The sequence below is a fragment of the Leuresthes tenuis genome, unplaced genomic scaffold, assembly GCF_036924035.1.
Source record: "Leuresthes tenuis unplaced genomic scaffold, fLeuTen1.0.hap1 SCAF_5, whole genome shotgun sequence".
Taxonomy (NCBI): Eukaryota; Metazoa; Chordata; class Actinopteri; order Atheriniformes; family Atherinopsidae; genus Leuresthes; species Leuresthes tenuis.
This window is the reverse complement of record NW_027325359.1, coordinates 33,631,206-33,775,092: the sequence shown is the minus strand read 5'-3', so window position 1 is coordinate 33,775,092 and position 143,887 is coordinate 33,631,206. Positions and strand designations below refer to the sequence as shown.

Below are 143,887 nucleotides of genomic sequence, written 5' to 3'. Positions count from 1 at the left end.
AAACTGCATTCTCAGCACACCAAGAAGAGGGGAATTAGCTCAAGTGGTAGAGCGCTCGCTTAGCATGTGAGAGGTAGCGGGATCAATGCCCGCATTCTCCAGGAAGATATAACTTAAACTGTGAAGACTACCATTGTCACTTGATGTATTGTTGTTCTATACTTTGCATCTCACATTTGAGCTTTATAATATGCAATGACCCTTCAGGTAGAGGATATGAATTATACCTCCTTTCACAGAAGTGGAGTAATTATTATCTCACTGTAGGGATGTTTGAGGTTCTGTGATTTGCAAAAAAAAAGGGTGAAAAAAATTAAACTGCACTTTGGATACGTCAAGTTTAGGGTTGGGCTTTTACAATCTATTCAGTATATACCAAGATATGGAAGGCAAATTAGGACAAATTAGAAAGGGCTTGCTTTCTGTGGAAACTGGTGGGATTAATGTCTACATTCCTCAGAAATCTTTTAGGTGCTCTTCTGGTTAGAGGACTTAAAGGTCGTCTTATAAAGGCTGACCAACGCATGTGCATTTACAAATTTGTTTAAAAACTGAAGAAAAAAAGAATCTGCAAAACCATGAAACACTACGGAATTCCCGTGTCTCACTGATCGGACGCAAGGCTCCTCTTGATACATTCAGCTAGTCTAAAAACACACTGAGCAAAATCAGCAAGCTACAACTGTGACATCTATTCCTTTTGATGTATCAAGGAATGGATCGTTTGGTCAGAAATGGTCGTTAATTTGGAAGGACAAAGAAAGGACTGATACGGCTCCTCAACACATCATCTGATTTGACAATAAGTGCCCATGGGGACTGGAGTTCACCTGCGTTCACCTAAATGGAATAATAGTCTATTACCTTAAAAAACGCATAGATCAATGCAAATGACCTGAGGACAAGTGCAAGGGGAAATTAGGGTTACGAGAAAACTGCATTCTCAGCACACCAATTAAAGGGGAATTAGCTTGGTCAGAAATGGTCGAAATGGTCGTTAATTTGGAAGGACAAAGAAAGGACTGATACGGCTCCTCAACACATCATCTGATTTGACAATAAGTGCCCATGGGGACTGGAGTTCACCTGCGTTCACCTAAATGGAATAATAGTCTATTGCCTTAAAAAACGCATAGATAAATGCAAATGACCTGAGGACAAGTGCAAGGGGAAATTAGGGTTACGAGAAAACTGCATTCTCAGCACACCAATTAAAGGGGAATTAGCTTGGTCAGAAATGGTCGAAATGGTCGTTAATTTGGAAGGACTAAGAAAGGATTGATATGGCTCCTAAACAAATAAGTGCCCACGGGGACTGGAGTTGACCTGCGTCCACCTAAATGGAATAATAGTCTATTGCCTTAAAAAACGCATAGATCAATGCAAATGACCTGAGGAAAAGTGCAAGGGGAAATTAGGGTTACGAGAAAACTGCATTCTCAGCACACCAATAAGAGGGGAATTAGCTTGGTCAGAAAAGGTCGAAATGGTCGTTAATTTGGAAGGACAAAGAAAGGACTGATACGGCTCCTCAACACATCATCTGATTTGACAATAAGTGCCCATGGGGACTGGAGTTCACCTGCGTTCACCTAAATGGAATAATAGTCTATTGCCTTAAAAAACGCATAGATAAATGCAAATGACCTGAGGACAAGTGCAAGGGGAAATTAGGGTTACGAGAAAACTGCATTCTCAGCACACCAATTAAAGGGGAATTAGCTTGGTCAGAAATGGTCGAAATGGTCGTTAATTTGGAAGGACTAAGAAAGGACTGATATGGCTCCTAAACAAATAAGTGCCCACGGGGACTGGAGTTCACCTGCGTTCACCTAAATGGAATAATAGTCTATTGCCTTAAAAAACGCATAGATCAATGCAAATGACCTGAGGACAAGTGCAAGGGGAAATTAGGGTTACGAGAAAACTGCATTCTCAGCACACCAATTAAAGGGGAATTAGCTTGGTCAGAAATGGTCGAAATGGTCGTTAATTTGGAAGGACTAAGAAAGGACTGATATGGCTCCTAAACATATAAGTGCCCACGGGGACTCGAGTTGACCTGCGTCCACCTAAATGGAATAATAGTCTATTGCCTTAAAAAACGCATAGATCAATGCAAATGACCTGAGGACAAGTGCAAGGGGAAATTAGGGTTACGAGAAAACTGCATTCTCAGCACACCAATTAAAGGGGAATTAGTTTGGTCAGAAAAGGTCGAAATGGTCGTTAATTTGGAAGGACTAAGAAAGGACTGATATGGCTCCTCAACACATCATCTGATTTGCAAATAAGTGCCCACGGGGACTGGAGTTGACCTGCGTTCACCTAAATGGAATAATAGTCTATTGCCTTAAAAAACGCATAGATCAATGCAAATGACCTGAGGAAAAGTGCAAGGGGAAATTAGGGTTACGAGAAAACTGCATTCTCAGCACACCAATTAAAGGGGAATTAGCTTGGTCAGAAATGGTCGAAATGGTCGTTAATTTGGAAGAACAAAGAAAGGACTGATACGGCTCCTCAACACATCATCTGATTTGACAATAAGTGCCCATGGGGACTGGAGTTCACCTGCGTTCACCTAAATGGAATAATAGTCTATTGCCTTAAAAAACGCATAGATAAATGCAAATGACCTGAGGACAAGTGCAAGGGGAAATTAGGGTTACGAGAAAACTGCATTCTCAGCACACCAATTAAAGGGGAATTAGCTTGGTCAGAAATAGTCGAAATGGTCGTTAATTTGGAAGGACTAAGAAAGGACTGATATGGCTCCTAAACAAATAAGTGCCCACGGGGACTGGAGTTGACCTGCGTCCACCTAAATGGAATAATAGTCTATTGCCTTAAAAAATGCATAGATCAATGCAAATGACCTGAGGAAAAGTGCAAGGGGAAATTAGGGTTACGAGAAAACTGCATTCTCAGCACACCAATAAGAGGGGAATTAGCTTGGTCAGAAAAGGTCGAAATGGTCGTTAATTTGGAAGGACAAAGAAAGGACTGATACGGCTCCTCAACACATCATCTGATTTGACAATAAGTGCCCATGGGGACTGGAGTTCACCTGCGTTCACCTAAATGGAATAATAGTCTATTGCCTTAAAAAACGCATAGATCAATGCAAATGACCTGAGGACAAGTGCAAGGGGAAATTAGGGTTACGAGAAAACTGCATTCTCAGCACACCAATTAAAGGGGAATTAGCTTGGTCAGAAATGGTCGAAATGGTCGTTAATTTGGAAGGACTAAGAAAGGACTGATATGACTCCTAAACAAATAAGTGCCCACGGGGACTGGAGTTCACCTGCGTTCACCTAAATGGAATAATAGTCTATTGCCTTAAAAAACGCATAGATCAATGCAAATGACCTGAGGACAAGTGCAAGGGGAAATTAGGGTTACGAGAAAACTGCATTCTCAGCACACCAATTAAAGGGGAATTAGCTTGGTCAGAAATGGTCGAAATGGTCGTTAATTTGGAAGGACTAAGAAAGGACTGATATGGCTCCTAAACATATAAGTGCCCACGGGGACTCGAGTTGACCTGCGTCCACCTAAATGGAATAATAGTCTATTGCCTTAAAAAACGCATAGATCAATGCAAATGACCTGAGGACAAGTGCAAGGGGAAATTAGGGTTACGAGAAAACTGCATTCTCAGCACACCAATTAAAGGGGAATTAGTTTGGTCAGAAAAGGTCGAAATGGTCGTTAATTTGGAAGGACTAAGAAAGGACTGATATGGCTCCTCAACACATCATCTGATTTGCAAATAAGTGCCCACGGGGACTGGAGTTGACCTGCGTTCACCTAAATGGAATAATAGTCTATTGCCTTAAAAAACGCATAGATCAATGCAAATGACCTGAGGAAAAGTGCAAGGGGAAATTAGGGTTACGAGAAAACTGCATTCTCAGCACACCAATTAAAGGGGAATTAGCTTGCTCAGAAATGGTCGAAATGGTCGTTAATTTGGAAGAACAAAGAAAGGACTGATACGGCTCCTCAACACATCATCTGATTTGACAATAAGTGCCCATGGGGACTGGAGTTCACCTGCGTTCACCTAAATGGAATAATAGTCTATTGCCTTAAAAAACATATAGATAAATGCAAATGACCTGAGGACAAGTGCAAGGGGAAATTAGGGTTACGAGAAAACTGCATTCTCAGCACACCAATTAAAGGGGAATTAGCTTGGTCAGAAATAGTCGAAATGGTCGTTAATTTGGAAGGACTAAGAAAGGACTGATATGGCTCCTAAACAAATAAGTGCCCACGGGGACTGGAGTTGACCTACGTCCACCTAAATGGAATAATAGTCTATTGCCTTAAAAAACGCATAGATCAATGCAAATGACCTGAGGAAAAGTGCAAGGGGAAATTAGGGTTACGAGAAAACTGCATTCTCAGCACACCAATAAGAGGGGAATTAGCTTGGTCAGAAAAGGTCGAAATGGTCGTTAATTTGGAAGGACAAAGAAAGGACTGATACGGCTCCTCAACACATCATCTGATTTGACAATAAGTGCCCATGGGGACTGGAGTTCACCTGCGTTCACCTAAATGGAATAATAGTCTATTGCCTTAAAAAACGCATAGATCAATGCAAATGACCTGAGGACAAGTGCAAGGGGAAATTAGGGTTACGAGAAAACTGCATTCTCAGCACACCAATTAAAGGGGAATTAGCTTGGTCAGAAATGGTCGAAATGGTCGTTAATTTGGAAGGACTAAGAAAGGACTGATATGGCTCCTAAACAAATAAGTGCCCACGGGGACTGGAGTTGACCTGCGTCCACCTAAATGGAATAATAGTCTATTGCCTTAAAAAACGCATAGATCAATGCAAATGACCTGAGGAAAAGTGCAAGGGGAAATTAGGGTTACGAGAAAACTGCATTCTCAGCACACCAATAAGAGGGGAATTAGCTTGGTCAGAAAAGGTCGAAATGGTCGTTAATTTGGAAGGACAAAGAAAGGACTGATACGGCTCCTCAACACATCATCTGATTTGACAATAAGTGCCCATGGGGACTGGAGTTCACCTGCGTTCACCTAAATGGAATAATAGTCTATTGCCTTAAAAAACGCATAGATCAATGCAAATGACCTGAGGACAAGTGCAAGGGGAAATTAGGGTTACGAGAAAACTGCATTCTCAGCACACCAATTAAAGGGGAATTAGCTTGGTCAGAAATGGTCGAAATGGTCGTTAATTTGGAAGGACTAAGAAAGGACTGATATGGCTCCTAAACAAATAAGTGCCCACGGGGACTGGAGTTGACCTGCGTCCACCTAAATGGAATAATAGTCTATTGCCTTAAAAAACGCATAGATCAATGCAAATGACCTGAGGAAAAGTGCAAGGGGAAATTAGGGTTACGAGAAAACTGCATTCTCAGCACACCAAGAAGAGGGGAATTAGCTCAAGTGGTAGAGCGCTCGCTTAGCATGTGAGAGGTAGCGGGATCAATGCCCGCATTCTCCAGGAAGATATAACTTAAACTGTGAAGACTACCATTGTCACTTGATGTATTGTTGTTCTATACTTTGCATCTCACATTTGAGCTTTATAATATGCAATGACCCTTCAGGTAGAGGATATGAATTATACCTCCTTTCACAGAAGTGGAGTAATTATTATCTCACTGTAGGGATGTTTGAGGTTCTGTGATTTGCAAAAAAAAAGGGTGAAAAAAATTAAACTGCACTTTGGATACGTCAAGTTTAGGGTTGGGCTTTTACAATCTATTCAGTATATACCAAGATATGGAAGGCAAATTAGGACAAATTAGAAAGGGCTTGCTTTCTGTGGAAACTGGTGGGATTAATGTCTACATTCCTCAGAAATCTTTTAGGTGCTCTTCTGGTTAGAGGACTTAAAGGTCGTCTTATAAAGGCTGACCAACGCATGTGCATTTACAAATTTGTTTAAAAACTGAAGAAAAAAAGAATCTGCAAAACCATGAAACACTACGGAATTCCCGTGTCTCACTGATCGGACGCAAGGCTCCTCTTGATACATTCAGCTAGTCTAAAAACACACTGAGCAAAATCAGCAAGCTACAACTGTGACATCTATTCCTTTTGATGTATCAAGGAATGGATCGTTTGGTCAGAAATGGTCGTTAATTTGGAAGGACAAAGAAAGGACTGATACGGCTCCTCAACACATCATCTGATTTGACAATAAGTGCCCATGGGGACTGGAGTTCACCTGCGTTCACCTAAATGGAATAATAGTCTATTACCTTAAAAAACGCATAGATCAATGCAAATGACCTGAGGACAAGTGCAAGGGGAAATTAGGGTTACGAGAAAACTGCATTCTCAGCACACCAATTAAAGGGGAATTAGCTTGGTCAGAAATGGTCGAAATGGTCGTTAATTTGGAAGGACAAAGAAAGGACTGATACGGCTCCTCAACACATCATCTGATTTGACAATAAGTGCCCATGGGGACTGGAGTTCACCTGCGTTCACCTAAATGGAATAATAGTCTATTGCCTTAAAAAACGCATAGATAAATGCAAATGACCTGAGGACAAGTGCAAGGGGAAATTAGGGTTACGAGAAAACTGCATTCTCAGCACATCAATTAAAGGGGAATTAGCTTGGTCAGAAATGGTCGAAATGGTCGTTAATTTGGAAGGACTAAGAAAGGATTGATATGGCTCCTAAACAAATAAGTGCCCACGGGGACTGGAGTTGACCTGCGTCCACCTAAATGGAATAATAGTCTATTGCCTTAAAAAACGCATAGATCAATGCAAATGACCTGAGGAAAAGTGCAAGGGGAAATTAGGGTTACGAGAAAACTGCATTCTCAGCACACCAATAAGAGGGGAATTAGCTTGGTCAGAAAAGGTCGAAATGGTCGTTAATTTGGAAGGACAAAGAAAGGACTGATACGGCTCCTCAACACATCATCTGATTTGACAATAAGTGCCCATGGGGACTGGAGTTCACCTGCGTTCACCTAAATGGAATAATAGTCTATTGCCTTAAAAAACGCATAGATAAATGCAAATGACCTGAGGACAAGTGCAAGGGGAAATTAGGGTTACGAGAAAACTGCATTCTCAGCACACCAATTAAAGGGGAATTAGCTTGGTCAGAAATGGTCGAAATGGTCGTTAATTTGGAAGGACTAAGAAAGGACTGATATGGCTCCTAAACAAATAAGTGCCCACGGGGACTGGAGTTCACCTGCGTTCACCTAAATGGAATAATAGTCTATTGCCTTAAAAAACGCATAGATCAATGCAAATGACCTGAGGACAAGTGCAAGGGGAAATTAGGGTTACGAGAAAACTGCATTCTCAGCACACCAATTAAAGGGGAATTAGCTTGGTCAGAAATGGTCGAAATGGTCGTTAATTTGGAAGGACTAAGAAAGGACTGATATGGCTCCTAAACATATAAGTGCCCACGGGGACTCGAGTTGACCTGCGTCCACCTAAATGGAATAATAGTCTATTGCCTTAAAAAACGCATAGATCAATGCAAATGACCTGAGGACAAGTGCAAGGGGAAATTAGGGTTACGAGAAAACTGCATTCTCAGCACACCAATTAAAGGGGAATTAGTTTGGTCAGAAAAGGTCGAAATGGTCGTTAATTTGGAAGGACTAAGAAAGGACTGATATGGCTCCTCAACACATCATCTGATTTGCAAATAAGTGCCCACGGGGACTGGAGTTGACCTGCGTTCACCTAAATGGAATAATAGTCTATTGCCTTAAAAAACGCATAGATCAATGCAAATGACCTGAGGAAAAGTGCAAGGGGAAATTAGGGTTACGAGAAAACTGCATTCTCAGCACACCAATTAAAGGGGAATTAGCTTGGTCAGAAATGGTCGAAATGGTCGTTAATTTGGAAGAACAAAGAAAGGACTGATACGGCTCCTCAACACATCATCTGATTTGACAATAAGTGCCCATGGGGACTGGAGTTCACCTGCGTTCACCTAAATGGAATAATAGTCTATTGCCTTAAAAAACGCATAGATAAATGCAAATGACCTGAGGACAAGTGCAAGGGGAAATTAGGGTTACGAGAAAACTGCATTCTCAGCACACCAATTAAAGGGGAATTAGCTTGGTCAGAAATAGTCGAAATGGTCGTTAATTTGGAAGGACTAAGAAAGGACTGATATGGCTCCTAAACAAATAAGTGCCCACGGGGACTGGAGTTGACCTGCGTCCACCTAAATGGAATAATAGTCTATTGCCTTAAAAAATGCATAGATCAATGCAAATGACCTGAGGAAAAGTGCAAGGGGAAATTAGGGTTACGAGAAAACTGCATTCTCAGCACACCAATAAGAGGGGAATTAGCTTGGTCAGAAAAGGTCGAAATGGTCGTTAATTTGGAAGGACAAAGAAAGGACTGATACGGCTCCTCAACACATCATCTGATTTGACAATAAGTGCCCATGGGGACTGGAGTTCACCTGCGTTCACCTAAATGGAATAATAGTCTATTGCCTTAAAAAACGCATAGATCAATGCAAATGACCTGAGGACAAGTGCAAGGGGAAATTAGGGTTACGAGAAAACTGCATTCTCAGCACACCAATTAAAGGGGAATTAGCTTGGTCAGAAATGGTCGAAATGGTCGTTAATTTGGAAGGACTAAGAAAGGACTGATATGGCTCCTAAACAAATAAGTGCCCACGGGGACTGGAGTTGACCTGCGTCCACCTAAATGGAATAATAGTCTATTGCCTTAAAAAACGCATAGATCAATGCAAATGACCTGAGGAAAAGTGCAAGGGGAAATTAGGGTTACGAGAAAACTGCATTCTCAGCACACCAAGAAGAGGGGAATTAGCTCAAGTGGTAGAGCGCTCGCTTAGCATGTGAGAGGTAGCGGGATCAATGCCCGCATTCTCCAGGAAGATATAACTTAAACTGTGAAGACTACCATTGTCACTTGATGTATTGTTGTTCTATACTTTGCATCTCACATTTGAGCTTTATAATATGCAATGACCCTTCAGGTAGAGGATATGAATTATACCTCCTTTCACAGAAGTGGAGTAATTATTATCTCACTGTAGGGATGTTTGAGGTTCTGTGATTTGCAAAAAAAAAGGGTGAAAAAAATTAAACTGCACTTTGGATACGTCAAGTTTAGGGTTGGGCTTTTACAATCTATTCAGTATATACCAAGATATGGAAGGCAAATTAGGACAAATTAGAAAGGGCTTGCTTTCTGTGGAAACTGGTGGGATTAATGTCTACATTCCTCAGAAATCTTTTAGGTGCTCTTCTGGTTAGAGGACTTAAAGGTCGTCTTATAAAGGCTGACCAACGCATGTGCATTTACAAATTTGTTTAAAAACTGAAGAAAAAAAGAATCTGCAAAACCATGAAACACTACGGAATTCCCGTGTCTCACTGATCGGACGCAAGGCTCCTCTTGATACATTCAGCTAGTCTAAAAACACACTGAGCAAAATCAGCAAGCTACAACTGTGACATCTATTCCTTTTGATGTATCAAGGAATGGATCGTTTGGTCAGAAATGGTCGTTAATTTGGAAGGACAAAGAAAGGACTGATACGGCTCCTCAACACATCATCTGATTTGACAATAAGTGCCCATGGGGACTGGAGTTCACCTGCGTTCACCTAAATGGAATAATAGTCTATTGCCTTAAAAAACGCATAGATAAATGCAAATGACCTGAGGACAAGTGCAAGGGGAAATTAGGGTTACGAGAAAACTGCATTCTCAGCACACCAATTAAAGGGGAATTAGCTTGGTCAGAAATGGTCGAAATGGTCGTTAATTTGGAAGGACTAAGAAAGGACTGATATGACTCCTAAACAAATAAGTGCCCACGGGGACTGGAGTTCACCTGCGTTCACCTAAATGGAATAATAGTCTATTGCCTTAAAAAACGCATAGATCAATGCAAATGACCTGAGGACAAGTGCAAGGGGAAATTAGGGTTACGAGAAAACTGCATTCTCAGCACACCAATTAAAGGGGAATTAGCTTGGTCAGAAATGGTCGAAATGGTCGTTAATTTGGAAGGACTAAGAAAGGACTGATATGACTCCTAAACAAATAAGTGCCCACGGGGACTGGAGTTCACCTGCGTTCACCTAAATGGAATAATAGTCTATTGCCTTAAAAAACGCATAGATCAATGCAAATGACCTGAGGACAAGTGCAAGGGGAAATTAGGGTTACGAGAAAACTGCATTCTCAGCACACCAATTAAAGGGGAATTAGCTTGGTCAGAAATGGTCGAAATGGTCGTTAATTTGGAAGGACTAAGAAAGGACTGATATGACTCCTAAACAAATAAGTGCCCACGGGGACTGGAGTTCACCTGCGTTCACCTAAATGGAATAATAGTCTATTGCCTTAAAAAACGCATAGATCAATGCAAATGACCTGAGGACAAGTGCAAGGGGAAATTAGGGTTACGAGAAAACTGCATTCTCAGCACACCAATTAAAGGGGAATTAGCTTGGTCAGAAATGGTCGAAATGGTCGTTAATTTGGAAGGACTAAGAAAGGACTGATATGGCTCCTAAACATATAAGTGCCCACGGGGACTCGAGTTGACCTGCGTCCACCTAAATGGAATAATAGTCTATTGCCTTAAAAAACGCATAGATCAATGCAAATGACCTGAGGACAAGTGCAAGGGGAAATTAGGGTTACGAGAAAACTGCATTCTCAGCACACCAATTAAAGGGGAATTAGTTTGGTCAGAAATGGTCGAAATGGTCGTTAATTTGGAAGGACTAAGAAAGGACTGATATGGCTCCTAAACATATAAGTGCCCATGGGGACTGGAGTTCACCTGCGTTCACCTAAATGGAATAATAGTCTATTGCCTTAAAAAACGCATAGATCAATGCAAATGACCTGAGGACAAGTGCAAGGGGAAATTAGGGTTACGAGAAAACTGCATTCTCAGCACACCAATTAAAGGGGAATTAGCTTGGTCAGAAATGGTCGAAATGGTCGTTAATTTGGAAGGACTAAGAAAGGACTGATATGGCTCCTAAACAAATAAGTGCCCACGGGGACTGGAGTTGACCTGCGTCCACCTAAATGGAATAATAGTCTATTGCCTTAAAAAACGCATAGATCAATGCAAATGACCTGAGGAAAAGTGCAAGGGGAAATTAGGGTTACGAGAAAACTGCATTCTCAGCACACCAATAAGAGGGGAATTAGCTTGGTCAGAAAAGGTCGAAATGGTCGTTAATTTGGAAGGACAAAGAAAGGACTGATACGGCTCCTCAACACATCATCTGATTTGACAATAAGTGCCCATGGGGACTGGAGTTCACCTGCGTTCACCTAAATGGAATAATAGTCTATTGCCTTAAAAAACGCATAGATCAATGCAAATGACCTGAGGACAAGTGCAAGGGGAAATTAGGGTTACGAGAAAACTGCATTCTCAGCACACCAATTAAAGGGGAATTAGCTTGGTCAGAAATGGTCGAAATGGTCGTTAATTTGGAAGGACTAAGAAAGGACTGATATGGCTCCTAAACAAATAAGTGCCCACGGGGACTGGAGTTGACCTGCGTCCACCTAAATGGAATAATAGTCTATTGCCTTAAAAAACGCATAGATCAATGCAAATGACCTGAGGAAAAGTGCAAGGGGAAATTAGGGTTACGAGAAAACTGCATTCTCAGCACACCAAGAAGAGGGGAATTAGCTCAAGTGGTAGAGCGCTCGCTTAGCATGTGAGAGGTAGCGGGATCAATGCCCGCATTCTCCAGGAAGATATAACTTAAACTGTGAAGACTACCATTGTCACTTGATGTATTGTTGTTCTATACTTTGCATCTCACATTTGAGCTTTATAATATGCAATGACCCTTCAGGTAGAGGATATGAATTATACCTCCTTTCACAGAAGTGGAGTAATTATTATCTCACTGTAGGGATGTTTGAGGTTCTGTGATTTGCAAAAAAAAAGGGTGAAAAAAATTAAACTGCACTTTGGATACGTCAAGTTTAGGGTTGGGCTTTTACAATCTATTCAGTATATACCAAGATATGGAAGGCAAATTAGGACAAATTAGAAAGGGCTTGCTTTCTGTGGAAACTGGTGGGATTAATGTCTACATTCCTCAGAAATCTTTTAGGTGCTCTTCTGGTTAGAGGACTTAAAGGTCGTCTTATAAAGGCTGACCAACGCATGTGCATTTACAAATTTGTTTAAAAACTGAAGAAAAAAAGAATCTGCAAAACCATGAAACACTACGGAATTCCCGTGTCTCACTGATCGGACGCAAGGCTCCTCTTGATACATTCAGCTAGTCTAAAAACACACTGAGCAAAATCAGCAAGCTACAACTGTGACATCTATTCCTTTTGATGTATCAAGGAATGGATCGTTTGGTCAGAAATGGTCGTTAATTTGGAAGGACAAAGAAAGGACTGATACGGCTCCTCAACACATCATCTGATTTGACAATAAGTGCCCATGGGGACTGGAGTTCACCTGCGTTCACCTAAATGGAATAATAGTCTATTACCTTAAAAAACGCATAGATCAATGCAAATGACCTGAGGACAAGTGCAAGGGGAAATTAGGGTTACGAGAAAACTGCATTCTCAGCACACCAATTAAAGGGGAATTAGCTTGGTCAGAAATGGTCGAAATGGTCGTTAATTTGGAAGGACAAAGAAAGGACTGATACGGCTCCTCAACACATCATCTGATTTGACAATAAGTGCCCATGGGGACTGGAGTTCACCTGCGTTCACCTAAATGGAATAATAGTCTATTGCCTTAAAAAACGCATAGATAAATGCAAATGACCTGAGGACAAGTGCAAGGGGAAATTAGGGTTACGAGAAAACTGCATTCTCAGCACACCAATTAAAGGGGAATTAGCTTGGTCAGAAATGGTCGAAATGGTCGTTAATTTGGAAGGACTAAGAAAGGATTGATATGGCTCCTAAACAAATAAGTGCCCACGGGGACTGGAGTTGACCTGCGTCCACCTAAATGGAATAATAGTCTATTGCCTTAAAAAACGCATAGATCAATGCAAATGACCTGAGGAAAAGTGCAAGGGGAAATTAGGGTTACGAGAAAACTGCATTCTCAGCACACCAATAAGAGGGGAATTAGCTTGGTCAGAAAAGGTCGAAATGGTCGTTAATTTGGAAGGACAAAGAAAGGACTGATACGGCTCCTCAACACATCATCTGATTTGACAATAAGTGCCCATGGGGACTGGAGTTCACCTGCGTTCACCTAAATGGAATAATAGTCTATTGCCTTAAAAAACGCATAGATAAATGCAAATGACCTGAGGACAAGTGCAAGGGGAAATTAGGGTTACGAGAAAACTGCATTCTCAGCACACCAATTAAAGGGGAATTAGCTTGGTCAGAAATGGTCGAAATGGTCGTTAATTTGGAAGGACTAAGAAAGGACTGATATGGCTCCTAAACAAATAAGTGCCCACGGGGACTGGAGTTCACCTGCGTTCACCTAAATGGAATAATAGTCTATTGCCTTAAAAAACGCATAGATCAATGCAAATGACCTGAGGACAAGTGCAAGGGGAAATTAGGGTTACGAGAAAACTGCATTCTCAGCACACCAATTAAAGGGGAATTAGCTTGGTCAGAAATGGTCGAAATGGTCGTTAATTTGGAAGGACTAAGAAAGGACTGATATGGCTCCTAAACATATAAGTGCCCACGGGGACTCGAGTTGACCTGCGTCCACCTAAATGGAATAATAGTCTATTGCCTTAAAAAACGCATAGATCAATGCAAATGACCTGAGGACAAGTGCAAGGGGAAATTAGGGTTACGAGAAAACTGCATTCTCAGCACACCAATTAAAGGGGAATTAGTTTGGTCAGAAAAGGTCGAAATGGTCGTTAATTTGGAAGGACTAAGAAAGGACTGATATGGCTCCTCAACACATCATCTGATTTGCAAATAAGTGCCCACGGGGACTGGAGTTGACCTGCGTTCACCTAAATGGAATAATAGTCTATTGCCTTAAAAAACGCATAGATCAATGCAAATGACCTGAGGAAAAGTGCAAGGGGAAATTAGGGTTACGAGAAAACTGCATTCTCAGCACACCAATTAAAGGGGAATTAGCTTGGTCAGAAATGGTCGAAATGGTCGTTAATTTGGAAGAACAAAGAAAGGACTGATACGGCTCCTCAACACATCATCTGATTTGACAATAAGTGCCCATGGGGACTGGAGTTCACCTGCGTTCACCTAAATGGAATAATAGTCTATTGCCTTAAAAAACGCATAGATAAATGCAAATGACCTGAGGACAAGTGCAAGGGGAAATTAGGGTTACGAGAAAACTGCATTCTCAGCACACCAATTAAAGGGGAATTAGCTTGGTCAGAAATAGTCGAAATGGTCGTTAATTTGGAAGGACTAAGAAAGGACTGATATGGCTCCTAAACAAATAAGTGCCCACGGGGACTGGAGTTGACCTGCGTCCACCTAAATGGAATAATAGTCTATTGCCTTAAAAAATGCATAGATCAATGCAAATGACCTGAGGAAAAGTGCAAGGGGAAATTAGGGTTACGAGAAAACTGCATTCTCAGCACACCAATAAGAGGGGAATTAGCTTGGTCAGAAAAGGTCGAAATGGTCGTTAATTTGGAAGGACAAAGAAAGGACTGATACGGCTCCTCAACACATCATCTGATTTGACAATAAGTGCCCATGGGGACTGGAGTTCACCTGCGTTCACCTAAATGGAATAATAGTCTATTGCCTTAAAAAACGCATAGATCAATGCAAATGACCTGAGGACAAGTGCAAGGGGAAATTAGGGTTACGAGAAAACTGCATTCTCAGCACACCAATTAAAGGGGAATTAGCTTGGTCAGAAATGGTCGAAATGGTCGTTAATTTGGAAGGACTAAGAAAGGACTGATATGGCTCCTAAACAAATAAGTGCCCACGGGGACTGGAGTTGACCTGCGTCCACCTAAATGGAATAATAGTCTATTGCCTTAAAAAACGCATAGATCAATGCAAATGACCTGAGGAAAAGTGCAAGGGGAAATTAGGGTTACGAGAAAACTGCATTCTCAGCACACCAAGAAGAGGGGAATTAGCTCAAGTGGTAGAGCGCTCGCTTAGCATGTGAGAGGTAGCGGGATCAATGCCCGCATTCTCCAGGAAGATATAACTTAAACTGTGAAGACTACCATTGTCACTTGATGTATTGTTGTTCTATACTTTGCATCTCACATTTGAGCTTTATAATATGCAATGACCCTTCAGGTAGAGGATATGAATTATACCTCCTTTCACAGAAGTGGAGTAATTATTATCTCACTGTAGGGATGTTTGAGGTTCTGTGATTTGCAAAAAAAAAGGGTGAAAAAAATTAAACTGCACTTTGGATACGTCAAGTTTAGGGTTGGGCTTTTACAATCTATTCAGTATATACCAAGATATGGAAGGCAAATTAGGACAAATTAGAAAGGGCTTGCTTTCTGTGGAAACTGGTGGGATTAATGTCTACATTCCTCAGAAATCTTTTAGGTGCTCTTCTGGTTAGAGGACTTAAAGGTCGTCTTATAAAGGCTGACCAACGCATGTGCATTTACAAATTTGTTTAAAAACTGAAGAAAAAAAGAATCTGCAAAACCATGAAACACTACGGAATTCCCGTGTCTCACTGATCGGACGCAAGGCTCCTCTTGATACATTCAGCTAGTCTAAAAACACACTGAGCAAAATCAGCAAGCTACAACTGTGACATCTATTCCTTTTGATGTATCAAGGAATGGATCGTTTGGTCAGAAATGGTCGTTAATTTGGAAGGACAAAGAAAGGACTGATACGGCTCCTCAACACATCATCTGATTTGACAATAAGTGCCCATGGGGACTGGAGTTCACCTGCGTTCACCTAAATGGAATAATAGTCTATTGCCTTAAAAAACGCATAGATAAATGCAAATGACCTGAGGACAAGTGCAAGGGGAAATTAGGGTTACGAGAAAACTGCATTCTCAGCACACCAATTAAAGGGGAATTAGCTTGGTCAGAAATGGTCGAAATGGTCGTTAATTTGGAAGGACTAAGAAAGGACTGATATGACTCCTAAACAAATAAGTGCCCACGGGGACTGGAGTTCACCTGCGTTCACCTAAATGGAATAATAGTCTATTGCCTTAAAAAACGCATAGATCAATGCAAATGACCTGAGGACAAGTGCAAGGGGAAATTAGGGTTACGAGAAAACTGCATTCTCAGCACACCAATTAAAGGGGAATTAGCTTGGTCAGAAATGGTCGAAATGGTCGTTAATTTGGAAGGACTAAGAAAGGACTGATATGACTCCTAAACAAATAAGTGCCCACGGGGACTGGAGTTCACCTGCGTTCACCTAAATGGAATAATAGTCTATTGCCTTAAAAAACGCATAGATCAATGCAAATGACCTGAGGACAAGTGCAAGGGGAAATTAGGGTTACGAGAAAACTGCATTCTCAGCACACCAATTAAAGGGGAATTAGCTTGGTCAGAAATGGTCGAAATGGTCGTTAATTTGGAAGGACTAAGAAAGGACTGATATGACTCCTAAACAAATAAGTGCCCACGGGGACTGGAGTTCACCTGCGTTCACCTAAATGGAATAATAGTCTATTGCCTTAAAAAACGCATAGATCAATGCAAATGACCTGAGGACAAGTGCAAGGGGAAATTAGGGTTACGAGAAAACTGCATTCTCAGCACACCAATTAAAGGGGAATTAGCTTGGTCAGAAATGGTCGAAATGGTCGTTAATTTGGAAGGACTAAGAAAGGACTGATATGGCTCCTAAACATATAAGTGCCCACGGGGACTCGAGTTGACCTGCGTCCACCTAAATGGAATAATAGTCTATTGCCTTAAAAAACGCATAGATCAATGCAAATGACCTGAGGACAAGTGCAAGGGGAAATTAGGGTTACGAGAAAACTGCATTCTCAGCACACCAATTAAAGGGGAATTAGTTTGGTCAGAAATGGTCGAAATGGTCGTTAATTTGGAAGGACTAAGAAAGGACTGATATGGCTCCTAAACATATAAGTGCCCACGGGGACTGGAGTTCACCTGCGTTCACCTAAATGGAATAATAGTCTATTGCCTTAAAAAACGCATAGATCAATGCAAATGACCTGAGGACAAGTGCAAGGGGAAATTAGGGTTACGAGAAAACTGCATTCTCAGCACACCAATTAAAGGGGAATTAGCTTGGTCAGAAATGGTCGAAATGGTCGTTAATTTGGAAGGACTAAGAAAGGACTGATATGGCTCCTAAACATATAAGTGCCCACGGGGACTCGAGTTGACCTGCGTCCACCTAAATGGAATAATAGTCTATTGCCTTAAAAAACGCATAGATCAATGCAAATGACCTGAGGACAAGTGCAAGGGGAAATTAGGGTTACGAGAAAACTGCATTCTCAGCACACCAATTAAAGGGGAATTAGTTTGGTCAGAAAAGGTCGAAATGGTCGTTAATTTGGAAGGACTAAGAAAGGACTGATATGGCTCCTCAACACATCATCTGATTTGCAAATAAGTGCCCACGGGGACTGGAGTTGACCTGCGTTCACCTAAATGGAATAATAGTCTATTGCCTTAAAAAACGCATAGATCAATGCAAATGACCTGAGGAAAAGTGCAAGGGGAAATTAGGGTTACGAGAAAACTGCATTCTCAGCACACCAATTAAAGGGGAATTAGCTTGCTCAGAAATGGTCGAAATGGTCGTTAATTTGGAAGAACAAAGAAAGGACTGATACGGCTCCTCAACACATCATCTGATTTGACAATAAGTGCCCATGGGGACTGGAGTTCACCTGCGTTCACCTAAATGGAATAATAGTCTATTGCCTTAAAAAACGCATAGATCAATGCAAATGACCTGAGGACAAGTGCAAGGGGAAATTAGGGTTACGAGAAAACTGCATTCTCAGCACACCAATTAAAGGGGAATTAGCTTGGTCAGAAATAGTCGAAATGGTCGTTAATTTGGAAGGACTAAGAAAGGACTTATATGGCTCCTAAACAAATAAGTGCCCACGGGGACTGGAGTTGACCTGCGTCCACCTAAATGGAATAATAGTCTATTGCCTTAAAAAACGCATAGATCAATGCAAATGACCTGAGGAAAAGTGCAAGGGGAAATTAGGGTTACGAGAAAACTGCATTCTCAGCACACCAATAAGAGGGGAATTAGCTTGGTCAGAAAAGGTCGAAATGGTCGTTAATTTGGAAGGACAAAGAAAGGACTGATACGGCTCCTCAACACATCATCTGATTTGACAATAAGTGCCCATGGGGACTGGAGTTCACCTGCGTTCACCTAAATGGAATAATAGTCTATTGCCTTAAAAAACGCATAGATCAATGCAAATGACCTGAGGACAAGTGCAAGGGGAAATTAGGATTACGAGAAAACTGCATTCTCAGCACACCAATTAAAGGGGAATTAGCTTGGTCAGAAATGGTCGAAATGGTCGTTAATTTGGAAGGACTAAGAAAGGACTGATATGGCTCCTAAACAAATAAGTGCCCACGGGGACTGGAGTTGACCTGCGTCCACCTAAATGGAATAATAGTCTATTGCCTTAAAAAACGCATAGATCAATGCAAATGACCTGAGGAAAAGTGCAAGGGGAAATTAGGGTTACGAGAAAACTGCATTCTCAGCACACCAAGAAGAGGGGAATTAGCTCAAGTGGTAGAGCGCTCGCTTAGCATGTGAGAGGTAGCGGGATCAATGCCCGCATTCTCCAGGAAGATATAACTTAAACTGTGAAGACTACCATTGTCACTTGATGTATTGTTGTTCTATACTTTGCATCTCACATTTGAGCTTTATAATATGCAATGACCCTTCAGGTAGAGGATATGAATTATACCTCCTTTCACAGAAGTGGAGTAATTATTATCTCACTGTAGGGATGTTTGAGGTTCTGTGATTTGCAAAAAAAAAGGGTGAAAAAAATTAAACTGCACTTTGGATACGTCAAGTTTAGGGTTGGGCTTTTACAATCTATTCAGTATATACCAAGATATGGAAGGCAAATTAGGACAAATTAGAAAGGGCTTGCTTTCTGTGGAAACTGGTGGGATTAATGTCTACATTCCTCAGAAATCTTTTAGGTGCTCTTCTGGTTAGAGGACTTAAAGGTCGTCTTATAAAGGCTGACCAACGCATGTGCATTTACAAATTTGTTTAAAAACTGAAGAAAAAAAGAATCTGCAAAACCATGAAACACTACGGAATTCCCGTGTCTCACTGATCGGACGCAAGGCTCCTCTTGATACATTCAGCTAGTCTAAAAACACACTGAGCAAAATCAGCAAGCTACAACTGTGACATCTATTCCTTTTGATGTATCAAGGAATGGATCGTTTGGTCAGAAATGGTCGTTAATTTGGAAGGACAAAGAAAGGACTGATACGGCTCCTCAACACATCATCTGATTTGACAATAAGTGCCCATGGGGACTGGAGTTCACCTGCGTTCACCTAAATGGAATAATAGTCTATTGCCTTAAAAAACGCATAGATAAATGCAAATGACCTGAGGACAAGTGCAAGGGGAAATTAGGGTTACGAGAAAACTGCATTCTCAGCACACCAATTAAAGGGGAATTAGCTTGGTCAGAAATGGTCGAAATGGTCGTTAATTTGGAAGGACTAAGAAAGGACTGATATGACTCCTAAACAAATAAGTGCCCACGGGGACTGGAGTTCACCTGCGTTCACCTAAATGGAATAATAGTCTATTGCCTTAAAAAACGCATAGATCAATGCAAATGACCTGAGGACAAGTGCAAGGGGAAATTAGGGTTACGAGAAAACTGCATTCTCAGCACACCAATTAAAGGGGAATTAGCTTGGTCAGAAATGGTCGAAATGGTCGTTAATTTGGAAGGACTAAGAAAGGACTGATATGACTCCTAAACAAATAAGTGCCCACGGGGACTGGAGTTCACCTGCGTTCACCTAAATGGAATAATAGTCTATTGCCTTAAAAAACGCATAGATCAATGCAAATGACCTGAGGACAAGTGCAAGGGGAAATTAGGGTTACGAGAAAACTGCATTCTCAGCACACCAATTAAAGGGGAATTAGCTTGGTCAGAAATGGTCGAAATGGTCGTTAATTTGGAAGGACTAAGAAAGGACTGATATGACTCCTAAACAAATAAGTGCCCACGGGGACTGGAGTTCACCTGCGTTCACCTAAATGGAATAATAGTCTATTGCCTTAAAAAACGCATAGATCAATGCAAATGACCTGAGGACAAGTGCAAGGGGAAATTAGGGTTACGAGAAAACTGCATTCTCAGCACACCAATTAAAGGGGAATTAGCTTGGTCAGAAATGGTCGAAATGGTCGTTAATTTGGAAGGACTAAGAAAGGACTGATATGGCTCCTAAACATATAAGTGCCCACGGGGACTCGAGTTGACCTGCGTCCACCTAAATGGAATAATAGTCTATTGCCTTAAAAAACGCATAGATCAATGCAAATGACCTGAGGACAAGTGCAAGGGGAAATTAGGGTTACGAGAAAACTGCATTCTCAGCACACCAATTAAAGGGGAATTAGTTTGGTCAGAAATGGTCGAAATGGTCGTTAATTTGGAAGGACTAAGAAAGGACTGATATGGCTCCTAAACATATAAGTGCCCACGGGGACTGGAGTTCACCTGCGTTCACCTAAATGGAATAATAGTCTATTGCCTTAAAAAACGCATAGATCAATGCAAATGACCTGAGGACAAGTGCAAGGGGAAATTAGGGTTACGAGAAAACTGCATTCTCAGCACACCAATTAAAGGGGAATTAGCTTGGTCAGAAATGGTCGAAATGGTCGTTAATTTGGAAGGACTAAGAAAGGACTGATATGGCTCCTAAACATATAAGTGCCCACGGGGACTCGAGTTGACCTGCGTCCACCTAAATGGAATAATAGTCTATTGCCTTAAAAAACGCATAGATCAATGCAAATGACCTGAGGACAAGTGCAAGGGGAAATTAGGGTTACGAGAAAACTGCATTCTCAGCACACCAATTAAAGGGGAATTAGTTTGGTCAGAAAAGGTCGAAATGGTCGTTAATTTGGAAGGACTAAGAAAGGACTGATATGGCTCCTCAACACATCATCTGATTTGCAAATAAGTGCCCACGGGGACTGGAGTTGACCTGCGTTCACCTAAATGGAATAATAGTCTATTGCCTTAAAAAACGCATAGATCAATGCAAATGACCTGAGGAAAAGTGCAAGGGGAAATTAGGGTTACGAGAAAACTGCATTCTCAGCACACCAATTAAAGGGGAATTAGCTTGCTCAGAAATGGTCGAAATGGTCGTTAATTTGGAAGAACAAAGAAAGGACTGATACGGCTCCTCAACACATCATCTGATTTGACAATAAGTGCCCATGGGGACTGGAGTTCACCTGCGTTCACCTAAATGGAATAATAGTCTATTGCCTTAAAAAACGCATAGATCAATGCAAATGACCTGAGGACAAGTGCAAGGGGAAATTAGGGTTACGAGAAAACTGCATTCTCAGCACACCAATTAAAGGGGAATTAGCTTGGTCAGAAATAGTCGAAATGGTCGTTAATTTGGAAGGACTAAGAAAGGACTTATATGGCTCCTAAACAAATAAGTGCCCACGGGGACTGGAGTTGACCTGCGTCCACCTAAATGGAATAATAGTCTATTGCCTTAAAAAACGCATAGATCAATGCAAATGACCTGAGGAAAAGTGCAAGGGGAAATTAGGGTTACGAGAAAACTGCATTCTCAGCACACCAATAAGAGGGGAATTAGCTTGGTCAGAAAAGGTCGAAATGGTCGTTAATTTGGAAGGACAAAGAAAGGACTGATACGGCTCCTCAACACATCATCTGATTTGACAATAAGTGCCCATGGGGACTGGAGTTCACCTGCGTTCACCTAAATGGAATAATAGTCTATTGCCTTAAAAAACGCATAGATCAATGCAAATGACCTGAGGACAAGTGCAAGGGGAAATTAGGATTACGAGAAAACTGCATTCTCAGCACACCAATTAAAGGGGAATTAGCTTGGTCAGAAATGGTCGAAATGGTCGTTAATTTGGAAGGACTAAGAAAGGACTGATATGGCTCCTAAACAAATAAGTGCCCACGGGGACTGGAGTTGACCTGCGTCCACCTAAATGGAATAATAGTCTATTGCCTTAAAAAACGCATAGATCAATGCAAATGACCTGAGGAAAAGTGCAAGGGGAAATTAGGGTTACGAGAAAACTGCATTCTCAGCACACCAAGAAGAGGGGAATTAGCTCAAGTGGTAGAGCGCTCGCTTAGCATGTGAGAGGTAGCGGGATCAATGCCCGCATTCTCCAGGAAGATATAACTTAAACTGTGAAGACTACCATTGTCACTTGATGTATTGTTGTTCTATACTTTGCATCTCACATTTGAGCTTTATAATATGCAATGACCCTTCAGGTAGAGGATATGAATTATACCTCCTTTCACAGAAGTGGAGTAATTATTATCTCACTGTAGGGATGTTTGAGGTTCTGTGATTTGCAAAAAAAAAGGGTGAAAAAAATTAAACTGCACTTTGGATACGTCAAGTTTAGGGTTGGGCTTTTACAATCTATTCAGTATATACCAAGATATGGAAGGCAAATTAGGACAAATTAGAAAGGGCTTGCTTTCTGTGGAAACTGGTGGGATTAATGTCTACATTCCTCAGAAATCTTTTAGGTGCTCTTCTGGTTAGAGGACTTAAAGGTCGTCTTATAAAGGCTGACCAACGCATGTGCATTTACAAATTTGTTTAAAAACTGAAGAAAAAAAGAATCTGCAAAACCATGAAACACTACGGAATTCCCGTGTCTCACTGATCGGACGCAAGGCTCCTCTTGATACATTCAGCTAGTCTAAAAACACACTGAGCAAAATCAGCAAGCTACAACTGTGACATCTATTCCTTTTGATGTATCAAGGAATGGATCGTTTGGTCAGAAATGGTCGTTAATTTGGAAGGACAAAGAAAGGACTGATACGGCTCCTCAACACATCATCTGATTTGACAATAAGTGCCCATGGGGACTGGAGTTCACCTGCGTTCACCTAAATGGAATAATAGTCTATTACCTTAAAAAACGCATAGATCAATGCAAATGACCTGAGGACAAGTGCAAGGGGAAATTAGGGTTACGAGAAAACTGCATTCTCAGCACACCAATTAAAGGGGAATTAGCTTGGTCAGAAATGGTCGAAATGGTTGTTAATTTGGAAGGACAAAGAAAGGACTGATACGGCTCCTCAACACATCATCTGATTTGACAATAAGTGCCCATGGGGACTGGAGTTCACCTGCGTTCACCTAAATGGAATAATAGTCTATTGCCTTAAAAAACGCATAGATAAATGCAAATGACCTGAGGACAAGTGCAAGGGGAAATTAGGGTTACGAGAAAACTGCATTCTCAGCACACCAATTAAAGGGGAATTAGCTTGGTCAGAAATGGTCGAAATGGTCGTTAATTTGGAAGGACTAAGAAAGGACTGATATGACTCCTAAACAAATAAGTGCCCACGGGGACTGGAGTTCACCTGCGTTCACCTAAATGGAATAATAGTCTATTGCCTTAAAAAACGCATAGATCAATGCAAATGACCTGAGGAAAAGTGCAAGGGGAAATTAGGGTTACGAGAAAACTGCATTCTCAGCACACCAATTAAAGGGGAATTAGCTTGGTCAGAAATGGTCGAAATGGTCGTTAATTTGGAAGAACAAAGAAAGGACTGATACGGCTCCTCAACACATCATCTGATTTGACAATAAGTGCCCATGGGGACTGGAGTTCACCTGCGTTCACCTAAATGGAATAATAGTCTATTGCCTTAAAAAACGCATAGATCAATGCAAATGACCTGAGGAAAAGTGCAAGGGGAAATTAGGGTTACGAGAAAACTGCATTCTCAGCACACCAAGAAGAGGGGAATTAGCTCAAGTGGTAGAGCGCTCGCTTAGCATGTGAGAGGTAGCGGGATCAATGCCCGCATTCTCCAGGAAGATATAACTTAAACTGTGAAGACTACCATTGTCACTTGATGTATTGTTGTTCTATACTTTGCATCTCACATTTGAGCTTTATAATATGCAATGACCCTTCAGGTAGAGGATATGAATTATACCTCCTTTCACAGAAGTGGAGTAATTATTATCTCACTGTAGGGATGTTTGAGGTTCTGTGATTTGCAAAAAAAAAGGGTGAAAAAAATTAAACTGCACTTTGGATACGTCAAGTTTAGGGTTGGGCTTTTACAATCTATTCAGTATATACCAAGATATGGAAGGCAAATTAGGACAAATTAGAAAGGGCTTGCTTTCTGTGGAAACTGGTGGGATTAATGTCTACATTCCTCAGAAATCTTTTAGGTGCTCTTCTGGTTAGAGGACTTAAAGGTCGTCTTATAAAGGCTGACCAACGCATGTGCATTTACAAATTTGTTTAAAAACTGAAGAAAAAAAGAATCTGCAAAACCATGAAACACTACGGAATTCCCGTGTCTCACTGATCGGACGCAAGGCTCCTCTTGATACATTCAGCTAGTCTAAAAACACACTGAGCAAAATCAGCAAGCTACAACTGTGACATCTATTCCTTTTGATGTATCAAGGAATGGATCGTTTGGTCAGAAATGGTCGTTAATTTGGAAGGACAAAGAAAGGACTGATACGGCTCCTCAACACATCATCTGATTTGACAATAAGTGCCCATGGGGACTGGAGTTCACCTGCGTTCACCTAAATGGAATAATAGTCTATTACCTTAAAAAACGCATAGATCAATGCAAATGACCTGAGGACAAGTGCAAGGGGAAATTAGGGTTACGAGAAAACTGCATTCTCAGCACACCAATTAAAGGGGAATTAGCTTGGTCAGAAATGGTCGAAATGGTTGTTAATTTGGAAGGACAAAGAAAGGACTGATACGGCTCCTCAACACATCATCTGATTTGACAATAAGTGCCCATGGGGACTGGAGTTCACCTGCGTTCACCTAAATGGAATAATAGTCTATTGCCTTAAAAAACGCATAGATAAATGCAAATGACCTGAGGACAAGTGCAAGGGGAAATTAGGGTTACGAGAAAACTGCATTCTCAGCACACCAATTAAAGGGGAATTAGCTTGGTCAGAAATGGTCGAAATGGTCGTTAATTTGGAAGGACTAAGAAAGGACTGATATGACTCCTAAACAAATAAGTGCCCACGGGGACTGGAGTTCACCTGCGTTCACCTAAATGGAATAATAGTCTATTGCCTTAAAAAACGCATAGATCAATGCAAATGACCTGAGGACAAGTGCAAGGGGAAATTAGGGTTACGAGAAAACTGCATTCTCAGCACACCAATTAAAGGGGAATTAGCTTGGTCAGAAATGGTCGAAATGGTCGTTAATTTGGAAGGACTAAGAAAGGACTGATATGGCTCCTAAACATATAAGTGCCCACGGGGACTCGAGTTGACCTGCGTCCACCTAAATGGAATAATAGTCTATTGCCTTAAAAAACGCATAGATCAATGCAAATGACCTGAGGACAAGTGCAAGGGGAAATTAGGGTTACGAGAAAACTGCATTCTCAGCACACCAATTAAAGGGGAATTAGTTTGGTCAGAAAAGGTCGAAATGGTCGTTAATTTGGAAGGACTAAGAAAGGACTGATATGGCTCCTCAACACATCATCTGATTTGCAAATAAGTGCCCACGGGGACTGGAGTTGACCTGCGTTCACCTAAATGGAATAATAGTCTATTGCCTTAAAAAACGCATAGATCAATGCAAATGACCTGAGGAAAAGTGCAAGGGGAAATTAGGGTTACGAGAAAACTGCATTCTCAGCACACCAATTAAAGGGGAATTAGCTTGCTCAGAAATGGTCGAAATGGTCGTTAATTTGGAAGAACAAAGAAAGGACTGATACGGCTCCTCAACACATCATCTGATTTGACAATAAGTGCCCATGGGGACTGGAGTTCACCTGCGTTCACCTAAATGGAATAATAGTCTATTGCCTTAAAAAACGCATAGATAAATGCAAATGACCTGAGGACAAGTGCAAGGGGAAATTAGGGTTACGAGAAAACTGCATTCTCAGCACACCAATTAAAGGGGAATTAGCTTGGTCAGAAATAGTCGAAATGGTCGTTAATTTGGAAGGACTAAGAAAGGACTGATATGGCTCCTAAACAAATAAGTGCCCACGGGGACTGGAGTTGACCTGCGTCCACCTAAATGGAATAATAGTCTATTGCCTTAAAAAACGCATAGATCAATGCAAATGACCTGAGGAAAAGTGCAAGGGGAAATTAGGGTTACGAGAAAACTGCATTCTCAGCACACCAATAAGAGGGGAATTAGCTTGGTCAGAAAAGGTCGAAATGGTCGTTAATTTGGAAGGACAAAGAAAGGACTGATACGGCTCCTCAACACATCATCTGATTTGACAATAAGTGCCCATGGGGACTGGAGTTCACCTGCGTTCACCTAAATGGAATAATAGTCTATTGCCTTAAAAAACGCATAGATCAATGCAAATGACCTGAGGACAAGTGCAAGGGGAAATTAGGGTTACGAGAAAACTGCATTCTCAGCACACCAATTAAAGGGGAATTAGCTTGGTCAGAAATGGTCGAAATGGTCGTTAATTTGGAAGGACTAAGAAAGGACTGATATGGCTCCTAAACAAATAAGTGCCCACGGGGACTGGAGTTGACCTGCGTCCACCTAAATGGAATAATAGTCTATTGCCTTAAAAAACGCATAGATCAATGCAAATGACCTGAGGAAAAGTGCAAGGGGAAATTAGGGTTACGAGAAAACTGCATTCTCAGCACACCAATTAAAGGGGAATTAGCTTGGTCAGAAATGGTCGAAATGGTCGTTAATTTGGAAGGACTAAGAAAGGACTGATATGACTCCTAAACAAATAAGTGCCCACGGGGACTGGAGTTCACCTGCGTTCACCTAAATGGAATAATAGTCTATTGCCTTAAAAAACGCATAGATCAATGCAAATGACCTGAGGAAAAGTGCAAGGGGAAATTAGGGTTACGAGAAAACTGCATTCTCAGCACACCAATTAAAGGGGAATTAGCTTGGTCAGAAATGGTCGAAATGGTCGTTAATTTGGAAGAACAAAGAAAGGACTGATACGGCTCCTCAACACATCATCTGATTTGACAATAAGTGCCCATGGGGACTGGAGTTCACCTGCGTTCACCTAAATGGAATAATAGTCTATTGCCTTAAAAAACGCATAGATCAATGCAAATGACCTGAGGAAAAGTGCAAGGGGAAATTAGGGTTACGAGAAAACTGCATTCTCAGCACACCAAGAAGAGGGGAATTAGCTCAAGTGGTAGAGCGCTCGCTTAGCATGTGAGAGGTAGCGGGATCAATGCCCGCATTCTCCAGGAAGATATAACTTAAACTGTGAAGACTACCATTGTCACTTGATGTATTGTTGTTCTATACTTTGCATCTCACATTTGAGCTTTATAATATGCAATGACCCTTCAGGTAGAGGATATGAATTATACCTCCTTTCACAGAAGTGGAGTAATTATTATCTCACTGTAGGGATGTTTGAGGTTCTGTGATTTGCAAAAAAAAAGGGTGAAAAAAATTAAACTGCACTTTGGATACGTCAAGTTTAGGGTTGGGCTTTTACAATCTATTCAGTATATACCAAGATATGGAAGGCAAATTAGGACAAATTAGAAAGGGCTTGCTTTCTGTGGAAACTGGTGGGATTAATGTCTACATTCCTCAGAAATCTTTTAGGTGCTCTTCTGGTTAGAGGACTTAAAGGTCGTCTTATAAAGGCTGACCAACGCATGTGCATTTACAAATTTGTTTAAAAACTGAAGAAAAAAAGAATCTGCAAAACCATGAAACACTACGGAATTCCCGTGTCTCACTGATCGGACGCAAGGCTCCTCTTGATACATTCAGCTAGTCTAAAAACACACTGAGCAAAATCAGCAAGCTACAACTGTGACATCTATTCCTTTTGATGTATCAAGGAATGGATCGTTTGGTCAGAAATGGTCGTTAATTTGGAAGGACAAAGAAAGGACTGATACGGCTCCTCAACACATCATCTGATTTGACAATAAGTGCCCATGGGGACTGGAGTTCACCTGCGTTCACCTAAATGGAATAATAGTCTATTACCTTAAAAAACGCATAGATCAATGCAAATGACCTGAGGACAAGTGCAAGGGGAAATTAGGGTTACGAGAAAACTGCATTCTCAGCACACCAATTAAAGGGGAATTAGCTTGGTCAGAAATGGTCGAAATGGTTGTTAATTTGGAAGGACAAAGAAAGGACTGATACGGCTCCTCAACACATCATCTGATTTGACAATAAGTGCCCATGGGGACTGGAGTTCACCTGCGTTCACCTAAATGGAATAATAGTCTATTGCCTTAAAAAACGCATAGATAAATGCAAATGACCTGAGGACAAGTGCAAGGGGAAATTAGGGTTACGAGAAAACTGCATTCTCAGCACACCAATTAAAGGGGAATTAGCTTGGTCAGAAATGGTCGAAATGGTCGTTAATTTGGAAGGACTAAGAAAGGACTGATATGACTCCTAAACAAATAAGTGCCCACGGGGACTGGAGTTCACCTGCGTTCACCTAAATGGAATAATAGTCTATTGCCTTAAAAAACGCATAGATCAATGCAAATGACCTGAGGACAAGTGCAAGGGGAAATTAGGGTTACGAGAAAACTGCATTCTCAGCACACCAATTAAAGGGGAATTAGCTTGGTCAGAAATGGTCGAAATGGTCGTTAATTTGGAAGGACTAAGAAAGGACTGATATGGCTCCTAAACATATAAGTGCCCACGGGGACTCGAGTTGACCTGCGTCCACCTAAATGGAATAATAGTCTATTGCCTTAAAAAACGCATAGATCAATGCAAATGACCTGAGGACAAGTGCAAGGGGAAATTAGGGTTACGAGAAAACTGCATTCTCAGCACACCAATTAAAGGGGAATTAGTTTGGTCAGAAAAGGTCGAAATGGTCGTTAATTTGGAAGGACTAAGAAAGGACTGATATGGCTCCTCAACACATCATCTGATTTGCAAATAAGTGCCCACGGGGACTGGAGTTGACCTGCGTTCACCTAAATGGAATAATAGTCTATTGCCTTAAAAAACGCATAGATCAATGCAAATGACCTGAGGAAAAGTGCAAGGGGAAATTAGGGTTACGAGAAAACTGCATTCTCAGCACACCAATTAAAGGGGAATTAGCTTGCTCAGAAATGGTCGAAATGGTCGTTAATTTGGAAGAACAAAGAAAGGACTGATACGGCTCCTCAACACATCATCTGATTTGACAATAAGTGCCCATGGGGACTGGAGTTCACCTGCGTTCACCTAAATGGAATAATAGTCTATTGCCTTAAAAAACGCATAGATAAATGCAAATGACCTGAGGACAAGTGCAAGGGGAAATTAGGGTTACGAGAAAACTGCATTCTCAGCACACCAATTAAAGGGGAATTAGCTTGGTCAGAAATAGTCGAAATGGTCGTTAATTTGGAAGGACTAAGAAAGGACTGATATGGCTCCTAAACAAATAAGTGCCCACGGGGACTGGAGTTGACCTGCGTCCACCTAAATGGAATAATAGTCTATTGCCTTAAAAAACGCATAGATCAATGCAAATGACCTGAGGAAAAGTGCAAGGGGAAATTAGGGTTACGAGAAAACTGCATTCTCAGCACACCAATAAGAGGGGAATTAGCTTGGTCAGAAAAGGTCGAAATGGTCGTTAATTTGGAAGGACAAAGAAAGGACTGATACGGCTCCTCAACACATCATCTGATTTGACAATAAGTGCCCATGGGGACTGGAGTTCACCTGCGTTCACCTAAATGGAATAATAGTCTATTGCCTTAAAAAACGCATAGATCAATGCAAATGACCTGAGGACAAGTGCAAGGGGAAATTAGGGTTACGAGAAAACTGCATTCTCAGCACACCAATTAAAGGGGAATTAGCTTGGTCAGAAATGGTCGAAATGGTCGTTAATTTGGAAGGACTAAGAAAGGACTGATATGGCTCCTAAACAAATAAGTGCCCACGGGGACTGGAGTTGACCTGCGTCCACCTAAATGGAATAATAGTCTATTGCCTTAAAAAACGCATAGATCAATGCAAATGACCTGAGGAAAAGTGCAAGGGGAAATTAGGGTTACGAGAAAACTGCATTCTCAGCACACCAAGAAGAGGGGAATTAGCTCAAGTGGTAGAGCGCTCGCTTAGCATGTGAGAGGTAGCGGGATCAATGCCCGCATTCTCCAGGAAGATATAACTTAAACTGTGAAGACTACCATTGTCACTTGATGTATTGTTGTTCTATACTTTGCATCTCACATTTGAGCTTTATAATATGCAATGACCCTTCAGGTAGAGGATATGAATTATACCTCCTTTCACAGAAGTGGAGTAATTATTATCTCACTGTAGGGATGTTTGAGGTTCTGTGATTTGCAAAAAAAAAGGGTGAAAAAAATTAAACTGCACTTTGGATACGTCAAGTTTAGGGTTGGGCTTTTACAATCTATTCAGTATATACCAAGATATGGAAGGCAAATTAGGACAAATTAGAAAGGGCTTGCTTTCTGTGGAAACTGGTGGGATTAATGTCTACATTCCTCAGAAATCTTTTAGGTGCTCTTCTGGTTAGAGGACTTAAAGGTCGTCTTATAAAGGCTGACCAACGCATGTGCATTTACAAATTTGTTTAAAAACTGAAGAAAAAAAGAATCTGCAAAACCATGAAACACTACGGAATTCCCGTGTCTCACTGATCGGACGCAAGGCTCCTCTTGATACATTCAGCTAGTCTAAAAACACACTGAGCAAAATCAGCAAGCTACAACTGTGACATCTATTCCTTTTGATGTATCAAGGAATGGATCGTTTGGTCAGAAATGGTCGTTAATTTGGAAGGACAAAGAAAGGACTGATACGGCTCCTCAACACATCATCTGATTTGACAATAAGTGCCCATGGGGACTGGAGTTCACCTGCGTTCACCTAAATGGAATAATAGTCTATTACCTTAAAAAACGCATAGATCAATGCAAATGACCTGAGGACAAGTGCAAGGGGAAATTAGGGTTACGAGAAAACTGCATTCTCAGCACACCAATTAAAGGGGAATTAGCTTGGTCAGAAATGGTCGAAATGGTCGTTAATTTGGAAGGACAAAGAAAGGACTGATACGGCTCCTCAACACATCATCTGATTTGACAATAAGTGCCCATGGGGACTGGAGTTCACCTGCGTTCACCTAAATGGAATAATAGTCTATTACCTTAAAAAACGCATAGATCAATGCAAATGACCTGAGGACAAGTGCAAGGGGAAATTAGGGTTACGAGAAAACTGCATTCTCAGCACACCAATTAAAGGGGAATTAGCTTGGTCAGAAATGGTCGAAATGGTCGTTAATTTGGAAGGACAAAGAAAGGACTGATACGGCTCCTCAACACATCATCTGATTTGACAATAAGTGCCCATGGGGACTGGAGTTCACCTGCGTTCACCTAAATGGAATAATAGTCTATTGCCTTAAAAAACGCATAGATAAATGCAAATGACCTGAGGACAAGTGCAAGGGGAAATTAGGGTTACGAGAAAACTGCATTCTCAGCACACCAATTAAAGGGGAATTAGCTTGGTCAGAAATGGTCGAAATGGTCGTTAATTTGGAAGGACTAAGAAAGGATTGATATGGCTCCTAAACAAATAAGTGCCCACGGGGACTGGAGTTGACCTGCGTCCACCTAAATGGAATAATAGTCTATTGCCTTAAAAAACGCATAGATCAATGCAAATGACCTGAGGAAAAGTGCAAGGGGAAATTAGGGTTACGAGAAAACTGCATTCTCAGCACACCAATAAGAGGGGAATTAGCTTGGTCAGAAAAGGTCGAAATGGTCGTTAATTTGGAAGGACAAAGAAAGGACTGATACGGCTCCTCAACACATCATCTGATTTGACAATAAGTGCCCATGGGGACTGGAGTTCACCTGCGTTCACCTAAATGGAATAATAGTCTATTGCCTTAAAAAACGCATAGATAAATGCAAATGACCTGAGGACAAGTGCAAGGGGAAATTAGGGTTACGAGAAAACTGCATTCTCAGCACACCAATTAAAGGGGAATTAGCTTGGTCAGAAATGGTCGAAATGGTCGTTAATTTGGAAGGACTAAGAAAGGACTGATATGGCTCCTAAACAAATAAGTGCCCACGGGGACTGGAGTTCACCTGCGTTCACCTAAATGGAATAATAGTCTATTGCCTTAAAAAACGCATAGATCAATGCAAATGACCTGAGGACAAGTGCAAGGGGAAATTAGGGTTACGAGAAAACTGCATTCTCAGCACACCAATTAAAGGGGAATTAGCTTGGTCAGAAATGGTCGAAATAGTCGTTAATTTGGAAGGACTAAGAAAGGACTGATATGACTCCTAAACAAATAAGTGCCCACGGGGACTGGAGTTCACCTGCGTTCACCTAAATGGAATAATAGTCTATTGCCTTAAAAAACGCATAGATCAATGCAAATGACCTGAGGACAAGTGCAAGGGGAAATTAGGGTTACGAGAAAACTGCATTCTCAGCACACCAATTAAAGGGGAATTAGCTTGGTCAGAAATGGTCGAAATGGTCGTTAATTTGGAAGGACTAAGAAAGGACTGATATGGCTCCTAAACATATAAGTGCCCACGGGGACTCGAGTTGACCTGCGTCCACCTAAATGGAATAATAGTCTATTGCCTTAAAAAACGCATAGATCAATGCAAATGACCTGAGGACAAGTGCAAGGGGAAATTAGGGTTACGAGAAAACTGCATTCTCAGCACACCAATTAAAGGGGAATTAGTTTGGTCAGAAAAGGTCGAAATGGTCGTTAATTTGGAAGGACTAAGAAAGGACTGATATGGCTCCTCAACACATCATCTGATTTGCAAATAAGTGCCCACGGGGACTGGAGTTGACCTGCGTTCACCTAAATGGAATAATAGTCTATTGCCTTAAAAAACGCATAGATCAATGCAAATGACCTGAGGAAAAGTGCAAGGGGAAATTAGGGTTACGAGAAAACTGCATTCTCAGCACACCAATTAAAGGGGAATTAGCTTGGTCAGAAATGGTCGAAATGGTCGTTAATTTGGAAGAACAAAGAAAGGACTGATACGGCTCCTCAACACATCATCTGATTTGACAATAAGTGCCCATGGGGACTGGAGTTCACCTGCGTTCACCTAAATGGAATAATAGTCTATTGCCTTAAAAAACGCATAGATAAATGCAAATGACCTGAGGACAAGTGCAAGGGGAAATTAGGGTTACGAGAAAACTGCATTCTCAGCACACCAATTAAAGGGGAATTAGCTTGGTCAGAAATAGTCGAAATGGTCGTTAATTTGGAAGGACTAAGAAAGGACTGATATGGCTCCTAAACAAATAAGTGCCCACGGGGACTGGAGTTGACCTGCGTCCACCTAAATGGAATAATAGTCTATTGCCTTAAAAAACGCATAGATCAATGCAAATGACCTGAGGAAAAGTGCAAGGGGAAATTAGGGTTACGAGAAAACTGCATTCTCAGCACACCAATAAGAGGGGAATTAGCTCAAGTGGTAGAGCGCTCGCTTAGCATAGGCAGGGAGCCGATCTTTCCGCTCGTCTCGCCAGCAAAAAGACCCAAAAAAATAAAGAATAACGAAATATCATTGACATTATTCCCTACAGCTATATTCAGGCGATATCTCCGAGCATTATGGAACATTGTTAGTTGTATGTTAATTGAGTCACCTGGCGTGAGGTAGATGCGAACCGGAGATCTGCCGGACAGAGCTATGACGCTTCCCAGCGATCAGCGATCAGAAATCCGATTGCGATTTCTGATCATTGTATTAATTAATACTTATTCTGTGTGTATTACTAAGAATATGGCTTTAGCTTTAGGATTCTATGCCCCCAATGACAAGTAATTCTTATCTGTTTATTGTTATTATAATAATAATATCCATAATAATAATAATAAGACTGATGCCATAACAGTGTCACGTTATTGTATTTATTCATACTTATTATTTTGTGTTTATTAGGAAGAAGATTGCTGACTTTAAGATCACATGCCCCTCATTGGCTTGTAATGTTTATTTCTGTTTCTGTGTAATGATAATAACAATAAAGTGTGTCTTCAAAGGCTGTGGGACAATATGGAGCTTTTTTGATGATGTCTTAAATGTTGGTACAATCAGATTTAATGTATATGGACATATAAGTAAAATAAACAAATATTTAAGAATCAAGAGTCTTTATTGTCTGTATATGAGGCAATGACATTTTAATAAAACACTGAAGTGAAACTACAGAAAAGTAAAAAAAACTGTACACTAAGTAAAAAAAATAAATAAGTAAAAGCATAAAAACTATATACATTCTATACATGGATATACAATATTTACAAGCAAAACAGTTGTAATTTATTTTGCTGGTGGTCTTTTCTCTTTTAACCACTCTTCAAGTGTTTTTTCATTCGAGGCACGCGAGCAGAATGTTTCATTCCCGTGACGGCTGTGCCCGAACTCCTTTGTTTTCGGGTGGCCACACTGGCTACAGGTGTTGTAGCCGACTCCTCTGACATATTTCCTTTTTTGGACTCCACTCTCCTCCTCAAGAGCCCGCCGGCGCCTGTTCCTCTCTGTGTACCGGGACACAGGAGCAGCAGGGGACAGAATTAGTGGAGCTGGGCCCGCACTAGAAGTTGAGGCACCAGACGCTGTCAGTACCAGTGACACAGTATTGACTGGATTAATGATGAAAGTGCCAAACTGTGGTGACATGGGCTGCGCAGGGTCTGGTGCCTTGGGGGAGGGTAAAATAGGGTGTGCCCTGGTGGCAGCAGCGGGCCGTCGGCCTGGCCGCAGAACAGGAGCCTGTCCTTCCAGATTTGGAGGGAGGACAAACTCATGTCTTGGGCCAGATGTGGAGGGAAGGAGCCCCAGCTTCTCCTTTGGTGGTGGAAGCTGGTCGGGTGCCAGAGGAATCAGGTTGGTTGGAGCCATTCCCTGAGAAAGGACACTCTTCTCCTGGCTCTTCTGTCGCCGTTGAAACCTGAGAGAAGACCATTTTTTGTTAGATATGTATTCATTAGAGAACTATTCAGTCAATTTGAGGTGAATAATGTGCCTGACCTACCACTGAATGAGTGTCCTCTGATTTAGCTCAAAGAGCTGGATCATCGTCTCAGCCAGGACCCCAGGACTGCTAAGCACCAAGTCCCGGATGTGGTGGTAGTCGCTCAGGATCTTGGACCATCTGGGGGTGGAAACTCCAGCCTTCTTGGTGGTAGTCTTGTGCAAAGTGCACAGCCTTATGCACATTGCCTCCACCAAGCGGCTGGTGCTGGGCCACTGTGCTGGCCCCCCAGGATGTCCTATCAAGCAGCGCTTCACACTCTCCACACCCGGCGTGACTCCAGACCGCTTAGGAGCCTTAAAACGACCACTTGTCAGTCGCGGCTGATGACGAGGCTGGTAGTTGACCCGCTCTTTGTCGCCTTCAGGGAGAGCTGTCCACAGCTGGATGACCTGGGTCACCTGCAGCTCAGTGAGGTAAGAGGCCTCACGGAGACCCACCAGATAAGCAGCGAGATCCTGGACCTTGTCCCACCCAGCGAGCCCATCTGGTCCGATGACCACTCCCTAATAAATAAACCGATTAATAGTAATATATCTGAAATAAAATGTAATTGGATTTAAATAGCCCTTAATGTGTCTTACCTGAGCCTCGTTGGACGGATTGCCTTCACTCTTCAGAGCAGCCTGAGAAGTGTCAGGAAGCTCTGAAGGGGCGGCGGCAGAATGTTGTCCTCCATCACGTGACGTGGACGGCAGATTAGCAGGTGATGCAGGGGCCTGGGGTGGAGAGGCCTGAGGACTCGTCATCAACGATGAGGGCCTGTTCACCAGATCACGACAGGGGTCATCCTCATGGAGCACAGGAACTGTGATGTCGTTCAAGGTCTCCTCTTCAAACCCCTCATCCTGTACATCCTCATCATTGACTTCCTGCACCAGCCTGTCCTCCTCCTCTGGGTTCTGGAGCACAGGAGTCAGTGTATTGCCGGTCTGGCTGTACAGATACTCCATTCCCAGCAATTCACCTACAAAAACAAAACAGAAAAAAGAAAGTAATTCATATTTAATCTAATCTACTATCTATTTAATAATTTTGTCCTCATCTCGGCTGACATCTCCTGGACAGACAACATCACAGCGGTCATCATGAAGGCTCAGCAGCAGCTACACTTTCCCTTCCCACTGTATCAAGATACCTTGTGCACCTTCACATTCACTGATTAAGGAGTTGCTTTTAATCTCATTGTACATATATATTGAGATAGTCTATTCTATTCTAATACATTAAAGGTTTAACTGATTAATAAATAGTGACATTAAATATCAAATTAATCATGGTGTTCTTTTTCATGTTGAAATGGGCACAATGTCTTGCCTGTGTATGCTCCAGGCGTGCGGTAGCGCTCATCCCAGCGTCTCTGCAGCACCCTTTGGCTGAGCTGGTCCACTGCCTCTCTCAGAGCACTGCCATAGGAGCGGAAAGCAGGCGCTCCTTTCACGGCGTCCTCCGTCCGGTCATCATTCCAGCGCATCAGCCCTTCCAGAAGATACGCTTGGAAATGCGCATCACTGGCACTGGTTCCTGAAGGGTAAATGCACAGAGAAGCATTTGTCACATTAGATATTCAGAACATATGACATGCATATACTATGAAGTATCTGTAATGTGTAATAGAATTACAACCAGATAATGAGAAAAAAATAAAAATAGGTAGTAACCCGTATGTATGCAATAAATACCTGGAATGAATCTGTTTAAGTGGAGGTGGAAGGACTCCAGGGAGGTAGAGCCACGGGCACACCTGTAGCAGCACAGCTCCACACCGCCTTTCTTCAGGGTGCCCGTCTTTATGTAAAGCGGGAAGTCCTCTGGGTCTTGGATACAGCCGACGTGTTTCCTCTGCTCCTGCCATATCTGCTGGATCACCCAGAGTGTCCTTCCCGCTTGTACTGTCAAACAGACTGATCAGTGACCCAATCAGTCTGGTGGTCTCCTCTACCCCTCTGGTCCTCCTCCTGCAGTGCAGCGCCAACTCCCTCCGGGTAATGCGAGTGGTCAGTGTCTCCTCCGAGATGTGGCCAATCCTCTTCGCTGCCAGCTCACTCTCCTTGGCACGGCGAAGAGCAGCAACATCTTCCGGATCCCACTCGAAAATGCACGTGGACAGGCGTGCCATGAAAATGCTGTAGAGGAGGTGAGCCTCAGTTGTGACGCCTGCAGCAAACCGCAGCATGAAATGCCAGATATCAAGGCGCACCTGAAGCTCATCCCACTCTGCAAACATGGCCTTCACCCGACAAAGGCCATGCTGACTGCAGCAGTCTCTGTCCACGTACATTATTTTTGGTGGCTCCTCTCCTGCCGCCCTGTACCGCTTCATTAGGCCAGTTGCCATCGCGTCCAGTGCTTGTCCCTCGCTGGCTGTCAGGACCGAGACAAGAACTTGACCGTGCTCGTTGCCCACATTAGTGCACCAGGCAGCTGTACCTGCAGCAGCACCAGCAAGTTTCTTGGTAACCTATTCAGAAAAGATAAAATTAGAAAAGATTAGAAAAAAAAAAAGTTAAAATCAGTATTCATTATGTATACACTCAAAATTCTGCATATAAACAGGGCTGTGATACCTTTTTTGTGGAGTCCATCTTGAGGACAGAGCCAAAGATGCTGGTTATTTTGGCCTTCACCTCATGCAGTCGCCCAAGAACATCCCTGGCATACACAGCCAACAGCCACTTGGGCTTGGGAAGGGCTGGTAAGAGGGGAGGCTCAGCGAATGCAGGGGTGTGCACAACAGAGGACCTTGTGAATGGTTCACAAGCTGTCAGGTACTGCAGGACACGCTGCATCCACGCTTCGCTGTGTTGTTCCTGCAGTTTTCTGTACAGTTGAGTCACACTGTTGCCCATTGTCCTCTCCCTCATCATCCTCAGCACCCGGATGTCACATGAGTATCTAAGGAAAATAAAGAGTGTAATGACTAAAGAACAACACAAATGTAAGCACCTCATAATGGTTGACATTCATTATGAATTACCTGTATGTAAGCAAAGCTGGAAATTGGCTGCGGTGGCCCATATCCAGCTGGCCTAAGATGTCCTCAGACCAAGCGGGATACTTTTTAGAGCAGCGTTTGCACTCCAGATACTCAGTGGCAAGATCATACCACCCATCAATGTCCAAAACCTTGCGCACTGTTTGGTACAGCCCTGCTGCTGTTAGTCTGTGCTTGCCACAGGCTGGACGGACACAGACGAGAGGAAACAGCCACATCTTCTGGGGCATCCATAAGAAGACTGGCCGACAGAAGAACTGGTCAGGTGAGGCGGGAGGCTGGGTGTGTATGAGAGGGGCCTGAGGAGGATGCCACCAAAGCTTCAGCGGGGTCACTAGCTCTGGCTTGCCGGTTCGTGGGTTGGCCTTGAATAACGTGCGCCGAATCCACTCCTGCTGGAAAGATGGAAGCTGACCCTTCCAGTGACTTGGGAGCTCAGCTGGTGGCTGATGAATGACAAGACCTGGTATCGCTGCTGGTGGAGGATCGGCACAGGCCTCAAGGTGCACAGTGGCTGCAAGAGCTAATGAAGGAGAAGTGAGGCAAACAGGCAGCAAAACAATATTAGGTTGACTGTTGCGTTTCATATTAAGATGCCATAAATGCAGCTAACAAACAGGCGCCGTGCAGAAATACTACAGAAAGAAACTGAAAAAAATGGTGTTAAAATGCAAAAAAGCCAGTGGAACTTTTAGATGCAAGAAATATGAAGTAAATACAGCTGAATTTTAAATGAAATGATGTTAAAAAGTTACAATTAAATGAAATAGAGTAAGGAAAATTATGCAAAATGAATTCAGTCGAATTAATGATGCCCACAGATATGAAACATGCACACAGACACTGTAATGACTACTATTCTAATCGTTAGAACAACGAATGTTCACCGTCCTGTGGGCTCAGAGGGAGAGGGAGGCAGAGGGAGTTAGAGGGAGCTAAAGCGTGAATGGGAGGAGCATGCGGTGTAACTGTGAAAAATTCAGGTGATTGTTTTAGAGCACACGGATGTGCAGAGTTAAGTTGAAGTGAGCAGGGATAAGCAAAATAACAATACACAGACACCTTTGTACATCCTTAAGGTTTGGAAGAAGTGCACTCAAAGAATGCATCCCGGTTGATGTGATATATTTCTGTATTGTGAAGAAAAATATATTTAAAACGTAGAAATTTTCCACAAAATAATGCTTTTTAGTGTTGTCACTAAACATTCACACAATATTTGTGTCATATGCCACACCTGTATTTAGCTGTGCTTCACATTGCGCTGCAGCAGATACCAGCTCCTCATCATCATCCTCAGAAGTGCCTGATGAACAAATATTAAAACTATCAGGCCTACTGTTAACAACACACAGAGACAAATGTTCACAAGATGCTGCGCACTTACCAGCAGAGAAAAGCTGTTTGGTCGGGGGTTTGGAAGGTGGTGGTAAGGGACACTGTGGTGCTGGAGCTGAAAAAAATGGACAAGTCTGTGTAGTCAAGTAAAATGGTAAAGCCACACATGTAGAACTGCTGTCGGGGAAATTCAAAGTTCAAACTCCTACTCACAGGGTTTAACTGGTGATGTCAGCTTTTTTGCCAGCTGTGAGGGAGACAAATGTTTGCCCCGCGCCAACAGCGCTTTCACAGTGGCAGTTTTCCATGGACCAGTTTGGAGTCCTGGTGCAGAGGAAGTGGAGGCTGCAGATGGAGGTGCAGAGGAAGTGGAGGCTGCAGATGGAGGTGCAGAGGAAGTGGAGGTTGCAGATGGAGGTGCAGAGGAAGTGGAGGCAGATGTCCGTCTCTTCAAGACATATGCCTTGAACAAGGCCATGTTGGTGTTGGGCCGGGCATCTGCTCTGACCAGGTAATTAATGAGGGCCTGGGCCTCCTTGCTGTGGTCCTCATAAACCTCCTTCATGGAGCGGCCCTTAAATTCTCCAAACTCCACCATCAAAAAGCCCGGGTCTCCAGTTTCCTGTGCTTTAGCCTGCATGTCCTGCTTCTTCCTAAACTTCTCCAGTTCCTCTGTCATCTCTCTGATTTGGGAAGTGTACTGCAGGAAAAGCTGTTTATTTTGTGCTAGCGGGTTTTCCTGTGCTCTTTCTTTCGAGATACTATCCACTAAATATAGTGCATAGCTAAGATTGTGCTCCAGGAGCCATCTAAATCTCTGGCCTTGGTACATACCAAACTGAAGCTGGCAGTGAGCCAGTACTAAAAAGTCATCAGTTTGGTCTCCACCATGGCCAGTGACAAAAGTCCTGGCCTCTGCCAGCACCTCCTCTTTGGGTTTCGCCCTTACAGGCCTGACACTGCCAAACCTCTTTGCCTCCTCCGACGGCGCCATGAGAAGTCTGGTTGAACTGGCTGACTGGCGGCGAAAAACTGGATATGCATACATTCTGTGAATGAAAATAAGGAAAAGTGTGTAAATTAAACTGTAACAGAGGCTGTTACATCCCATGGGTACTTGCAAGAGGCACAGTGACAGAGCTGAGGAAAAGTGTTTTTCTTCCCATCCATGCCACGCCCCCACCCAACACCCTCGCACCTGCTGTAACACAGAGGTGTGAAAAACAGCAGGGGGTGCAGCCAGAGCTTCTTTTCCACACTTAGCCTGAGGACCTGGTGGTTATTTATCTTTCTTTCAATCAGAAGTAAAATCAGCGAATCAGATCCGTGGATTAACGCCACATTAACATCACGCAACCTCCCCACAGGACCATGGAAAATGCCATTAGGCTAACTTTCAGTACATACAGTATATCTGTCCATATGGGCTTTAAGGCACGCAGCATAACATCATTAAGGCCTAAGATAATTGCTGTGACATTTATTAACTGTACTCTGTAACTGTAACCGGCACTTATTCGTGTCATATGGTAGCATGACAGCAACGTTTTACTCCTAGCCACATGTTACCTGTAACTAGCTACATTTTTCTAAACACAACTGTCAATATTTGGACATCTCTCCTGGCACTACTCCATCTATCCATCTATCCAACTATCCAACTACCCATCCATCCATCAATCCATCCATTCATTCATTCATTCATCCGTTTTTTCGGCTTTCATAAAACAGCGCTTCGCTCATAATTCACACATAATCATCGCATACTTTTAACTTTTTATATTTTGCATTTTATGCTAAGTTTAGCAACACCCTTTGCTATTTATTAACGGTAGAAAAGCATACAAGTTTACAGTCGATAACGGAATGAAACAGGACGACTTACCTTAGCGATAGATGGAGAGACGAGAACTGCCTGACCGCAATGCTTCAAAATATGACGGAGGAGAGGGAGGAACGCTGATTGGTCAAAAGTAAGCCAGCAGAGGGAAGAACCGTGATTGGTCAAATGTAAGCCCAAAGTAAGCCCACAGGAGGAGACGTGATTGGTCAAAAGTAAGCCACAGGGAGACGTGATTGGCTAATGTGGGCTTACTTTGGGCTTACTTTGGGCTTACTTTGGCGAAATTGACGGAACTCAGCAAGCGCAAGTGAGAGGTAGCGGGATCGATGCCTGCATTCTCCAGGAATCCTTCCTTAGCTTCACATTTCAGTGGAGGAAATCATCAACATCTGTGGTGGTACAGCTGAAGTTGGCTTAGGGTTTTGCGATATCTGCATCGTGAGCCCTACAACCATAGGGGATGGTGTTCGAATCAAAGAGCTGGTTGAGCATGTTGTGATCCATTCACGCCTTCTCCAGGAAGCTTTGACATGATCAGTGGAGGTTATTGTCATTGTTTGGTCTTGTGTTGCCTTTGTAAAATTTCAATCTCACATGAGCGCGTCACAAGGTACAAAGGCCTTGTGGGCAGAGCATATGAATTCCTCCTTTCACAAAAGGAGAATCATTATGATCTAAATATGTTTTCATGTAGGGATCTTTGAGGTTCTTTGATTTACAAATAGGGCAAAACAAATGCAGTTGGATTTAGGGCAATTCAAATTTAGGGTTTCAGTCTCTTCAGTATATACTCAAATATGGAAGGCAAATTAGGTCAAACTATAAAGGGCTTGCTTTCCATGCAAAATGTGGCGGGATTCATGTCCTCATTCCTCAGAAATCTTTTAGGTGCTCTTCTGGTGAGAGGTCTAAATGGTGGTCTTATAAAGGCAGACCAACTAATATGCAAATTCAAATTTGTTTAAAAACTGAAAGCATGAAACACTACGGAATTCCTGTGTCTCACTAATCGGATGCAAGACTCTTCTTGATACATTCAACCAGTCTGAAAAACACACTGAGTAAAACCAACAAGCCACAATCGTGAGATCTATTCCTTTTGATGGATCGAGGAATAGATCTTTTGGTCAGAAATGGTCGTTGATTTGGAAGCACTAAGAAAAGACTGACATAGCTCCTGAACACATCATCTGATTTGCAAATAAGTGCCCATCAGGACCGGAGTTGACCCACTTGCATGGAAATGGATTAGCGTCAATTACCTTCAAAAAGCATAAATCAATGCAAATGACCCTAGGACGAGCACGGGGGGGTGGGGTGGGGCTGGGGGGGTGCTAGCGTTCCATGATATCTGCAGTCTCTACTCAACAATGAAAGGGGAATTAGCGCAAGTGGTAGAGCGCCTGCTTAACATGCGAGACATAGCGGGATGCCCGCATTCTCCAGGAAGCTTTAACTTGCTTGTGCTCTGTGGAGAAAGTCATTTACAGCTGATTGCGGCTAATATACAAGTCAAAGGTGGGTGTAAACTGAAAGCAAAAGTAATCTTTCAGAGCATGATTACCCTGAAGTCAGAAAACAAATTGTTCATGACACATTCAATCCCCCTAATGAACCTAATGTAAGCTAAAATAAAAATATTGCCACATAAGCATTGTTTGAAAAAGGCATTTGCACAAAGTGGAATCAGAAACAAGTGTTGACAACACTGCTTTAGATGGAAAGCCGACGAGAATGGGATTTGAACCCATGCGTGCAAAGCACAATGGATTAGCAGTCCATCGCCTTAACCACTCGGCCAAAAATGGGGCAAAAGGGACTGCCCGAAAGGGGGGAAAAGGAAAAAAAGAGGAAGGAGGGGGGGGAAAGAGAGAAAAAGAAAAGGAGAAAAAAGGAGGAAAACGTACACTATATCCACTTTTCTCTATTCTCTTATCTTCTCAACATTGTTTACACACACCTCTGCACTTATTGCAAGGTTTATCATCCATTTAATTTTCATGTTTCTTGTGGGATTCGAACCTGTATTGTGGCAACACCCCAACATACCACAGTGCTTTGGACGTTACTAAAGCCTACTGTAGGGGGCAGCACACAAAATGTGTATAACTGTAAATGTAAATAAGTCTCCCATCATTTTTCCCCTCTTTTTTTGGTACACTCAATTATTTGAGAGACTAGTGTTATGATTGGCTTTGATCTTAGACATTATAAATTCATATTCTGTATTTTCCTAAATGTTCCTAGCTGGTACTTTTCCACTCTGTTCATACTGCACAATCGATGACCTTAAAAGGGTCCAAGACTTTAGAATGACATAAACAACTGGGTCAGACAAAACATCTCTAGTAGAGTAGATAGGTCTGGTACATTAGATCCACGCCTAAAACAGTTTATCACATCCAAAGAACACAACAAGGACAGCAACTGGCCTGATCATGCCACTAAAAACTGGCCAATTATACTCTGACAAGTGTGAAAACAACTTCTGTGAGATAAAGCTGAATATAAATATGACATGTTTCCGGATATCGGGGCTTGGCCTGACGGATTTCCTGCGGGAGCTCTGGCACTCCAAGTCCAGCGCTGCAATATACTTTACTATGTGACCACTGATAAATACTTTTTTAATAAACGATTTCTCCAGCTTGTTCTTGGGCTTCCAATGAAAAAATCGGGCTAACACTAGCTATCTATCTGTATCACTATTTGTGCAACACAAGTGAATGAAACAAATTCCAAATTGAGCAAAGAAAGTATTTTTAAAAAATCTTTGGTTGAGACAAAGAGTGTTGGGTTTTATTAATAAATGTAAAATAATTCTCCAAGTAATTCTGGCTTCACTTTTGACAATTGCATTAAATGGATGTCACTCACACTCACTGTCGTCCTGTTTTGCAAAGGGAAATTAAATAAAAATGTGAAGGCTGTTCTTGGTTCAAGTAAAATGATCAAACTTTATTAACATTGTAACAATAATCACACAGTAACAGACGAGCAATCATCTGCGAACAGACAGACAGACACTTAATGTAAACTTAACGCCGCAGTTAAAACGCCGCATGAAATGGAAGCTGTCCAAGCGCACTGCAGACCTCCATGGGTGGAAGAGTTTGACCACTGAAGACACACCTGTGAAAAACAAAGTCAGCCGCTGCCCAATTGCCAGTACCCCTCCTCCCACAAGTGGAGTGGTAACAGTGTGTGTGTGTGTGTGTGTGTGGCACACAGTTTTTCAAACGTATATTTGATAAAGATCATTTTCACCCACCTGACTGGCTGCAGCAGTCCCGGTCAACATAGATGACCTCAGGTTCAGCTTGGCCCGCATTCTTGTATCGAGTGACGATGCCATGGCACAACTCTTCCAACCCTGCACCTTCACCCGTTGTCAGAACAGAGTTCAGAACCTGGCCAAACTCGTTGCCGATGTTTGTCATCCATGCAGCACTGTCCCCAATAGCGCCAGCCAGCTTCTTGGTAATCTGTAAAACAAACACTACTTTCAAACTGTTTGTTGTAATTATACACGTGTGCGTGTGTCAAACCGACATTCACGCACTTGCACCTGTTATCATATTCCTCTTTTTTTTGGGGGGCAATAAATATAGCTTTCCCAGTGATAACTACTAATACAACCGATTCTCCGCAACAACCAAAAGATTCATCGCACACAAGGCCTTGAAATTGATTTTGGTCAAGACAGACACATTTGATGACAATGTGGGGGAGGAGGTTTCAGAATATGAAGATCAAATTCAGAGTCTGACAGTGACTTTTAGAAGAGGATGACATTAATCATCAGCTATCTCCTAAATGAGAACGAACCACAGCTAGACAGCAGCAGGCCCCAGGACCAAGTGGTCAGCAGCCGAGCTGAGATTGAGATCTTACTTATGTTTTGTAAATGTTCAAAGTTGTAAAAAAGTTGTAAATGAATAATACATGATAGTTATACCAAAAAACCTTGTTGTTTATATTGCTTGAAATTGGGATGAAGTAAACATCTGTAGAGTATTTTAACATAAAATTGTTTGATTGTGTTGAATTAAAAACCCCAAAAATGCAGCGGGTCCACCAGACCAACAAACATTGCTTGAGTAACAAAAATATGACCAGAAAACAAGGGTTAATACATCTGGACACATCTGTCTGCTCTGCTCAAACACATAACCAGGCTCCGTTACCAGAGTGGAGAAAACGCCACAGATAGCCGATTAATTACTATTGCACTGACGGACAATAAATGCAAAAAAAGATAGTTCAAATCCTAAGGCTTTCCCCGAGGAATCGGCAGAGTTTATAAGGCAAATAAACAAAAAAATAAGTTACTATTTGTCTTCTGATTCTGTCATATCACTAACATCCCCACCGTCGCCACACAATGCTGGTATGAACAGCGACGCTATTACAGGCAGAACTTCCATTGGCAAAATGGCTACGTTACAAGGAAGTTGAAATACAACTTGGATAAAGTGCCGAGAGGACGGAAGATTAAATTGCATATTGTTTGTCCCACGGTTTAACATTCGGCTTATACATGGCGTTACTTTTATGAGTATTAATCAAGTTTACAAACCTTGTTCCCGTGCTTGTCACAAGTGTATGCGAAGAAAAATATGGCCGACACTCAAAAGCGTTAACCGCGCCCCCTTCGACGTCACGTCACGTGTCCCTTTTGCCCCATTTTTGGCTGTGTTCGGACCTGTGTTCGGACCTGTGTTCGGACCTGTGTTCGGACCTTGTTCGGACCTTGTTCGGACCTTGTTCGGACCTAGTTAGGAACTCTTTGATGTCGTTAGGAAAGTGTTCGGACCTTGTTCGGACCTGACAGAATGTGTTCGGAAGTGTTAGGACCTCTGAGGCAGTCCAAAAACCGGCGGGTACGCTCGTCCCCTCAACTGTTGTTTTGATGCTAAAAATTCGCGTCCTCAACAACAGCTGCTAAAATTTCAGTCTCACATTGCAGCCTCATTAGTAACGCAGGGCTGTGAAAGGAGGAAATCAATTCTCCCTTCCTTCACAAAAGGAAAAAAAAGGGGAATTAGCTCAAGTGGTAGAGCGCTCGCTTTGCATGTGAGAGGTAGCGGGATCGATGCCTGCATTCTCCAGGAATCCTTCCTTAGCTTCACATTTCAGTGGAGGAAATCATCAACATCTGTGGTGGTACAGCTGAAGTTGGCTTAGGGTTTTGCGATATCTGCATCGTGAGCCCTACAACCATAGGGGATGGTGTTCGAATCAAAGAGCTGGTTGAGCATGTTGTGATCCATTCACGCCTTCTCCAGGAAGCTTTGACATGATCAGTGGAGGTTATTGTCATCGTTTGGTCTTGTGTTGCCTTTGTAAAATTTCAATCTCACATGAGCGCGTCACAAGGTACAAAGGCCTTGTGGGCAGAGCATATGAATTCCTCCTTTCACAAAAGGAGAATCATTATGATCTAAATATGTTTTCATGTAGGGATCTTTGAGGTTCTTTGATTTACAAATAGGGCAAAACAAATGCAGTTGGATTTAGGGCAATTCAAATTTAGGGTTTCAGTCTCTTCAGTATATACTCAAATATGGAAGGCAAATTAGGTCAAACTATAAAGGGCTTGCTTTCCATGCAAAATGTGGCGGGATTCATGTCCTCATTCCTCAGAAATCTTTTAGGTGCTCTTCTGGTGAGAGGTCTAAATGGTGGTCTTATAAAGGCAGACCAACTAATATGCAAATTCAAATTTGTTTAAAAACTGAAAGCATGAAACACTACGGAATTCCTGTGTCTCACTAATCGGATGCAAGACTCTTCTTGATACATTCAACCAGTCTGAAAAACACACTGAGTAAAACCAACAAGCCACAATCGTGAGATCTATTCCTTTTGATGGATCGAGGAATAGATCTTTTGGTCAGAAATGGTCGTTGATTTGGAAGCACTAAGAAAAGACTGACATAGCTCCTGAACACATCATCTGATTTGCAAATAAGTGCCCATCAGGACCGGAGTTGACCCACTTGCATGGAAATGGATTAGCGTCAATTACCTTCAAAAAGCATAAATCAATGCAAATGACCCTAGGACGAGCACGGGGGGGTGGGGTGGGGCTGGGGGGGTGCTAGCGTTCCATGATATCTGCAGTCTCTACTCAACAATGAAAGGGGAATTAGCGCAAGTGGTAGAGCACCTGCTTAACATGCGAGACATAGCGGGATGCCCGCATTCTCCAGGAAGCTTTAACTTGCTTGTGCTCTGTGGAGAAAGTCATTTACAGCTGATTGCGGCTAATATACAAGTCAAAGGTGGGTGTAAACTGAAAGCAAAAGTAATCTTTCAGAGCATGATTACCCTGAAGTCAGAAAACAAATTGTTCATGACACATTCAATCCCCCTAATGAACCTAATGTAAGCTAAAATAAAAATATTGCCACATAAGCATTGTTTGAAAAAGGCATTTGCACAAAGTGGAATCAGAAACAAGTGTTGACAACACTGCTTTAGATGGAAAGCCGACGAGAATGGGATTTGAACCCATGCGTGCAAAGCACAATGGATTAGCAGTCCATCGCCTTAACCACTCGGCCAAAAATGGGGCAAAAGGGACTGCCCGAAAGGGGGGAAAAGGAAAAAAAGAGGAAGGAGGGGGGGAAAAGAGAGAAAAAGAAAAGGAGAAAAAAGGAGGAAAACGTACACTATATCCACTTTTCTCTATTCCCTTATCTTCTCAACATTGTTTACACACACCTCTGCACTTATTGCAAGGTTTATCATCCATTTAATTTTCATGTTTCTTGTGGGATTCGAACCTGTATTGTGGCAACACCCCAACATACCACAGTGCTTTGGACGTTACTAAAGCCTACTGTAGGGGGCAGCACACAAAATGTGTATAACTGTAAATGTAAGTAAGTTTCCCATCATTTTTCCCCTCTTTTTTTGGTACACTCAATTATTTGAGAGACTAGTGTTATAATTGGCTTTGATCTTAGACATTATAAATTCATATTCTGTATTTTCCTAAATGTTCCTAGCTGGTACTTTTCCACTCTGCTCATACTGCACAATCGATGACCTTAAAAGGGTCCAAGACTTTAGAATGACATAAACAACTGGGTCAGACAAAACATCTCTAGTAGAGTAGATAGGTCTGGTACATTAGATCCACGCCTAAAACAGCACTCACACATACACACATTGTTTATCACATCCAAAGAACACAACAAGGACAGCAACTGGCCTGATCATGCCACTAAAAACTGGCCGATTATACTCTGACAAGTGTGAAAACAACTTCTGTGAGATAAAGCTGAATATAAATATGACATGTTTCCGGATATCGGGGCTCGGCCTGACGGATTTCCTGCGGGAGCTCTGGCACTCCGAGTCCAGCTGCAATATACTTTACTATGTGACCACTGATAAATACTTTTTTAATAAACGATTTCTCCAGCTTGTTCTTGGGCTTCCAATGAAAAAATCGGGCTAACACTAGCTATCTATCTGTATCACTATTTGTGCAACACAAGTGAATGAAACAAATTCCAAATTGAGCAAAGAAAGTATTTTTAAAAAATCTTTGGTTGAGACAAAGAGTGTTGGGTTTTATTAATAAATGTAAAATAATTCTCCAAGTAATTCTGGCTTCACTTTTGACAATTGCATTAAATGGATGTCACTCACACTCACTGTCGTCCTGTTTTGCAAATGGAAATTAAATAAAAATGTGAAGGCTGTTCTTGGTTCAAGTAAAATTATCAAACTTTATTAACATTGTAACAATAATCACACAGTAACAGACGAGCAACCATCTGCGAACAGACAGACAGACACTTAATGTAAACTTAACGCCGCAGTTAAAACGCCGCATGAAATGGAAGCTGTCCAAGCGCACTGCAGACCTCCATGGGTGGAAGAGTTTGACCACTGAAGACACACCTGTGAAAAACAAAGTCAGCCGCTGCCCAATTGCCAGTACCCCTCCTCCCACAGGTGGAGTGGTAACAGTGTGTGTGTGTGTGGCACACAGTTTTTCAAACGTATATTTGATAAAGAATTTTATCATTTTTACCCACCTGACTGGCTGCAGCAGTCCCGGTCAACATAGATGACCTCAGGTTCAGCTTGGCCCGCATTCTTGTATCGAGTGACGATGCCATGGCACAACTCTTCCAACCCTGCACCTTCACCCGTTGTCAGAACAGAGTTCAGAACCTGGCCAAACTCGTTGCCGATGTTTGTCATCCATGCAGCACTGTCCCCAATAGCGCCAGCCAGCTTCTTGGTAATCTGTAAAACAAACACTACTTTCAAACTGTTTGTTGTAATTATACACATGTGCGTGTGTCAAACCGACATTCACGCACTTGCACCTGTTATCATATTCCTCTTTTTTTTGGGGGGGGGCAATAAATATAGCTTTCCCAGTGATAACTACTAATACAACCGATTCTCCGCAACAACCAAAAGATTCATCGCACACAAGGCCTTGAAATTGATTTTGGTCAAGACAGACACATTTGATGACAATGTGGGGGAGGAGGTTTCAGAATATGAAGATCAAATTCAGAGTCTGACAGTGACTTTTAGAAGAGGATGACATTAATCATCAGCTATCTCCTAAATGAGAATGAACCACAGCTAGACAGCAGCAGGCCCCAGGACCAAGTGGTCAGCAGCCGAGCTGAGATTGAGATCTTACTTATGTTTTGTAAATGTTCTAAGTTCTAAAAAAGTTCAAATGAATAATACATGATAGTTATACCAAAAAACCTTGCTTCATTTGCACATTTCTTGAATGTTTTCTATCCTTTTTATTTTTTTAATCACATTTTATTGAAAAAAACGAATTGCACTTTAATACATAAATGTGATCATATTACATGTTAATCATGTATGTTGTTTATATTGCTTGTAATTGGGATGAAGTAAACATCTGTAGAGTATTTTAACATAAAATTGTTTGATTGTGTTGAATTAAAAACCCCAAAAATGCAGCGGGTCCACCAGACCAACAAACATTGCCTGAGTAACAAAAATATGACCAGAACACAAGGGTTAATACATCTGGACACATCTGTCTGCTCTGCTCAAACACATAACCAGGCTCCGTTACCAGAGTGGAGAAAACGCCACAGATAGCCGATTAATTACTATTGCACTGACGGACAAAAATGCAAAAAAAGATAGTTCAAATTTTAAGGCTTTCCCCGAGGAATCGGCAGAGTTTATAAGGCAAATAAACAAAAAAATCAGTTACTATTTGTCTTCTGATTCTGTCATATCACTAACATCCCCACCGTCGCCACACAATGCTGGTATGAACAGCGACGCTATTACAGGCAGAACTTCCATTGGCAAAATGGCTACGTTACAAGGAAGTTGAAATACAACTTGGATAAAGTGCCGAGAGGACGGAAGATTAAATTGCATATTGTTTGTCCCACGGTTTAACATTCGGCTTATACATGGCGTTACTTTTATGAGTATTAATCAAGTTTACAAACCTTGTTCCCGTGCTTGTCACAAGTGTATGCGAAGAAAAATATGGCCGACACTCAAAAGCGTTAACCGCGCCCCCTCCGACGTCACGTCACGTGTCCCTTTTGCCCCATTTTTGGCTGTGTTCGGACCTGTGTTCGGACCTTGTTCGGACCTTGTTCGGACCTCGTTAGGAACTCTTTGATGTCGTTAGGAAAGTGTTCGGACCTTGTTCGGACCTGACAGAATGTGTTCGGAAGTGTTAGGACCTCTGAGGCAGTCCAAAAACCGGCGGGTACGGCCACCTCGTCCCCTCAACTGTTGTTTTGATGCTAAAAATTCGCGTCCTCAACAACAGCTGCTAAAATTTCAGTCTCACATTGCAGCCTCATTAGTAACGCAGGGCTGTGAAAGGAGGAAATCAATTCTCCCTTCCTTCACAAAAGGAAAAAAAAGGGGAATTAGCTCAAGTGGTAGAGCGCTCGCTTTGCATGTGAGAGGTAGCGGGATCGATGCCTGCATTCTCCAGGAATCCTTCCTTAGCTTCACATTTCAGTGGAGGAAATCATCAACATCTGTGGTGGTACAGCTGAAGTTGGCTTAGGGTTTTGCGATATCTGCATCGTGAGCCCTACAACCATAGGGGATGGTGTTCGAATCAAAGAGCTGGTTGAGCATGTTGTGATCCATTCACGCCTTCTCCAGGAAGCTTTGACATGATCAGTGGAGGTTATTGTCATCGTTTGGTCTTGTGTTGCCTTTGTAAAATTTCAATCTCACATGAGCGCGTCACAAGGTACAAAGGCCTTGTGGGCAGAGCATATGAATTCCTCCTTTCACAAAAGGAGAATCATTATGATCTAAATATGTTTTCATGTAGGGATCTTTGAGGTTCTTTGATTTACAAATAGGGCAAAACAAATGCAGTTGGATTTAGGGCAATTCAAATTTAGGGTTTGAGTCTCTTCAGTATATACTCAAATATGGAAGGCAAATTAGGTCAAACTATAAAGGGCTTGCTTTCCATGCAAAATGTGGCGGGATTCATGTCCTCATTCCTCAGAAATCTTTTAGGTGCTCTTCTGGTGAGAGGTCTAAATGGTGGTCTTATAAAGGCAGACCAACTAATATGCAAATTCAAATTTGTTTAAAAACTGAAAGCATGAAACACTACGGAATTCCTGTGTCTCACTAATCGGATGCAAGACTCTTCTTGATACATTCAACCAGTCTGAAAAACACACTGAGTAAAACCAACAAGCAAAAATCGTGAGATCTATTCCTTTTGATGGATCGAGGAATAGATCTTTTGGTCAGAAATGGTCGTTGATTTGGAAGCACTAAGAAAAGACTGACATAGCTCCTGAACACATCATCTGATTTGCAAATAAGTGCCCATCAGGACCGGAGTTGACCCACTTGCATGGAAATGGATTAGCGTCAATTACCTTCAAAAAGCATAAATCAATGCAAATGACCCTAGGACGAGCACGGGGGGGTGGGGTGGGGCTGGGGGGGTGCTAGCGTTCCATGATATCTGCAGTCTCTACTCAACAATGAAAGGGGAATTAGCTCAAGTGGTAGAGCGCTCGCTTTGCATGTGAGAGGTAGCGGGATCGATGCCTGCATTCTCCAGGAATCCTTCCTTAGCTTCACATTTCAGTGGAGGAAATCATCAACATCTGTGGTGGTACAGCTGAAGTTGGCTTAGGGTTTTGCGATATCTGCATCGTGAGCCCTACAACCATAGGGGATGGTGTTCGAATCAAAGAGCTGGTTGAGCATGTTGTGATCCATTCACGCCTTCTCCAGGAAGCTTTGACATGATCAGTGGAGGTTATTGTCATCGTTTGGTCTTGTGTTGCCTTTGTAAAATTTCAATCTCACATGAGCGCGTCACAAGGTACAAAGGCCTTGTGGGCAGAGCATATGAATTCCTCCTTTCACAAAAGGAGAATCATTATGATCTAAATATGTTTTCATGTAGGGATCTTTGAGGTTCTTTGATTTACAAATAGGGCAAAACAAATGCAGTTGGATTTAGGGCAATTCAAATTTAGGGTTTCAGTCTCTTCAGTATATACTCAAATATGGAAGGCAAATTAGGTCAAACTATAAAGGGCTTGCTTTCCATGCAAAATGTGGCGGGATTCATGTCCTCATTCCTCAGAAATCTTTTAGGTGCTCTTCTGGTGAGAGGTCTAAATGGTGGTCTTATAAAGGCAGACCAACTAATATGCAAATTCAAATTTGTTTAAAAACTGAAAGCATGAAACACTACGGAATTCCTGTGTCTCACTAATCGGATGCAAGACTCTTCTTGATACATTCAACCAGTCTGAAAAACACACTGAGTAAAACCAACAAGCCACAATCGTGAGATCTATTCCTTTTGATGGATCGAGGAATAGATCTTTTGGTCAGAAATGGTCGTTGATTTGGAAGCACTAAGAAAAGACTGACATAGCTCCTGAACACATCATCTGATTTGCAAATAAGTGCCCATCAGGACCGGAGTTGACCCACTTGCATGGAAATGGATTAGCGTCAATTACCTTCAAAAAGCATAAATCAATGCAAATGACCCTAGGACGAGCACGGGGGGGTGGGGTGGGGCTGGGGGGGTGCTAGCGTTCCATGATATCTGCAGTCTCTACTCAACAATGAAAGGGGAATTAGCGCAAGTGGTAGAGCACCTGCTTAACATGCGAGACATAGCGGGATGCCCGCATTCTCCAGGAAGCTTTAACTTGCTTGTGCTCTGTGGAGAAAGTCATTTACAGCTGATTGCGGCTAATATACAAGTCAAAGGTGGGTGTAAACTGAAAGCAAAAGTAACCTTTCAGAGCATGATTACCCTGAAGTCAGAAAACAAATTGTTCATGACACATTCAATCCCCCTAATGAACCTAATGTAAGCTAAAATAAAAATATTGCCACATAAGCATTGTTTGAAAAAGGCATTTGCACAAAGTGGAATCAGAAACAAGTGTTGACAACACTGCTTTAGATGGAAAGCCGACGAGAATGGGATTTGAACCCATGCGTGCAAAGCACAATGGATTAGCAGTCCATCGCCTTAACCACTCGGCCACCTCGTCCCCTCAACTGTTGTTTTGATGCTAAAAATTCACGTCCTCAACAACAGCTGCTAAAATTTCAGTCTCACATTGCAGCCTCATTAGTAACGCAGGGCTGTGAAAGGAGGAAATCAATTCTCCCTTCCTTCACAAAAGGAAAAAAAAGGGGAATTAGCTCAAGTGGTAGAGCGCTCGCTTTGCATGTGAGAGGTAGCGGGATCGATGCCTGCATTCTCCAGGAATCCTTCCTTAGCTTCACATTTCAGTGGAGGAAATCATCAACATCTGTGGTGGTACAGCTGAAGTTGGCTTAGGGTTTTGCGATATCTGCATCGTGAGCCCTACAACCATAGGGGATGGTGTTCGAATCAAAGAGCTGGTTGAGCATGTTGTGATCCATTCACGCCTTCTCCAGGAAGCTTTGACATGATCAGTGGAGGTTATTGTCATCGTTTGGTCTTGTGTTGCCTTTGTAAAATTTCAATCTCACATGAGCGCGTCACAAGGTACAAAGGCCTTGTGGGCAGAGCATATGAATTCCTCCTTTCACAAAAGGAGAATCATTATGATCTAAATATGTTTTCATGTAGGGATCTTTGAGGTTCTTTGATTTACAAATAGGGCAAAACAAATGCAGTTGGATTTAGGGCAATTCAAATTTAGGGTTTCAGTCTCTTCAGTATATACTCAAATATGGAAGGCAAATTAGGTCAAACTATAAAGGGCTTGCTTTCCATGCAAAATGTGGCGGGATTCATGTCCTCATTCCTCAGAAATCTTTTAGGTGCTCTTCTGGTGAGAGGTCTAAATGGTGGTCTTATAAAGGCAGACCAACTAATATGCAAATTCAAATTTGTTTAAAAACTGAAAGCATGAAACACTACGGAATTCCTGTGTCTCACTAATCGGATGCAAGACTCTTCTTGATACATTCAACCAGTCTGAAAAACACACTGAGTAAAACCAACAAGCCACAATCGTGAGATCTATTCCTTTTGATGGATCGAGGAATAGATCTTTTGGTCAGAAATGGTCGTTGATTTGGAAGCACTAAGAAAAGACTGACATAGCTCCTGAACACATCATCTGATTTGCAAATAAGTGCCCATCAGGACCGGAGTTGACCCACTTGCATGGAAATGGATTAGCGTCAATTACCTTCAAAAAGCATAAATCAATGCAAATGACCCTAGGACGAGCACGGGGGGGTGGGGTGGGGCTGGGGGGGTGCTAGCGTTCCATGATATCTGCAGTCTCTACTCAACAATGAAAGGGGAATTAGCGCAAGTGGTAGAGCACCTGCTTAACATGCGAGACATAGCGGGATGCCCGCATTCTCCAGGAAGCTTTAACTTGCTTGTGCTCTGTGGAGAAAGTCATTTACAGCTGATTGCGGCTAATATACAAGTCAAAGGTGGGTGTAAACTGAAAGCAAAAGTAATCTTTCAGAGCATGATTACCCTGAAGTCAGAAAACAAATTGTTCATGACACATTCAATCCCCCTAATGAACCTAATGTAAGCTAAAATAAAAATATTGCCACATAAGCATTGTTTGAAAAAGGCATTTGCACAAAGTGGAATCAGAAACAAGTGTTGACAACACTGCTTTAGATGGAAAGCCGACGAGAATGGGATTTGAACCCATGCGTGCAAAGCACAATGGATTAGCAGTCCATCGCCTTAACCACTCGGCCACCTCGTCCCCTCAACTGTTGTTTTGATGCTAAAAATTCGCGTCCTCAACAACAGCTGCTAAAATTTCAGTCTCACATTGCAGCCTCATTAGTAACGCAGGGCTGTGAAAGGAGGAAATCAATTCTCCCTTCCTTCACAAAAGGAAAAAAAAGGGGAATTAGCTCAAGTGGTAGAGCGCTCGCTTTGCATGTGAGAGGTAGCGGGATCGATGCCTGCATTCTCCAGGAATCCTTCCTTAGCTTCAAATTTCAGTGGAGGAAATCATCAACATCTGTGGTGGTACAGCTGAAGTTGGCTTAGGGTTTTGCGATATCTGCATCGTGAGCCCTACAACCATAGGGGATGGTGTTCGAATCAAAGAGCTGGTTGAGCATGTTGTGATCCATTCACGCCTTCTCCAGGAAGCTTTGACATGATCAGTGGAGGTTATTGTCATCGTTTGGTCTTGTGTTGCCTTTGTAAAATTTCAATCTCACATGAGCGCGTCACAAGGTACAAAGGCCTTGTGGGCAGAGCATATGAATTCCTCCTTTCACAAAAGGAGAATCATTATGATCTAAATATGTTTTCATGTAGGGATCTTTGAGGTTCTTTGATTTACAAATAGGGCAAAACAAATGCAGTTGGATTTAGGGCAATTCAAATTTAGGGTTTCAGTCTCTTCAGTATATACTCAAATATGGAAGGCAAATTAGGTCAAACTATAAAGGGCTTGCTTTCCATGCAAAATGTGGCGGGATTCATGTCCTCATTCCTCAGAAATCTTTTAGGTGCTCTTCTGGTGAGAGGTCTAAATGGTGGTCTTATAAAGGCAGACCAACTAATATGCAAATTCAAATTTGTTTAAAAACTGAAAGCATGAAACACTACGGAATTCCTGTGTCTCACTAATCGGATGCAAGACTCTTCTTGATACATTCAACCAGTCTGAAAAACACACTGAGTAAAACCAACAAGCAAAAATCGTGAGATCTATTCCTTTTGATGGATCGAGGAATAGATCTTTTGGTCAGAAATGGTCGTTGATTTGGAAGCACTAAGAAAAGACTGACATAGCTCCTGAACACATCATCTGATTTGCAAATAAGTGCCCATCAGGACCGGAGTTGACCCACTTGCATGGAAATGGATTAGCGTCAATTACCTTCAAAAAGCATAAATCAATGCAAATGACCCTAGGACGAGCACGGGGGGGTGGGGTGGGGCTGGGGGGGTGCTAGCGTTCCATGATATCTGCAGTCTCTACTCAACAATGAAAGGGGAATTAGCGCAAGTGGTAGAGCACCTGCTTAACATGCGAGACATAGCGGGATGCCCGCATTCTCCAGGAAGCTTTAACTTGCTTGTGCTCTGTGGAGAAAGTCATTTACAGCTGATTGCGGCTAATATACAAGTCAAAGGTGGGTGTAAACTGAAAGCAAAAGTAATCTTTCAGAGCATGATTACCCTGAAGTCAGAAAACAAATTGTTCATGACACATTCAATCCCCCTAATGAACCTAATGTAAGCTAAAATAAAAATATTGCCACATAAGCATTGTTTGAAAAAGGCATTTGCACAAAGTGGAATCAGAAACAAGTGTTGACAACACTGCTTTAGATGGAAAGCCGACGAGAATGGGATTTGAACCCATGCGTGCAAAGCACAATGGATTAGCAGTCCATCGCCTTAACCACTCGGCCACCTCGTCCCCTCAACTGTTGTTTTGATGCTAAAAATTCGCGTCCTCAACAACAGCTGCTAAAATTTCAGTCTCACATTGCAGCCTCATTAGTAACGCAGGGCTGTGAAAGGAGGAAATCAATTCTCCCTTCCTTCACAAAAGGAAAAAAAAGGGGAATTAGCTCAAGTGGTAGAGCGCTCGCTTTGCATGTGAGAGGTAGCGGGATCGATGCCTGCATTCTCCAGGAATCCTTCCTTAGCTTCACATTTCAGTGGAGGAAATCATCAACATCTGTGGTGGTACAGCTGAAGTTGGCTTAGGGTTTTGCGATATCTGCATCGTGAGCCCTACAACCATAGGGGATGGTGTTCGAATCAAAGAGCTGGTTGAGCATGTTGTGATCCATTCACGCCTTCTCCAGGAAGCTTTGACATGATCAGTGGAGGTTATTGTCATCGTTTGGTCTTGTGTTGCCTTTGTAAAATTTCAATCTCACATGAGCGCGTCACAAGGTACAAAGGCCTTGTGGGCAGAGCATATGAATTCCTCCTTTCACAAAAGGAGAATCATTATGATCTAAATATGTTTTCATGTAGGGATCTTTGAGGTTCTTTGATTTACAAATAGGGCAAAACAAATGCAGTTGGATTTAGGGCAATTCAAATTTAGGGTTTCAGTCTCTTCAGTATATACTCAAATATGGAAGGCAAATTAGGTCAAACTATAAAGGGCTTGCTTTCCATGCAAAATGTGGCGGGATTCATGTCCTCATTCCTCAGAAATCTTTTAGGTGCTCTTCTGGTGAGAGGTCTAAATGGTGGTCTTATAAAGGCAGACCAACTAATATGCAAATTCAAATTTGTTTAAAAACTGAAAGCATGAAACACTACGGAATTCCTGTGTCTCACTAATCGGATGCAAGACTCTTCTTGATACATTCAACCAGTCTGAAAAACACACTGAGTAAAACCAACAAGCAAAAATCGTGAGATCTATTCCTTTTGATGGATCGAGGAATAGATCTTTTGGTCAGAAATGGTCGTTGATTTGGAAGCACTAAGAAAAGACTGACATAGCTCCTGAACACATCATCTGATTTGCAAATAAGTGCCCATCAGGACCGGAGTTGACCCACTTGCATGGAAATGGATTAGCGTCAATTACCTTCAAAAAGCATAAATCAATGCAAATGACCCTAGGACGAGCACGGGGGGGTGGGGTGGGGCTGGGGGGGTGCTAGCGTTCCATGATATCTGCAGTCTCTACTCAACAATGAAAGGGGAATTAGCTCAAGTGGTAGAGCGCTCGCTTTGCATGTGAGAGGTAGCGGGATCGATGCCTGCATTCTCCAGGAATCCTTCCTTAGCTTCACATTTCAGTGGAGGAAATCATCAACATCTGTGGTGGTACAGCTGAAGTTGGCTTAGGGTTTTGCGATATCTGCATCGTGAGCCCTACAACCATAGGGGATGGTGTTCGAATCAAAGAGCTGGTTGAGCATGTTGTGATCCATTCACGCCTTCTCCAGGAAGCTTTGACATGATCAGTGGAGGTTATTGTCATCGTTTGGTCTTGTGTTGCCTTTGTAAAATTTCAATCTCACATGAGCGCGTCACAAGGTACAAAGGCCTTGTGGGCAGAGCATATGAATTCCTCCTTTCACAAAAGGAGAATCATTATGATCTAAATATGTTTTCATGTAGGGATCTTTGAGGTTCTTTGATTTACAAATAGGGCAAAACAAATGCAGTTGGATTTAGGGCAATTCAAATTTAGGGTTTCAGTCTCTTCAGTATATACTCAAATATGGAAGGCAAATTAGGTCAAACTATAAAGGGCTTGCTTTCCATGCAAAATGTGGCGGGATTCATGTCCTCATTCCTCAGAAATCTTTTAGGTGCTCTTCTGGTGAGAGGTCTAAATGGTGGTCTTATAAAGGCAGACCAACTAATATGCAAATTCAAATTTGTTTAAAAACTGAAAGCATGAAACACTACGGAATTCCTGTGTCTCACTAATCGGATGCAAGACTCTTCTTGATACATTCAACCAGTCTGAAAAACACACTGAGTAAAACCAACAAGCCACAATCGTGAGATCTATTCCTTTTGATGGATCGAGGAATAGATCTTTTGGTCAGAAATGGTCGTTGATTTGGAAGCACTAAGAAAAGACTGACATAGCTCCTGAACACATCATCTGATTTGCAAATAAGTGCCCATCAGGACCGGAGTTGACCCACTTGCATGGAAATGGATTAGCGTCAATTACCTTCAAAAAGCATAAATCAATGCAAATGACCCTAGGACGAGCACGGGGGGGTGGGGTGGGGCTGGGGGGGTGCTAGCGTTCCATGATATCTGCAGTCTCTACTCAACAATGAAAGGGGAATTAGCGCAAGTGGTAGAGCACCTGCTTAACATGCGAGACATAGCGGGATGCCCGCATTCTCCAGGAAGCTTTAACTTGCTTGTGCTCTGTGGAGAAAGTCATTTACAGCTGATTGCGGCTAATATACAAGTCAAAGGTGGGTGTAAACTGAAAGCAAAAGTAATCTTTCAGAGCATGATTACCCTGAAGTCAGAAAACAAATTGTTCATGACACATTCAATCCCCCTAATGAACCTAATGTAAGCTAAAATAAAAATATTGCCACATAAGCATTGTTTGAAAAAGGCATTTGCACAAAGTGGAATCAGAAACAAGTGTTGACAACACTGCTTTAGATGGAAAGCCGACGAGAATGGGATTTGAACCCATGCGTGCAAAGCACAATGGATTAGCAGTCCATCGCCTTAACCACTCGGCCAGCTCGTCCCCTCAACTGTTGTTTTGATGCTAAAAATTCGCGTCCTCAACAACAGCTGCTAAAATTTCAGTCTCACATTGCAGCCTCATTAGTAACGCAGGGCTGTGAAAGGAGGAAATCAATTCTCCCTTCCTTCACAAAAGGAAAAAAAGGGGAATTAGCTCAAGTGGTAGAGCGCTCGCTTTGCATGTGAGAGGTAGCGGGATCGATGCCTGCATTCTCCAGGAATCCTTCCTTAGCTTCACATTTCAGTGGAGGAAATCATCAACATCTGTGGTGGTACAGCTGAAGTTGGCTTAGGGTTTTGCGATATCTGCATCGTGAGCCCTACAACCATAGGGGATGGTGTTCGAATCAAAGAGCTGGTTGAGCATGTTGTGATCCATTCACGCCTTCTCCAGGAAGCTTTGACATGATCAGTGGAGGTTATTGTCATCGTTTGGTCTTGTGTTGCCTTTGTAAAATTTCAATCTCACATGAGCGCGTCACAAGGTACAAAGGCCTTGTGGGCAGAGCATATGAATTCCTCCTTTCACAAAAGGAGAATCATTATGATCTAAATATGTTTTCATGTAGGGATCTTTGAGGTTCTTTGATTTACAAATAGGGCAAAACAAATGCAGTTGGATTTAGGGCAATTCAAATTTAGGGTTTGAGTCTCTTCAGTATATACTCAAATATGGAAGGCAAATTAGGTCAAACTATAAAGGGCTTGCTTTCCATGCAAAATGTGGCGGGATTCATGTCCTCATTCCTCAGAAATCTTTTAGGTGCTCTTCTGGTGAGAGGTCTAAATGGTGGTCTTATAAAGGCAGACCAACTAATATGCAAATTCAAATTTGTTTAAAAACTGAAAGCATGAAACACTACGGAATTCCTGTGTCTCACTAATCGGATGCAAGACTCTTCTTGATACATTCAACCAGTCTGAAAAACACACTGAGTAAAACCAACAAGCAAAAATCGTGAGATCTATTCCTTTTGATGGATCGAGGAATAGATCTTTTGGTCAGAAATGGTCGTTGATTTGGAAGCACTAAGAAAAGACTGACATAGCTCCTGAACACATCATCTGATTTGCAAATAAGTGCCCATCAGGACCGGAGTTGACCCACTTGCATGGAAATGGATTAGCGTCAATTACCTTCAAAAAGCATAAATCAATGCAAATGACCCTAGGACGAGCACGGGGGGGTGGGGTGGGGCTGGGGGGGTGCTAGCGTTCCATGATATCTGCAGTCTCTACTCAACAATGAAAGGGGAATTAGCGCAAGTGGTAGAGCGCCTGCTTAACATGCGAGACATAGCGGGATGCCCGCATTCTCCAGGAAGCTTTAACTTGCTTGTGCTCTGTGGAGAAAGTCATTTACAGCTGATTGCGGCTAATATACAAGTCAAAGGTGGGTGTAAACTGAAAGCAAAAGTAATCTTTCAGAGCATGATTACCCTGAAGTCAGAAAACAAATTGTTCATGACACATTCAATCCCCCTAATGAACCTAATGTAAGCTAAAATAAAAATATTGCCACATAAGCATTGTTTGAAAAAGGCATTTGCACAAAGTGGAATCAGAAACAAGTGTTGACAACACTGCTTTAGATGGAAAGCCGACGAGAATGGGATTTGAACCCATGCGTGCAAAGCACAATGGATTAGCAGTCCATCGCCTTAACCACTCGGCCACCTCGTCCCCTCAACTGTTGTTTTGATGCTAAAAATTCGCGTCCTCAACAACAGCTGCTAAAATTTCAGTCTCACATTGCAGCCTCATTAGTAACGCAGGGCTGTGAAAGGAGGAAATCAATTCTCCCTTCCTTCACAAAAGGAAAAAAAAGGGGAATTAGCTCAAGTGGTAGAGCGCTCGCTTTGCATGTGAGAGGTAGCGGGATCGATGCCTGCATTCTCCAGGAATCCTTCCTTAGCTTCACATTTCAGTGGAGGAAATCATCAACATCTGTGGTGGTACAGCTGAAGTTGGCTTAGGGTTTTGCGATATCTGCATCGTGAGCCCTACAACCATAGGGGATGGTGTTCGAATCAAAGAGCTGGTTGAGCATGTTGTGATCCATTCACGCCTTCTCCAGGAAGCTTTGACATGATCAGTGGAGGTTATTGTCATCGTTTGGTCTTGTGTTGCCTTTGTAAAATTTCAATCTCACATGAGCGCGTCACAAGGTACAAAGGCCTTGTGGGCAGAGCATATGAATTCCTCCTTTCACAAAAGGAGAATCATTATGATCTAAATATGTTTTCATGTAGGGATCTTTGAGGTTCTTTGATTTACAAATAGGGCAAAACAAATGCAGTTGGATTTAGGGCAATTCAAATTTAGGGTTTGAGTCTCTTCAGTATATACTCAAATATGGAAGGCAAATTAGGTCAAACTATAAAGGGCTTGCTTTCCATGCAAAATGTGGCGGGATTCATGTCCTCATTCCTCAGAAATCTTTTAGGTGCTCTTCTGGTGAGAGGTCTAAATGGTGGTCTTATAAAGGCAGACCAACTAATATGCAAATTCAAATTTGTTTAAAAACTGAAAGCATGAAACACTACGGAATTCCTGTGTCTCACTAATCGGATGCAAGACTCTTCTTGATACATTCAACCAGTCTGAAAAACACACTGAGTAAAACCAACAAGCAAAAATCGTGAGATCTATTCCTTTTGATGGATCGAGGAATAGATCTTTTGGTCAGAAATGGTCGTTGATTTGGAAGCACTAAGAAAAGACTGACATAGCTCCTGAACACATCATCTGATTTGCAAATAAGTGCCCATCAGGACCGGAGTTGACCCACTTGCATGGAAATGGATTAGCGTCAATTACCTTCAAAAAGCATAAATCAATGCAAATGACCCTAGGACGAGCACGGGGGGGTGGGGTGGGGCTGGGGGGGTGCTAGCGTTCCATGATATCTGCAGTCTCTACTCAACAATGAAAGGGGAATTAGCGCAAGTGGTAGAGCGCCTGCTTAACATGCGAGACATAGCGGGATGCCCGCATTCTCCAGGAAGCTTTAACTTGCTTGTGCTCTGTGGAGAAAGTCATTTACAGCTGATTGCGGCTAATATACAAGTCAAAGGTGGGTGTAAACTGAAAGCAAAAGTAATCTTTCAGAGCATGATTACCCTGAAGTCAGAAAACAAATTGTTCATGACACATTCAATCCCCCTAATGAACCTAATGTAAGCTAAAATAAAAATATTGCCACATAAGCATTGTTTGAAAAAGGCATTTGCACAAAGTGGAATCAGAAACAAGTGTTGACAACACTGCTTTAGATGGAAAGCCGACGAGAATGGGATTTGAACCCATGCGTGCAAAGCACAATGGATTAGCAGTCCATCGCCTTAACCACTCGGCCACCTCGTCCCCTCAACTGTTGTTTTGATGCTAAAAATTCGCGTCCTCAACAACAGCTGCTAAAATTTCAGTCTCACATTGCAGCCTCATTAGTAACGCAGGGCTGTGAAAGGAGGAAATCAATTCTCCCTTCCTTCACAAAAGGAAAAAAAAGGGGAATTAGCTCAAGTGGTAGAGCGCTCGCTTTGCATGTGAGAGGTAGCGGGATCGATGCCTGCATTCTCCAGGAATCCTTCCTTAGCTTCACATTTCAGTGGAGGAAATCATCAACATCTGTGGTGGTACAGCTGAAGTTGGCTTAGGGTTTTGCGATATCTGCATCGTGAGCCCTACAACCATAGGGGATGGTGTTCGAATCAAAGAGCTGGTTGAGCATGTTGTGATCCATTCACGCCTTCTCCAGGAAGCTTTGACATGATCAGTGGAGGTTATTGTCATCGTTTGGTCTTGTGTTGCCTTTGTAAAATTTCAATCTCACATGAGCGCGTCACAAGGTACAAAGGCCTTGTGGGCAGAGCATATGAATTCCTCCTTTCACAAAAGGAGAATCATTATGATCTAAATATGTTTTCATGTAGGGATCTTTGAGGTTCTTTGATTTACAAATAGGGCAAAACAAATGCAGTTGGATTTAGGGCAATTCAAATTTAGGGTTTCAGTCTCTTCAGTATATACTCAAATATGGAAGGCAAATTAGGTCAAACTATAAAGGGCTTGCTTTCCATGCAAAATGTGGCGGGATTCATGTCCTCATTCCTCAGAAATCTTTTAGGTGCTCTTCTGGTGAGAGGTCTAAATGGTGGTCTTATAAAGGCAGACCAACTAATATGCAAATTCAAATTTGTTTAAAAACTGAAAGCATGAAACACTACGGAATTCCTGTGTCTCACTAATCGGATGCAAGACTCTTCTTGATACATTCAACCAGTCTGAAAAACACACTGAGTAAAACCAACAAGCCACAATCGTGAGATCTATTCCTTTTGATGGATCGAGGAATAGATCTTTTGGTCAGAAATGGTCGTTGATTTGGAAGCACTAAGAAAAGACTGACATAGCTCCTGAACACATCATCTGATTTGCAAATAAGTGCCCATCAGGACCGGAGTTGACCCACTTGCATGGAAATGGATTAGCGTCAATTACCTTCAAAAAGCATAAATCAATGCAAATGACCCTAGGACGAGCACGGGGGGGTGGGGTGGGGCTGGGGGGGTGCTAGCGTTCCATGATATCTGCAGTCTCTACTCAACAATGAAAGGGGAATTAGCGCAAGTGGTAGAGCGCCTGCTTAACATGCGAGACATAGCGGGATGCCCGCATTCTCCAGGAAGCTTTAACTTGCTTGTGCTCTGTGGAGAAAGTCATTTACAGCTGATTGCGGCTAATATACAAGTCAAAGGTGGGTGTAAACTGAAAGCAAAAGTAATCTTTCAGAGCATGATTACCCTGAAGTCAGAAAACAAATTGTTCATGACACATTCAATCCCCCTAATGAACCTAATGTAAGCTAAAATAAAAATATTGCCACATAAGCATTGTTTGAAAAAGGCATTTGCACAAAGTGGAATCAGAAACAAGTGTTGACAACACTGCTTTAGATGGAAAGCCGACGAGAATGGGATTTGAACCCATGCGTGCAAAGCACAATGGATTAGCAGTCCATCGCCTTAACCACTCGGCCACCTCGTCCCCTCAACTGTTGTTTTGATGCTAAAAATTCGCGTCCTCAACAACAGCTGCTAAAATTTCAGTCTCACATTGCAGCCTCATTAGTAACGCAGGGCTGTGAAAGGAGGAAATCAATTCTCCCTTCCTTCACAAAAGGAAAAAAAAGGGGAATTAGCTCAAGTGGTAGAGCGCTCGCTTTGCATGTGAGAGGTAGCGGGATCGATGCCTGCATTCTCCAGGAATCCTTCCTTAGCTTCACATTTCAGTGGAGGAAATCATCAACATCTGTGGTGGTACAGCTGAAGTTGGCTTAGGGTTTTGCGATATCTGCATCGTGAGCCCTACAACCATAGGGGATGGTGTTCGAATCAAAGAGCTGGTTGAGCATGTTGTGATCCATTCACGCCTTCTCCAGGAAGCTTTGACATGATCAGTGGAGGTTATTGTCATCGTTTGGTCTTGTGTTGCCTTTGTAAAATTTCAATCTCACATGAGCGCGTCACAAGGTACAAAGGCCTTGTGGGCAGAGCATATGAATTCCTCCTTTCACAAAAGGAGAATCATTATGATCTAAATATGTTTTCATGTAGGGATCTTTGAGGTTCTTTGATTTACAAATAGGGCAAAACAAATGCAGTTGGATTTAGGGCAATTCAAATTTAGGGTTTGAGTCTCTTCAGTATATACTCAAATATGGAAGGCAAATTAGGTCAAACTATAAAGGGCTTGCTTTCCATGCAAAATGTGGCGGGATTCATGTCCTCATTCCTCAGAAATCTTTTAGGTGCTCTTCTGGTGAGAGGTCTAAATGGTGGTCTTATAAAGGCAGACCAACTAATATGCAAATTCAAATTTGTTTAAAAACTGAAAGCATGAAACACTACGGAATTCCTGTGTCTCACTAATCGGATGCAAGACTCTTCTTGATACATTCAACCAGTCTGAAAAACACACTGAGTAAAACCAACAAGCAAAAATCGTGAGATCTATTCCTTTTGATGGATCGAGGAATAGATCTTTTGGTCAGAAATGGTCGTTGATTTGGAAGCACTAAGAAAAGACTGACATAGCTCCTGAACACATCATCTGATTTGCAAATAAGTGCCCATCAGGACCGGAGTTGACCCACTTGCATGGAAATGGATTAGCGTCAATTACCTTCAAAAAGCATAAATCAATGCAAATGACCCTAGGACGAGCACGGGGGGGTGGGGTGGGGCTGGGGGGGTGCTAGCGTTCCATGATATCTGCAGTCTCTACTCAACAATGAAAGGGGAATTAGCGCAAGTGGTAGAGCGCCTGCTTAACATGCGAGACATAGCGGGATGCCCGCATTCTCCAGGAAGCTTTGACATGATCAGTGGAGGTTATTGTCATTGTTTGGTCTTGTGTTGCCTTTGTAAAATTTCAATCTCACATGAGCGCGTCACAAGGTACAAAGGCCTTGTGGGCAGAGCATATGAATTCCTCCTTTCACAAAAGGAGAATCATTATGATCTAAATATGTTTTCATGTAGGGATCTTTGAGGTTCTTTGATTTACAAATAGGGCAAAACAAATGCAGTTGGATTTAGGGCAATTCAAATTTAGGGTTTCAGTCTCTTCAGTATATACTCAAATATGGAAGGCAAATTAGGTCAAACTATAAAGGGCTTGCTTTCCATGCAAAATGTGGCGGGATTCATGTCCTCATTCCTCAGAAATCTTTTAGGTGCTCTTCTGGTGAGAGGTCTAAATGGTGGTCTTATAAAGGCAGACCAACTAATATGCAAATTCAAATTTGTTTAAAAACTGAAAGCATGAAACACTACGGAATTCCTGTGTCTCACTAATCGGATGCAAGACTCTTCTTGATACATTCAACCAGTCTGAAAAACACACTGAGTAAAACCAACAAGCCACAATCGTGAGATCTATTCCTTTTGATGGATCGAGGAATAGATCTTTTGGTCAGAAATGGTCGTTGATTTGGAAGCACTAAGAAAAGACTGACATAGCTCCTGAACACATCATCTGATTTGCAAATAAGTGCCCATCAGGACCGGAGTTGACCCACTTGCATGGAAATGGATTAGCGTCAATTACCTTCAAAAAGCATAAATCAATGCAAATGACCCTAGGACGAGCACGGGGGGGTGGGGTGGGGCTGGGGGGGTGCTAGCGTTCCATGATATCTGCAGTCTCTACTCAACAATGAAAGGGGAATTAGCGCAAGTGGTAGAGCACCTGCTTAACATGCGAGACATAGCGGGATGCCCGCATTCTCCAGGAAGCTTTAACTTGCTTGTGCTCTGTGGAGAAAGTCATTTACAGCTGATTGCGGCTAATATACAAGTCAAAGGTGGGTGTAAACTGAAAGCAAAAGTAATCTTTCAGAGCATGATTACCCTGAAGTCAGAAAACAAATTGTTCATGACACATTCAATCCCCCTAATGAACCTAATGTAAGCTAAAATAAAAATATTGCCACATAAGCATTGTTTGAAAAAGGCATTTGCACAAAGTGGAATCAGAAACAAGTGTTGACAACACTGCTTTAGATGGAAAGCCGACGAGAATGGGATTTGAACCCATGCGTGCAAAGCACAATGGATTAGCAGTCCATCGCCTTAACCACTCGGCCACCTCGTCCCCTCAACTGTTGTTTTGATGCTAAAAATTCGCGTCCTCAACAACAGCTGCTAAAATTTCAGTCTCACATTGCAGCCTCATTAGTAACGCAGGGCTGTGAAAGGAGGAAATCAATTCTCCCTTCCTTCACAAAAGGAAAAAAAAGGGGAATTAGCTCAAGTGGTAGAGCGCTCGCTTTGCATGTGAGAGGTAGCGGGATCGATGCCTGCATTCTCCAGGAATCCTTCCTTAGCTTCCCATTTCAGTGGAGGAAATCATCAACATCTGTGGTGGTACAGCTGAAGTTGGCTTAGGGTTTTGCGATATCTGCATCGTGAGCCCTACAACCATAGGGGATGGTGTTCGAATCAAAGAGCTGGTTGAGCATGTTGTGATCCATTCACGCCTTCTCCAGGAAGCTTTGACATGATCAGTGGAGGTTATTGTCATTGTTTGGTCTTGTGTTGCCTTTGTAAAATTTCAATCTCACATGAACGCGTCACAAGGTACAAAGGCCTTGTGGGCAGAGCATATGAATTCCTCCTTTCACAAAAGGAGAATCATTATGATCTAAATATGTTTTCATGTAGGGATCTTTGAGGTTCTTTGATTTACAAATAGGGCAAAACAAATGCAGTTGGATTTAGGGCAATTCAAATTTAGGGTTTCAGTCTCTTCAGTATATACTCAAATATGGAAGGCAAATTAGGTCAAACTATAAAGGGCTTGCTTTCCATGCAAAATGTGGCGGGATTCATGTCCTCATTCCTCAGAAATCTTTTAGGTGCTCTTCTGGTGAGAGGTCTAAATGGTGGTCTTATAAAGGCAGACCAACTAATATGCAAATTCAAATTTGTTTAAAAACTGAAAGCATGAAACACTACGGAATTCCTGTGTCTCACTAATCGGATGCAAGACTCTTCTTGATACATTCAACCAGTCTGAAAAACACACTGAGTAAAACCAACAAGCCACAATCGTGAGATCTATTCCTTTTGATGGATCGAGGAATAGATCTTTTGGTCAGAAATGGTCGTTGATTTGGAAGCACTAAGAAAAGACTGACATAGCTCCTGAACACATCATCTGATTTGCAAATAAGTGCCCATCAGGACCGGAGTTGACCCACTTGCATGGAAATGGATTAGCGTCAATTACCTTCAAAAAGCATAAATCAATGCAAATGACCCTAGGACGAGCACGGGGGGGTGGGGTGGGGCTGGGGGGGTGCTAGCGTTCCATGATATCTGCAGTCTCTACTCAACAATGAAAGGGGAATTAGCGCAAGTGGTAGAGCACCTGCTTAACATGCGAGACATAGCGGGATGCCCGCATTCTCCAGGAAGCTTTAACTTGCTTGTGCTCTGTGGAGAAAGTCATTTACAGCTGATTGCGGCTAATATACAAGTCAAAGGTGGGTGTAAACTGAAAGCAAAAGTAATCTTTCAGAGCATGATTACCCTGAAGTCAGAAAACAAATTGTTCATGACACATTCAATCCCCCTAATGAACCTAATGTAAGCTAAAATAAAAATATTGCCACATAAGCATTGTTTGAAAAAGGCATTTGCACAAAGTGGAATCAGAAACAAGTGTTGACAACACTGCTTTAGATGGAAAGCCGACGAGAATGGGATTTGAACCCATGCGTGCAAAGCACAATGGATTAGCAGTCCATCGCCTTAACCACTCGGCCACCTCGTCCCCTCAACTGTTGTTTTGATGCTAAAAATTCGCGTCCTCAACAACAGCTGCTAAAATTTCAGTCTCACATTGCAGCCTCATTAGTAACGCAGGGCTGTGAAAGGAGGAAATCAATTCTCCCTTCCTTCACAAAAGGAAAAAAAAGGGGAATTAGCTCAAGTGGTAGAGCGCTCGCTTTGCATGTGAGAGGTAGCGGGATCGATGCCTGCATTCTCCAGGAATCCTTCCTTAGCTTCACATTTCAGTGGAGGAAATCATCAACATCTGTGGTGGTACAGCTGAAGTTGGCTTAGGGTTTTGCGATATCTGCATCGTGAGCCCTACAACCATAGGGGATGGTGTTCGAATCAAAGAGCTGGTTGAGCATGTTGTGATCCATTCACGCCTTCTCCAGGAAGCTTTGACATGATCAGTGGAGGTTATTGTCATCGTTTGGTCTTGTGTTGCCTTTGTAAAATTTCAATCTCACATGAGCGCGTCACAAGGTACAAAGGCCTTGTGGGCAGAGCATATGAATTCCTCCTTTCACAAAAGGAGAATCATTATGATCTAAATATGTTTTCATGTAGGGATCTTTGAGGTTCTTTGATTTACAAATAGGGCAAAACAAATGCAGTTGGATTTAGGGCAATTCAAATTTAGGGTTTCAGTCTCTTCAGTATATACTCAAATATGGAAGGCAAATTAGGTCAAACTATAAAGGGCTTGCTTTCCATGCAAAATGTGGCGGGATTCATGTCCTCATTCCTCAGAAATCTTTTAGGTGCTCTTCTGGTGAGAGGTCTAAATGGTGGTCTTATAAAGGCAGACCAACTAATATGCAAATTCAAATTTGTTTAAAAACTGAAAGCATGAAACACTACGGAATTCCTGTGTCTCACTAATCGGATGCAAGACTCTTCTTGATACATTCAACCAGTCTGAAAAACACACTGAGTAAAACCAACAAGCCACAATCGTGAGATCTATTCCTTTTGATGGATCGAGGAATAGATCTTTTGGTCAGAAATGGTCGTTGATTTGGAAGCACTAAGAAAAGACTGACATAGCTCCTGAACACATCATCTGATTTGCAAATAAGTGCCCATCAGGACCGGAGTTGACCCACTTGCATGGAAATGGATTAGCGTCAATTACCTTCAAAAAGCATAAATCAATGCAAATGACCCTAGGACGAGCACGGGGGGGTGGGGTGGGGCTGGGGGGGTGCTAGCGTTCCATGATATCTGCAGTCTCTACTCAACAATGAAAGGGGAATTAGCGCAAGTGGTAGAGCGCCTGCTTAACATGCGAGACATAGCGGGATGCCCGCATTCTCCAGGAAGCTTTAACTTGCTTGTGCTCTGTGGAGAAAGTCATTTACAGCTGATTGCGGCTAATATACAAGTCAAAGGTGGGTGTAAACTGAAAGCAAAAGTAATCTTTCAGAGCATGATTACCCTGAAGTCAGAAAACAAATTGTTCATGACACATTCAATCCCCCTAATGAACCTAATGTAAGCTAAAATAAAAATATTGCCACATAAGCATTGTTTGAAAAAGGCATTTGCACAAAGTGGAATCAGAAACAAGTGTTGACAACACTGCTTTAGATGGAAAGCCGACGAGAATGGGATTTGAACCCATGCGTGCAAAGCACAATGGATTAGCAGTCCATCGCCTTAACCACTCGGCCACCTCGTCCCCTCAACTGTTGTTTTGATGCTAAAAATTCGCGTCCTCAACAACAGCTGCTAAAATTTCAGTCTCACATTGCAGCCTCATTAGTAACGCAGGGCTGTGAAAGGAGGAAATCAATTCTCCCTTCCTTCACAAAAGGAAAAAAAAGGGGAATTAGCTCAAGTGGTAGAGCGCTCGCTTTGCATGTGAGAGGTAGCGGGATCGATGCCTGCATTCTCCAGGAATCCTTCCTTAGCTTCACATTTCAGTGGAGGAAATCATCAACATCTGTGGTGGTACAGCTGAAGTTGGCTTAGGGTTTTGCGATATCTGCATCGTGAGCCCTACAACCATAGGGGATGGTGTTCGAATCAAAGAGCTGGTTGAGCATGTTGTGATCCATTCACGCCTTCTCCAGGAAGCTTTGACATGATCAGTGGAGGTTATTGTCATCGTTTGGTCTTGTGTTGCCTTTGTAAAATTTCAATCTCACATGAGCGCGTCACAAGGTACAAAGGCCTTGTGGGCAGAGCATATGAATTCCTCCTTTCACAAAAGGAGAATCATTATGATCTAAATATGTTTTCATGTAGGGATCTTTGAGGTTCTTTGATTTACAAATAGGGCAAAACAAATGCAGTTGGATTTAGGGCAATTCAAATTTAGGGTTTCAGTCTCTTCAGTATATACTCAAATATGGAAGGCAAATTAGGTCAAACTATAAAGGGCTTGCTTTCCATGCAAAATGTGGCGGGATTCATGTCCTCATTCCTCAGAAATCTTTTAGGTGCTCTTCTGGTGAGAGGTCTAAATGGTGGTCTTATAAAGGCAGACCAACTAATATGCAAATTCAAATTTGTTTAAAAACTGAAAGCATGAAACACTACGGAATTCCTGTGTCTCACTAATCGGATGCAAGACTCTTCTTGATACATTCAACCAGTCTGAAAAACACACTGAGTAAAACCAACAAGCCACAATCGTGAGATCTATTCCTTTTGATGGATCGAGGAATAGATCTTTTGGTCAGAAATGGTCGTTGATTTGGAAGCACTAAGAAAAGACTGACATAGCTCCTGAACACATCATCTGATTTGCAAATAAGTGCCCATCAGGACCGGAGTTGACCCACTTGCATGGAAATGGATTAGCGTCAATTACCTTCAAAAAGCATAAATCAATGCAAATGACCCTAGGACGAGCACGGGGGGGTGGGGTGGGGCTGGGGGGGTGCTAGCGTTCCATGATATCTGCAGTCTCTACTCAACAATGAAAGGGGAATTAGCGCAAGTGGTAGAGCGCCTGCTTAACATGCGAGACATAGCGGGATGCCCGCATTCTCCAGGAAGCTTTAACTTGCTTGTGCTCTGTGGAGAAAGTCATTTACAGCTGATTGCGGCTAATATACAAGTCAAAGGTGGGTGTAAACTGAAAGCAAAAGTAATCTTTCAGAGCATGATTACCCTGAAGTCAGAAAACAAATTGTTCATGACACATTCAATCCCCCTAATGAACCTAATGTAAGCTAAAATAAAAATATTGCCACATAAGCATTGTTTGAAAAAGGCATTTGCACAAAGTGGAATCAGAAACAAGTGTTGACAACACTGCTTTAGATGGAAAGCCGACGAGAATGGGATTTGAACCCATGCGTGCAAAGCACAATGGATTAGCAGTCCATCGCCTTAACCACTCGGCCACCTCGTCCCCTCAACTGTTGTTTTGATGCTAAAAATTCGCGTCCTCCCTTCCTCAACAACAGCTGCTAAAATTTCAGTCTCACATTGCAGCCTCATTAGTAACGCAGGGCTGTGAAAGGAGGAAATCAATTCTCCCTTCCTTCACAAAAGGAAAAAAAAGGGGAATTAGCTCAAGTGGTAGAGCGCTCGCTTTGCATGTGAGAGGTAGCGGGATCGATGCCTGCATTCTCCAGGAATCCTTCCTTAGCTTCACATTTCAGTGGAGGAAATCATCAACATCTGTGGTGGTACAGCTGAAGTTGGCTTAGGGTTTTGCGATATCTGCATCGTGAGCCCTACAACCATAGGGGATGGTGTTCGAATCAAAGAGCTGGTTGAGCATGTTGTGATCCATTCACGCCTTCTCCAGGAAGCTTTGACATGATCAGTGGAGGTTATTGTCATCGTTTGGTCTTGTGTTGCCTTTGTAAAATTTCAATCTCACATGAGCGCGTCACAAGGTACAAAGGCCTTGTGGGCAGAGCATATGAATTCCTCCTTTCACAAAAGGAGAATCATTATGATCTAAATATGTTTTCATGTAGGGATCTTTGAGGTTCTTTGATTTACAAATAGGGCAAAACAAATGCAGTTGGATTTAGGGCAATTCAAATTTAGGGTTTGAGTCTCTTCAGTATATACTCAAATATGGAAGGCAAATTAGGTCAAACTATAAAGGGCTTGCTTTCCATGCAAAATGTGGCGGGATTCATGTCCTCATTCCTCAGAAATCTTTTAGGTGCTCTTCTGGTGAGAGGTCTAAATGGTGGTCTTATAAAGGCAGACCAACTAATATGCAAATTCAAATTTGTTTAAAAACTGAAAGCATGAAACACTACGGAATTCCTGTGTCTCACTAATCGGATGCAAGACTCTTCTTGATACATTCAACCAGTCTGAAAAACACACTGAGTAAAACCAACAAGCCACAATCGTGAGATCTATTCCTTTTGATGGATCGAGGAATAGATCTTTTGGTCAGAAATGGTCGTTGATTTGGAAGCACTAAGAAAAGACTGACATAGCTCCTGAACACATCATCTGATTTGCAAATAAGTGCCCATCAGGACCGGAGTTGACCCACTTGCATGGAAATGGATTAGCGTCAATTACCTTCAAAAAGCATAAATCAATGCAAATGACCCTAGGACGAGCACGGGGGGGTGGGGTGGGGCTGGGGGGGTGCTAGCGTTCCATGATATCTGCAGTCTCTACTCAACAATGAAAGGGGAATTAGCGCAAGTGGTAGAGCGCCTGCTTAACATGCGAGACATAGCGGGATGCCCGCATTCTCCAGGAAGCTTTAACTTGCTTGTGCTCTGTGGAGAAAGTCATTTACAGCTGATTGCGGCTAATATACAAGTCAAAGGTGGGTGTAAACTGAAAGCAAAAGTAATCTTTCAGAGCATGATTACCCTGAAGTCAGAAAACAAATTGTTCATGACACATTCAATCCCCCTAATGAACCTAATGTAAGCTAAAATAAAAATATTGCCACATAAGCATTGTTTGAAAAAGGCATTTGCACAAAGTGGAATCAGAAACAAGTGTTGACAACACTGCTTTAGATGGAAAGCCGACGAGAATGGGATTTGAACCCATGCGTGCAAAGCACAATGGATTAGCAGTCCATCGCCTTAACCACTCGGCCACCTCGTCCCCTCAACTGTTGTTTTGATGCTAAAAATTCGCGTCCTCAACAACAGCTGCTAAAATTTCAGTCTCACATTGCAGCCTCATTAGTAACGCAGGGCTGTGAAAGGAGGAAATCAATTCTCCCTTCCTTCACAAAAGGAAAAAAAAGGGGAATTAGCTCAAGTGGTAGAGCGCTCGCTTTGCATGTGAGAGGTAGCGGGATCGATGCCTGCATTCTCCAGGAATCCTTCCTTAGCTTCACATTTCAGTGGAGGAAATCATCAACATCTGTGGTGGTACAGCTGAAGTTGGCTTAGGGTTTTGCGATATCTGCATCGTGAGCCCTACAACCATAGGGGATGGTGTTCGAATCAAAGAGCTGGTTGAGCATGTTGTGATCCATTCACGCCTTCTCCAGGAAGCTTTGACATGATCAGTGGAGGTTATTGTCATTGTTTGGTCTTGTGTTGCCTTTGTAAAATTTCAATCTCACATGAGCGCGTCACAAGGTACAAAGGCCTTGTGGGCAGAGCATATGAATTCCTCCTTTCACAAAAGGAGAATCATTATGATCTAAATATGTTTTCATGTAGGGATCTTTGAGGTTCTTTGATTTACAAATAGGGCAAAACAAATGCAGTTGGATTTAGGGCAATTCAAATTTAGGGTTTCAGTCTCTTCAGTATATACTCAAATATGGAAGGCAAATTAGGTCAAACTATAAAGGGCTTGCTTTCCATGCAAAATGTGGCGGGATTCATGTCCTCATTCCTCAGAAATCTTTTAGGTGCTCTTCTGGTGAGAGGTCTAAATGGTGGTCTTATAAAGGCAGACCAACTAATATGCAAATTCAAATTTGTTTAAAAACTGAAAGCATGAAACACTACGGAATTCCTGTGTCTCACTAATCGGATGCAAGACTCTTCTTGATACATTCAACCAGTCTGAAAAACACACTGAGTAAAACCAACAAGCCACAATCGTGAGATCTATTCCTTTTGATGGATCGAGGAATAGATCTTTTGGTCAGAAATGGTCGTTGATTTGGAAGCACTAAGAAAAGACTGACATAGCTCCTGAACACATCATCTGATTTGCAAATAAGTGCCCATCAGGACCGGAGTTGACCCACTTGCATGGAAATGGATTAGCGTCAATTACCTTCAAAAAGCATAAATCAATGCAAATGACCCTAGGACGAGCACGGGGGGGTGGGGTGGGGCTGGGGGGGTGCTAGCGTTCCATGATATCTGCAGTCTCTACTCAACAATGAAAGGGGAATTAGCGCAAGTGGTAGAGCACCTGCTTAACATGCGAGACATAGCGGGATGCCCGCATTCTCCAGGAAGCTTTAACTTGCTTGTGCTCTGTGGAGAAAGTCATTTACAGCTGATTGCGGCTAATATACAAGTCAAAGGTGGGTGTAAACTGAAAGCAAAAGTAATCTTTCAGAGCATGATTACCCTGAAGTCAGAAAACAAATTGTTCATGACACATTCAATCCCCCTAATGAACCTAATGTAAGCTAAAATAAAAATATTGCCACATAAGCATTGTTTGAAAAAGGCATTTGCACAAAGTGGAATCAGAAACAAGTGTTGACAACACTGCTTTAGATGGAAAGCCGACGAGAATGGGATTTGAACCCATGCGTGCAAAGCACAATGGATTAGCAGTCCATCGCCTTAACCACTCGGCCACCTCGTCCCCTCAACTGTTGTTTTGATGCTAAAAATTCGCGTCCTCAACAACAGCTGCTAAAATTTCAGTCTCACATTGCAGCCTCATTAGTAACGCAGGGCTGTGAAAGGAGGAAATCAATTCTCCCTTCCTTCACAAAAGGAAAAAAAAGGGGAATTAGCTCAAGTGGTAGAGCGCTCGCTTTGCATGTGAGAGGTAGCGGGATCGATGCCTGCATTCTCCAGGAATCCTTCCTTAGCTTCCCATTTCAGTGGAGGAAATCATCAACATCTGTGGTGGTACAGCTGAAGTTGGCTTAGGGTTTTGCGATATCTGCATCGTGAGCCCTACAACCATAGGGGATGGTGTTCGAATCAAAGAGCTGGTTGAGCATGTTGTGATCCATTCACGCCTTCTCCAGGAAGCTTTGACATGATCAGTGGAGGTTATTGTCATTGTTTGGTCTTGTGTTGCCTTTGTAAAATTTCAATCTCACATGAACGCGTCACAAGGTACAAAGGCCTTGTGGGCAGAGCATATGAATTCCTCCTTTCACAAAAGGAGAATCATTATGATCTAAATATGTTTTCATGTAGGGATCTTTGAGGTTCTTTGATTTACAAATAGGGCAAAACAAATGCAGTTGGATTTAGGGCAATTCAAATTTAGGGTTTCAGTCTCTTCAGTATATACTCAAATATGGAAGGCAAATTAGGTCAAACTATAAAGGGCTTGCTTTCCATGCAAAATGTGGCGGGATTCATGTCCTCATTCCTCAGAAATCTTTTAGGTGCTCTTCTGGTGAGAGGTCTAAATGGTGGTCTTATAAAGGCAGACCAACTAATATGCAAATTCAAATTTGTTTAAAAACTGAAAGCATGAAACACTACGGAATTCCTGTGTCTCACTAATCGGATGCAAGACTCTTCTTGATACATTCAACCAGTCTGAAAAACACACTGAGTAAAACCAACAAGCCACAATCGTGAGATCTATTCCTTTTGATGGATCGAGGAATAGATCTTTTGGTCAGAAATGGTCGTTGATTTGGAAGCACTAAGAAAAGACTGACATAGCTCCTGAACACATCATCTGATTTGCAAATAAGTGCCCATCAGGACCGGAGTTGACCCACTTGCATGGAAATGGATTAGCGTCAATTACCTTCAAAAAGCATAAATCAATGCAAATGACCCTAGGACGAGCACGGGGGGGTGGGGTGGGGCTGGGGGGGTGCTAGCGTTCCATGATATCTGCAGTCTCTACTCAACAATGAAAGGGGAATTAGCGCAAGTGGTAGAGCACCTGCTTAACATGCGAGACATAGCGGGATGCCCGCATTCTCCAGGAAGCTTTAACTTGCTTGTGCTCTGTGGAGAAAGTCATTTACAGCTGATTGCGGCTAATATACAAGTCAAAGGTGGGTGTAAACTGAAAGCAAAAGTAATCTTTCAGAGCATGATTACCCTGAAGTCAGAAAACAAATTGTTCATGACACATTCAATCCCCCTAATGAACCTAATGTAAGCTAAAATAAAAATATTGCCACATAAGCATTGTTTGAAAAAGGCATTTGCACAAAGTGGAATCAGAAACAAGTGTTGACAACACTGCTTTAGATGGAAAGCCGACGAGAATGGGATTTGAACCCATGCGTGCAAAGCACAATGGATTAGCAGTCCATCGCCTTAACCACTCGGCCACCTCGTCCCCTCAACTGTTGTTTTGATGCTAAAAATTCGCGTCCTCAACAACAGCTGCTAAAATTTCAGTCTCACATTGCAGCCTCATTAGTAACGCAGGGCTGTGAAAGGAGGAAATCAATTCTCCCTTCCTTCACAAAAGGAAAAAAAAGGGGAATTAGCTCAAGTGGTAGAGCGCTCGCTTTGCATGTGAGAGGTAGCGGGATCGATGCCTGCATTCTCCAGGAATCCTTCCTTAGCTTCACATTTCAGTGGAGGAAATCATCAACATCTGTGGTGGTACAGCTGAAGTTGGCTTAGGGTTTTGCGATATCTGCATCGTGAGCCCTACAACCATAGGGGATGGTGTTCGAATCAAAGAGCTGGTTGAGCATGTTGTGATCCATTCACGCCTTCTCCAGGAAGCTTTGACATGATCAGTGGAGGTTATTGTCATCGTTTGGTCTTGTGTTGCCTTTGTAAAATTTCAATCTCACATGAGCGCGTCACAAGGTACAAAGGCCTTGTGGGCAGAGCATATGAATTCCTCCTTTCACAAAAGGAGAATCATTATGATCTAAATATGTTTTCATGTAGGGATCTTTGAGGTTCTTTGATTTACAAATAGGGCAAAACAAATGCAGTTGGATTTAGGGCAATTCAAATTTAGGGTTTGAGTCTCTTCAGTATATACTCAAATATGGAAGGCAAATTAGGTCAAACTATAAAGGGCTTGCTTTCCATGCAAAATGTGGCGGGATTCATGTCCTCATTCCTCAGAAATCTTTTAGGTGCTCTTCTGGTGAGAGGTCTAAATGGTGGTCTTATAAAGGCAGACCAACTAATATGCAAATTCAAATTTGTTTAAAAACTGAAAGCATGAAACACTACGGAATTCCTGTGTCTCACTAATCGGATGCAAGACTCTTCTTGATACATTCAACCAGTCTGAAAAACACACTGAGTAAAACCAACAAGCCACAATCGTGAGATCTATTCCTTTTGATGGATCGAGGAATAGATCTTTTGGTCAGAAATGGTCGTTGATTTGGAAGCACTAAGAAAAGACTGACATAGCTCCTGAACACATCATCTGATTTGCAAATAAGTGCCCATCAGGACCGGAGTTGACCCACTTGCATGGAAATGGATTAGCGTCAATTACCTTCAAAAAGCATAAATCAATGCAAATGACCCTAGGACGAGCACGGGGGGGTGGGGTGGGGCTGGGGGGGTGCTAGCGTTCCATGATATCTGCAGTCTCTACTCAACAATGAAAGGGGAATTAGCGCAAGTGGTAGAGCGCCTGCTTAACATGCGAGACATAGCGGGATGCCCGCATTCTCCAGGAAGCTTTAACTTGCTTGTGCTCTGTGGAGAAAGTCATTTACAGCTGATTGCGGCTAATATACAAGTCAAAGGTGGGTGTAAACTGAAAGCAAAAGTAATCTTTCAGAGCATGATTACCCTGAAGTCAGAAAACAAATTGTTCATGACACATTCAATCCCCCTAATGAACCTAATGTAAGCTAAAATAAAAATATTGCCACATAAGCATTGTTTGAAAAAGGCATTTGCACAAAGTGGAATCAGAAACAAGTGTTGACAACACTGCTTTAGATGGAAAGCCGACGAGAATGGGATTTGAACCCATGCGTGCAAAGCACAATGGATTAGCAGTCCATCGCCTTAACCACTCGGCCACCTCGTCCCCTCAACTGTTGTTTTGATGCTAAAAATTCGCGTCCTCAACAACAGCTGCTAAAATTTCAGTCTCACATTGCAGCCTCATTAGTAACGCAGGGCTGTGAAAGGAGGAAATCAATTCTCCCTTCCTTCACAAAAGGAAAAAAAAGGGGAATTAGCTCAAGTGGTAGAGCGCTCGCTTTGCATGTGAGAGGTAGCGGGATCGATGCCTGCATTCTCCAGGAATCCTTCCTTAGCTTCACATTTCAGTGGAGGAAATCATCAACATCTGTGGTGGTACAGCTGAAGTTGGCTTAGGGTTTTGCGATATCTGCATCGTGAGCCCTACAACCATAGGGGATGGTGTTCGAATCAAAGAGCTGGTTGAGCATGTTGTGATCCATTCACGCCTTCTCCAGGAAGCTTTGACATGATCAGTGGAGGTTATTGTCATCGTTTGGTCTTGTGTTGCCTTTGTAAAATTTCAATCTCACATGAGCGCGTCACAAGGTACAAAGGCCTTGTGGGCAGAGCATATGAATTCCTCCTTTCACAAAAGGAGAATCATTATGATCTAAATATGTTTTCATGTAGGGATCTTTGAGGTTCTTTGATTTACAAATAGGGCAAAACAAATGCAGTTGGATTTAGGGCAATTCAAATTTAGGGTTTCAGTCTCTTCAGTATATACTCAAATATGGAAGGCAAATTAGGTCAAACTATAAAGGGCTTGCTTTCCATGCAAAATGTGGCGGGATTCATGTCCTCATTCCTCAGAAATCTTTTAGGTGCTCTTCTGGTGAGAGGTCTAAATGGTGGTCTTATAAAGGCAGACCAACTAATATGCAAATTCAAATTTGTTTAAAAACTGAAAGCATGAAACACTACGGAATTCCTGTGTCTCACTAATCGGATGCAAGACTCTTCTTGATACATTCAACCAGTCTGAAAAACACACTGAGTAAAACCAACAAGCCACAATCGTGAGATCTATTCCTTTTGATGGATCGAGGAATAGATCTTTTGGTCAGAAATGGTCGTTGATTTGGAAGCACTAAGAAAAGACTGACATAGCTCCTGAACACATCATCTGATTTGCAAATAAGTGCCCATCAGGACCGGAGTTGACCCACTTGCATGGAAATGGATTAGCGTCAATTACCTTCAAAAAGCATAAATCAATGCAAATGACCCTAGGACGAGCACGGGGGGGTGGGGTGGGGCTGGGGGGGTGCTAGCGTTCCATGATATCTGCAGTCTCTACTCAACAATGAAAGGGGAATTAGCGCAAGTGGTAGAGCGCCTGCTTAACATGCGAGACATAGCGGGATGCCCGCATTCTCCAGGAAGCTTTAACTTGCTTGTGCTCTGTGGAGAAAGTCATTTACAGCTGATTGCGGCTAATATACAAGTCAAAGGTGGGTGTAAACTGAAAGCAAAAGTAATCTTTCAGAGCATGATTACCCTGAAGTCAGAAAACAAATTGTTCATGACACATTCAATCCCCCTAATGAACCTAATGTAAGCTAAAATAAAAATATTGCCACATAAGCATTGTTTGAAAAAGGCATTTGCACAAAGTGGAATCAGAAACAAGTGTTGACAACACTGCTTTAGATGGAAAGCCGACGAGAATGGGATTTGAACCCATGCGTGCAAAGCACAATGGATTAGCAGTCCATCGCCTTAACCACTCGGCCACCTCGTCCCCTCAACTGTTGTTTTGATGCTAAAAATTCGCGTCCTCAACAACAGCTGCTAAAATTTCAGTCTCACATTGCAGCCTCATTAGTAACGCAGGGCTGTGAAAGGAGGAAATCAATTCTCCCTTCCTTCACAAAAGGAAAAAAAAGGGGAATTAGCTCAAGTGGTAGAGCGCTCGCTTTGCATGTGAGAGGTAGCGGGATCGATGCCTGCATTCTCCAGGAATCCTTCCTTAGCTTCACATTTCAGTGGAGGAAATCATCAACATCTGTGGTGGTACAGCTGAAGTTGGCTTAGGGTTTTGCGATATCTGCATCGTGAGCCCTACAACCATAGGGGATGGTGTTCGAATCAAAGAGCTGGTTGAGCATGTTGTGATCCATTCACGCCTTCTCCAGGAAGCTTTGACATGATCAGTGGAGGTTATTGTCATCGTTTGGTCTTGTGTTGCCTTTGTAAAATTTCAATCTCACATGAGCGCGTCACAAGGTACAAAGGCCTTGTGGGCAGAGCATATGAATTCCTCCTTTCACAAAAGGAGAATCATTATGATCTAAATATGTTTTCATGTAGGGATCTTTGAGGTTCTTTGATTTACAAATAGGGCAAAACAAATGCAGTTGGATTTAGGGCAATTCAAATTTAGGGTTTGAGTCTCTTCAGTATATACTCAAATATGGAAGGCAAATTAGGTCAAACTATAAAGGGCTTGCTTTCCATGCAAAATGTGGCGGGATTCATGTCCTCATTCCTCAGAAATCTTTTAGGTGCTCTTCTGGTGAGAGGTCTAAATGGTGGTCTTATAAAGGCAGACCAACTAATATGCAAATTCAAATTTGTTTAAAAACTGAAAGCATGAAACACTACGGAATTCCTGTGTCTCACTAATCGGATGCAAGACTCTTCTTGATACATTCAACCAGTCTGAAAAACACACTGAGTAAAACCAACAAGCAAAAATCGTGAGATCTATTCCTTTTGATGGATCGAGGAATAGATCTTTTGGTCAGAAATGGTCGTTGATTTGGAAGCACTAAGAAAAGACTGACATAGCTCCTGAACACATCATCTGATTTGCAAATAAGTGCCCATCAGGACCGGAGTTGACCCACTTGCATGGAAATGGATTAGCGTCAATTACCTTCAAAAAGCATAAATCAATGCAAATGACCCTAGGACGAGCACGGGGGGGTGGGGTGGGGCTGGGGGGGTGCTAGCGTTCCATGATATCTGCAGTCTCTACTCAACAATGAAAGGGGAATTAGCGCAAGTGGTAGAGCGCCTGCTTAACATGCGAGACATAGCGGGATGCCCGCATTCTCCAGGAAGCTTTAACTTGCTTGTGCTCTGTGGAGAAAGTCATTTACAGCTGATTGCGGCTAATATACAAGTCAAAGGTGGGTGTAAACTGAAAGCAAAAGTAATCTTTCAGAGCATGATTACCCTGAAGTCAGAAAACAAATTGTTCATGACACATTCAATCCCCCTAATGAACCTAATGTAAGCTAAAATAAAAATATTGCCACATAAGCATTGTTTGAAAAAGGCATTTGCACAAAGTGGAATCAGAAACAAGTGTTGACAACACTGCTTTAGATGGAAAGCCGACGAGAATGGGATTTGAACCCATGCGTGCAAAGCACAATGGATTAGCAGTCCATCGCCTTAACCACTCGGCCACCTCGTCCCCTCAACTGTTGTTTTGATGCTAAAAATTCGCGTCCTCAACAACAGCTGCTAAAATTTCAGTCTCACATTGCAGCCTCATTAGTAACGCAGGGCTGTGAAAGGAGGAAATCAATTCTCCCTTCCTTCACAAAAGGAAAAAAAAGGGGAATTAGCTCAAGTGGTAGAGCGCTCGCTTTGCATGTGAGAGGTAGCGGGATCGATGCCTGCATTCTCCAGGAATCCTTCCTTAGCTTCACATTTCAGTGGAGGAAATCATCAACATCTGTGGTGGTACAGCTGAAGTTGGCTTAGGGTTTTGCGATATCTGCATCGTGAGCCCTACAACCATAGGGGATGGTGTTCGAATCAAAGAGCTGGTTGAGCATGTTGTGATCCATTCACGCCTTCTCCAGGAAGCTTTGACATGATCAGTGGAGGTTATTGTCATTGTTTGGTCTTGTGTTGCCTTTGTAAAATTTCAATCTCACATGAGCGCGTCACAAGGTACAAAGGCCTTGTGGGCAGAGCATATGAATTCCTCCTTTCACAAAAGGAGAATCATTATGATCTAAATATGTTTTCATGTAGGGATCTTTGAGGTTCTTTGATTTACAAATAGGGCAAAACAAATGCAGTTGGATTTAGGGCAATTCAAATTTAGGGTTTCAGTCTCTTCAGTATATACTCAAATATGGAAGGCAAATTAGGTCAAACTATAAAGGGCTTGCTTTCCATGCAAAATGTGGCGGGATTCATGTCCTCATTCCTCAGAAATCTTTTAGGTGCTCTTCTGGTGAGAGGTCTAAATGGTGGTCTTATAAAGGCAGACCAACTAATATGCAAATTCAAATTTGTTTAAAAACTGAAAGCATGAAACACTACGGAATTCCTGTGTCTCACTAATCGGATGCAAGACTCTTCTTGATACATTCAACCAGTCTGAAAAACACACTGAGTAAAACCAACAAGCCACAATCGTGAGATCTATTCCTTTTGATGGATCGAGGAATAGATCTTTTGGTCAGAAATGGTCGTTGATTTGGAAGCACTAAGAAAAGACTGACATAGCTCCTGAACACATCATCTGATTTGCAAATAAGTGCCCATCAGGACCGGAGTTGACCCACTTGCATGGAAATGGATTAGCGTCAATTACCTTCAAAAAGCATAAATCAATGCAAATGACCCTAGGACGAGCACGGGGGGGTGGGGTGGGGCTGGGGGGGTGCTAGCGTTCCATGATATCTGCAGTCTCTACTCAACAATGAAAGGGGAATTAGCGCAAGTGGTAGAGCACCTGCTTAACATGCGAGACATAGCGGGATGCCCGCATTCTCCAGGAAGCTTTAACTTGCTTGTGCTCTGTGGAGAAAGTCATTTACAGCTGATTGCGGCTAATATACAAGTCAAAGGTGGGTGTAAACTGAAAGCAAAAGTAATCTTTCAGAGCATGATTACCCTGAAGTCAGAAAACAAATTGTTCATGACACATTCAATCCCCCTAATGAACCTAATGTAAGCTAAAATAAAAATATTGCCACATAAGCATTGTTTGAAAAAGGCATTTGCACAAAGTGGAATCAGAAACAAGTGTTGACAACACTGCTTTAGATGGAAAGCCGACGAGAATGGGATTTGAACCCATGCGTGCAAAGCACAATGGATTAGCAGTCCATCGCCTTAACCACTCGGCCACCTCGTCCCCTCAACTGTTGTTTTGATGCTAAAAATTCGCGTCCTCCCTTCCTCAACAACAGCTGCTAAAATTTCAGTCTCACATTGCAGCCTCATTAGTAACGCAGGGCTGTGAAAGGAGGAAATCAATTCTCCCTTCCTTCACAAAAGGAAAAAAAAGGGGAATTAGCTCAAGTGGTAGAGCGCTCGCTTTGCATGTGAGAGGTAGCGGGATCGATGCCTGCATTCTCCAGGAATCCTTCCTTAGCTTCACATTTCAGTGGAGGAAATCATCAACATCTGTGGTGGTACAGCTGAAGTTGGCTTAGGGTTTTGCGATATCTGCATCGTGAGCCCTACAACCATAGGGGATGGTGTTCGAATCAAAGAGCTGGTTGAGCATGTTGTGATCCATTCACGCCTTCTCCAGGAAGCTTTGACATGATCAGTGGAGGTTATTGTCATTGTTTGGTCTTGTGTTGCCTTTGTAAAATTTCAATCTCACATGAGCGCGTCACAAGGTACAAAGGCCTTGTGGGCAGAGCATATGAATTCCTCCTTTCACAAAAGGAGAATCATTATGATCTAAATATGTTTTCATGTAGGGATCTTTGAGGTTCTTTGATTTACAAATAGGGCAAAACAAATGCAGTTGGATTTAGGGCAATTCAAATTTAGGGTTTCAGTCTCTTCAGTATATACTCAAATATGGAAGGCAAATTAGGTCAAACTATAAAGGGCTTGCTTTCCATGCAAAATGTGGCGGGATTCATGTCCTCATTCCTCAGAAATCTTTTAGGTGCTCTTCTGGTGAGAGGTCTAAATGGTGGTCTTATAAAGGCAGACCAACTAATATGCAAATTCAAATTTGTTTAAAAACTGAAAGCATGAAACACTACGGAATTCCTGTGTCTCACTAATCGGATGCAAGACTCTTCTTGATACATTCAACCAGTCTGAAAAACACACTGAGTAAAACCAACAAGCCACAATCGTGAGATCTATTCCTTTTGATGGATCGAGGAATAGATCTTTTGGTCAGAAATGGTCGTTGATTTGGAAGCACTAAGAAAAGACTGACATAGCTCCTGAACACATCATCTGATTTGCAAATAAGTGCCCATCAGGACCGGAGTTGACCCACTTGCATGGAAATGGATTAGCGTCAATTACCTTCAAAAAGCATAAATCAATGCAAATGACCCTAGGACGAGCACGGGGGGGTGGGGTGGGGCTGGGGGGGTGCTAGCGTTCCATGATATCTGCAGTCTCTACTCAACAATGAAAGGGGAATTAGCGCAAGTGGTAGAGCGCTCGCTTTGCATGTGAGAGGTAGCGGGATCGATGCCTGCATTCTCCAGGAATCCTTCCTTAGCTTCACATTTCAGTGGAGGAAATCATCAACATCTGTGGTGGTACAGCTGAAGTTGGCTTAGGGTTTTGCGATATCTGCATCGTGAGCCCTACAACCATAGGGGATGGTGTTCGAATCAAAGAGCTGGTTGAGCATGTTGTGATCCATTCACGCCTTCTCCAGGAAGCTTTGACATGATCAGTGGAGGTTATTGTCATTGTTTGGTCTTGTGTTGCCTTTGTAAAATTTCAATCTCACATGAGCGCGTCACAAGGTACAAAGGCCTTGTGGGCAGAGCATATGAATTCCTCCTTTCACAAAAGGAGAATCATTATGATCTAAATATGTTTTCATGTAGGGATCTTTGAGGTTCTTTGATTTACAAATAGGGCAAAACAAATGCAGTTGGATTTAGGGCAATTCAAATTTAGGGTTTCAGTCTCTTCAGTATATACTCAAATATGGAAGGCAAATTAGGTCAAACTATAAAGGGCTTGCTTTCCATGCAAAATGTGGCGGGATTCATGTCCTCATTCCTCAGAAATCTTTTAGGTGCTCTTCTGGTGAGAGGTCTAAATGGTGGTCTTATAAAGGCAGACCAACTAATATGCAAATTCAAATTTGTTTAAAAACTGAAAGCATGAAACACTACGGAATTCCTGTGTCTCACTAATCGGATGCAAGACTCTTCTTGATACATTCAACCAGTCTGAAAAACACACTGAGTAAAACCAACAAGCCACAATCGTGAGATCTATTCCTTTTGATGGATCGAGGAATAGATCTTTTGGTCAGAAATGGTCGTTGATTTGGAAGCACTAAGAAAAGACTGACATAGCTCCTGAACACATCATCTGATTTGCAAATAAGTGCCCATCAGGACCGGAGTTGACCCACTTGCATGGAAATGGATTAGCGTCAATTACCTTCAAAAAGCATAAATCAATGCAAATGACCCTAGGACGAGCACGGGGGGGTGGGGTGGGGCTGGGGGGGTGCTAGCGTTCCATGATATCTGCAGTCTCTACTCAACAATGAAAGGGGAATTAGCGCAAGTGGTAGAGCACCTGCTTAACATGCGAGACATAGCGGGATGCCCGCATTCTCCAGGAAGCTTTAACTTGCTTGTGCTCTGTGGAGAAAGTCATTTACAGCTGATTGCGGCTAATATACAAGTCAAAGGTGGGTGTAAACTGAAAGCAAAAGTAATCTTTCAGAGCATGATTACCCTGAAGTCAGAAAACAAATTGTTCATGACACATTCAATCCCCCTAATGAACCTAATGTAAGCTAAAATAAAAATATTGCCACATAAGCATTGTTTGAAAAAGGCATTTGCACAAAGTGGAATCAGAAACAAGTGTTGACAACACTGCTTTAGATGGAAAGCCGACGAGAATGGGATTTGAACCCATGCGTGCAAAGCACAATGGATTAGCAGTCCATCGCCTTAACCACTCGGCCACCTCGTCCCCTCAACTGTTGTTTTGATGCTAAAAATTCGCGTCCTCCCTTCCTCAACAACAGCTGCTAAAATTTCAGTCTCACATTGCAGCCTCATTAGTAACGCAGGGCTGTGAAAGGAGGAAATCAATTCTCCCTTCCTTCACAAAAGGAAAAAAAAGGGGAATTAGCTCAAGTGGTAGAGCGCTCGCTTTGCATGTGAGAGGTAGCGGGATCGATGCCTGCATTCTCCAGGAATCCTTCCTTAGCTTCACATTTCAGTGGAGGAAATCATCAACATCTGTGGTGGTACAGCTGAAGTTGGCTTAGGGTTTTGCGATATCTGCATCGTGAGCCCTACAACCATAGGGGATGGTGTTCGAATCAAAGAGCTGGTTGAGCATGTTGTGATCCATTCACGCCTTCTCCAGGAAGCTTTGACATGATCAGTGGAGGTTATTGTCATCGTTTGGTCTTGTGTTGCCTTTGTAAAATTTCAATCTCACATGAGCGCGTCACAAGGTACAAAGGCCTTGTGGGCAGAGCATATGAATTCCTCCTTTCACAAAAGGAGAATCATTATGATCTAAATATGTTTTCATGTAGGGATCTTTGAGGTTATTTGATTTACAAATAGGGCAAAACAAATGCAGTTGGATTTAGGGCAATTCAAATTTAGGGTTTCAGTCTCTTCAGTATATACTCAAATATGGAAGGCAAATTAGGTCAAACTATAAAGGGCTTGCTTTCCATGCAAAATGTGGCGGGATTCATGTCCTCATTCCTCAGAAATCTTTTAGGTGCTCTTCTGGTGAGAGGTCTAAATGGTGGTCTTATAAAGGCAGACCAACTAATATGCAAATTCAAATTTGTTTAAAAACTGAAAGCATGAAACACTACGGAATTCCTGTGTCTCACTAATCGGATGCAAGACTCTTCTTGATACATTCAACCAGTCTGAAAAACACACTGAGTAAAACCAACAAGCCACAATCGTGAGATCTATTCCTTTTGATGGATCGAGGAATAGATCTTTTGGTCAGAAATGGTCGTTGATTTGGAAGCACTAAGAAAAGACTGACATAGCTCCTGAACACATCATCTGATTTGCAAATAAGTGCCCATCAGGACCGGAGTTGACCCACTTGCATGGAAATGGATTAGCGTCAATTACCTTCAAAAAGCATAAATCAATGCAAATGACCCTAGGACGAGCACGGGGGGGTGGGGTGGGGCTGGGGGGGTGCTAGCGTTCCATGATATCTGCAGTCTCTACTCAACAATGAAAGGGGAATTAGCGCAAGTGGTAGAGCACCTGCTTAACATGCGAGACATAGCGGGATGCCCGCATTCTCCAGGAAGCTTTAACTTGCTTGTGCTCTGTGGAGAAAGTCATTTACAGCTGATTGCGGCTAATATACAAGTCAAAGGTGGGTGTAAACTGAAAGCAAAAGTAATCTTTCAGAGCATGATTACCCTGAAGTCAGAAAACAAATTGTTCATGACACATTCAATCCCCCTAATGAACCTAATGTAAGCTAAAATAAAAATATTGCCACATAAGCATTGTTTGAAAAAGGCATTTGCACAAAGTGGAATCAGAAACAAGTGTTGACAACACTGCTTTAGATGGAAAGCCGACGAGAATGGGATTTGAACCCATGCGTGCAAAGCACAATGGATTAGCAGTCCATCGCCTTAACCACTCGGCCACCTCGTCCCCTCAACTGTTGTTTTGATGCTAAAAATTCGCGTCCTCCCTTCCTCAACAACAGCTGCTAAAATTTCAGTCTCACATTGCAGCCTCATTAGTAACGCAGGGCTGTGAAAGGAGGAAATCAATTCTCCCTTCCTTCACAAAAGGAAAAAAAAGGGGAATTAGCTCAAGTGGTAGAGCGCTCGCTTTGCATGTGAGAGGTAGCGGGATCGATGCCTGCATTCTCCAGGAATCCTTCCTTAGCTTCACATTTCAGTGGAGGAAATCATCAACATCTGTGGTGGTACAGCTGAAGTTGGCTTAGGGTTTTGCGATATCTGCATCGTGAGCCCTACAACCATAGGGGATGGTGTTCGAATCAAAGAGCTGGTTGAGCATGTTGTGATCCATTCACGCCTTCTCCAGGAAGCTTTGACATGATCAGTGGAGGTTATTGTCATCGTTTGGTCTTGTGTTGCCTTTGTAAAATTTCAATCTCACATGAGCGCGTCACAAGGTACAAAGGCCTTGTGGGCAGAGCATATGAATTCCTCCTTTCACAAAAGGAGAATCATTATGATCTAAATATGTTTTCATGTAGGGATCTTTGAGGTTATTTGATTTACAAATAGGGCAAAACAAATGCAGTTGGATTTAGGGCAATTCAAATTTAGGGTTTGAGTCTCTTCAGTATATACTCAAATATGGAAGGCAAATTAGGTCAAACTATAAAGGGCTTGCTTTCCATGCAAAATGTGGCGGGATTCATGTCCTCATTCCTCAGAAATCTTTTAGGTGCTCTTCTGGTGAGAGGTCTAAATGGTGGTCTTATAAAGGCAGACCAACTAATATGCAAATTCAAATTTGTTTAAAAACTGAAAGCATGAAACACTACGGAATTCCTGTGTCTCACTAATCGGATGCAAGACTCTTCTTGATACATTCAACCAGTCTGAAAAACACACTGAGTAAAACCAACAAGCCACAATCGTGAGATCTATTCCTTTTGATGGATCGAGGAATAGATCTTTTGGTCAGAAATGGTCGTTGATTTGGAAGCACTAAGAAAAGACTGACATAGCTCCTGAACACATCATCTGATTTGCAAATAAGTGCCCATCAGGACCGGAGTTGACCCACTTGCATGGAAATGGATTAGCGTCAATTACCTTCAAAAAGCATAAATCAATGCAAATGACCCTAGGACGAGCACGGGGGGGTGGGGTGGGGCTGGGGGGGTGCTAGCGTTCCATGATATCTGCAGTCTCTACTCAACAATGAAAGGGGAATTAGCGCAAGTGGTAGAGCGCCTGCTTAACATGCGAGACATAGCGGGATGCCCGCATTCTCCAGGAAGCTTTAACTTGCTTGTGCTCTGTGGAGAAAGTCATTTACAGCTGATTGCGGCTAATATACAAGTCAAAGGTGGGTGTAAACTGAAAGCAAAAGTAATCTTTCAGAGCATGATTACCCTGAAGTCAGAAAACAAATTGTTCATGACACATTCAATCCCCCTAATGAACCTAATGTAAGCTAAAATAAAAATATTGCCACATAAGCATTGTTTGAAAAAGGCATTTGCACAAAGTGGAATCAGAAACAAGTGTTGACAACACTGCTTTAGATGGAAAGCTGACGAGAATGGGATTTGAACCCATGCGTGCAAAGCACAATGGATTAGCAGTCCATCGCCTTAACCACTCGGCCACCTCGTCCCCTCAACTGTTGTTTTGATGCTAAAAATTCGCGTCCTCAACAACAGCTGCTAAAATTTCAGTCTCACATTGCAGCCTCATTAGTAACGCAGGGCTGTGAAAGGAGGAAATCAATTCTCCCTTCCTTCACAAAAGGAAAAAAAAGGGGAATTAGCTCAAGTGGTAGAGCGCTCGCTTTGCATGTGAGAGGTAGCGGGATCGATGCCTGCATTCTCCAGGAATCCTTCCTTAGCTTCACATTTCAGTGGAGGAAATCATCAACATCTGTGGTGGTACAGCTGAAGTTGGCTTAGGGTTTTGCGATATCTGCATCGTGAGCCCTACAACCATAGGGGATGGTGTTCGAATCAAAGAGCTGGTTGAGCATGTTGTGATCCATTCACGCCTTCTCCAGGAAGCTTTGACATGATCAGTGGAGGTTATTGTCATTGTTTGGTCTTGTGTTGCCTTTGTAAAATTTCAATCTCACATGAGCGCGTCACAAGGTACAAAGGCCTTGTGGGCAGAGCATATGAATTCCTCCTTTCACAAAAGGAGAATCATTATGATCTAAATATGTTTTCATGTAGGGATCTTTGAGGTTCTTTGATTTACAAATAGGGCAAAACAAATGCAGTTGGATTTAGGGCAATTCAAATTTAGGGTTTCAGTCTCTTCAGTATATACTCAAATATGGAAGGCAAATTAGGTCAAACTATAAAGGGCTTGCTTTCCATGCAAAATGTGGCGGGATTCATGTCCTCATTCCTCAGAAATCTTTTAGGTGCTCTTCTGGTGAGAGGTCTAAATGGTGGTCTTATAAAGGCAGACCAACTAATATGCAAATTCAAATTTGTTTAAAAACTGAAAGCATGAAACACTACGGAATTCCTGTGTCTCACTAATCGGATGCAAGACTCTTCTTGATACATTCAACCAGTCTGAAAAACACACTGAGTAAAACCAACAAGCAAAAATCGTGAGATCTATTCCTTTTGATGGATCGAGGAATAGATCTTTTGGTCAGAAATGGTCGTTGATTTGGAAGCACTAAGAAAAGACTGACATAGCTCCTGAACACATCATCTGATTTGCAAATAAGTGCCCATCAGGACCGGAGTTGACCCACTTGCATGGAAATGGATTAGCGTCAATTACCTTCAAAAAGCATAAATCAATGCAAATGACCCTAGGACGAGCACGGGGGGGTGGGGTGGGGCTGGGGGGGTGCTAGCGTTCCATGATATCTGCAGTCTCTACTCAACAATGAAAGGGGAATTAGCGCAAGTGGTAGAGCGCCTGCTTAACATGCGAGACATAGCGGGATGCCCGCATTCTCCAGGAAGCTTTAACTTGCTTGTGCTCTGTGGAGAAAGTCATTTACAGCTGATTGCGGCTAATATACAAGTCAAAGGTGGGTGTAAACTGAAAGCAAAAGTAATCTTTCAGAGCATGATTACCCTGAAGTCAGAAAACAAATTGTTCATGACACATTCAATCCCCCTAATGAACCTAATGTAAGCTAAAATAAAAATATTGCCACATAAGCATTGTTTGAAAAAGGCATTTGCACAAAGTGGAATCAGAAACAAGTGTTGACAACACTGCTTTAGATGGAAAGCCGACGAGAATGGGATTTGAACCCATGCGTGCAAAGCACAATGGATTAGCAGTCCATCGCCTTAACCACTCGGCCACCTCGTCCCCTCAACTGTTGTTTTGATGCTAAAAATTCGCGTCCTCAACAACAGCTGCTAAAATTTCAGTCTCACATTGCAGCCTCATTAGTAACGCAGGGCTGTGAAAGGAGGAAATCAATTCTCCCTTCCTTCACAAAAGGAAAAAAAAGGGGAATTAGCTCAAGTGGTAGAGCGCTCGCTTTGCATGTGAGAGGTAGCGGGATCGATGCCTGCATTCTCCAGGAATCCTTCCTTAGCTTCACATTTCAGTGGAGGAAATCATCAACATCTGTGGTGGTACAGCTGAAGTTGGCTTAGGGTTTTGCGATATCTGCATCGTGAGCCCTACAACCATAGGGGATGGTGTTCGAATCAAAGAGCTGGTTGAGCATGTTGTGATCCATTCACGCCTTCTCCAGGAAGCTTTGACATGATCAGTGGAGGTTATTGTCATTGTTTGGTCTTGTGTTGCCTTTGTAAAATTTCAATCTCACATGAACGCGTCACAAGGTACAAAGGCCTTGTGGGCAGAGCATATGAATTCCTCCTTTCACAAAAGGAGAATCATTATGATCTAAATATGTTTTCATGTAGGGATCTTTGAGGTTCTTTGATTTACAAATAGGGCAAAACAAATGCAGTTGGATTTAGGGCAATTCAAATTTAGGGTTTCAGTCTCTTCAGTATATACTCAAATATGGAAGGCAAATTAGGTCAAACTATAAAGGGCTTGCTTTCCATGCAAAATGTGGCGGGATTCATGTCCTCATTCCTCAGAAATCTTTTAGGTGCTCTTCTGGTGAGAGGTCTAAATGGTGGTCTTATAAAGGCAGACCAACTAATATGCAAATTCAAATTTGTTTAAAAACTGAAAGCATGAAACACTACGGAATTCCTGTGTCTCCCTAATCGGATGCAAGACTCTTCTTGATACATTCAACCAGTCTGAAAAACACACTGAGTAAAACCAACAAGCCACAATCGTGAGATCTATTCCTTTTGATGGATCGAGGAATAGATCTTTTGGTCAGAAATGGTCGTTGATTTGGAAGCACTAAGAAAAGACTGACATAGCTCCTGAACACATCATCTGATTTGCAAATAAGTGCCCATCAGGACCGGAGTTGACCCACTTGCATGGAAATGGATTAGCGTCAATTACCTTCAAAAAGCATAAATCAATGCAAATGACCCTAGGACGAGCACGGGGGGGTGGGGTGGGGCTGGGGGGGTGCTAGCGTTCCATGATATCTGCAGTCTCTACTCAACAATGAAAGGGGAATTAGCGCAAGTGGTAGAGCGCCTGCTTAACATGCGAGACATAGCGGGATGCCCGCATTCTCCAGGAAGCTTTAACTTGCTTGTGCTCTGTGGAGAAAGTCATTTACAGCTGATTGCGGCTAATATACAAGTCAAAGGTGGGTGTAAACTGAAAGCAAAAGTAATCTTTCAGAGCATGATTACCCTGAAGTCAGAAAACAAATTGTTCATGACACATTCAATCCCCCTAATGAACCTAATGTAAGCTAAAATAAAAATATTGCCACATAAGCATTGTTTGAAAAAGGCATTTGCACAAAGTGGAATCAGAAACAAGTGTTGACAACACTGCTTTAGATGGAAAGCCGACGAGAATGGGATTTGAACCCATGCGTGCAAAGCACAATGGATTAGCAGTCCATCGCCTTAACCACTCGGCCACCTCGTCCCCTCAACTGTTGTTTTGATGCAAAAAATTCGCGTCCTCAACAACAGCTGCTAAAATTTCAGTCTCACATTGCAGCCTCATTAGTAACGCAGGGCTGTGAAAGGAGGAAATCAATTCTCCCTTCCTTCACAAAAGGAAAAAAAAGGGGAATTAGCTCAAGTGGTAGAGCGCTCGCTTTGCATGTGAGAGGTAGCGGGATCGATGCCTGCATTCTCCAGGAATCCTTCCTTAGCTTCACATTTCAGTGGAGGAAATCATCAACATCTGTGGTGGTACAGCTGAAGTTGGCTTAGGGTTTTGCGATATCTGCATCGTGAGCCCTACAACCATAGGGGATGGTGTTCGAATCAAAGAGCTGGTTGAGCATGTTGTGATCCATTCACGCCTTCTCCAGGAAGCTTTGACATGATCAGTGGAGGTTATTGTCATTGTTTGGTCTTGTGTTGCCTTTGTAAAATTTCAATCTCACATGAACGCGTCACAAGGTACAAAGGCCTTGTGGGCAGAGCATATGAATTCCTCCTTTCACAAAAGGAGAATCATTATGATCTAAATATGTTTTCATGTAGGGATCTTTGAGGTTCTTTGATTTACAAATAGGGCAAAACAAATGCAGTTGGATTTAGGGCAATTCAAATTTAGGGTTTCAGTCTCTTCAGTATATACTCAAATATGGAAGGCAAATTAGGTCAAACTATAAAGGGCTTGCTTTCCATGCAAAATGTGGCGGGATTCATGTCCTCATTCCTCAGAAATCTTTTAGGTGCTCTTCTGGTGAGAGGTCTAAATGGTGGTCTTATAAAGGCAGACCAACTAATATGCAAATTCAAATTTGTTTAAAAACTGAAAGCATGAAACACTACGGAATTCCTGTGTCTCACTAATCGGATGCAAGACTCTTCTTGATACATTCAACCAGTCTGAAAAACACACTGAGTAAAACCAACAAGCCACAATCGTGAGATCTATTCCTTTTGATGGATCGAGGAATAGATCTTTTGGTCAGAAATGGTCGTTGATTTGGAAGCACTAAGAAAAGACTGACATAGCTCCTGAACACATCATCTGATTTGCAAATAAGTGCCCATCAGGACCGGAGTTGACCCACTTGCATGGAAATGGATTAGCGTCAATTACCTTCAAAAAGCATAAATCAATGCAAATGACCCTAGGACGAGCACGGGGGGGTGGGGTGGGGCTGGGGGGGTGCTAGCGTTCCATGATATCTGCAGTCTCTACTCAACAATGAAAGGGGAATTAGCGCAAGTGGTAGAGCACCTGCTTAACATGCGAGACATAGCGGGATGCCCGCATTCTCCAGGAAGCTTTAACTTGCTTGTGCTCTGTGGAGAAAGTCATTTACAGCTGATTGCGGCTAATATACAAGTCAAAGGTGGGTGTAAACTGAAAGCAAAAGTAATCTTTCAGAGCATGATTACCCTGAAGTCAGAAAACAAATTGTTCATGACACATTCAATCCCCCTAATGAACCTAAAATAAAAATATTGCCACATAAGCATTGTTTGAAAAATGCATTTGCACAAAGTGGAATCAGAAACAAGTGTTGACAACACTGCTTTAGATGGAAAGCCGACGAGAATGGGATTTGAACCCATGCGTGCAAAGCACAATGGATTAGCAGTCCATCGCCTTAACCACTCGGCCACCTCGTCCCCTCAACTGTTGTTTTGATGCTAAAAATTCGCGTCCTCAACAACAGCTGCTAAAATTTCAGTCTCACATTGCAGCCTCATTAGTAACGCAGGGCTGTGAAAGGAGGAAATCAATTCTCCCTTCCTTCACAAAAGGAAAAAAAGGGGAATTAGCTCAAGTGGTAGAGCGCTCGCTTTGCATGTGAGAGGTAGCGGGATCGATGCCTGCATTCTCCAGGAATCCTTCCTTAGCTTCACATTTCAGTGGAGGAAATCATCAACATCTGTGGTGGTACAGCTGAAGTTGGCTTAGGGTTTTGCGATATCTGCATCGTGAGCCCTACAACCATAGGGGATGGTGTTCGAATCAAAGAGCTGGTTGAGCATGTTGTGATCCATTCACGCCTTCTCCAGGAAGCTTTGACATGATCAGTGGAGGTTATTGTCATCGTTTGGTCTTGTGTTGCCTTTGTAAAATTTCAATCTCACATGAACGCGTCACAAGGTACAAAGGCCTTGTGGGCAGAGCATATGAATTCCTCCTTTCACAAAAGGAGAATCATTATGATCTAAATATGTTTTCATGTAGGGATCTTTGAGGTTCTTTGATTTACAAATAGGGCAAAACAAATGCAGTTGGATTTAGGGCAATTCAAATTTAGGGTTTCAGTCTCTTCAGTATATACTCAAATATGGAAGGCAAATTAGGTCAAACTATAAAGGGCTTGCTTTCCATGCAAAATGTGGCGGGATTCATGTCCTCATTCCTCAGAAATCTTTTAGGTGCTCTTCTGGTGAGAGGTCTAAATGGTGGTCTTATAAAGGCAGACCAACTAATATGCAAATTCAAATTTGTTTAAAAACTGAAAGCATGAAACACTACGGAATTCCTGTGTCTCACTAATCGGATGCAAGACTCTTCTTGATACATTCAACCAGTCTGAAAAACACACTGAGTAAAACCAACAAGCCACAATCGTGAGATCTATTCCTTTTGATGGATCGAGGAATAGATCTTTTGGTCAGAAATGGTCGTTGATTTGGAAGCACTAAGAAAAGACTGACATAGCTCCTGAACACATCATCTGATTTGCAAATAAGTGCCCATCAGGACCGGAGTTGACCCACTTGCATGGAAATGGATTAGCGTCAATTACCTTCAAAAAGCATAAATCAATGCAAATGACCCTAGGACGAGCACGGGGGGGTGGGGTGGGGCTGGGGGGGTGCTAGCGTTCCATGATATCTGCAGTCTCTACTCAACAATGAAAGGGGAATTAGCGCAAGTGGTAGAGCGCCTGCTTAACATGCGAGACATAGCGGGATGCCCGCATTCTCCAGGAAGCTTTAACTTGCTTGTGCTCTGTGGAGAAAGTCATTTACAGCTGATTGCGGCTAATATACAAGTCAAAGGTGGGTGTAAACTGAAAGCAAAAGTAATCTTTCAGAGCATGATTACCCTGAAGTCAGAAAACAAATTGTTCATGACACATTCAATCCCCCTAATGAACCTAATGTAAGCTAAAATAAAAATATTGCCACATAAGCATTGTTTGAAAAAGGCATTTGCACAAAGTGGAATCAGAAACAAGTGTTGACAACACTGCTTTAGATGGAAAGCCGACGAGAATGGGATTTGAACCCATGCGTGCAAAGCACAATGGATTAGCAGTCCATCGCCTTAACCACTCGGCCACCTCGTCCCCTCAACTGTTGTTTTGATGCAAAAAATTCGCGTCCTCAACAACAGCTGCTAAAATTTCAGTCTCACATTGCAGCCTCATTAGTAACGCAGGGCTGTGAAAGGAGGAAATCAATTCTCCCTTCCTTCACAAAAGGAAAAAAAAGGGGAATTAGCTCAAGTGGTAGAGCGCTCGCTTTGCATGTGAGAGGTAGCGGGATCGATGCCTGCATTCTCCAGGAATCCTTCCTTAGCTTCACATTTCAGTGGAGGAAATCATCAACATCTGTGGTGGTACAGCTGAAGTTGGCTTAGGGTTTTGCGATATCTGCATCGTGAGCCCTACAACCATAGGGGATGGTGTTCGAATCAAAGAGCTGGTTGAGCATGTTGTGATCCATTCACGCCTTCTCCAGGAAGCTTTGACATGATCAGTGGAGGTTATTGTCATCGTTTGGTCTTGTGTTGCCTTTGTAAAATTTCAATCTCACATGAGCGCGTCACAAGGTACAAAGGCCTTGTGGGCAGAGCATATGAATTCCTCCTTTCACAAAAGGAGAATCATTATGATCTAAATATGTTTTCATGTAGGGATCTTTGAGGTTCTTTGATTTACAAATAGGGCAAAACAAATGCAGTTGGATTTAGGGCAATTCAAATTTAGGGTTTCAGTCTCTTCAGTATATACTCAAATATGGAAGGCAAATTAGGTCAAACTATAAAGGGCTTGCTTTCCATGCAAAATGTGGCGGGATTCATGTCCTCATTCCTCAGAAATCTTTTAGGTGCTCTTCTGGTGAGAGGTCTAAATGGTGGTCTTATAAAGGCAGACCAACTAATATGCAAATTCAAATTTGTTTAAAAACTGAAAGCATGAAACACTACGGAATTCCTGTGTCTCACTAATCGGATGCAAGACTCTTCTTGATATATTCAACCAGTCTGAAAAACACACTGAGTAAAACCAACAAGCCAAAATCGTGAGATCTATTCCTTTTGATGGATCGAGGAATAGATCTTTTGGTCAGAAATGGTCGTTGATTTGGAAGCACTAAGAAAAGACTGACATAGCTCCTGAACACATCATCTGATTTGCAAATAAGTGCCCATCAGGACCGGAGTTGACCCACTTGCATGGAAATGGATTAGCGTCAATTACCTTCAAAAAGCATAAATCAATGCAAATGACCCTAGGACGAGCACGGGGGGGTGGGGTGGGGTGGGGCTGGGGGGGTGCTAGCGTTCCATGATATCTGCAGTCTCTACTCAACAATGAAAGGGGAATTAGCGCAAGTGGTAGAGCGCCTGCTTAACATGCGAGACATAGCGGGATGCCCGCATTCTCCAGGAAGCTTTAACTTGCTTGTGCTCTGTGGAGAAAGTCATTTACAGCTGATTGCGGCTAATATACAAGTCAAAGGTGGGTGTAAACTGAAAGCAAAAGTAATCTTTCAGAGCATGATTACCCTGAAGTCAGAAAACAAATTGTTCATGACACATTCAATCCCCCTAATGAACCTAATGTAAGCTAAAATAAAAAATATTGCCACATAAGCATTGTTTGAAAAATGCATTTGCACAAAGTGGAATGAGAAACAAGTGTTGACAACACTGCTTTAGATGGAAAGCCGACGAGAATGGGATTTGAACACAAGCGTGCAAAGCACAATGGATTAGCAGTCCATCGCCTTAACCAGTCGGCCAAAAATGGGGCAAAACGCACTGTCACGGTGGGGGAAGGAAGGAAGAAGAACAAGGAAAGAGGGGGAAAGAAAAGGAGAAAAAAAAAGGAGAATTTTGGCTTCATTCTGATGTCGTTCTCCCTAATGGTCAGCAGAGGGCGCTGTTGGAGATATGTTGAATCATTGGCTGATGTCAGGTGCCCTTAACTCAGAATTAATCAGAATCACAATACTTTATCAATCCTACAAGAGGAAATTATTTTGCCACAGCAGCAGATGATAAAAAAGCAAATACTATTCCAACTGCCTCAGCCATTTAAAGTTGATCACCATCTCCTTGGTCTTATTCACATTCAGGAGCAGTTGATTTTGTTTCAATTCACTTGAATTCAATTTTTATTTGTAGTGGCCAAATCATAATCTCAATCATTATCTCAAGGCACCTTGCAGTAAAGTCAAGACCTTACATATATACCATTATCCATATAACATTATAGAAAGAGAAAAGAGATCAGAGTATAGGTAGTTGTCCATGAGAGAACTTGCAGGTGGAATGATTCAGAGTGGTACTAGAAATCAGAGGTTAATAATAACTAGAAGATTTCTGAAGAAATTTTGATGGGTGCCAAGCTGCTGCCCGTCTTCTGCCCGTCCACACACAGACACAGAGAGGCTACACACGATGGACCACTTTACAGACAAGAGGATATTAAACCCAACAACATTCAAATCTTACCTCTGTCCTATGGTGATAGAAACTCCAGTCTTCATCGGAGTCCTCGGTCACATCTGTGGTTGCTGAAGGTTGTTTGGGTCACTGCAGCTGATGGGAGTCCTTCTCTGCTTCGTAAGACAAAAAGAGAGGAAACCAAATGTTGAGTTTCTCATGTCAATGTAGATCAATTTTCTTGTTTTTGATTCATCACAAAAAATATCTAAAGTACAATCAATGTATTGAGTAAAGATAAAAACACTCACCTTTTTTTATAGTTCTTCTCCTTGGACACGTCACGATGCAGTTTGAATCCTCCTGTGGAAGCGCAGGTGTTCGGTTCAGCAGGACCTCAGATGGAAAGCTGGACACATAATCATTAACAGCATTAATCATAAACAGACATCCTTACTGTATGTGAGCTGTGAGGGGAAGTGTCAGTACTTACTTTAGACCTTTTTGTCTGTCTCTGCAGCATCTGCATGATGACTGTAGTCTGGATTCATGCCGGTTTCCATCTGGTTGCTCATGTTTTAAAAGCTGGAGACGACAATCATGAAATTAGCACCAAGCACACATGATGAAAAGCACTGAAACTGTCTTCATACATGTAGAAGTCTCACCTGTAAGTGCAGCGTTACATCTAATGAGGTCCTGCTTCTCCAACTGAAGATGCTGCATCAGTGTTTTCTGGGGGGGGGGGGGGGGGGGGGGGGGGGGTTGTGTTGGTTTCTCTGAGAGAAGAAAAACAAAAGCATGATAACTTGTAATGAATAAATGGAACAATCTGGTGATGTTATGAGTTAAGGATTCACGTTAAACAGAGTGAAGTGTGAGGTGTAACTCTGAACCTTTGACTCCAACATTTACCTCAGTTTCATCTTTTTCTCTGTCTGACTGAAGCTGCTCCGTCTCTGTCCCGTCTGCCTTCTCTGAGCTTCTCATCACTGGTGGTGTAGTTGGTCTTCACTGTGGGCTTCTTTCCTCTGTGTCTGCTGCTGCTCTCTGACTGAACAAACTCATGATGCTCTTTTCCAAAAAAATGGTCAAGGATGATAAACTAATTGTCAAAGCATCACCGTGCCAGCACGGTACAGCAATCAGGAAGAATCACACTCTACTAGTTAAGCCATGATCCTCAAAGTTCATATTTCACTGATTGGAAGATATGTACAATAATTAACATCATAATTGCCAACTGTCAAATAAAATACCATGATTATCATTCAAAAGTGCTCATGATTTGAGAATATATACACGAATAAATAGACAGAAAAATGGATAAATAAGCAAAATGAGCAGTCAACACAAGCCATATTCTGTTCAGATCACAATGCATTCACATTCTGACTCATTCAACACCAGCACATAGCTTTTGCCGTCGAGAGCGTTCAAGTTCAGGCTGCGGGCTAACAATGTAGCATGCTAAGCTAACGCAGGCACACAGAAACATCAGCGGAAGGAAAATGAGCAAATACCTTATTCTTTATTTAACTCGAAGACATTCATATTTCCGCCACGATCAACGACAGATAATGTTCAATATAACCACTCAACACAAGCCTTATACTAAAATAAACTCTCAGTAAATTCATAGCCTTCACAGCATTCCACGTCAGACAGCGGGCTAATAGTGTAGCATGCTAAACAAGGCAGTCACACAGAAACATCGGCGGAAGGAAAATGAGCAAATACCTGTTCTTTATTTAACTCGAAGACGGTCATATTTCCGCCACGATCAACGACAGATAATGTTCAATATAACCAAACCAAGCAAAAAATAGGTCTTACCCGAACAAAGCTCGCCAGACAGAAAGACTATTCGAGAATATTCGAAGAACCATGGGCGAAGTGACGATCCAACAACCAATGAAAACAGTGGAATTGCTGACGTCCAATAAAGGTTGAATATGTACTGCGGACGTGCAATTTTCCTTTCGCGGACATATGTGTCGTCAGCGAATGGCATGAAGCTGTTATTACAGCTGATGTGTTGATCATAATGGAAAACATATGAGTCCGTGCGCATTTGTCTCGTGAGTGGCACGGACCTGTTATCACAGCTGATGTGTTGATCATAATGGAAAACATGAGTCAGTGCGCGCTATCGCGCGCATTTGTCTCGTGAGGGCTAGCATGAAGCTGTTATGATAGCTGATGTGTTGATCATAATGGAAAACATATGAGTCAGTGCGCGCTATCGCGCGCATTTGTCTCGTGAGCAGCTGGCATGAAGCTGTTTTCACAGTTTTGGCTGCCCTGCTGACAGACAGAGGCTGTCATGTTATATTGTATTAGGAGCACAGATAAAACAGGCTGGCATAATGCTGTTACAGCAGGCCAGCCATCTTGGCTCTGGCTTCATCAGCTGTGATAGAACAGGGCAGACATCTTGAGTGAGCTCCCAATTAGTTGCTATGGGCAACAGCTGTGACTGCCAACTGCCAAATCTGCACCTCACTTTGTCCCCTTAAAATCATGGGGTTTTCATTTTGAGGAAGAAATCTGGAACAAACGGTCGCTGTTCGAAAAGTAGAAGTCGTATCCGAATAATTCTTTCACCGTGAGCACCAGAAGGGACGGGGGAAGCCAGCGGATTTATTCTTCTAACCCCCGTGGCTCCTTTATTATGGCAGTTTTAAAATTATTTTTCTGACTGATTTCAGGCCTCGCCCGTTTTATAATGGGATTTAATGTTCCCTCTCTGTGCTCAGGTGATTTTTGAGAAATCTGTGAGGCCCAGCTCAATGACAGTCACATTGGGTGAAAGAATACCTACGATTTGATGTATAATTTATCCAGATCAGGCAGATATTTTGGACGTGACAGGCATTTGTTTGAAAAATAATTTGTTAAAGATTTTTAGAGTGAGACTTAGAGTGTGAAGCCAGAAAATTAGCTCCTCTGGACACCTAAAACGTAAACTGCCGTTGTGTCAAAGCCATATAAGCTATTAACAAGCCCTTTACCACAGTTAAAGCTGAGTCTTTCCTGTCACACACAAACTTTGAATGATGTGTGTGTGACCTTGTATGACTGAGTTCAGAGGCCTCCAAGGGGCACACCTTTTATTCTGATCTTGTGTAAGGTTTGTTTTTTTTTGGCAGTTTTAAAATGAGGCTTTCACACTGATTTCATTGCTTGGCCTGTTTATAATGGAAAAGTATGTGAGCTGGAGTGCGACTCTCTGTGCTTAGAGTTGATTTGTGAGAAATCAGTGAGGCCAAGCTCAATGAGAGTGACTTTGTGTGAAAGAGGACTAAAATACCTACGTTTTGATGTATAATTCGTGTAGATCAGGCAGACATTTTGGACGTGAGAGGCATTTGTTTGAGGAAGTTCTTTTTAAATCATTTTAGAGTGGGGATTAGAGTGTGCGCTCCATCAGACGAAGTCCTCTGGCTCCATAAAACGTAAACTGCCGTTGTGTCAAAGCTGTATAAGCTATTGACAAGCCCTTTACCACAGTTAAAGTTGAGTCTTTCCTGTCACATACAAACTTTGAATGATGTCTCTGTGATACTGTATGGCTGAGTTACAGCCCTATTTTCATGCATAAAAATCAAGAAGGAGCAAAAATGTTCATATTTCAAAATTGGCTTAATATTTGACAAAGCTGAAACATTTGGTAATAGCTGAATGTCTTGTGAACATTTTAAAGTTTGAATGGTGTATGCTCAACTAGTTAGGTTGGAAAGAGGAGGACGTTTTTGAAGAGTTGAAAGAAATTTCCATTCATTTGAATGAGGAAAAAAGTTGAATAGAAGTTGAATAGTTTAAAAAGTGTAAAAGATATCAACACCAAAAGTCATAGCACACATCTCCTGAACAAGCTGAACGTTTTGATACCAAAATTGTTGAAATCTGTGAAAGATTGCAGGAGTAGTTAAGCGCCGAAAAACGGTGGAATAATAATAATAAAGGGAAACAGGAAAACAATAGTGAGAATGCCTTAAAGCATTCTCACAATAAGTATGAGCAATAGTAATATGTGTGCCCTACCTTTGGCATTGGCACCCATAATAATAACCAGACCTGTACTCTATTTATGTAGGCTGGGTCAGGAAGACAGCCAGATCCATCGCCACGATTCTTCACCCCCTGCAGCCCCTCTCATACACTCACCCCCAACCCTGCAGCCATACACTGCATTGACACAAACCATATTATGTATTTATTTTATTTTCATCTATTTATTGTATATTGTATATATACGTTCAGTGACAATAAAGGCAATCTTGAATCTTGATCTTGAATATGGTGAACAGGAATGGAGACAGAACAGTCTCCTGTGGGGATCCTGTTTTACTGACCATCACATCAGACAGACAGCTCCAAAGATGATCAACCTGACATAATCATCAACACATGAGACAGTAGATGAGCTGACAAGCATCCCGTGCAGCTTCTTTAAGGCACGCTGCAGCAGGTAGCATGACAGCATCACCCACACTGTGTTGCAGGATGCACAGGACTTACTGATGCAATCAGGTCCAGGGCACTCAGCAGGGGTGACTGTGGGAAAGCAATTTTTAGAGAAGGTCTGAGGACTGTGCCTGTGTGGGATGGCCCATTAGTGGGTCCTGAGGGCCCCCCCAGTGGTCTTTGATGCTGAAACTTGTTATCTATTTCATACCCTTTCACACATCCTGGATGGTTTCCAGCTGGAGTTTGCTCTCCAGCCTCTGCCTATAGGAAGCCATTACACCTTCACACCTCAGTTAACGCTGCAGCTTTTTCAACTCATCCTTGTCACCAGATCAAATGGCTCCCTTCTTTTGATTCAGAAGAGCTTTCAAGTCACTGGTCATCCAAGGCTTGTTGTTGGGGAAACAGTGTAGCCTGTTTTGGAAGCCTGTGATGCAGTCTGTGAGACTGTCGATACCTCTAATCCTTGTGATGACAAACTGCCTTGAGACTACAGTAACATACTAAAGTGTGAATAGAACGAGATTGTGGTCTGATAATATAACATATGGGAGTATGATGTTGATTAATTAATCAGATTATTTATCAAAAAATAAAGTATTCATTTTATAGTTTAGTAGCATTTTAGTATTTTTCTATCATTCCTAAAACCAGTGCAAAAAGTACAAAGTATTGCAAGCTCAGAAACGGCTTTAATTTTTTTTCTCAAAAGTTGTAGATACAGATGCATGAAGTGAGAACATATTTATCTACCATTATCAAATATTACAAAAATACATATCTATACACACACACACACACATATATATATATACATATATAAAATATTCAAACAACAATATATAATAGTAAAATATGTTAACATATTAACAATGTGCCCCTGAACCGAGTCTTTTGAGGTATTGGAGCTGGACCTGGTGATCGTGAGTCTGAAGGGCCACCCTGAGAATGAGATGCTGGGGTAGACGGGGGTGGCTGGAAGGAGGACCAGCCCTGTGTGTGGGACGCTGGAGCTGATGTGGGTGGCTGGAAGGAGGACCAGCCCTGTGTGTGGGATGCTGGAGCTGATGTGGGTGGCTGGAAGGAGGACCAGGCCTGTGTGTGGGACGCTGGAGCTGATGTGGGTGGCTGGAAGGAGGACCAGCCCTGTGTGTGGGACGCTGGAGCTGATGTTGGCTGGAAGGAGGACCAGCCCTGTGCGTGGGACGCTGGAGCTGATGTGGGTGGCTGGAAGGAGGACCAGCCCTGTGTGTGGGACGCTGGAGCTGATGTGGATGGCTGCGAGGAGGACCAGCCCTGTGTGTGGGACGCTGGAGCTGATGTGGATGGCTGGGAGGAGGACCAGCCCTGTGTGTGGGACGCTGGAGCTGATGTGGATGGCTGGGAGGAGGACCAGCCCTGTGTGTGGGACGCTGGAGTAGATGTGGATGGCTGGGAGGAGGACCAGCCCTGGAGGTGAGTGAGTGCTGAGTAAGATAGTGATTGCTCACAATGAGCAAGATCACTTTCTGCCAGCCAGGCATCATCTCCAGTGTGTGTGGGTGCAGGTGTTCTGGCAGAGCGACGTCGACGAATTACTGCCTCGCCCTCGCGGTTTTCAGGTTCATGGAACTCCATAACGGTGTACCCATGTTGAATAGGCTCAGATGGTAGGTTCCGGGCCTGAAGGAGGGATTCCTCTGCCGAATGGATCTGCTGAGGAAGCTGTACACCTTGCAGTAATCCATCACGGTCAGTTCTCTTCTGCCGATCGTGCAGCCTACAGGAAATAAAAGTCAGAAGAACACATTGTTGTTCAGTCAGTGTTTTTTATTTACTTTGTAAGAATATTGTAAGAATCGTGAAAAAATAAGATTATAAAAATAAACTCACCAAGAGGACACTGTAGTAGTGTTTATGGTTACCAGTACCAGATTGGTCTTGTCCAGTATGTCTTTGCAGTCCTCAATCAGCTGCTTGATGTGACTGTAAGCCATGACAATGGACTGAGGTATTCCAAAGGTTTTCCCTTTGTTGTCCTTTGGCCTGTTTCTGGCTTCCTTGAACTCTTTGTAGAGTCTGAGGGCAACACACTCAGATGTCCTGTTATGGTCAGGTCTTTGGGCAGCCTGGCCATGCACCATGAACAATCTGCAAATACATGACCAGATGACAGTCCACATTATGTATGAGTATTGTGAACATGTGTGCTGCATACATATATCTGTGAATAGACAAATACATGTGCACAAATATTCCAGGCATATTAAAGACACATACCTCTCAGCAGCTTGTTGGCCTGGAGCAGAGCCACTACGCTTTCTCGATGCTCTCCATGGCCCTTGAAGTGTCTTTTTCTTACTTTTCAGAGAGTATTTGGTTGTAGACTTGTCAGCTGGATCCAGACAGGAGTACAACCGCAATATCTCTGCTATTTCAGAATTTGACAGAGCCGTTATTGAGCGATTAAGTTTCACTAGACACTCTGCTAAGGCGTCGACAGCCTCCCACCCGGGTACTCCTCTGGGATCACACCTACTGTCCTGTAATATGAAAGGAAAACAAAACCAGTTATCATGAAGCTAATTTAAAATAAAACATAAAGGACCAAGCATTTCTAATCACCAGAGGTTAACAACTTTACCGGAGTTGCAGTAACAGGTCCCTGGTCCTCAGATTGGGAGCTGACAGGACCAGCACTATCGCCACTTTCAAGTGTACAATCCTAAGAAATCACAAGGCAGTGAGAGGAGTACAATGAAGCTGAAAAACTCTGTTGTGCTCGTATTACACAAAGGAATGGTCGATTTGAAAAGTCAAACATATGCTATTGGTATTGAAAATTACTCTGCAAATTAGATTTCCTGTAAGAAGATTCAGGGGTTAAAGTGCCACCACAATACCTGAGATGAGGACTGGAATGAGATGTCAGTGGCCTGAGGAATTGTCACATCAGGACATTCATCCTCCGGGCCCTCATCCAGAACCTCAGGCAGGTCAGTACCAATCTCAGTTTGCGGACGCAGTAGATCTCCTCTGTTTGACTGTGCCAGCAAATATTCCACTGCAATACGTTCACCTGACATAAGTAGTTACCAGAAAAAAAAAAGAATGCATAGAATGAGTGGATGAAAAAGAGGTGTAACCATCATGTAATATCCACGTTATTAAGACAATATTCTGTTCTGTTATTGTTCTGAGAAACTTACTGGTCGGCTTCCCCGGGGGTTTAAACTCTGGCAGAAGTGGATATCCCAGGACCCTGTTGCTAAGGGCATTCAAGCTGGACATCAAGTGCACATCATATATTTTTGTGCGTGATGTATCACGCATGTTCATCGCTTGCTGAGCCCGATTGATGTTCCATCTCGATAGCCCCTCAAGCATGTACATCTGAGTGTGCAATGCATTACACCTCCACCCTGGCAAGACAAAAACATTGCAGACGACAACAACAACAAAAAAAGAGTCTTACGAAAACTTCATACACAGCATTCATAAACAACATTTTTCAAATAACATTTCAACTTGCCTGGGATGAAGCCACACTGGTGGCGATGGAAGCTCTCAAGAGAGGATGAGCCTCTGCCACACCTCAGGACATCCAGGATTTTGCCTCCCTTCTCCACCGGGGATCCGATGTTTGTGTACAACTGCACACCAGGTGGATCTTGGATGCAAGGCAGATGCTTCTGCTGGACCTCCCAGACACGAGACATACTGTCGTGGTTTATGAGATGCAAACCAGTTGTGTCTGTGAGGTCCCACATGGAGTCCAGCAGTTGACGGATCAGCACGCGGGTCTCCTCCACCCCTCGGGTCTTCCTGCGGCAGTGCCTGGCCAGCTCACTGGATGTAATGCTGGACAATACCTGGGGGTCAGTAGGTACATACCTGCCACGCTTTTCTTTGAGTTCTGCCCTCTTCGCCTCCTTCAGCTTAAGAATGTCCTCCTTGTCCCATTCAAAAATGCAAGTGGACAACTTAGAGCAGAACGTGCCATACAGTGGATGGTGCTCAGTTGTAAGACCTTTTGAGAAACGCCTCATGAAGTGAAACACATCCAGCCTCACTACTGATTTCCAGGGGCGAAACCAATTAAGAACTGGGCTCATCCCTGTAAAAATCAGCAACAGACGATAAATCAGTCGAGTTACAATCGCATTACAATCCCACGGATCTACATGTGTAAAATGTGTGAAATTAAAAATTTACATCACAGCACAAATGGAGGAAACACACCTGTTTCACTGCAGCAGTCTCTGTCCACATATATGGCATCCGGCTCTGGCTCACCAGCATCCATGTACCTCCTCACAACCCCTTGACACAGCTCATCAAGCCCAGCCCCCTCACCAGTGGTCAGCACAGAATTGAGGACTTGGCCATACTCGTTGCCAATATTTGTCATCCAGGTGGCCGTGTCCTCAATGCCACCTGCAAGCATTTTTGTGATCTGCAGAGCGTTAACGTAGATGTTATTAGGCATACTGACAAGCACAAATGGAATTAACTGTACAAAGTTTTACGTTTACCTTTTTGGTATAATCAAGCTTTAGTATTCTGCCAAATATTGAGGTGATGACTCCTTTCAGCTCATCTATGTGGCTGAGAATGTAATTTGTGTGAACTGTCTCAAACCACTGGGCCAGGGGCAGGGGACAGTAGGGTGGCGGCGGCTTATACACAGCTTCAGTTGTGGTGAGAACACACGACCTCTTGTGTATCACACAATCAGTTAAGTAATCAGTTGTTCTCCTTGCCCACTCCTCGCTGTGTGCCTCCTGAATAGCTTGCTGTAAATAGCTGGAGCTATTCCCCAGTGTTCTTGGGCGCATTATTGCCACACACTTCCTGTCCAGGGCCAGATGGGTTGTGAGGACAGCTGGAAATTTATTCCTCTTGGAGGGATCTAATTGTTTGAGAATTTCTGTACTCCAAGGGCAGACAGGTACCTTGCACTGACTACATTTTGGATAGTCTCCTCCAACAAGGTAATATTTTGAATTTATATCTATGACCTCCCTCACCTTTGTGTATATGCCGGAGTGGTGCATCTTTGTGTTGCACTGAGTGCATTTCAAAGGAATGCCCCACATCCGCATTGGAGCCCACAGAAACAGCCGCTGTCTGAAATAATTCTGTGGCTCCGGAGGTGAGGTAGATCGGGTGGGGTTTGGAGGGTTGAACCAGTTTTGAGACTGGTTCTGTCTGAGCTGTCCAGAGTTTTCATATAAGATCCGGGCTATCCACTCCTGATCACCCGCCTTGATGATCTTTAAAAACTGCTTTGGCAGATACCTCACCATGCTTACCTCTGGAGGACGCAGAGGACATGGGGGTCCAGGTGGTGCTGATGAGATGGCTTTGTGAGCAGCGGCATTAGGAGCATCTTGGGAGCAGATGTTTTGTGGTGCTGGTGTCACCTCTTGAGCTGTGGGAGGGTGAGGAGGGGCTGAAGGGGTAGGAGGAGGAGGAGGAGAAGGAGGAATGGTATTCAGAGGATGGCAGTTCTCTAAGTGCTGTGACAACCCCACAATACCCCAGGCCATTGCACCACAGTGCTCACACTGCTCTTTAACATGGAAGTCCGACAGATGCTGTGTGTAGTTGTCACACATCACCTCCTGGCCACACAGGGAGCAAGAAATTGAGTTTTCGGATGTGGCTCCTGCCCCTGAACTTCCCTGAACTTTAGTTGCTGCACTGGACGTGGATGTTTCCACTGGACGTGGATGTTTCTCTACTGCCTGTGCCTGTGTCTGTCCTGAACTGCTTCCAGCAGCTGCTGTCTCTGCCTGCTCTGCTGACTGCGGGGGGAAAAATTGCATTTATATTTGTATATGTCCTCTACATCTAACAATTCTCTGCATAAAAGAAACTGTTCCCACACTGAAAAAAAATCACGCACGTACAACTCATTAAAAAAAACATTTGGCAGCATGTTTATATCACATTCAAAATTGAATGATTCAATGACATTACTTACCTCATGGTATCCACATTTGCAGGGTATCTTTTTACCAAAAATGTCTAATTTTCTAACTGTTTGGCCATGTAGGGGGGTCAGGGGACACATTTTTATCCTCTCAAATACCGCCCTCCACCTTCTGGAACCAGGCCTCTGCCCAGTGGAAAATCTGTGTTTTCCATGGGCAAAGAGGGACATCACACCTGACCAGTACGCGTCTGGCTTCCCAGTCTTTGTCATTTCTATAGAAAATAGAGAAATAGAAATAGAAAAAAAAAATGCAATTATTTGGCAACAGCTGTTGTAGGCTACAAGGATCTACTCAAATCAAGAAAATGTTAAATTGAATATCCATTTTCTTTCATTCACATGTCACTAAAAAGCACATAGGCATATTCTTCCATAAAATCATTAACCCTTTTATACCTACCATAGACCAAGTCCACCAGAGCTTATTCATTAATTGGTGTATTTTTTTAACCCTAATGTTATCTTCATTCAATGTTGAACAATTTGGTCTTCCCGGTCAGAAATGACTCCACTAAAACCCACCATAAAAAAAGTTTGTGTGAGATAGAGAGATGTATATAGAGAGACATAGCAACAGAAATCATAGGTCATACACCAATCAAAAGCCTCCTCTCTCTTAATGGATATTTATCACTCACTGTATGTGTGTGTGTTGTGTCCCCCATTCATTTCTAATGACCGGTCATTTTTTTATGTTACGTCTCTCGTTTTATATCGAACATAGAATTATCTCTCTATTGTATTTGAGTAATTTTAAAGTCGAGTGACACAGCCAAAAAAAAAAAAATTTAAATAAAAAAATAGGGCAGCGTTGAGGCTGACCGATACATCATAGCCTATTTTACATTACGCTGCCTTATTTAACCAAGCACTCTGAATGTTATATCAGTTTTAGCACGTAAAGTCACAATCAATCCGAGGTATTTCGTAAAAAGTTTCACATTGATAACTAAATAAATGCGTTATGCTCCGATAGTAAGCTAACATCATACTCTGCTTTTTTTTTTTTACGTCAACTGAAGAACTTAACTTAACTTAACTTAACTTAACTTAACTTAACTTAACTTAACTTAACTTAACTTAACTTAACTTTTTTACATCAATTTAACGACATACAAATATTCCGTTCAGGGGACTACACAAACATATCTAAAGCGGGAAAAGTCAAGTTAAAATCATTCATCATTAATTTTTGTACTTACTGTAAGTGTTGCGGACAATCAAACTGCCCGCCGCCGGTCGGCTCATCTTTTTGTTACCGCTCCCACGTCACAGGGGTGCCAACTAACCAATCGGAGAGCGGGAACCCAAACCAACATCTGATTGGTTCTTTTGCCCCTATGAAAGTTAGGACCTGTTAGGACCTTTGTTAGGAACCTTGTTAGGACTTGTTAGGACTTTGTTAGGACTTTGTTAGGACTTTGTTTGATGTGTTAGGACTTTGTTAGGATGTGTTAGGACTTGTTAGGACTTTGTTAGGACTTTGTTAGGATATGTTAGGACCTTGTTAGGAAAATGGTTAGGAACACTTTTGCAGTTCAATCTGCACAGGGTACGGCCACTCGTCCCCTCATCTGTTGTTTTGATGCTAAAAATTTGCGTCCTCAACAACAGCTGCTAAAATTTCAGTCTCACATTGCAGCCTCATTAGTAACGCAGGGCTGTGAAAGGAGGAAATCAATTCTCCCTTCCTTCACAAAAGGAAAAAAAGGGGAATTAGCTCAAGTGGTAGAGCGCTCGCTTTGCATAGGCAGGGAGCCGATCTTTCCGCCCGTCTCGCCAGCAAAAAGACCCCAAAAAATAAAGAATAAAGAAATATCATTGACATTATTCCCTGCAGCTATATTCAGGCGATATCTCTGTGCATTATGGAAAATTTTTAGTTGTATGTTAATTGAGTCACCTGGCGTGAGGTAGATGCGAACCGGAGATCTGCCGGACAGAGCTATGACGCTCCCCAGCGATCAGAAATCCGATTGCGATTTCTGATCATTGTATTAATTAATACTTATTCTGTGTGTATTACTAAGAACATGGCTTTAGCTTTAGGATTCTATGCCCCCAATGACAAGTAATTCTTATCTGTTTATTGTTATTATAATAATAATAGCCATAATAATAATAAGACTGATGCCATAACAGTGTCACGTTATTGTATTTATTCATACTTATTATTTTGTGTTTATTATGAAGAACATTGCTGGCTTTAAGATCACATGCCCCTCATTGACTTGTAATGTTTATTTCTGTTTCTGTGTAATGATAATAACAATAAAGTGTGTCTTCAAAGGCTGTGGGACAATGTGGAGCTTTTTTGATGATGTCTTAAATGTTGGTACAATCAAATTTAATGTATATGGACATATAAGTAAAATAAACAAATATTTAAGAATCAAGAGTCTTTATTGTCTGTATATGAGGCAATGAAATTTTAATAAAACACTGAAGTGAAACTACAGAAAAGTAAAAAACTGTACACTAAGTAAAAAAATAAATAAGTAAAAGCATAAAAACTATATACATTCTATACATGGAAGCACACAATATACAATATTTACAAGCAAAACAGTTGTAATTTATTTTGCTGGTGGTCTTTTCTCTTTTAACCACTCTTCAAGTGTTTTTCCATTCGAGGCACGCGAGCAGAATGTTTCATTTCCGTGACGACTGTGCCCGAACTCTTTTGTTTTGGGGTGGCTACACTGGCTACAGGTGTTGTAGCCGACGTCTCTGACATATTTCCTTTTTTGGACTCCACCGGCGCCTGTTCCTCTCTGTGTACCGGGACACAGGAGCAGCAGGGGACAGAATTAGTGGAGCTGGGCCCGCACTAGAAGTTGAGGCACCAGACGCTGTCAGTACCAGTGACACAGTTTTGACTGGATTAATGATGAAAGTGCCAAACTGTGGTGACATGGGCTGCGCAGTGTCTGGTGCCTTGGGGGAGGGTAAAATAGGGTGTGCCCTGGTGGCAGCAGCGGGCCGTCGGCCTGGCCGCAGAACAGGAGCCTGTCCTTCCAGATTTGGAGGGAGGACAAACTCATGTCTTGGGCCAGATGTGGAGGGAAGGAGCCCCAGCTTCTCCTTTGGTGGTGGAAGCTGGTCGGGTGCCAGAGGAATCGGGTTGGTTGGAGCCATTCCCTGAGAAAGGACACTCTTCTCCTGGCTCTTCTGTCGCCGTTGAAACCTGAGAGAAGACCATTTTTTGTTAGATATGTATTCATTAGAGAACTATTCAGTCAATTTGAGGTGAATAATGTGCCTGACCTACCATTGAATGAGTGTCCTCTGATTTAGCTCAAAGAGCTGGATCATCGTCTCAGCCAGGACCCCGGGACTGCTAAGCACCAAGTCCCGGATGTGGTGGTAGTCGCTCAGGATCTTGGACCATCTGGGGGTGGAAACTCCAGCCTTCTTGGTGGTAGTCTTGTGCAATGTGCACATTACCTCCACCAAGCGGCTGGTGCTGGGCCACTGTGCTGGCCCCCCAGGATGTCCTATCAAGCAGCGGTTCACACTCTCCACACTCGGCGTGACTCCAGCCTTAAAACGTGAAAAAAAGTTAAAATCAGTATTCATTGTGTATACACTCAAAATTCTGCATATAAACAGGGCTGTGATACCTTTTTTGTGGAGTCCATCTTGAGGACAGAGCCACAGATACTTGTTATTTTGGCCTTCACCTCATGCAGTCGCCCAAGAACATCCCTGGCATACACAGCCAACAGCCACTTGGGCTTGGGAAGGGCTGGTAAGAGGGGAGGCTCAGCGAATGCAGGGGTGTGCACAACAGAGTACCTTGTGAATGGTTCACAAGCTGTCAGGTACTGCAGGACACGCTGCATCCACGCTTCGCTGTGTTGTTCCTGCAGTTTTCTGTACAGTTGAGTCGCACTGTTGCCCATTGTCCTCTCCCTCATCATCCTCAGCACCCGGATGTCACATGAGTATCTAAGGAAAATAAAGAGTGTAATGTCTAAAGAACAACACAAATGTAAGCACCTCATAATGGTTGACATTCATTATGAATTACCTGTATGTAAGCAAAGCTGGAAACTGGCTGCGGTGGCCCATATCCAGCTGGCCTAAGATGTCCTCAGACCAAGCGGGATACTTTTTAGATGAAGTAAATACAGAAGTAAATACATATAAATGAAATGATGTTAAAAAGTTACAATTAAATTAAATAGAGTATGGAAAATTGTGCAAAATGAATTCAGTCGAATTGATGATGCCCACAGATATGAAACATGCACACAGACACTGTAATGACTACTATTCTAATCGTTAGAACAACGAATGTTCACCGTCCTGTGGGCTCAGAGGGAGAGGGAGAATGGGAGGAGCATGCGGTGTAACTGTGAAAAATTCAGGTGATTGTTTTAGAGCACACAGATGTGCAGAGTTAAGTTGAAGTGAGCAGGGATAAGCAAAATAACAATACACAGACACCTTTGTACATCCTTAAGGTTTGGAAGAAGTGCACTCAAAGAATGCATCCCGGTTCATGTGATATATTTCTGTATTGTGAAGAAAAATATATTTAAAACGTAGAAATTTTCCACAAAATAATGCTTTTTAGTGTTGTCACTAAACATTCACACAATATTTGTGTCATATGCCACACCTGTATTTAGCTGTGCTTCACATTGCGCTGCAGCAGATACCAGCTCCTCATCATAATCCTCAGAAGTGCCTGATGAACAAATATTTAAACTATCAGGCCTACTGTTAACAACACACAGAGACAAATGTTCACAAGATGCTGCGCACTTACCACTTACCATTCTCCAAACTCCACCATCAAAAAGCCCGGGTCTCCAGTTTCCTGTGCTTTAGCCTGCATGTCCTGCTTCTTCCTAAACTTCTCCAGTTCCTCTGTCATCTCTCTGATTTGGGAAGTGTACTGCAGGAAAAGCTGTTTATTTTGAATCAGATCCGTGGATTAACGCCACATTAACATCACGCAACCGGGGGGGTTGCGTGATGTTAATGGACCATGGAAAATGCCATTAGGCTAACTTTCAGTACATACATACAGTATATCTTTCCATATGGGCTTTAAGATACGCAGCATAACATCATTAAGGCCTAAGATAATTGCTGTGAAATTTATTAACTGTACTCTGTAACTGTAACCGGCACTTATTCGTGTCATATGGTAGCATGACAGCAACGTTTTACTCCTACCCACATGTTACCTGTAACTAGCTAAATTTTTCTAAACACAACTGTCAATATTTGAACATCTCTCCTGGCACTACTCCATCTATTCATCTATCCATCTATCCAACTACCCATCCATCAATCCATCCATCCATTCATTCATTCCTCCGTTTTTTCGGCTTTCATAAAACAGCGCTTCGCTCATAATTCACACATAATCATCGCATACTTTTTTATATTTTGCATTTTATGCTAAGTTAGGCAACACCCTTTGCTATTTATTTACGGTAGAAAAGCATACAAGTTTACATTCGATAACGGAATGAAACAGGACGACTTACCTTAGCGATAGATGGAGAGACGAGAACTGCCGGACCGCAATGCTTCAAAATATGACGGAGGAGAGAGAGGAACGGTGATTGGTCAAAAGTAAGCCAGTAGAGGGAAGAACCGTGATTGGTCAAATGTAAGCCCAAAGTAAGCCGACAGGGAGAAACGTGATTGGTCAAAAGTAAGCCACAGGGAGACGTGATTGGCTAATGTGGGCTTACTTTGGGCTTACTTTGGCGAAATAGACGGAACACAGCAAGCGCAAGTGAGAGGTAGCGGGATTGATGCCTGCATTCTCCAGGAATCCTTCCTTAGCTTCACATTTCAGTGGAGGAAATCATCAACAGCTGTGGTGGTACAGCTGAAGTTGGCTTAGGGTTTTGCGATATCTGCATCGTGAGCCCTACAACCATAGGGGATGGTGTTCGAATCGAAGAGCTTGTTGAGCATGTTGTGATCCATTCACGCCTTCTCCAGGAAGCTTTGACATGATCAGTGGAGGTTATTGTCATCGTTTGGTCTTGTGTTGCCTTCGTAAAATTTCAATCTCACATGAGCGCGTCACAAGGTACAAAGGCCTTGTGGGCAGAGCATATGAATTCCTCCTTTCACAAAAGGAGAATCATTATGATCTAAATATGTTTTCATGTAGGGATCTTTGAGGTTCTTTGATTTACAAATAGGGCAAAACAAATGCAGTTGGATTTAGGGCAATTCAAATTTAGGGTTTCAGTCTCTTCAGTATATACTCAAATATGGAAGGCAAATTAGGTCAAACTATAAATGTGGCGGGATTCATGTCCTCATTCCTCAGAAATCTTTTAGGTGCTCTTCTGGTGAGAGGTCTAAATGGTGGTCTTATAAAGGCAGACCAACTAATATGCAAATTCAAATTTGTTTAATAACTGAAAGCATGAAACACTACGGAATTCCTGTGTCTCACTAATCGGATGCAAGACTCTTCTTGATACATTCAACCAGTCTGAAAAACACACTGAGTAAAACCAACAAGCCACAATCGTGAGATCTATTCCTTTTGATGGATCGAGGAATAGATCTTTTGGTCAGAAATGGTTGTTGATTTGGAAGCACTAAGAAAAGACTGACATAGCTCCTGAACACATCATCTGATTTGCAAATAAGTGCCCATCAGGACCGGAGTTGACCCACTTGCATGGAAATGGATTAGCGTCAATTACCTTCAAAAAGCATAAATCAAAGCAAATGACCCTAGGACGAGCACGGGGGGGTGGGGTGGGGTGGGGAATCCTTCCTTAGCTTCACATTTCAGTGGAGGAAATCATCAACAGCTATGGTGGTACAGCTGAAGTTGGCTTAGGGTTTTGCGATATCTGCATCGTGAGCCCTACAACCATAGGGGATGGTGTTCGAATCGGTGTGCTGAGAATAAAGTTTTCTCGTAACCTTAATTTCGCCTTGCACTTGTCCTCAGGTCATTTGCATTGATCTATGCAGGTCAACTCCAGTCCCCGTGGGCACTTATTTGCAAATCAGATGATGTGTTGAGGAGCCATATCAGTCCTTTCTTAGTCCTTCCAAACTAATGACTATTTCGACCATTTCTGACCAAGCTAATTCCCCTTCAATTGGTGTGCTGAGAATGCAGTTTTCTCGTAACCCTAATTTCCCCTTTCACTTGTCCTCAGGTCATTTGCATTGATCTATGCTAAGTCCCCATGGGCACTTATTTGCAAATCAGATGATGTGTTGAGGAGCCGTATCAGTCCTTTCTTTGTCCTTCCAAATTAACGACCATTTCTGACCAAACGATCCATTCCTTGATACATCAAAAGGAATAGATGTCACAGTTGTAGCTTGCTGATTTTGCTCAGTGTGTTTTTCAGACTAGCTGAATGTATCAAGAGGAGCCTTGCGTCCGATCAGTGAGACACGGGAATTCCGTAGTGTTTCATGGTTTTGCAGATTCTTTTTTTCTTCAGTTTTTAAACAAATTTGTACATGCACATGAGTTGGTCAGCCTTTATAAGACGATTGTTAAGTCCTCTAACCAGAAGAGCACCTAAAAGATTTCTGAGGAATGTAGACATTAATCCCACCAGTTTTCACAGAAAGCAAGCCCTTTCTAATTTGTCCTAATTTGCCTTCCATATCTTGGTAAATACTGAATAGATTGTAAAAGTCCAACCCTAAATTTGACGTATCCAAAGTGCAGTTTAATTTTTTTCACCCTTTTTTGCAAATCAGAGAACCTCAAACATCCCTACAGTGAGATAATAATTACTCCACTTCTGTGAAAGGAGGAGCAGTTCATATCCTCTTCCTGAAAGGTCATTGCATATTATGAAGCTCAAATGTGAGATGCAAAGTATAGAACAACAATACATCAAGTGACAATGGTAGTCTTCACAGTTTAAGTTAAAACTTCCTGGAGAATGCGGGTATTGATCCCGCTACCTCTCACATGCGATGCAAGCGCTCTGCCACTTCAGTTAATTCCCCTTCAATTGCTGTGCTGAGAATGCAGTTTTCTCGTAACCCTAATTTCCCCTTGCACTTGTCCTCAGGTAATTTGCATTGATCTATGTGTTTTTTAAGGCAATAGACTATTATTCCATTTAGATGAACGTAGGTCAACTCCAGTCCCCGTGGGAACTTATTTGCAAATCAGATGATGTGTTGAGGAGCCGTATCAGTCCTTTCTTTGTCCTTCCAAATTAACGACCATTTCTGACCAAACGATCCATTCCTTGATAGATCAAAAGGAATAGATGTCACAGTTGTAGCTTGCTGATTTTGCTCAGTGTGTTTTTCAGACTAGCTGAATGTATCAAGAGGAGCCTTGCGTCCGATCAGTGAGACACGGGAATTCCGTAGTGTTTCATGGTTTTGCAGATTCTTTTTTTCTTCAGTTTTTAAACAAATTTGTACATGCACATGAGTTGGTCAGCCTTTATAAGACGATTGTTAAGTCCTCTAACCAGAAGAGCACCTAAAAGATTTCTGAGGAATGTAGACATTAATCCCACCAGTTTTCACAGAAAGCAAGCCCTTTCTAATTTGTCCTAATTTGCCTTCCATATCTTGGTAAATACTGAATAGATTGTAAAAGTCCAACCCTAAATTTGACGTATCCAAAGTGCAGTTTAATTTTTTTCACCCTTTTTTGCAAATCAGAGAACCTCAAACATCCCTACAGTGAGATAATAATTACTCCACTTCTGTGAAAGGAGGAGCAGTTCATATCCTCTTCCTGAAAGGTCATTGCATATTATGAAGCTCAAATGTGAGATGCAAAGTATAGAACAACAATACATCAAGTGACAATGGTAGTCTTCACAGTTTAAGTTAAATCTTCCTGGAGAATGCGGGCATTGATCCCGCTACCTCTTACATGCTAAGCAAGCGCTCTACCACTTGAGCTAATTCCACTTTAATTGGCCTGCTGAGAATGCAGTTTTCTCGTAACCCTAATTTCCCCTTGCACTTGTCCTCAGGTAATTTTCATTGATCTATGCGTTTTTTAAGGCAATAGACTATTATTCCATTTAGGTGAACGCAGGTGAACTCCAGTCCCCATGGGCACTTATTGTCAAATCAGATGATGTGTTGAGGAGCCGTATCAGTCCTTTCTTTGTCCTTCCAAATTAACGACCATTTCTGACCAAACAATCCATTCCTTGATACATCAAAAGGAATAGATGTCACAGTTGTAGCTTGCTGATTTTGCTCAGTGTGTTTTTTAGACTAGCTGAATGTATCAAGAGGAGCCTTGCGTCCGATCAGTGAGACATGGGAATTCCGTAGTGTTTCATGGTTTTGCAGATTCTTTTTTTCTTCAGTTTTTAAACAAATTTGTAAATGCACATGCGTTGGTCAGCCTTTATAAGACGACCGTTAAGTCCTCTAACCAGAAGAGAACCTAAAAGATTTCTGAGGAATGTAGACATTAATCCCACCAGTTTCCACAGAAAGCAAGCCCTTTCTAATTTGTCCTAATTTGCCTTCCATATCTTGGTATATACTGAATAGATTGTAAAAGCCCAACCCTAAACTGGACGTATCCAAAGGGCAGTTCAATTTTTTTCAACCTTTTTTTTTTGGAAATCACAGAACCTCAAACATCCCTACATTGAGATAATAATTACTCCCCTTCTGTGAAAGGGGGTTTATTCATATCCTCTACCTGAAGGGTCATTGCATATTATGAAGCTCTTGTGTGAAATACAAAGTTTGGGACAGCAATAACCTTGAAAGATGGAGTCAAATCTTCCTGGAGAATGTGGGCATCGATCCCACTACCTCTCACATGCGAATCCCTACATGAAAACATATTTAGATCATAATGATTCTCCTTTTGTGAAAGGAGGAATTCATATGCTCTGCCCACAAGGCCTTTGTACCTTGTGACGCGCTCATGTGAGATTGAAATTTTACAAAGGCAACACAAGACCAAACAATGACAATAACCTCCACTGATCATGTCAAAGCTTCCTGGAGAAGGCGTGAATGGATCACAACATGCTCAACCAGCTCTTTGATTCGAACACCATCCCCTATGGTTGTAGGGCTCACGATGCAGATATCGCAAAACCCTAAGCCAACTTCAGCTGTACCACCACAGATGTTGATGATTTCCTCCACTGAAATGTGAAGCTAAGGAAGGATTCCTGGAGAATGCAGGCATCGATCCCGCTACCTCTCACATGCAAAGCGAGCGCTCTACCACTTGAGCTAATTCCCCTTTTTTTTCCTTTTGTGAAGGAAGGGAGAATTGATTTCCTCCTTTCACAGCCCTGCGTTACTAATGAGGCTGCAATGTGAGACTGAAATTTTAGCAGCTGTTGTTGAGGACGCGAATTTTTAGCATCAAAACAACAGTTGAGGGGACGAGGTGGCCGAGTGGTTAAGGCGATGGACTGCTAATCCATTGTGCTTTGCACGCATGGGTTCAAATCCCATTCTCGTCGGCTTTCCATCTAAAGCAGTGTTGTCAACACTTGTTTCTGATTCCACTTTGTGCAAATGCCTTTTTCAAACAATGCTTATGTGGCAATATTTTTATTTTAGCTTACATTAGGTTCATTAGGGGGATTGAATGTGTCATGAACAATTTGTTTTCTGACTTCAGGGTAATCATGCTCTGAAAGATTACTTTTGCTTTCAGTTTACACCCACCTTTGACTTGTATATTAGCCGCAATCAGCTGTAAATGACTTTCTCCACAGAGCACAAGCAAGTTAAAGCTTCCTGGAGAATGCGGGCATCCCGCTATGTCTCGCATGTTAAGCAGGTGCTCTACCACTTGCGCTAATTCCCCTTTCATTGTTGAGTAGAGACTGCAGATATCATGGAACGCTAGCACCCCCCCAGCCCCACCCCACCCCCCCGTGCTCGTCCTAGGGTCATTTGCATTGATTTATGCTTTTTGAAGGTAATTGACGCTAATCCATTTCCATGCAAGTGGGTCAACTCCGGTCCTGATGGGCACTTATTTGCAAATCAGATGATGTGTTCAGGAGCTATGTCAGTCTTTTCTTAGTGCTTCCAAATCAACGACCATTTCTGACCAAAAGATCTATTCCTCGATCCATCAAAAGGAATAGATCTCACGATTGTGGCTTGTTGGTTTTACTCAGTGTGTTTTTCAGACTGGTTGAATGTATCAAGAAGAGTCTTGCATCCGATTAGTGAGACACAGGAATTCCGTAGTGTTTCATGCTTTCAGTTTTTAAACAAATTTGAATTTGCATATTAGTTGGTCTGCCTTTATAAGACCACCATTTAGACCTCTCACCAGAAGAGCACCTAAAAGATTTCTGAGGAATGAGGACATGAATCCCGCCACATTTTGCATGGAAAGCAAGCCCTTTATAGTTTGACCTAATTTGCCTTCCATATTTGAGTATATACTGAAGAGACTGAAACCCTAAATTTGAATTGCCCTAAATCCAACTGCATTTGTTTTGCCCTATTTGTAAATCAAAGAACCTCAAAGATCCCTACATGAAAACATATTTAGATCATAATGATTCTCCTTTTGTGAAAGGAGGAATTCATATGCTCTGCCCACAAGGCCTTTGTACCTTGTGACGCGTTCATGTGAGATTGAAATTTTACAAAGGCAACACAAGACCAAACGATGACAATAACCTCCACTGATCATGTCAAAGCTTCCTGGAGAAGGCGTGAATGGATCACAACATGCTCAACCAGCTCTTTGATTCGAACACCATCCCCTATGGTTGTAGGGCTCACGATGCAGATATCGCAAAACCCTAAGCCAACTTCAGCTGTACCACCACAGATGTTGATGATTTCCTCCACTGAAATGTGAAGCTAAGGAAGGATTCCTGGAGAATGCAGGCATCAATCCCGCTACCTCTCACATGCAAAGCGAGCGCTCTACCACTTGAGCTAATTCCCCTTTTTTTTCCTTTTGTGAAGGAAGGGAGAATTGATTTCCTCCTTTCACAGCCCTGCGTTACTAATGAGGCTGCAATGTGAGACTGAAATTTTAGCAGCTGTTGTTGAGGACGCGAATTTTTAGCATCAAAACAACAGTTGAGGGGACGAGGTGGCCGAGTGGTTAAGGCGATGGACTGCTAATCCATTGTGCTTTGCACGCATGGGTTCAAATCCCATTCTCGTCGGCTTTCCATCTAAAGCAGTGTTGTCAACACTTGTTTCTGATTCCACTTTGTGCAAATGCCTTTTTCAAACAATGCTTATGTGGCAATATTTTTATTTTAGCTTACATTAGGTTCATTAGGGGGATTGAATGTGTCATGAACAATTTGTTTTCTGACTTCAGGGTAATCATGCTCTGAAAGATTACTTTTGCTTTCAGTTTACACCCACCTTTGACTTGTATATTAGCCGCAATCAGCTGTAAATGACTTTCTCCACAGAGCACAAGCAAGTTAAAGCTTCCTGGAGAATGCGGGCATCCCGCTATGTCTCGCATGTTAAGCAGGCGCTCTACCACTTGCGCTAATTCCCCTTTCATTGTTGAGTAGAGACTGCAGATATCATGGAACGCTAGCCCCCCCCCAGCCCCACCCCACCCCCCCGTGCTCGTCCTAGGGTCATTTGCATTGATTTATGCTTTTTGAAGGTAATTGACGCTAATCCATTTCCATGCAAGTGGGTCAACTCCGGTCCTGATGGGCACTTATTTGCAAATCAGATGATGTGTTCAGGAGCTATGTCAGTCTTTTCTTAGTGCTTCCAAATCAACGACCATTTCTGACCAAAAGATCTATTCCTCGATCCATCAAAAGGAATAGATCTCACGATTGTGGCTTGTTGGTTTTACTCAGTGTGTTTTTCAGACTGGTTGAATGTATCAAGAAGAGTCTTGCATCCGATTAGTGAGACACAGGAATTCCGTAGTGTTTCATGCTTTCAGTTTTTAAACAAATTTGAATTTGCATATTAGTTGGTCTGCCTTTATAAGACCACCATTTAGACCTCTCACCAGAAGAGCACCTAAAAGATTTCTGAGGAATGAGGACATGAATCCCGCCACATTTTGCATGGAAAGCAAGCCCTTTATAGTTTGACCTAATTTGCCTTCCATATTTGAGTATATACTGAAGAGACTGAAACCCTAAATTTGAATTGCCCTAAATCCAACTGCATTTGTTTTGCCCTATTTGTAAATCAAAGAACCTCAAAGATCCCTACATGAAAACATATTTAGATCATAATGATTCTCCTTTTGTGAAAGGAGGAATTCATATGCTCTGCCCACAAGGCCTTTGTACCTTGTGACGCGCTCATGTGAGATTGAAATTTTACAAAGGCAACACAAGACCAAACGATGACAATAACCTCCACTGATCATGTCAAAGCTTCCTGGAGAAGGCGTGAATGGATCACAACATGCTCAACCAGCTCTTTGATTCGAACACCATCCCCTATGGTTGTAGGGCTCACGATGCAGATATCGCAAAACCCTAAGCCAACTTGATGATTTCCTCCACTGAAATGTGAAGCTAAGGAAGGATTCCTGGAGAATGCAGGCATCAATCCCGCTACCTCTCACATGCAAAGCGAGCGCTCTACCACTTGAGCTAATTCCCCTTTTTTTTCCTTTTGTGAAGGAAGGGAGAATTGATTTCCTCCTTTCACAGCCCTGCGTTACTAATGAGGCTGCAATGTGAGACTGAAATTTTAGCAGCTGTTGTTGAGGACGCGAATTTTTAGCATCAAAACAACAGTTGAGGGGACGAGGTGGCTGAGTGGTTAAGGCGATGGACTGCTAATCCATTGTGCTTTGCACGCATGGGTTCAAATCCCATTCTCGTCGGCTTTCCATCTAAAGCAGTGTTGTCAACACTTGTTTCTGATTCCACTTTGTGCAAATGCCTTTTTCAAACAATGCTTATGTGGCAATATTTTTATTTTAGCTTACATTAGGTTCATTAGGGGGATTGAATGTGTCATGAACAATTTGTTTTCTGACTTCAGGGTAATCATGCTCTGAAAGATTACTTTTGCTTTCAGTTTACACCCACCTTTGACTTGTATATTAGCCGCAATCAGCTGTAAATGACTTTCTCCACAGAGCACAAGCAAGTTAAAGCTTCCTGGAGAATGCGGGCATCCCGCTATGTCTCGCATGTTAAGCAGGCCCTCTACCACTTGCGCTAATTCCCCTTTCATTGTTGAGTAGAGACTGCAGATATCATGGAACGCTAGCACCCCCCCAGCCCCACCCCACCCCACCCCACCCCCCCGTGCTCGTCCTAGGGTCATTTGCATTGATTTATGCTTTTTGAAGGTAATTGACGCTAATCCATTTCCATGCAAGTGGGTCAACTCCGGTCCTGATGGGCACTTATTTGCAAATCAGATGATGTGTTGAGGAGCCATATCAGTCCTTTCTTAGTCCTTCCAAATTAACGACCATTTCGACCATTTCTGACCAAACTAATTCCCCTTTAATTGGTGTGCTGAGAATGCAGTTTTCTCGTAACCCTAATTTCCCCTTGCACTTGTCCTCAGGTCATTTGCATTGATCTATGCGTTTTTTAAGGCAATAGACTATTATTCCATTTAGGTGAACGCAGGTCAACTCCAGTCCCCGTGGGCACTTATTTGCAAATCAGATGATGTGTTGAGGAGCCATATCAGTCCTTTCTTAGTCCTTCAAAATTAACGACCATTTCGACCTTTTCTGACCAAACTAATTCCCCTTTAATTGGTGTGCTGAGAATGCAGTTTTCTTGTAACCCTAATTTCCCCTTGCACTTGTCCTCAGGTCATTTGCATTGATCTATGCGTTTTTTAAGGCAATAGACTATTATTCCATTTAGGTGAACGCAGGTCAACTCCAGTCCCCGTGGGCACTTATTTGCAAATCAGATGATGTGTTGAGGAGCCATATCAGTCCTTTCTTAGTCCTTCCAAATTAACGACCATTTCGACCATTTCTGACCAAACTAATTCCCCTTTAATTGGTGTGCTGAGAATGCAGTTTTCTCGTAACCCTAATTTCCCCTTGCACTTGTCCTCAGGTCATTTGCATTGATCTATGCGTTTTTTAAGGCAATAGACTATTATTCCATTTAGGTGAACGCAGGTCAACTCCAGTCCCCGTGGGCACTTATTTGCAAATCAGATGATGTGTTGAGGAGCCATATCAGTCCTTTCTTAGTCCTTCCAAATTAACGACCATTTCGACCATTTCTGACCAAACTAATTCCCCTTTAATTGGTGTGCTGAGAATGCAGTTTTCTCGTAACCCTAATTTCCCCTTGCACTTGTCCTCAGGTCATTTGCATTGATCTATGCGTTTTTTAAGGCAATAGACTATTATTCCATTTAGGTGAACGCAGGTCAACTCCAGTCCCCGTGGGCACTTATTTGCAAATCAGATGATGTGTTGAGGAGCCATATCAGTCCTTTCTTAGTCCTTCCAAATTAACGACCATTTCTGACCAAACGATCCATTCCTTGATACATCAAAAGGAATAGATGTCACAGTTGTAGCTTGCTGATTTTGCTCAGTGTGTTTTTCAGACTAGCTGAATGTATCAAGAGGAGTCTTGTGTCCCATCAGTGAGACACGGGAATTCCGTAGTGTTTCATGGTTTTGCAGATTCTTTTTTTCTTCAGTTTTTAAACAAATTTGTACATGCACATGAGTTGGTCAGCCTTTAAAAGACGACCGTTAAGTACTCTAACCAAAAGAGCACCTAAAAGATTTCTGAGGAATGTAGACATTAATCCCACCAGTTTCCACAGAAAGCAAGCCCTTTCTAATTTGTCCTAATTTGCCTTCCATATCTTGGTATATACTGAATAGATTGTAAAAGCCCAACCCTAAACTGGACGTATCCAAAGGGCAGTTTAATTTTTTTCACCCTTTTTTTTTTTAAATCACAGAACCTCAAACATCCCTACAGTGAGATAATAATTACTCCACTTCTGTGAAAGGAGGTTTATTCATATCCTCTACCTGAAGGGTCATTGCATATTATGAAGCTCTTGTGTGAAATACAAAGTTTGGGACAACAATAACCTTGAAAGATGGAGTCAAATCTTCCTGGAGAATGTGGGCATCGATCCCACTACCTCTCACATGCGAAGCAAGCGCTCTACCACTTGAGCTAATTCCCCTTCAATTGGTGTGCTGAGAATGCAGTTTTCTCGTAACCCTAATTTCCCCTTGCACTTGTCCTCAGGTCATTTGCATTGATCTACGCGTTTTTTAAGGCAATAGACTATTATTCCATTTAGGTGAACGCAGGTCAACTCCAGTCCCCGTGGGCACTTATTTGCAAATCAGATGATGTGTTGAGGAGCCATATCAGTCCTTTCTTAGTCCTTCCAAATTAACGACCATTTCGACCTTTTCTGACCAAACTAATTCCCCTTTAATTGGTGTGCTGAGAATGCAGTTTTCTCGTAACCCTAATTTCCCCTTGCACTTGTCCTCAGGTCATTTGCATTGATCTATGCGTTTTTTAAGGCAATAGACTATTATTCCATTTAGGTGAACGCAGGTCAACTCCAGTCCCCGTGGGCACTTATTTGCAAATCAGATGATGTGTTGAGGAGCCATATCAGTCCTTTCTTAGTCCTTCCAAATTAACGACCATTTCGACCATTTCTGACCAAACTAATTCCCCTTTAATTGGTGTGCTGAGAATGCAGTTTTCTCATAACCCTAATTTCCCCTTGCACTTGTCCTCAGGTCATTTGCATTGATCTATGCGTTTTTTAAGGCAATAGACTATTATTCCATTTAGGTGAACGCAGGTCAACTCCAGTCCCCGTGGGCACTTATTTGCAAATCAGATGATGTGTTGAGGAGCCATATCAGTCCTTTCTTAGTCCTTCCAAATTAACGACCATTTCTGACCAAACGATCCATTCCTTGATACATCAAAAGGAATAGATGTCACAGTTGTAGCTTGCTGATTTTGCTCAGTGTGTTTTTCAGACTAGCTGAATGTATCAAGAGGAGTCTTGTGTCCCATCAGTGAGACACGGGAATTCCGTAGTGTTTCATGGTTTTGCATATTCTTTTTTTCTTCAGTTTTTAAACAAATTTGTACATGCACATGAGTTGGTCAGCCTTTAAAAGACGACCGTTAAGTCCTCTAACCAGAAGAGCACCTAAAAGATTTCTGAGGAATGTAGACATTAATCCCACCAGTTTCCACAGAAAGCAAGCCCTTTCTAATTTGTCCTAATTTGCCTTCCATATCTTGGTATATACTGAATAGATTGTAAAAGCCCAACCCTAAACTGGACGTATCCAAAGGGCAGTTTAATTTTTTTCACCCTTTTTTTTTTTAAATCACAGAACCTCAAACATCCCTACAGTGAGATAATAATTACTCCACTTCTGTGAAAGGAGGTTTATTCATATCCTCTACCTGAAGGGTCATTGCATATTATGAAGCTCTTGTGTGAAATACAAAGTTTGGGACAACAACAACCTTGAAAGATGGAGTCAAATCTTCCTGGAGAATGTGGGCATCAATCCCACTACCTCTCACATGCGAATCCCTACATGAAAACATATTTAGATCATAATGATTCTCCTTTTGTGAAAGGAGGAATTCATATGCTCTGCCCACAAGGCCTTTGTACCTTGTGACGCGCTCATGTGAGATTGAAATTTTACAAAGGCAACACAAGACCAAACAATGACAATAACCTCCACTGATCATGTCAAAGCTTCCTGGAGAAGGCGTGAATGGATCACAACATGCTCAACCAGCTCTTTGATTCGAACACCATCCCCTATGGTTGTAGGGCTCACGATGCAGATATCGCAAAACCCTAAGCCAACTTCAGCTGTACCACCACAGATGTTGATGATTTCCTCCACTGAAATGTGAAGCTAAGGAAGGATTCCTGGAGAATGCAGGCATCAATCCCGCTACCTCTCACATGCAAAGCGAGCGCTCTACCACTTGAGCTAATTCCCCTTTTTTTTCCTTTTGTGAAGGAAGGGAGAATTGATTTCCTCCTTTCACAGCCCTGCGTTACTAATGAGGCTGCAATGTGAGACTGAAATTTTAGCAGCTGTTGTTGAGGACGCGAATTTTTAGCATCAAAACAACAGTTGAGGGGACGAGGTGGCCGAGTGGTTAAGGCGATGGACTGCTAATCCATTGTGCTTTGCACGCATGGGTTCAAATCCCATTCTCGTCAGCTTTCCATCTAAAGCAGTGTTGTCAACACTTGTTTCTGATTCCACTTTGTGCAAATGCCTTTTTCAAACAATGCTTATGTGGCAATATTTTTATTTTAGCTTACATTAGGTTCATTAGGGGGATTGAATGTGTCATGAACAATTTGTTTTCTGACTTCAGGGTAATCATGCTCTGAAAGATTACTTTTGCTTTCAGTTTACACCCACCTTTGACTTGTATATTAGCCGCAATCAGCTGTAAATGACTTTCTCCACAGAGCACAAGCAAGTTAAAGCTTCCTGGAGAATGCGGGCATCCCGCTATGTCTCGCATGTTAAGCAGGCCCTCTACCACTTGCGCTAATTCCCCTTTCATTGTTGAGTAGAGACTGCAGATATCATGGAACGCTAGCACCCCCCCAGCCCCACCCCACCCCACCCCACCCCCCCGTGCTCGTCCTAGGGTCATTTGCATTGATTTATGCTTTTTGAAGGTAATTGACGCTAATCCATTTCCATGCAAGTGGGTCAACTCCGGTCCTGATGGGCACTTATTTGCAAATCAGATGATGTGTTGAGGAGCCATATCAGTCCTTTCTTAGTCCTTCCAAATTAACGACCATTTCGACCATTTCTGACCAAACTAATTCCCCTTTAATTGGTGTGCTGAGAATGCAGTTTTCTCGTAACCCTAATTTCCCCTTGCACTTGTCCTCAGGTCATTTGCATTGATCTATGCGTTTTTTAAGGCAATAGACTATTATTCCATTTAGGTGAACGCAGGTCAACTCCAGTCCCCGTGGGCACTTATTTGCAAATCAGATGATGTGTTGAGGAGCCATATCAGTCCTTTCTTAGTCCTTCCAAATTAACGACCATTTCGACCATTTCTGACCAAACTAATTCCCCTTTAATTGGTGTGCTGAGAATGCAGTTTTCTCATAACCCTAATTTCCCCTTGCACTTGTCCTCAGGTCATTTGCATTGATCTATGCGTTTTTTAAGGCAATAGACTATTATTCCATTTAGGTGAACGCAGGTCAACTCCAGTCCCCGTGGGCACTTATTTGCAAATCAGATGATGTGTTGAGGAGCCATATCAGTCCTTTCTTAGTCCTTCCAAATTAACGACCATTTCGACCATTTCTGACCAAACTAAATCCCCTTTAATTGGTGTGCTGAGAATGCAGTTTTCTCGTAACCCTAATTTCCCCTTGCACTTGTCCTCAGGTCATTTGCATTGATCTATGCGTTTTTTAAGGCAATAGACTATTATTCCATTTAGGTGAACGCAGGTCAACTCCAGTCCCCGTGGGCACTTATTTGCAAATCAGATGATGTGTTGAGGAGCCATATCAGTCCTTTCTTAGTCCTTCCAAATTAACGACCATTTCGACCTTTTCTGACCAAACTAATTCCCCTTTAATTGGTGTGCTGAGAATGCAGTTTTCTCGTAACCCTAATTTCCCCTTGCACTTGTCCTCAGGTCATTTGCATTGATCTATGCGTTTTTTAAGGCAATAGACTATTATTCCATTTAGGTGAACGCAGGTCAACTCCAGTCCCCGTGGGCACTTATTTGCAAATCAGATGATGTGTTGAGGAGCCATATCAGTCCTTTCTTAGTCCTTCCAAATTAACGACCATTTCGACCATTTCTGACCAAACTAATTCCCCTTTAATTGGTGTGCTGAGAATGCAGTTTTCTCGTAACCCTAATTTCCCCTTGCACTTGTCCTCAGGTCATTTGCATTGATCTATGCGTTTTTTAAGGCAATAGACTATTATTCCATTTAGGTGAACGCAGGTCAACTCCAGTCCCCGTGGGCACTTATTTGCAAATCAGATGATGTGTTGAGGAGCCATATCAGTCCTTTCTTAGTCCTTCCAAATTAACGACCATTTCGACCATTTCTGACCAAACTAATTCCCCTTTAATTGGTGTGCTGAGAATGCAGTTTTCTCGTAACCCTAATTTCCCCTTGCACTTGTCCTCAGGTCATTTGCATTGATCTATGCGTTTTTTAAGGCAATCGACTATTATTCCATTTAGGTGAACGCAGGTCAACTCCAGTCCCCGTGGGCACTTATTTGCAAATCAGATGATGTGTTGAGGAGCCATATCAGTCCTTTCTTAGTCCTTCCAAATTAACGACCATTTCTGACCAAACGATCCATTCCTTGATACATCAAAAGGAATAGATGTCACAGTTGTAGCTTGCTGATTTTGCTCAGTGTGTTTTTCAGACTAGCTGAATGTATCAAGAGGAGTCTTGTGTCCCATCAGTGAGACACGGGAATTCCGTAGTGTTTCATGGTTTTGCATATTCTTTTTTTCTTCAGTTTTTAAACAAATTTGTACATGCACATGAGTTGGTCAGCCTTTAAAAGACGACCGTTAAGTCCTCTAACCAGAAGAGCACCTAAAAGATTTCTGAGGAATGTAGACATTAATCCCACCAGTTTCCACAGAAAGCAAGCCCTTTCTAATTTCTCCTAATTTGCCTTCCATATCTTGGTATATACTGAATAGATTGTAAAAGCCCAACCCTAAACTGGACGTATCCAAAGGGCAGTTTAATTTTTTTCACCCTTTTTTTTTTTAAATCACAGAACCTCAAACATCCCTACAGTGAGATAATAATTACTCCACTTCTGTGAAAGGAGGTTTATTCATATCCTCTACCTGAAGGGTCATTGCATATTATGAAGCTCTTGTGTGAAATACAAAGTTTGGGACAACAATAACCTTGAAAGATGGAGTCAAATCTTCCTGGAGAATGTGGGCATCGATCCCACTACCTCTCACATGCGAAGCAAGCGCTCTACCACTTGAGCTAATTCCCCTTCAATTGGTGTGCTGAGAATGCAGTTTTCTCGTAACCCTAATTTCCCCTTGCACTTGTCCTCAGGTCATTTGCATTGATCTATGCGTTTTTTAAGGCAATAGACTATTATTCCATTTAGGTGAACGCAGGTCAACTCCAGTCCCCGTGGGCACTTATTTGCAAATCAGATGATGTGTTGAGGAGCCATATCAGTCCTTTCTTAGTCCTTCCAAATTAACGACCATTTCGACCTTTTCTGACCAAACTAATTCCCCTTTAATTGGTGTGCTGAGAATGCAGTTTTCTCGTAACCCTAATTTCCCCTTGCACTTGTCCTCAGGTCATTTGCATTGATCTATGCGTTTTTTAAGGCAATAGACTATTATTCCATTTAGGTGAACGCAGGTCAACTCCAGTCCCCGTGGGCACTTATTTGCAAATCAGATGATGTGTTGAGGAGCCATATCAGTCCTTTCTTAGTCCTTCCAAATTAACGACCATTTCGACCATTTCTGACCAAACTAATTCCCCTTTAATTGGTGTGCTGAGAATGCAGTTTTCTCGTAACCCTAATTTCCCCTTGCACTTGTCCTCAGGTCATTTGCATTGATCTATGCGTTTTTTAAGGCAATAGACTATTATTCCATTTAGGTGAACGCAGGTCAACTCCAGTCCCCGTGGGCACTTATTTGCAAATCAGATGATGTGTTGAGGAGCCATATCAGTCCTTTCTTAGTCCTTCCAAATTAACGACCATTTCGACCATTTCTGACCAAACTAATTCCCCTTTAATTGGTGTGCTGAGAATGCAGTTTTCTCGTAACCCTAATTTCCCCTTGCACTTGTCCTCAGGTCATTTGCATTGATCTATGCGTTTTTTAAGGCAATCGACTATTATTCCATTTAGGTGAACGCAGGTCAACTCCAGTCCCCGTGGGCACTTATTTGCAAATCAGATGATGTGTTGAGGAGCCATATCAGTCCTTTCTTAGTCCTTCAAAATTAACGACCATTTCTGACCAAACGATCCATTCCTTGATACATCAAAAGGAATAGATGTCACAGTTGTAGCTTGCTGATTTTGCTCAGTGTGTTTTTCAGACTAGCTGAATGTATCAAGAGGAGTCTTGTGTCCCATCAGTGAGACACGGGAATTCCGTAGTGTTTCATGGTTTTGCATATTCTTTTTTTCTTCAGTTTTTAAACAAATTTGTACATGCACATGAGTTGGTCAGCCTTTAAAAGACGACCGTTAAGTCCTCTAACCAGAAGAGCACCTAAAAGATTTCTGAGGAATGTAGACATTAATCCCACCAGTTTCCACAGAAAGCAAGCCCTTTCTAATTTCTCCTAATTTGCCTTCCATATCTTGGTATATACTGAATAGATTGTAAAAGCCCAACCCTAAACTGGACGTATCCAAAGGGCAGTTTAATTTTTTTCACCCTTTTTTTTTTTAAATCACAGAACCTCAAACATCCCTACAGTGAGATAATAATTACTCCACTTCTGTGAAAGGAGGTTTATTCATATCCTCTACCTGAAGGGTCATTGCATATTATGAAGCTCTTGTGTGAAATACAAAGTTTGGGACAACAATAACCTTGAAAGATGGAGTCAAATCTTCCTGGAGAATGTGGGCATCGATCCCACTACCTCTCACATGCGAAGCAAGCGCTCTACCACTTGAGCTAATTCCCCTTCAATTGGTGTGCTGAGAATGCAGTTTTCTCGTAACCCTAATTTCCCCTTGCACTTGTCCTCAGGTCATTTGCATTGATCTATGCGTTTTTTAAGGCAATAGACTATTATTCCATTTAGGTGAACGCAGGTCAACTCCAGTCCCCGTGGGCACTTATTTGCAAATCAGATGATGTGTTGAGGAGCCATATCAGTCCTTTCTTAGTCCTTCAAAATTAACGACCATTTCGACCTTTTCTGACCAAACTAATTCCCCTTTAATTGGTGTGCTGAGAATGCAGTTTTCTCGTAACCCTAATTTCCCCTTGCACTTGTCCTCAGGTCATTTGCATTGATCTATGCGTTTTTTAAGGCAATAGACTATTATTCCATTTAGGTGAACGCAGGTCAACTCCAGTCCCCATGGGCACTTATTTGCAAATCAGATGATGTGTTGAGGAGCCATATCAGTCCTTTCTTTGTCCTTCCAAATTAACGACCATTTCGACCATTTCTGACCAAACTAATTCCCCTTTAATTGGTGTGCTGAGAATGCAGTTTTCTCGTAACCCTAATTTCCCCTTGCACTTGTCCTCAGGTCATTTGCATTGATCTATGCGTTTTTTAAGGCAATAGACTATTATTCCATTTAGGTGAACGCAGGTCAACTCCAGTCCCCGTGGGCACTTATTTGCAAATCAGATGATGTGTTGAGGAGCCATATCAGTCCTTTCTTAGTCCTTCCAAATTAACGACCATTTCGACCATTTCTGACCAAACTAAATCCCCTTTAATTGGTGTGCTGAGAATGCAGTTTTCTCGTAACCCTAATTTCCCCTTGCACTTGTCCTCAGGTCATTTGCATTGATCTATGCGTTTTTTAAGGCAATAGACTATTATTCCATTTAGGTGAACGCAGGTCAACTCCAGTCCCCGTGGGCACTTATTTGCAAATCAGATGATGTGTTGAGGAGCCATATCAGTCCTTTCTTAGTCCTTCCAAATTAACGACCATTTCGACCTTTTCTGACCAAACTAATTCCCCTTTAATTGGTGTGCTGAGAATGCAGTTTTCTCGTAACCCTAATTTCCCCTTACACTTGTCCTCAGGTCATTTGCATTGATCTATGCGTTTTTTAAGGCAATAGACTATTATTCCATTTAGGTGAACGCAGGTCAACTCCAGTCCCCGTGGGCACTTATTTGCAAATCAGATGATGTGTTGAGGAGCCATATCAGTCCTTTCTTAGTCCTTCCAAATTAACGACCATTTCGACCATTTCTGACCAAACTAATTCCCCTTTAATTGGTGTGCTGAGAATGCAGTTTTCTCGTAACCCTAATTTCCCCTTGCACTTGTCCTCAGGTCATTTGCATTGATCTATGCGTTTTTTAAGGCAATAGACTATTATTCCATTTAGGTGAACGCAGGTCAACTCCAGTCCCCGTGGGCACTTATTTGCAAATCAGATGATGTGTTGAGGAGCCATATCAGTCCTTTCTTAGTCCTTCCAAATTAACGACCATTTCTGACCAAACGATCCATTCCTTGATACATCAAAAGGAATAGATGTCACAGTTGTAGCTTGCTGATTTTGCTCAGTGTGTTTTTCAGACTAGCTGAATGTATCAAGAGGAGTCTTGTGTCCCATCAGTGAGACACGGGAATTCCGTAGTGTTTCATGGTTTTGCAGATTCTTTTTTTCTTCAGTTTTTAAACAAATTTGTACATGCACATGAGTTGGTCAGCCTTTAAAAGACGACCGTTAAGTACTCTAACCAGAAGAGCACCTAAAAGATTTCTGAGGAATGTAGACATTAATCCCACCAGTTTCCACAGAAAGCAAGCCCTTTCTAATTTGTCCTAATTTGCCTTCCATATCTTGGTATATACTGAATAGATTGTAAAAGCCCAACCCTAAACTGGACGTATCCAAAGGGCAGTTTAATTTTTTTCACCCTTTTTTTTTTTAAATCACAGAACCTCAAACATCCCTACAGTGAGATAATAATTACTCCACTTCTGTGAAAGGAGGTTTATTCATATCCTCTACCTGAAGGGTCATTGCATATTATGAAGCTCTTGTGTGAAATACAAAGTTTGGGACAACAATAACCTTGAAAGATGGAGTCAAATCTTCCTGGAGAATGTGGGCATCGATCCCACTACCTCTCACATGCGAAGCAAGCGCTCTACCACTTGAGCTAATTCCCCTTCAATTGCTGTGCTGAGAATGCAGTTTTCTCGTAACCCTAATTTCCCCTTGCACTTGTCCTCAGGTCATTTGCATTGATCTATGCGTTTTTTAAGGCAATCGACTATTATTCCATTTAGGTGAACGCAGGTCAACTCCAGTCCCCGTGGGCACTTATTTGCAAATCAGATGATGTGTTGAGGAGCCATATCAGTCCTTTCTTAGTCCTTCCAAATTAACGACCATTTCGACCTTTTCTGACCAAACTAATTCCCCTTTAATTGGTGTGCTGAGAATGCAGTTTTCTCGTAACCCTAATTTCCCCTTGCACTTGTCCTCAGGTCATTTGCATTGATCTATGCGTTTTTTAAGGCAATAGACTATTATTCCATTTAGGTGAACGCAGGTCAACTCCAGTCCCCGTGGGCACTTATTTGCAAATCAGATGATGTGTTGAGGAGCCATATCAGTCCTTTCTTAGTCCTTCCAAATTAACGACCATTTCGACCATTTCTGACCAAACTAATTCCCCTTTAATTGGTGTGCTGAGAATGCAGTTTTCTCGTAACCCTAATTTCCCCTTGCACTTGTCCTCAGGTCATTTGCATTGATCTATGCGTTTTTTAAGGCAATAGACTATTATTCCATTTAGGTGAACGCAGGTCAACTCCAGTCCCCGTGGGCACTTATTTGCAAATCAGATGATGTGTTGAGGAGCCATATCAGTCCTTTCTTAGTCCTTCCAAATTAACGACCATTTCTGACCAAACGATCCATTCCTTGATACATCAAAAGGAATAGATGTCACAGTTGTAGCTTGCTGATTTTGCTCAGTGTGTTTTTCAGACTAGCTGAATGTATCAAGAGGAGTCTTGTGTCCCATCAGTGAGACACGGGAATTCCGTAGTGTTTCATGGTTTTGCAGATTCTTTTTTTCTTCAGTTTTTAAACAAATTTGTACATGCACATGAGTTGGTCAGCCTTTAAAAGACGACCGTTAAGTACTCTAACCAGAAGAGCACCTAAAAGATTTCTGAGGAATGTAGACATTAATCCCACCAGTTTCCACAGAAAGCAAGCCCTTTCTAATTTGTCCTAATTTGCCTTCCATATCTTGGTATATACTGAATAGATTGTAAAAGCCCAACCCTAAACTGGACGTATCCAAAGGGCAGTTTAATTTTTTTCACCCTTTTTTTTTTTAAATCACAGAACCTCAAACATCCCTACAGTGAGATAATAATTACTCCACTTCTGTGAAAGGAGGTTTATTCATATCCTCTACCTGAAGGGTCATTGCATATTATGAAGCTCTTGTGTGAAATACAAAGTTTGGGACAACAATAACCTTGAAAGATGGAGTCAAATCTTCCTGGAGAATGTGGGCATCGATCCCACTACCTCTCACATGCGAAGCAAGCGCTCTACCACTTGAGCTAACTCCCCTTCAATTGGTGTGCTGAGAATGCAGTTTTCTCGTAACCCTAATTTCCCCTTGCACTTGTCCTCAGGTCATTTGCATTGATCTACGCGTTTTTTAAGGCAATAGACTATTATTCCATTTAGGTGAACGCAGGTCAACTCCAGTCCCCGTGGGCACTTATTTGCAAATCAGATGATGTGTTGAGGAGCCATATCAGTCCTTTCTTAGTCCTTCCAAATTAACGACCATTTCGACCTTTTCTGACCAAACTAATTCCCCTTTAATTGGTGTGCTGAGAATGCAGTTTTCTCGTAACCCTAATTTCCCCTTGCACTTGTCCTCAGGTCATTTGCATTGATCTATGCGTTTTTTAAGGCAATAGACTATTATTCCATTTAGGTGAACGCAGGTCAACTCCAGTCCCCGTGGGCACTTATTTGCAAATCAGATGATGTGTTGAGGAGCCATATCAGTCCTTTCTTAGTCCTTCCAAATTAACGACCATTTCGACCATTTCTGACCAAACTAATTCCCCTTTAATTGGTGTGCTGAGAATGCAGTTTTCTCATAACCCTAATTTCCCCTTGCACTTGTCCTCAGGTCATTTGCATTGATCTATGCGTTTTTTAAGGCAATAGACTATTATTCCATTTAGGTGAACGCAGGTCAACTCCAGTCCCCGTGGGCACTTATTTGCAAATCAGATGATGTGTTGAGGAGCCATATCAGTCCTTTCTTAGTCCTTCCAAATTAACGACCATTTCTGACCAAACGATCCATTCCTTGATACATCAAAAGGAATAGATGTCACAGTTGTAGCTTGCTGATTTTGCTCAGTGTGTTTTTCAGACTAGCTGAATGTATCAAGAGGAGTCTTGTGTCCCATCAGTGAGACACGGGAATTCCGTAGTGTTTCATGGTTTTGCATATTCTTTTTTTCTTCAGTTTTTAAACAAATTTGTACATGCACATGAGTTGGTCAGCCTTTAAAAGACGACCGTTAAGTCCTCTAACCAGAAGAGCACCTAAAAGATTTCTGAGGAATGTAGACATTAATCCCACCAGTTTCCACAGAAAGCAAGCCCTTTCTAATTTGTCCTAATTTGCCTTCCATATCTTGGTATATACTGAATAGATTGTAAAAGCCCAACCCTAAACTGGACGTATCCAAAGGGCAGTTTAATTTTTTTCACCCTTTTTTTTTTTAAATCACAGAACCTCAAACATCCCTACAGTGAGATAATAATTACTCCACTTCTGTGAAAGGAGGTTTATTCATATCCTCTACCTGAAGGGTCATTGCATATTATGAAGCTCTTGTGTGAAATACAAAGTTTGGGACAACAATAACCTTGAAAGATGGAGTCAAATCTTCCTGGAGAATGTGGGCATCGATCCCACTACCTCTCACATGCGAAGCAAGCGCTCTACCACTTGAGCTAATTCCCCTTCAATTGCTGTGCTGAGAATGCAGTTTTCTCGTAACCCTAATTTCCCCTTGCACTTGTCCTCAGGTCATTTGCATTGATCTATGCGTTTTTTAAGGCAATAGACTATTATTCCATTTAGGTGAACGCAGGTCAACTCCAGTCCCCGTGGGCACTTATTTGCAAATCAGATGATGTGTTGAGGAGCCATATCAGTCCTTTCTTAGTCCTTCCAAATTAACGACCATTTCTGACCAAACGATCCATTCCTTGATACATCAAAAGGAATAGATGTCACAGTTGTAGCTTGCTGATTTTGCTCAGTGTGTTTTTCAGACTAGCTGAATGTATCAAGAGGAGTCTTGTGTCCCATCAGTGAGACACGGGAATTCCGTAGTGTTTCATGGTTTTGCAGATTCTTTTTTTCTTCAGTTTTTAAACAAATTTGTACATGCACATGAGTTGGTCAGCCTTTAAAAGACGACCGTTAAGTACTCTAACCAGAAGAGCACCTAAAAGATTTCTGAGGAATGTAGACATTAATCCCACCAGTTTCCACAGAAAGCAAGCCCTTTCTAATTTGTCCTAATTTGCCTTCCATATCTTGGTATATACTGAATAGATTGTAAAAGCCCAACCCTAAACTGGACGTATCCAAAGGGCAGTTTAATTTTTTTCACCCTTTTTTTTTTTAAATCACAGAACCTCAAACATCCCTACAGTGAGATAATAATTACTCCACTTCTGTGAAAGGAGGTTTATTCATATCCTCTACCTGAAGGGTCATTGCATATTATGAAGCTCTTGTGTGAAATACAAAGTTTGGGACAACAATAACCTTGAAAGATGGAGTCAAATCTTCCTGGAGAATGTGGGCATCGATCCCACTACCTCTCACATGCGAAGCAAGCGCTCTACCACTTGAGCTAATTCCCCTTCAATTGCTGTGCTGAGAATGCAGTTTTCTCGTAACCCTAATTTCCCCTTGCACTTGTCCTCAGGTCATTTGCATTGATCTATGCGTTTTTTAAGGCAATCGACTATTATTCCATTTAGGTGAACGCAGGTCAACTCCAGTCCCCGTGGGCACTTATTTGCAAATCAGATGATGTGTTGAGGAGCCATATCAGTCCTTTCTTAGTCCTTCCAAATTAACGACCATTTCGACCTTTTCTGACCAAACTAATTCCCCTTTAATTGGTGTGCTGAGAATGCAGTTTTCTCGTAACCCTAATTTCCCCTTGCACTTGTCCTCAGGTCATTTGCATTGATCTATGCGTTTTTTAAGGCAATAGACTATTATTCCATTTAGGTGAACGCAGGTCAACTCCAGTCCCCGTGGGCACTTATTTGCAAATCAGATGATGTGTTGAGGAGCCATATCAGTCCTTTCTTAGTCCTTCCAAATTAACGACCATTTCGACCATTTCTGACCAAACTAATTCCCCTTTAATTGGTGTGCTGAGAATGCAGTTTTCTCGTAACCCTAATTTCCCCTTGCACTTGTCCTCAGGTCATTTGCATTGATCTATGCGTTTTTTAAGGCAATAGACTATTATTCCATTTAGGTGAACGCAGGTCAACTCCAGTCCCCGTGGGCACTTATTTGCAAATCAGATGATGTGTTGAGGAGCCATATCAGTCCTTTCTTAGTCCTTCCAAATTAACGACCATTTCTGACCAAACGATCCATTCCTTGATACATCAAAAGGAATAGATGTCACAGTTGTAGCTTGCTGATTTTGCTCAGTGTGTTTTTCAGACTAGCTGAATGTATCAAGAGGAGTCTTGTGTCCCATCAGTGAGACACGGGAATTCCGTAGTGTTTCATGGTTTTGCAGATTCTTTTTTTCTTCAGTTTTTAAACAAATTTGTACATGCACATGAGTTGGTCAGCCTTTAAAAGACGACCGTTAAGTACTCTAACCAGAAGAGCACCTAAAAGATTTCTGAGGAATGTAGACATTAATCCCACCAGTTTCCACAGAAAGCAAGCCCTTTCTAATTTGTCCTAATTTGCCTTCCATATCTTGGTATATACTGAATAGATTGTAAAAGCCCAACCCTAAACTGGACGTATCCAAAGGGCAGTTTAATTTTTTTCACCCTTTTTTTTTTTAAATCACAGAACCTCAAACATCCCTACAGTGAGATAATAATTACTCCACTTCTGTGAAAGGAGGTTTATTCATATCCTCTACCTGAAGGGTCATTGCATATTATGAAGCTCTTGTGTGAAATACAAAGTTTGGGACAACAATAACCTTGAAAGATGGAGTCAAATCTTCCTGGAGAATGTGGGCATCGATCCCACTACCTCTCACATGCGAAGCAAGCGCTCTACCACTTGAGCTAACTCCCCTTCAATTGGTGTGCTGAGAATGCAGTTTTCTCGTAACCCTAATTTCCCCTTGCACTTGTCCTCAGGTCATTTGCATTGATCTACGCGTTTTTTAAGGCAATAGACTATTATTCCATTTAGGTGAACGCAGGTCAACTCCAGTCCCCGTGGGCACTTATTTGCAAATCAGATGATGTGTTGAGGAGCCATATCAGTCCTTTCTTAGTCCTTCCAAATTAACGACCATTTCGACCTTTTCTGACCAAACTAATTCCCCTTTAATTGGTGTGCTGAGAATGCAGTTTTCTCGTAACCCTAATTTCCCCTTGCACTTGTCCTCAGGTCATTTGCATTGATCTATGCGTTTTTTAAGGCAATAGACTATTATTCCATTTAGGTGAACGCAGGTCAACTCCAGTCCCCGTGGGCACTTATTTGCAAATCAGATGATGTGTTGAGGAGCCATATCAGTCCTTTCTTAGTCCTTCCAAATTAACGACCATTTCGACCATTTCTGACCAAACTAATTCCCCTTTAATTGGTGTGCTGAGAATGCAGTTTTCTCATAACCCTAATTTCCCCTTGCACTTGTCCTCAGGTCATTTGCATTGATCTATGCGTTTTTTAAGGCAATAGACTATTATTCCATTTAGGTGAACGCAGGTCAACTCCAGTCCCCGTGGGCACTTATTTGCAAATCAGATGATGTGTTGAGGAGCCATATCAGTCCTTTCTTAGTCCTTCCAAATTAACGACCATTTCTGACCAAACGATCCATTCCTTGATACATCAAAAGGAATAGATGTCACAGTTGTAGCTTGCTGATTTTGCTCAGTGTGTTTTTCAGACTAGCTGAATGTATCAAGAGGAGTCTTGTGTCCCATCAGTGAGACACGGGAATTCCGTAGTGTTTCATGGTTTTGCATATTCTTTTTTTCTTCAGTTTTTAAACAAATTTGTACATGCACATGAGTTGGTCAGCCTTTAAAAGACGACCGTTAAGTCCTCTAACCAGAAGAGCACCTAAAAGATTTCTGAGGAATGTAGACATTAATCCCACCAGTTTCCACAGAAAGCAAGCCCTTTCTAATTTGTCCTAATTTGCCTTCCATATCTTGGTATATACTGAATAGATTGTAAAAGCCCAACCCTAAACTGGACGTATCCAAAGGGCAGTTTAATTTTTTTCACCCTTTTTTTTTTTAAATCACAGAACCTCAAACATCCCTACAGTGAGATAATAATTACTCCACTTCTGTGAAAGGAGGTTTATTCATATCCTCTACCTGAAGGGTCATTGCATATTATGAAGCTCTTGTGTGAAATACAAAGTTTGGGACAACAATAACCTTGAAAGATGGAGTCAAATCTTCCTGGAGAATGTGGGCATCGATCCCACTACCTCTCACATGCGAAGCAAGCGCTCTACCACTTGAGCTAATTCCCCTTCAATTGGTGTGCTGAGAATGCAGTTTTCTCGTAACCCTAATTTCCCCTTGCACTTGTCCTCAGGTCATTTGCATTGATCTATGCGTTTTTTAAGGCAATAGACTATTATTCCATTTAGGTGAACGCAGGTCAACTCCAGTCCCCGTGGGCACTTATTTGCAAATCAGATGATGTGTTGAGGAGCCATATCAGCCCTTTCTTAGTCCTTCAAAATTAACGACCATTTCGACCTTTTCTGACCAAACTAATTCCCCTTTAATTGGTGTGCTGAGAATGCAGTTTTCTCGTAACCCTAATTTCCCCTTGCACTTGTCCTCAGGTCATTTGCATTGATCTATGCGTTTTTTAAGGCAATAGACTATTATTCCATTTAGGTGAACGCAGGTCAACTCCAGTCCCCATGGGCACTTATTTGCAAATCAGATGATGTGTTGAGGAGCCATATCAGTCCTTTCTTAGTCCTTCCAAATTAACGACCATTTCGACCATTTCTGACCAAACTAATTCCCCTTTAATTGGTGTGCTGAGAATGCAGTTTTCTCGTAACCCTAATTTCCCCTTGCACTTGTCCTCAGGTCATTTGCATTGATCTATGCGTTTTTTAAGGCAATAGACTATTATTCCATTTAGGTGAACGCAGGTCAACTCCAGTCCCCGTGGGCACTTATTTGCAAATCAGATGATGTGTTGAGGAGCCATATCAGTCCTTTCTTAGTCCTTCCAAATTAACGACCATTTCGACCATTTCTGACCAAACTAAATCCCCTTTAATTGGTGTGCTGAGAATGCAGTTTTCTCGTAACCCTAATTTCCCCTTGCACTTGTCCTCAGGTCATTTGCATTGATCTATGCGTTTTTTAAGGCAATAGACTATTATTCCATTTAGGTGAACGCAGGTCAACTCCAGTCCCCGTGGGCACTTATTTGCAAATCAGATGATGTGTTGAGGAGCCATATCAGTCCTTTCTTAGTCCTTCCAAATTAACGACCATTTCGACCTTTTCTGACCAAACTAATTCCCCTTTAATTGGTGTGCTGAGAATGCAGTTTTCTCGTAACCCTAATTTCCCCTTGCACTTGTCCTCAGGTCATTTGCATTGATCTATGCGTTTTTTAAGGCAATAGACTATTATTCCATTTAGGTGAACGCAGGTCAACTCCAGTCCCCGTGGGCACTTATTTGCAAATCAGATGATGTGTTGAGGAGCCATATCAGTCCTTTCTTAGTCCTTCCAAATTAACGACCATTTCGACCATTTCTGACCAAACTAATTCCCCTTTAATTGGTGTGCTGAGAATGCAGTTTTCTCGTAACCCTAATTTCCCCTTGCACTTGTCCTCAGGTCATTTGCATTGATCTATGCGTTTTTTAAGGCAATAGACTATTATTCCATTTAGGTGAACGCAGGTCAACTCCAGTCCCCGTGGGCACTTATTTGCAAATCAGATGATGTGTTGAGGAGCCATATCAGTCCTTTCTTAGTCCTTCCAAATTAACGACCATTTCGACCATTTCTGACCAAACTAATTCCCCTTTAATTGGTGTGCTGAGAATGCAGTTTTCTCGTAACCCTAATTTCCCCTTGCACTTGTCCTCAGGTCATTTGCATTGATCTATGCGTTTTTTAAGGCAATAGACTATTATTCCATTTAGGTGAACGCAGGTCAACTCCAGTCCCCGTGGGCACTTATTTGCAAATCAGATGATGTGTTGAGGAGCCATATCAGTCCTTTCTTAGTCCTTCCAAATTAACGACCATTTCTGACCAAACGATCCATTCCTTGATACATCAAAAGGAATAGATGTCACAGTTGTAGCTTGCTGATTTTGCTCAGTGTGTTTTTCAGACTAGCTGAATGTATCAAGAGGAGTCTTGTGTCCCATCAGTGAGACACGGGAATTCCGTAGTGTTTCATGGTTTTGCAGATTCTTTTTTTCTTCAGTTTTTAAACAAATTTGTACATGCACATGAG

The 143,887-nt window shown here is 42.3% G+C and overlaps 31 non-coding genes across 31 annotated transcripts; 4 read left to right on the top strand and 27 right to left on the bottom strand.

Moving 5' to 3' along the window:
* Positions 1-43,264: 43,264 nt before the first annotated feature.
* On the bottom strand, positions 43,265-43,352 carry trnas-gcu (transfer RNA serine (anticodon GCU)). The gene has a single exon. It is a non-coding gene; the product is annotated as a tRNA-Ser (tRNA).
* Positions 43,353-48,033: 4,681 nt separating this feature from the next.
* trnas-gcu (transfer RNA serine (anticodon GCU)) lies at positions 48,034-48,121 on the bottom strand. The gene has a single exon. It is a non-coding gene; the product is annotated as a tRNA-Ser (tRNA).
* A 5,901-nt stretch (positions 48,122-54,022) lies between these two features.
* On the bottom strand, positions 54,023-54,104 carry trnas-gcu (transfer RNA serine (anticodon GCU)). Its single transcript has one exon. It is a non-coding gene; the product is annotated as a tRNA-Ser (tRNA).
* A 1,601-nt stretch (positions 54,105-55,705) lies between these two features.
* On the bottom strand, positions 55,706-55,787 carry trnas-gcu (transfer RNA serine (anticodon GCU)). The gene has a single exon. It is a non-coding gene; the product is annotated as a tRNA-Ser (tRNA).
* Positions 55,788-57,388: 1,601 nt separating this feature from the next.
* On the bottom strand, positions 57,389-57,470 carry trnas-gcu (transfer RNA serine (anticodon GCU)). Its single transcript has one exon. It is a non-coding gene; the product is annotated as a tRNA-Ser (tRNA).
* A 2,708-nt stretch (positions 57,471-60,178) lies between these two features.
* trnas-gcu (transfer RNA serine (anticodon GCU)) lies at positions 60,179-60,260 on the bottom strand. The gene has a single exon. It is a non-coding gene; the product is annotated as a tRNA-Ser (tRNA).
* Positions 60,261-61,860: 1,600 nt separating this feature from the next.
* Positions 61,861-61,942, bottom strand: trnas-gcu (transfer RNA serine (anticodon GCU)). Its single transcript has one exon. It is a non-coding gene; the product is annotated as a tRNA-Ser (tRNA).
* A 1,601-nt stretch (positions 61,943-63,543) lies between these two features.
* Positions 63,544-63,625, bottom strand: trnas-gcu (transfer RNA serine (anticodon GCU)). The gene has a single exon. It is a non-coding gene; the product is annotated as a tRNA-Ser (tRNA).
* Positions 63,626-65,226: 1,601 nt separating this feature from the next.
* trnas-gcu (transfer RNA serine (anticodon GCU)) lies at positions 65,227-65,308 on the bottom strand. Its single transcript has one exon. It is a non-coding gene; the product is annotated as a tRNA-Ser (tRNA).
* Positions 65,309-67,836: 2,528 nt separating this feature from the next.
* Positions 67,837-67,918, bottom strand: trnas-gcu (transfer RNA serine (anticodon GCU)). The gene has a single exon. It is a non-coding gene; the product is annotated as a tRNA-Ser (tRNA).
* A 1,601-nt stretch (positions 67,919-69,519) lies between these two features.
* Positions 69,520-69,601, bottom strand: trnas-gcu (transfer RNA serine (anticodon GCU)). Its single transcript has one exon. It is a non-coding gene; the product is annotated as a tRNA-Ser (tRNA).
* Positions 69,602-71,202: 1,601 nt separating this feature from the next.
* trnas-gcu (transfer RNA serine (anticodon GCU)) lies at positions 71,203-71,284 on the bottom strand. Its single transcript has one exon. It is a non-coding gene; the product is annotated as a tRNA-Ser (tRNA).
* A 1,601-nt stretch (positions 71,285-72,885) lies between these two features.
* trnas-gcu (transfer RNA serine (anticodon GCU)) lies at positions 72,886-72,967 on the bottom strand. The gene has a single exon. It is a non-coding gene; the product is annotated as a tRNA-Ser (tRNA).
* A 1,609-nt stretch (positions 72,968-74,576) lies between these two features.
* On the bottom strand, positions 74,577-74,658 carry trnas-gcu (transfer RNA serine (anticodon GCU)). Its single transcript has one exon. It is a non-coding gene; the product is annotated as a tRNA-Ser (tRNA).
* Positions 74,659-76,259: 1,601 nt separating this feature from the next.
* trnas-gcu (transfer RNA serine (anticodon GCU)) lies at positions 76,260-76,341 on the bottom strand. The gene has a single exon. It is a non-coding gene; the product is annotated as a tRNA-Ser (tRNA).
* A 1,601-nt stretch (positions 76,342-77,942) lies between these two features.
* Positions 77,943-78,024, bottom strand: trnas-gcu (transfer RNA serine (anticodon GCU)). Its single transcript has one exon. It is a non-coding gene; the product is annotated as a tRNA-Ser (tRNA).
* A 1,601-nt stretch (positions 78,025-79,625) lies between these two features.
* On the bottom strand, positions 79,626-79,707 carry trnas-gcu (transfer RNA serine (anticodon GCU)). Its single transcript has one exon. It is a non-coding gene; the product is annotated as a tRNA-Ser (tRNA).
* Positions 79,708-81,308: 1,601 nt separating this feature from the next.
* Positions 81,309-81,390, bottom strand: trnas-gcu (transfer RNA serine (anticodon GCU)). The gene has a single exon. It is a non-coding gene; the product is annotated as a tRNA-Ser (tRNA).
* Positions 81,391-82,991: 1,601 nt separating this feature from the next.
* On the bottom strand, positions 82,992-83,073 carry trnas-gcu (transfer RNA serine (anticodon GCU)). Its single transcript has one exon. It is a non-coding gene; the product is annotated as a tRNA-Ser (tRNA).
* A 1,601-nt stretch (positions 83,074-84,674) lies between these two features.
* On the bottom strand, positions 84,675-84,756 carry trnas-gcu (transfer RNA serine (anticodon GCU)). Its single transcript has one exon. It is a non-coding gene; the product is annotated as a tRNA-Ser (tRNA).
* A 2,716-nt stretch (positions 84,757-87,472) lies between these two features.
* On the bottom strand, positions 87,473-87,554 carry trnas-gcu (transfer RNA serine (anticodon GCU)). The gene has a single exon. It is a non-coding gene; the product is annotated as a tRNA-Ser (tRNA).
* Positions 87,555-89,163: 1,609 nt separating this feature from the next.
* trnas-gcu (transfer RNA serine (anticodon GCU)) lies at positions 89,164-89,245 on the bottom strand. Its single transcript has one exon. It is a non-coding gene; the product is annotated as a tRNA-Ser (tRNA).
* Positions 89,246-90,854: 1,609 nt separating this feature from the next.
* Positions 90,855-90,936, bottom strand: trnas-gcu (transfer RNA serine (anticodon GCU)). The gene has a single exon. It is a non-coding gene; the product is annotated as a tRNA-Ser (tRNA).
* A 1,601-nt stretch (positions 90,937-92,537) lies between these two features.
* trnas-gcu (transfer RNA serine (anticodon GCU)) lies at positions 92,538-92,619 on the bottom strand. Its single transcript has one exon. It is a non-coding gene; the product is annotated as a tRNA-Ser (tRNA).
* A 1,601-nt stretch (positions 92,620-94,220) lies between these two features.
* On the bottom strand, positions 94,221-94,302 carry trnas-gcu (transfer RNA serine (anticodon GCU)). The gene has a single exon. It is a non-coding gene; the product is annotated as a tRNA-Ser (tRNA).
* A 1,591-nt stretch (positions 94,303-95,893) lies between these two features.
* trnas-gcu (transfer RNA serine (anticodon GCU)) lies at positions 95,894-95,975 on the bottom strand. The gene has a single exon. It is a non-coding gene; the product is annotated as a tRNA-Ser (tRNA).
* Positions 95,976-97,575: 1,600 nt separating this feature from the next.
* trnas-gcu (transfer RNA serine (anticodon GCU)) lies at positions 97,576-97,657 on the bottom strand. Its single transcript has one exon. It is a non-coding gene; the product is annotated as a tRNA-Ser (tRNA).
* Positions 97,658-120,800: 23,143 nt separating this feature from the next.
* Positions 120,801-120,882, top strand: trnas-gcu (transfer RNA serine (anticodon GCU)). The gene has a single exon. It is a non-coding gene; the product is annotated as a tRNA-Ser (tRNA).
* A 1,601-nt stretch (positions 120,883-122,483) lies between these two features.
* trnas-gcu (transfer RNA serine (anticodon GCU)) lies at positions 122,484-122,565 on the top strand. Its single transcript has one exon. It is a non-coding gene; the product is annotated as a tRNA-Ser (tRNA).
* A 1,579-nt stretch (positions 122,566-124,144) lies between these two features.
* On the top strand, positions 124,145-124,226 carry trnas-gcu (transfer RNA serine (anticodon GCU)). Its single transcript has one exon. It is a non-coding gene; the product is annotated as a tRNA-Ser (tRNA).
* Positions 124,227-128,508: 4,282 nt separating this feature from the next.
* Positions 128,509-128,590, top strand: trnas-gcu (transfer RNA serine (anticodon GCU)). The gene has a single exon. It is a non-coding gene; the product is annotated as a tRNA-Ser (tRNA).
* Positions 128,591-143,887: the final 15,297 nt, after the last annotated feature.